This window comes from Embiotoca jacksoni, unplaced genomic scaffold, assembly GCF_022577435.1.
Source record: "Embiotoca jacksoni isolate LCO1_2020_lvr unplaced genomic scaffold, fEmbJac1.0.p SCAF_21, whole genome shotgun sequence".
NCBI lineage: Eukaryota > Metazoa > Chordata > Actinopteri > Embiotocidae > Embiotoca > Embiotoca jacksoni.
Genome location: NW_027185352.1, coordinates 2,797,462 through 2,934,361, shown reverse-complemented (window position 1 = coordinate 2,934,361; position 136,900 = coordinate 2,797,462). Strand labels below are relative to the sequence as shown.

At 40.3% G+C, this 136,900-nt stretch overlaps 3 protein-coding genes across 6 annotated transcripts; 1 reads left to right on the top strand and 2 right to left on the bottom strand.

Moving 5' to 3' along the window:
* Nucleotides 1-8,027: 8,027 nt before the first annotated feature.
* On the top strand, nucleotides 8,028-13,029 carry rergla (RERG/RAS-like a). Its single transcript, XM_069156944.1, has 5 exons — nucleotides 8,028-8,079; nucleotides 8,171-8,227; nucleotides 10,363-10,440; nucleotides 12,507-12,657; nucleotides 12,743-13,029. Exons 1-5 carry the CDS (start codon nucleotides 8,028-8,030, stop codon nucleotides 13,026-13,028), a joined length of 624 nt encoding a protein of 207 aa, XP_069013045.1. The 3' UTR covers nucleotide 13,029.
* Nucleotides 13,030-18,213: 5,184 nt separating this feature from the next.
* LOC138202437 (protein NLRC3-like) lies at nucleotides 18,214-32,114 on the bottom strand. 4 transcript variants are annotated; one of them, XM_069156405.1, is made up of 9 exons: nucleotides 32,020-32,114; nucleotides 30,046-30,187; nucleotides 29,814-29,933; nucleotides 29,583-29,702; nucleotides 25,489-25,727; nucleotides 23,521-25,294; nucleotides 20,217-20,390; nucleotides 19,330-19,503; nucleotides 18,214-18,520 (listed from the first exon to the last, which is right to left on the bottom strand). In XM_069156405.1, exons 2-9 carry the CDS (start codon nucleotides 30,174-30,176, stop codon nucleotides 18,511-18,513), a joined length of 2,742 nt encoding a protein of 913 aa, XP_069012506.1. In that variant the 5' UTR covers nucleotides 30,177-30,187; nucleotides 32,020-32,114; the 3' UTR covers nucleotides 18,214-18,510. The 4 variants fall into 4 exon arrangements, with proteins under 4 accessions (XP_069012506.1, XP_069012507.1, XP_069012509.1 ...); XM_069156406.1 differs by having other exon boundaries at nucleotides 32,015-32,100; XM_069156408.1 differs by lacking the exon at nucleotides 19,330-19,503.
* A 6,371-nt stretch (nucleotides 32,115-38,485) lies between these two features.
* Nucleotides 38,486-102,890, bottom strand: arhgef39 (Rho guanine nucleotide exchange factor (GEF) 39). Its single transcript, XM_069156404.1, has 11 exons — nucleotides 102,739-102,890; nucleotides 99,254-99,348; nucleotides 89,541-89,661; nucleotides 87,475-87,593; nucleotides 76,880-76,950; nucleotides 66,602-66,730; nucleotides 56,786-57,015; nucleotides 47,212-47,300; nucleotides 41,517-41,637; nucleotides 40,875-40,972; nucleotides 38,486-39,291 (listed from the first exon to the last, which is right to left on the bottom strand). Exons 1-11 carry the CDS (start codon nucleotides 102,886-102,888, stop codon nucleotides 39,255-39,257), a joined length of 1,260 nt encoding a protein of 419 aa, XP_069012505.1. The 5' UTR covers nucleotides 102,889-102,890; the 3' UTR covers nucleotides 38,486-39,254.
* Between the last annotated feature and the right edge of the window lie 34,010 nt (nucleotides 102,891-136,900).

The window sequence follows — 136,900 nt, the reverse complement described above, 5'->3', positions numbered from 1 at the left end:
ACAGCGATAACAATGGCAGACGAGAACTCCCTCGGCAAATAATACGGGCGCATCCCCATGGCTAGAAGTTCAATGGCTACAGAAACATTCCTTCACACACACGCGGTCGGGATTGCACCACCTCTCGTTCACATACTTTGCAATCCCACCACCTTTCTTGCCGCTCTGCACAACATCCCTGTCCGCCCGAACGGTCCTGAAGCCGGGTACGGCCGCATTGTGGTCCGGGAAATGTGAGTGCAGCCATGTCTCGGTGAAACACATGATGCTGCACTCCCGGTACTCTCTCTGGGTCTTTACCAGCGCGCCAAGCTCATCAGTCTTATTGGCCAAGGACCTCACGTTCCCCATTAAAATCGCCGGTACCGATGGTTTATATTTCCTCCTCTTCACCTTCAGTTTAGCTCCAGCTCTGCAACCCCGACGTCTTCTCTGAAGTTCGTCCGGGATTTCAGGCCTCGCTCCGGGCAGCAGCAGTCGAGGCCTACTCAGCTGATCACGAGAGTAAACAATGGCCCCAGTCCACTGTGCGTGGCACTCCGTTATGAAGAGGGAAAAAAAGTAAAAGAAGAGCCACCAGAAAAGTGGAAAAGTTACGGTCCATTGTCTGACCGTCACTTAACACACGTGAAAGGAAAAAAAAAAAAAAACTCCAAAGAGAGGAGAAAAAAAAAAAGGTACTTAAAACAAAAACACACTCAGGGGAGCTGCTGTAACAGGCTGCCACTAGCACGGTGCCATCTTATTTACATGCTGTAGAGGTATCACATGTTCAGCCTACAGATCTGCTACTGTACACATCATTATTCCTAAAAGGCCAAGTTTGTGGTACAGACTTATTTTCTCTCCTTTCATTCAGGATGATCTGGAGTATTCTATGCTAAAGGAGATACAGATGGAAGCGTCATTGCTTCTGTCTGTACATTTGGAGAATTTGAACAGCTGCTACTTCCAGGTCATTTCAGTCAGTTAAGAACCTCCCTGACCAAAACTGACTATTCGAACGCAACACTTGATGTCGCTCTCTTCGACTGTATCGTCTCTTCCTTACTGCTTCCTCACCTCGCTGCTCATCTGCTTCCACTTCACCGTCAGACTCCTCTGCTCACATACCTCCTGCTCTCCTTCCCTCGTTGTCAGTTCATCCTTCTCTGTTGTCATGTTTGGGGATCCTTGTGTTGAGCTAGTCGTCCATGTTTAGCCCGTCTTTGTGCTTTGATTTTTGTGTCTTCTTGAAACTCTGTTCGTGTTATCTAACCCTAACCCTTTGCCAACCTGTCAGTTTGTTTTTTTGGACTTTGTTTTCGGGATTCAGCCCAGTTTGGATTTGCTTTACTTTTGTTATATTTTAACTCCTGCTTAGTTAAATAAAACCTCTTTAATTACTTCGATCTTCCTGTGCATTTGAGTCCATTGTTCTTGTGAACAATCACAACAATTAAAAAACTACTGTTTATTGTCAGAACCCCACTAGACCCCCATTAGACAGTGGGGTTCTGACAATAAACAGTAGCACTTCAACAGCACTTTGATGAAAATAGCTCTCCTTCTCCTATAAATGATAGATCAATAAATGGCAGTTATTAAAATGTGTCTTAAAATATTATTAACCATGTATTGGGGTTATTATTATAACTTCAGAACATAGTTCAGAAGGCCAGCTTAAAAGATAATACATCATCCCCCTTGAAACATTTTGCTGATCATTTATTAACAGGGAACAACAACCAAAGATCCTCTATAGGTAAAATTATAAACTCATAACTTTTCACTGCCTACGTGCTCCCATTCCAACCCTATTTCTTAGAAACAATGTCTATATATTACTAAATTGTTTTCCTCATGATGTTGTGGCATGGATGTGGAATTATTAAATAAAGCACAACATATGAGAATTACACTGAGGTTGGCAGGAGGTGGCTGGAGTGTATGACCGTCATACAGAACTCTCACACTAATCAGTCTGCTTTACCCACTCAAATGCACTTTGGTCAAGGTTACAGAAAGATTGGGGTTTTACTTAAATATAAGGAAACATGTTGTGTCTTCAGTCACTGTGGACTCGACTTGTTTTGTAACTCATCTTCTTGAAGTCCTTAACCACTGCAGATCAACATGTGGAGCCATCTTTCAGGGAACAACTAGTTCCTGAAAAATACAAATTACGCTATCTGTGAATAATTAATTTTTTTTACATATAAATCTTTGTTATGGTTTTACTAAAACATCAGTTGTAATCTAATTTATCTTATGCTGGTTTATGTGTTTGTGTTTTGTTTTCATTTTAAGGTTGTTGTTTAGGTAACGCAATGTTCATTATCAAAATATTTGCGAGGTAAAATGTGTAAATTAACAACATTTTCTCATAATGGTAGTAGTTTTATCCAGGTTAAATTTGTTTCCTTCTAAGCCTATTTACTGATACTTAGTTGTAGTTTCTAAGAGATAGTTACACATTCAGCAGAATTACCAAAACATTCGGAAATTACAAAAACTGTACTGTAAAACTATAATGTCCAAATTGCAGGCTAAAGCCATGTTCTTGTAAAAAAATATTCTGAAAAGCGATGAGATGCAGTATACAATTTTGCCCCTTATTTGGTATTTCAGAGCAGAGAGTATACTGTACAGTGTCTCTTACACTGAACAGAACACAGATTAACCTGCCAAACTGAATCTCATCTGTTTTAGGCACAACTCTTTTTCACAACTCAGTTTATTTATGTCAGGATGCTGCTTATTTACATTGTGTGATAAGATGTACAGTATAATAGCTGGTATACATGGCAGCAATAAAGCAATTCATTCACCGTATCAGTTCCCTGCTGTCAGAGCTAATCACACTTGCTTTTATTAGCCTGGCTCAGAGCAGAGAAGTAGTTAGAGTTATGAAATGTTGTTGTATGGGTGCTGGCTGTGTATAAAAATGTCTGTACATTCCAGGTGTGAAAAAAGGATCCAGTGCAGAAGTGCCTGAAAGTGGAAAACTACTGAAGGCAACTTTAGGTTTGGCTCCAAAAGCCTCTGGCTGCCACAGATGCCCATTCAACTAGTATACTCTCATCAAATAGAAAGTCACGTTTTTTAGTTTTTTTCTTTCCACAAATCATTATGGTTTCATTCAGTAAGTTCAGTCTTGATCAGTGTTTTGGTGGTCCATCTGAAAACAATGCATGAAATATTAGGCCTTAAAGAAAGGATTTTTTTTTTTTTTTTTCCCCTGCAATTTTAAGTAGAACACAGAGTGGTCAATGTAGATACAGAAAAAAAAAAATCCTTTGATCCATATTAAACTGTAAGATCTCAGACTTGTTCAGTGTCAGTGTGTAGGAGATTTCAACTCATTTTCCACCAAAATATCTACTCTTGCAGCACTTAACTATGGAAGACTCCACCATATGGATGCATTCTAGTAGGTGTCTGATCGTTAGTATGTGAACGGAACAATTTGCAATGTGACTGTTCAGACTTTGACTTAAGGGGATGCCGTTGTCCCACTCCAAGCTATCGACAGTGCAGCACTAGCCATACGCATTTGCCTATCAAGGAAGTGTCTTAGCAAAATTAAAGATGTGCACCATCATTACATTACATTAAATTACATTTAGCTGACACTTTTATCCAAAGCGACTTACAATAAGTGCATTTCAATCCGTGAGGGTAAACCCAGAACAACAAGAATCAAGAAAATACAATTTCTTCAAGAAAGCCAAACTACAAAGTGCTACAAGTAAGTGCCATTTTAACCCTCGTGTTGTCCTCGGGTCAAAATGACCCGCAGCTGTGTTCAACCAAGTTCTATTTTATTTCTATATTTTTATGTTTTTTGGGATCATTGGTCATCATTCTTTAAAGAAACCCTCACAGCCTCCTTGTCAACAATGATCCCAAAAAAATATGAAAATAAAATAGAACTTGATTGAACACAGCTGCGGGTCATTTTGATCCAAGGACAACACGAGGGTTAGGCACTACTAAAGTGCTACCTATTCAAGGTAAAGTCGGAAGAGGTGTGTTTTTAGTTTGCGGCGGAAGATGTATAGACTTTCTGCTGTCCTGATGTCATTGGGGAGCTCATTCCACCATTTAGGAGCCAGGACAGCAAACAGTCATGATTTTGCAGAGTGTTTAGCTCGCAGCGAGGGAGCGACAAGCCGATTGGCAGATGCAGAGCGGAGTGAGCGGGCTGGGATGTAGGGTTTGACCATGTCCTGGATGTAGACTGGACCCGATCTGTTCTCAGCAAGTAGCAATGTTTTGAAACAGATGTGGGCAGCTACTGGTAACCAGTGAAGGGAACGGAGGAGCAGAGTAGTGTGAGTGTATTTAGGAGGTTAAAGACCAGTCGAGCTGCGGCATTCTGGATGAGCTGCAGAGGTCGGATGGCACTCGCAGGTAGACCTGCCAGGAGGGAGTAACAGTAGTCTAGGCATGAGATGACCAGAGCCTGGACCAGAATCTGGACCAGAACACCTTCTGAGTGAGAAGGGGACGTATTCTCCTGATGTTGTGCAGCATGTATCTACAGGAAGGTGTTGTTGCAGTGATGTTGGCAGTAAGGGAGAGTTGACTGTCAAGTGTCACGCCGAGGTTCCTAGCAGTCAGGGTTGGGGCTAACACGGAGTTGTCCAAGGTAATAGTCAGGTCGTGGGTGGGAGAGCCTTTCCCTGGAAGGAAGAGCAGTTCACTCTTGTCGAGGTTAATTTTCAGGTGGTGTGAGGACATCCACTGAGAGATGTTAGTCAGGCAGGCAGAGATTCATATGGCTACCTGTGTTTTAGATCGGGGAAAAGAGAGGATTAGTTGGGTGTCATCAGCATAGCTATGGTAGGAAAAGCCATGTGAGTGAATGACAGAGCCGAGAGAGTTGATGTACAGAGAGAAGAGGAGGGGACCCAGGACGGAGCCTTGAGGGACACCAGTAGTGAGAGGACAAGGTTCAGACACAGATCCTCTCCTAGTTACCCGGTAAGTGCGGTCGTTGAGGTAGGATGAGAAAAGGGAGAGAGCAGAGCCTGAGACACTGAGCTCCTCAAGGGAGGAAATAAGGATTTGGTGGTTCATTGTGTCAAACGCAGCAAAAAGGTCTAGAAGGATCAGGACAGAGGAGCAAGAGGCTGCTCCAGCAGTGTTACAGTACTAACCATCAGTGGGCAGTGGACACAGCCATTGTTTAGTACATGACTGGGCAGTAAGGCAGTGGTTACATCGTCCATGAGGAATTTTGATGGCGGGAGTGGACGAAAGAGGGCGCCGATGTGCTTGACGGCCGAGGCGAAAAGGCCAGGACGGGTTGTCAAGGGTAATGTAGTCCAGTGAACAGAAATGAACTTTTCTTCTGAATTCTCCATTCTGGATGTGAATACTCTCTAAGTCCAATCAGATCACTGACGGTTCCTCACAATCTCGTATAATCAAACAAGCAGACAGTGGACTGTATTTGCTGAGGTTGCTTTGAAGTCTTTGGACTGGTATGAGGAGCCTTTAGAATGAGTAATTGTTTTCTTAGATGTTCTGTCCGGCAGCCAAACGATGGGCTTCATCAAACAGGCAGCCAATGGAAAAACAAATACATTAGCTATATTTTACCTCCAAGGTATATATTTTACAACATATTTGTCCTGAGTAACTAGAGATTACAGATTGCTTAAACAGGTCCTCACAAGATCTGCTTTACAGAACACAACTGAACCTCAATTATGAATCTTCTGTCTTTCTATCATTTATTACCTTTGTCTCTTGAGGTTGGTTGGCTTTATTGGTTTTCAATGTAGTTCATCTTCTGGATTTTTACAACCTGCAGAGGACATGATGCCATAACAATTTACTGACTGATATTGAAACACATTATTTTCTAAATAGAGTATGAAATTGGGAAACAACTAAGTAGTTTCTATAGGACAAGATACAAATCCAATTTTGATTTAGGGTGGTGACCTCTGTGACCCATATCCATTTGAATTTGTGCAATACACGTGTGCAAATGCTCATGGTCCTGTTTCTTTAACTATAGCAATTAACAGGTTTTAATGTTCAAATAATTATTGTCACTCCCCACCAACAACTGTTTAGTGAAAAATTAAATAAATAAATGGTAATGATAGTTAGAGGAATGACTTGTCAGAGTTGTTAACCCCAACCCTGACCCTCTGAGGCTGGCTGTATTCATATGTCGAAGGAGTATTGCTGCAATTCACCCTGACACTACTAACACTCCGTCTGTGCTTTTCACATTAATAAAGACCATGAATGGAAATGTCTGTTCCCTGCAGCAGCTGGTACAGAACTGATGAACCCAATCCTTATGAAAATCCTCTCCTCAATCCAACATGTTTGCCAAATTATGCTGATAAAGCGAAATGTGGATCCTGGCAGCTCAAATGAGCTGGTGCTTTTACAGCTGACAAAAACATGGAAGCCTATCTGCACATTATGTAACATCGGGATTTACAGCTTTTTAAAAGAGAAATGTTCGAGAGGCTGCAGGCCTCAGAAACATGCCGTTATTCACCTGCACCCACTTTATCATACCTGGATCCACTTCATATGACATCATTAATTTGAAACATTGTGAATTTGATACTGGTTACCTCAGAAGATATGATACGCTGTGGAGGAAAAGCTGGCTCATATGTACACCTACAAGATGAAGAAGTATTCCTGTTTGCCCTTTGTAACATATTAAATGATATGAGACTTAACAATATACATTTTATTCTGACATCATCACCACCTAATGCTGTGTGATCACATAATTATATTTTTGGTGTGCATCGTTGAAAAAGTCCCACCTTTCAATGTGCGTACGGAATTATGGAGCTTTAAGGATCCTGATGCATCCTTGCAAATTCTTTGACAGAAGGATTTGGTCCTTGGTGGACTTTTGAAGGACTCCAGCTATCAGAAGAATCCTTCAGATGGATTTGATGATGTTGCATCCTATAAATGTAGCCTACTAAGGACCAATCAGACTACTTAATAAGCAGTTATCATCACACATCTGTCTTAAACATATGAGGTAGTATAGAACTACTAAACCCAGAGTGGGTTCATGAGACCATTATCAACCACATATGACTACTGGAAAGTACCAGCGACAGGTGTAGCAAACCTTTGTTGTCTTTGTAATAAGAATAAACATATGGTTAACATTATGACATGTATGTTACTAACCATAACATAACATTACTTACATAATGTAAGTAATGTTACCTTGGTTACCTTAGCCTGGGTGAAAGCTGTGTTTGACCCATTTAACCACTTCCAACCTGTCTCCCCATGCACTCTTTCAGTCTTTATACTACACAACCTGCCTAACAACTTTGCCTCCATTATAATTACTATGATCTTAGAGGCTGCAATTAATGTCACCTTCTGGGTGCCTTTTGCCCAGTAGGTTTAATAGGTCATATAGTCCAACTATTTGGAACAGATGTGTGGTTAACAGGCAGGTCAGGTACACCATCAGTTACAGAGGACTTGTTTCTCCATAAAAAAGTACTTTTACTTTTAGATACTTTAAGTACATTTGTTGAAAATACTTCTGTATGCTCTTTTAGTAGAATTTAGCAAAATTTCACCTTTATTGAAGGATTTTGAAACTTCTCCCTCCACTAAAATGTTATATTCGAAACTTGGCAGTGAGTTGATTTTAAAGTGCTGCATTGTAAATTGGACTTTCTTGGTCAGAGAGAATTTAACATATAGCCTTTAATTTAGCAGCGCATGTCCAACTACTACTTTTAATGTAATTATTCCTGCTAATTTTAAGGGAAATAAAAAAAAGAACAAAAGCAAAGAAATTTAGAGATGTACTAATAATTGCAATGTAATCCTTACATGGCCGGATCCTCCATAGAAACGCCCCTTGCTCCGACCGCCTCCTCCTGGTCGAGCGCTCATGAAGAGGACGCGGAGCGGCTCATCACTTCTCAGGACTTTGACTTTCAGCCAGCTTTTTATTCACTTTGAAAGCATTAAATGTGAAGGGTATTTGTATATTTGAGACAATCGTTCCTACAGTGAACATGAAGGAGATTAAGATTGGTGTGCTGGGCTGTGAAGGAGTCGGGAAATCAGGTAGGAGAGCAGTGGTGCAAGATTCTTGACGTCGGAGATAAAGCTGTCCTTCTGTTGGACCTCACCTATCCGTGTGTCTGTCTCTATACAGCTCTGATCGTACGTTTCCTCACTCGACGCTTTATTGGCGAGTACGCTTCTTCTTCAGGTGAATATTCTTTGAAAATAAAAAACAAAATGCTTCTATTGCTTCCACAACTGTGGACTAATTGAGAACAAACTAATGATTACCTGTTAAACCCTAAAAAAAAAAAAATCATTAAAACCTTGTTTTCTTTATGACTTGTTTGTCTTAATTTCATGAATTAATTTAACTGCTCCTTCATCAGATTCCCCTGTTTGAATGAACCCAGCTAAAAGCCCGACGGATTATATGCAACCCTTTTATTATTCCTTCTGGGTTTAAACTACGGGACTTTGACCGTATCATATGGCATGTACCCACTGTTCTCAAGCATGCATGATGTTATAACCTTTACACCAAAATACATTTCAATTTTGGGATCTCTTTTTCTGATCATTTTAAGCAGAATGTACATTAGATTTGTATGTTTGTTATATTTCATTTGACCTTTCCATACAAACTCGATTCCATATTTCTGCTTCAGTTAAAAGGCTCATCGATCTATCAACAACTACTAATGTCCTATACTTTATTTTATTTGTATTTGCATAAGCAGGCCTATTAATACATACTATTAAGTAGGGCTGGGTCTTTAGACCATTTTTCCTTTTAACCAGAATTTGTCTTCAGCATTAAATGCCCTCACATGTTCAGTGTAATATGTTTTACTTATTCTTTGATCAAATGGTTTCTGATCTAAATTATCCTTTTTGCTAAATGATTTGCATATAAGTGATTTTGATTGGCTGGTTTAGCATACCGTATTTTTCGGACTATAAGGCGCACTTAAAATCCTTAAATTTTCTCAAAAATTGACAGTGCGCCTTATAATCCAGCGCGCCTTATGTATGGTTACTTGTTGTGCTTATTGATCGATTTTATGTGGTACAATGCGCTCAAAAATCTGTCGAAATGTGTAAGTACGACTTTGTTAAGCAACGAAGCCGCTCCGCTCAATGGATATTCGGAGCATTACGGTACGATGTGTCACGACCTGATCGCCCGTAACAGGAATGTAATGTCTAAACTAAAAGTGCATTCATGTGAGGCAGCCCGCGCCCGGAGTATGCGTTAGCTACAATAAACCAATCAGAGAACAGTATTTAGTACGCTTACCCCCTCCACTTTTTATACGTAATACTTACTGTGCTTCAACATTATATTACAGTACATTTGTGTGTACGTAAAAGGACTCCAAAAATGGCACCTGTTAAGAGGCATGCTTACGAAGCGGGTTTCAAACTCCAAGCAATTAGCTACGCTAAGTGAGTGTATTTTTCTGTACCGGTATTTGTTGTTACAACTGAGTTGAATAAAGTTCGGTTTACCGGACTGTGTTGTTTTTCTTAATGCGCCTTATAATCCGGTGCGGTTTATGTGTGAAACATAGACACGTTAATTCACAGTGCGCTTTATAATCCGGTGCGCTTTATAGTCCGAAAAATACGGTATATATATATTCATCTAGCTCCAGTTCTTTTGACGCAACCCCTCTCAACTCGGTTTCTGGTCTAATAAATTATGTACAACTATGTAAGGGACAGATACAATTTTTAAACTGACGGTTTTTTTTTTAAACTAAAACTATTGTAGCCTCATTTTACGAGACCTAAATTCACTGCGTGAATATATAGGTCTAAGTACGCTTTATAGGGAATCATCCACCGTCGTTCCATCCTTTTGGGCACAGACCTTGTGTTAATTTTCAAAAATACTGGAGCAGTTTTAAAAATGTATACATTTCGGGTATGTTTAAACTACTCAATTGAACTACCTGCACTCAAGCATGGTATCTTGGTTTGAGTCTACTTGCATCCAGTTTCTGTAAAATATTAGCAAAAATAGTGCACACCACAGGATTTTGAGATAAGAACAGGTGCACTGCTTTTGCCAGTCTTTTCTGGGTTTAAATCAGAAACTGTAAAAATCACTTAGGTCTTAAGTTGACTAACAACTGACAATTTTAGTGTTAATGTATTGCTTTGGTCCCACAGTCTTGTATATAATTAGGTACAGAGGTTTTGTCACTTTTCATTGTCATGTTTTTGTTCTTTTAACTTTCAGATTGTAATTTGTTTTTGTGTGCACAGGCAGCCAACAAAAAAGGGAGTTTAGTCTCATCCTTTTTTTCATTCTGCTGCTCCCTCTTTCTTTTACAGAGTGTATGTACAGAAAGTGTCTGTCCGTGGATGGGAGGCAGATTAATCTCGAGCTCTATGACCCATGCCCCCAGGTGAGTTTATCATGTCATGTAAGACATCACAAATTACTGCAGTGATCCCATAATGAATAAGTGACAAATAAGGATGCATAATAATTATATGTATCTAACCAAACAAAGTGTTTTGGAACATCTTTAAAAATTAGGGGATATATCTCAGGAGGTTTACAGTAGATGTAATAATTCTGAATGAAATGATATGGTATTCTATGACCTTTCTATGTGATGTAGTTTTAGCTTTAAGGCTAAACATGGCACAGAACTGTGAATATATGCTTTAAAAGGAAATTGTAAGCAAATACAGAAGTCAGAACTCATCAGCTTGTATGTGTTTCATTGATGCCTCCAAAGCTTTTGATTGTGTTACTCATAGGCAGTTGTTTGTTAAATTGAGTCAAAGAAGGCTGCCTCAATACATTGTGAGAATACTGGCCTACTGGTACACTCACCATCTCAATTATGCAGGTGAAATGGGGCAGTAGTGTCTCAGCCCCATTTGTGGTTACCCATGGTGTCAGGCAAAGGGGAATTCTGCCTCCGGTTCTGTTTAACTCGTATATTGATGATCTGTCCCAGCGTGTTATCTTTTACCTGGGCCAAAGAGTCTGTAATAGAAATTGATTGTATGAGAGAAATGTAACTGAAGAGGTGCAACAACCGGGATTTGAAACCGAATAAACCAGTTGATAAGTGTTAAAGTTAACCCTGACTCTTTCCAGCCGCTGTTTTTTCCATTTTGCGAGGCTCAACTATTCTACTTATTACCAAGTATTTAATTCTAACCAAGCCCCATCATCTGCTCACTGTACTGTCACAAAGCTCACGTAACTCTCTTTTTACCAGCTGTCTTGCTTATGCAAGATTAGATAACTAATCTACTTATTGAGTTACCCTAACTATCGACTCATCTTCTCACCTACATTCTCACCGCATGTTGTATCTCACATCAATAGGTTCTAATCTAACAATGACACCCATCTATTGAAATAGATTGACCCATCCTGATAGTTTATCTCTTACCATCTCTCTCTTAATAGTTATCTCTGACCAAATCTAAATAGCAGCTTCTATAACCTTATTTAGCTAAAGACATGTAATAGCTAAACCCTGATCACCCACTTAACAAGCAGTGAATTAAACCACAGGGGTTTAGTTAAATCTTAATCCTATTCCATCTCCATCTCCCAATTCAGTCATGTTTGGATTGTTTAATGTCAGATCACTGTTTCTGCAATGATTTTGTAGTATCAAAGCAATTTGACCTATTCATGGTTACCGAGAGACTATTGGACACATGGGTAACTCATAGTGCCTGACAGATTCACAATGCATCCAAATCCACATTGCTTCTTTTTTGTGGAATTGCTCAAGAAATCTTAAGTACAGCGAGGTGTAGCGCATATTAGTGATGGGCATTTCAAGCAAAAACATTATTTAAATAAGTCCCCCACCCTGTTCCCCTTTGATCTGTATTCAGATAATTTGCACTGCTGCACGCACAACCAAATTAGCCAGTAGAGATGCAGACAGTTCTTGTACACAACATCTATTGCAATGCACTTCCTTTCATGATTAAATTAGAGCTCAATGAGTGGAAAGCAAAAGTAAGTCCATCCCATCCATCTTCCTTTGCAGAGCCAATCAAGCAGAGCTGCCGTCAGCTGAACCAATGCCTCCAGCAGCCAGAGTGGAGTCTCAAGTCCATTAATATGAGTTAGAGAATGAGGACAGAAAGACCATCCCAGTGTCACCTCACCACCAACAAAAACTCCAAACCTCTATTAGTATTAAGACTTTCGTTTATGTATTCCACTCTTTTATTCATTTTCATGATCTTATGTCTTATGTGTATTTTGTAAAGCGCTATAGTCCACATGCTGTATATGAAGTACTATAACCTGTATGTCTAATGCAGTGTATACAAGGATTAACAGTGAACCACACTGACTAACTACTACTCGCTGGTGGATGCCTTATCTTCGTGGTTCTTTTCTAACTTTTGTGTTATGAAGGGGCTGGCTCAATGTGAATGAATTCTTTTGACTACAAAAAACATTTTTTCCTATGCAATTTCATTGTCAGTCTCTCACTATTTCCAGGCTACTTTAAATGATCAGATCCACTGGGCTGATGGTTTCATTGTGGTCTACGATATAAGTAACCGCTCCTCCTTCTTCACTGCAAAAGCCATAGTGCACCTAATTAGAGAACTACACTTGGGAACTGCCAAAAGGTATGTGCTAAGACTATGGTAATTTAATATGCAAATCAGGGTAATCCATTGATTGTGTGACCCTGCTCTGCTCTTTGACCCACAGGGACACAGACTCACTCATATTTTTGGTGGGCAACAAACAGGACCTGTGCCACATGAGAGAGGTAGGGCGTGAAGAAGGTCAATGTCTTGCTGCTGAGTTTCACTGCCAGTTCTATGAGCTTTCTGCAGCTGAGCACTACCAGGAGGTGGCACTCATATTCTCCAAGATGGTACATAACGCGAGTGTGAGCTACAAGGCCAAGGAACGCAGGAGACGCCCCAGCGGCTCGAAGTCCATGGTCAAACTCATCAACAATGTGTTCGGGAAGAGGAGGAAATCAGTGTAAGGACAGCTATCAGTCAAGGCTGAACCAATAGCATGGGACTGAAACACAGACTCTGGCTAGGCTTTGATTCTTTCATTATGTTTTTTGATTTGCATTAAAGTGACGCCTTTTTGTAATAGGCAGTCCCTCCAATTTGTGTGGTGTTTTTGTTATTGTTAGAAATAAAAATGCTTGATTTTGCCCTTCTTTCAAATATTACAATGTAATTTTTAGAGTTTTATGTAATTTTTTGCAGTAAAATTGCAGGCGTTAAAAGTAAAACTGCAATTAGCAAATATGATAAGTTCAGGAAAGCTTCTTTTTTTTTTTAACACTGTAAACCAGGGGTCTGCAGTATGAGCTACCAGATAGCTCGCGAATTACTGTCCGAGAGGTAGTGAGAGGTAGAGGAGCGCCCGGACACTTTTATTTGGTCAAAAAAAAAGGTTCGAAAAAAGGTTGGAGACATCTGCTGTAGACTGACCGACGTGGTTTGTTTCGATGATGAAAGGGGAAGTTGAAGAGCTAAGAGTAAAAGAGAAACTATTTTAGTTGATAAAGCAAGTTAGTAATGGCTGAAGAAGAGGATAATTTAATTCAAAACTTAATTTGCTATGTCGTTAAAATATAAAAGTGAACAAAGTACAGTCATTCAATATATTGAAATCAGATGCAGGAACAATGTTGAGGAGAGAGCATAAGTAATTTATACATATTCAAAGCTCCCGATGTACTGTAACTTGTTTCTTAACAACACAGATGAGGAGCAATGTGCTCCAAACGTCAGTGATGTTGTGCTGTATTTAGATGAATGGCATTGGGAGGATTGTATTCATGTGTCATTAATTAAATGGCCTAAAATGTTGCGTGTAAATTGGCTAATCTTTTGTGCGTAAATGATAAGCGTCACACTCCATGTCCTTGACAACTGGTACATCACTTAACCAGATGAGTAGATGAAAATGCTTTTGAATTGTAATCCTTTAATGGATAATTTAATTGCAACTTATTCACATCGGATTTAATACATACGAGTCAGCTTATTTTTCTTAAGTGTATAACTGAATAAGAAGGTTGCATTAAAAAAAAAAATATTGTTTTATTATTTATTGCAACTGGGATGAAATACGTAGTATATTCGCCAAACCTGTCTATGGGATTTTGGATAGGTCTGTTCATTGCCTTAACTGTAGTCTGATTTGTGAATTACATTTCCTAAATAGTTATCACTCGTAAATTATAATCAGTTTCGACGATTGAATCTCTAAGTTTGTGTCTACAGTTTGCAAGTGAAGCAATTGCAGAAGAAAAGGTAAAGTCATATTCGCATGAGTATTTTTTGGTTATTTTCTGGAAGTTATCCATTTACCTGAGAAAATTATAACATTTTCAATACAACACATTTCTATCACTATTTGGTAAGGAAATATAGTGCTTGAACAGAGAGACTGTTTAACCTGACACTATGATCTCAGTCGGTTAGAGTGCTGTTGTTTCTCCCCCAACTCTGAGTGCTTATTTAACAGTTGAATTCAAATTCCACTTTAACATTTCAGTGTTGAAATGTCATCAGTTTGCTTTGCAACTTGAAATCAAGTAACTAAAAAGTTAGGTACTTAAATGTTTAGCAGGTAACAGGTTGGTCAGAAGTCCTGTCCACAGTGCCCCCCGCCCCTCCCACACACACACACACACACACACACACACACACACACACACACACACACACACACACACACACACCGAGACTGGTTTCAGTATTTAGTTCACACTGAAGTTAAAAAGAATCTAACTCCTTCCAAAGCTTACTCCCACAGCATATCAGATTGACACTCTCCTCAGATATTATACAACTACTGCTGATGAACAAAAAGGATACATTTTTCCCCAAACGTATGACATAAAACTTACATTTTCTGTAATGTACAACCCCATTTCCAAAAATGTTGAAAAAGTGTGAAAGTAAATAAGAACAGAATGAGATGATTTGCAAATTATGTAAACCCATAATTATTTGAAAAAAGACCAAAGACAACTTTAAAACAATTTTAAAAGGTAAAATTAATGTTTCAAACAGAATAATATCTGTACAGTGTCAAAAACTGTCAGTGCGAAGTGCTGCTCGGGTTTGTGAGTTGTTGTCCCTCTGGTGCTCTAAATTCTGGGGATCAAACAGTTTGAGTTGAAAACTTGACAAAATCTGAAGCACTCAAGAAGGTGATTAATTAAAAAGCCTTTAATGGCTATTCAATCACAGTAAAAACTCATGACTCTAAGGCCTTCATTAGGGCAGGTACAAATCAGTCCCCTTTGGGCTGTTCCTTACATTACGTTTACAGAATATGCAGCAAAGGTGTAGCAGCACATAATCAACTGGGCCTTTAGAAAACTTTCCAAGAATACTGTAATTCTGTTGCAATTCAAAGAGGACAGCCTCACAGTCACAGTAACACAAGCAAATTAAAAACAATATCTAATCTATTTTGATCAATTTCTCATACTCCTGAAATCTAATGCCAGAGAAACTGAACTCTGGTCCAACTTTAAGCACTTAGAATGTTAAATTTATTTTCTCCTTCTGTCTGAAGGACACAAGGTTTGAGATGGACCACACAGGAGTGGTGAGCCTTGACAAAGCAACCAAGGAGAAAACTTATAAAAGACGTTCTGTACACTGAGATGGTTGTTCACACTGTAAATAAAGTTATTAAAACAGATACCATGGTGTCATGAACTGAATTATATGCTGAAAATATGTGACAATAATGACAATCAGTAGGTGATTTCAGGGGTGTCTTGTCCTCCTCGTCAACCTGCCCCACATCAAAACTGAAAACAACAGAAAAGTAAATTAACTTCAGGGCGAACTGTGACACTTTTGAGAAAAATTAAGTTCCAAAACTTGAACATTAAGATTCACATAGTTGTCCAAAGTAAAAAAGTATCACAGTAATATCTAAGCTTAACATTACTTTAAAATATGGATACATTTCCATTTGTTCTACAGAACTGCACTATTTGATAGAAGAGAAGTCAAAATGTTGTTTCTTGCAACAGCATCTGTGCCAAAAACTTTCTTTACAGACTCTAAGTTTTCTATTAACATTCAACAGTCACGCAGGCAGAAATCATTGGAGGTGTGGGAGGTCTGAAAGTGTTCATGCAGCCGTGTATATCCTAATCCTGACTGGATCCAGGAGAAGGTCAGAGGGCTGTGCCTGCTTCAGAGGCCTGGAATCCATTTGATGTACAGGTAGCATGATGACTAACGTGGCTCTGGTTCGAGCTCGTTGAGGACAGGAGGGTCTGCTCGATGACAGCATCCAACATGATCCCTCTGTTATGACAGTGGAGTCTTCATCAGCACAGAGCATGGTGGCTCCTAATCCATTCCATCTATTAGTAATCCTTTCAACTTTCTCTCACATTGCTCTACAGATCAGCCTGACTGACCGCTCAATAACAAACCCCTGAGCTTATCACACATGGATGCATTCTTCTCCTCTGTACACAATGTTCAAGAAATCCACATTGTGATTTAACTGGCATGAAAACATGAGGGTATCTTCAAATCCTGCAGAGTGGTGCTGACCAGAAATGAGCAAATAAACATTTTCTGCTGGTAATTCTAGAACAACATGTTTTCCTCTGAGAGCTACACTGCATGGAAACAACAAGAGAGGTGTATGCTGGAGTGCATCCAGTTCACTCTTACAGAGTCATTTCAGTGTTCATCTTTCAGTCTTATTTGGGCCCGAGCACCGAGAATCGGTGCGAAAGCCCTATTGTATTTCGTAAAGATGTTCTTTTTCTTGGTCGTTCTTATTCTTACGTAAAGTGATTTGCCTTTTTGGAGGGTTTATCATGTTCAAAAACTCATGAAAGTGAACACACATATGTCTCCTGGAGAAAAATTTCATATTCTAGTGGAGTCGCAAGTGGGCGCGGCCAAATGGTTCGAGAGCGCCCCCTAAAGAGATGCCCTGGCGGCCACATTTACCTAAATTCACGAAATCCGGTGGACACCTAGACGCACAAAAAAGTTACATTGCACCATTACGTCAACTCGACAGGAAGTCCACCATTTTGAATTTAGTTGCCATTTTGGGCGATTCTGACACGTTGTACTTTGTCAAACTCCTCCTAGGGATTTTGTCGGGCTGACTTGAATTTAGGTTCTATGGATAGAAAACATGTTTGGGATTAAATCTTCTTAAAATAATTTGTTTTCGTCGATGTGTGCGCCGGTAAGAGGCAGCCATTTTGAGCGTCTCGCCATGAAACTACGAGTTGCTTTAAATCTTATGTACATGGACCGACCTTCTCTAAACATCACAGGTATGATAACAGCCCCGCCCTGAAGACCCCTGTGGGGTAATATTTGCTCATAGTCAGAGCGCCCCCTGTTGGCCACTGGAAATGACATTTTTCATACTTTCACATTCTACGTCGAGCTGGTTGATCACATGAACCTAAAGTCGGGTCACAATAACCTAAACATGTAGTTGATGATATATTGAGACATTCGTTCGACTTTGTCAATGGGTGTGACCGTGACGATGCGGCAAAGTTTGATGTCTCGCAGTGACACAGGAAGTTTATGTTTAAGGTCAAAGGATGCTTGAAACCTCACGAAACGTGTCACATACATCCGGCGTGGTGAGACGATACATCTGATATGTGTTTTGCGAGTGGGCGTGGCCAAACGGCTCACTCGCTGTGACACAGGAAGTTGATGTTTAAGGTCAAGGGATGCTTGAAACCTCACGAAACCTGTCACATACATCAGGCGTGGTGAGATGATACATCTGATATGTGTTTTGCGAGTGGGCGTGGCCAACTGGCTCGCTCGCCCTGACACAGGAAGTTGATGTTTAAGGTCAACGGATGCTTGGAACCTCACGAAATGTGTGACATACGTCCGGCGTGGTGAGACCATACATTATATACCTGTTTTGCAAGAAGCGGGGATATGCGGTCCCTCACGCGCTGCACGTCGGGTAGACGGGTAGACGGGAGGTGGGGCGCGGGAGTGCAAGGGCCCATACATCACTGCTTGCAGTTTTAATTTTGAGGTAGGTTTTTGAGTTGCATTTGGGGCTTCCAAGAGCGGGGATACTACTTCCTCTGAATAGCTGGTGGTGACAATGTGGACTGTTGTGTAAATTTGACTTCGTGAAAGCTTGAAATGAGGAGTTAAGTCAGATTGTCTTTTGTGTCTTTTATTCTTTGCAGAGAAGACCCACATCCAACACAGTGCTATGCAGTCTGTCGAGATCTGAACAACAGGAGAAGTTACAGCAGTGTATTTATAGGGATCGTAAGCCACAGAGGAAAACAACAAACCAAACACAAAAAACACCACACACAGATTTAACAATGGACATCATCAGATCATCATCATCCTCCTCCCGGCCCAGTCAGAGTCTCTGTACACCTGCTGCTGCTTCAACCTCTCTGATCATCAGGACACACACTGTCCTGTTCTCCTTCACACACATCATCACCACCATCTGTAGAGAGAAGCAGAGAGAACAGAGGTGAGAACTGAGTGTCTGCAGAGACTCCCTCTATCAGCTGTCAGTCAGTGATGCAGCACATCAGAATAAAGAGCAGCAGAACTTCAGTCCTGTTCAGAGCAGCAGCAGCCTGCTTCCTTATAGCTCTCATGTTAACGTGTTGGAGACAACATGCTAAGCTCCAAGCTCACAAACCTGCACACGGTTTGAGGAAACAAACTGCTGAGTCATAATTAGTAGGTAACTCCAGTAGGTCCAACATGGTTACTAATTTTTATTTCACTCTATTAATCCCCGAGGGGAAATTTCTTCTTCGCTACAGCAGGGGGGCTCTCAGGGGGGAACTGCTGCAACAGGCTGCCACTAGCGCGGCGCCAGGTAACCTGACCTGAGGTGCACGTTTTTGGATGATGCCGGAGAGAACCCATGCAAGCACAGGGAGAACATGCAAACTCCGCACAGAAAGACCCAGGACCGGATTCGAACCCGGAACCTTTTTGCTGTGAGGCGACAATGCTAACCACTGCACCACCGTGCCACCCCATAATGTAATACTTGTTCTGTGATGTGCAGGCTGCAGTCAGACTGATCTCAGATCTGTGACACAGATGAAAGTTATCAGCTGTTCAAGATTGAAATGAGAGAACAAACAGTCTGAGATCAGATGTGATAGATGAGAACTGCCGTCTCTCTACTTCCTGTCAGAAACCCTCTACTGACGTCAGTCTGCAGTCATGAACATGAGACATGAATGAGCTGCAGCTGCTGATTAAACAGAGAAGATATACAGACAGTAAACTTACTCCAGAGTCTCCAGTCTACATTCTGGACTCTCCAGAAAACCACGCAGCTGCGTTTCTCCTGAATCCTGTAGTTTGTTGTCTCTCAGGTCCAGATGTTTCAGATGGGAGGGGTTGGACTTCAGAGCTGAGACCAGAGAATCACAGCTGGTCTCTGACATATTGCAACCCCTCAATCTGAATAAAGAATAAAAGATGGAGATAAAAATGTAACAGATCAGTTTTTCCTTTAAAGAGTAAGTCTGTCCTCTGTGATCTGTGACTGTGGATCATCATCATGTCGGTCTTCTACAAACATCATCAGTTACTTCCAAACGCCAGTCAAAGATTCCATGTAACTTCAGTTTCAGTAACTCTTCACTGATTTTCTCTGCATGGATGAAATCCATCACAAACCCAGCAGAGGGACAGACGACTGAGAACAAAGTTGGTTCTTTGACTTCCTGTCCCTCCACTGCAGCTCACACAGGAAACACAGCGACTGGATCTGTGATCAGACTGCTGAGGACACGGATCACTGTCAGCTTTACATGTTCACACACAACACGGCTGTGGATGATGTCGTCCATCTGGTACCGCTGGAGTCAGGTGATCAGAGGATTTCTTCCCAGACAGAGTGGACAGGAGGGAGGACTGCTGACACGTCTTTTCATGTCCATATGGACATGTGAGTGTTGTATTCAAACATGTGTGAACCTGTGTGCTCAGACAAACATGCAGACGCTTTATTATTTGGTTTCAGTTTCAGTCTGAAGGTCTGAAGCTCATCAGGACTTTTCTGAAAGTTCTGAAGTTTATACCTGAAGTTTATTTGTGCTCAGAAATCTCCAACATGAACTTAAGTGTGACACATGAACAGAGAAGAACTGCAGCAGCAGCAGTGAACTGACCTCAGAGTCTCCAGTCGACAGTTCGGAGTCTCCAGGCCAGCAGCCAGCAGCTTCACTCCTGAATCCTTCAGGTCGTTGTAACTCAGGTCCAGATGTGTCAGGTGGGAGGGGTAGGACTTCAGAGCTGAGGCCACGACTTCACAGTGAGTCTCTGAGAGTCCACATCGTATTAATCTGTGATGAGAGAATAACAAAAGTGTGTTATTATAAAAGCAGCAATCAGCGTTATAAACAATTCAGTTTGATTTATTTAACACCAAATCAGAACTTTATTCATCTCAGGGCTCTTTAACACAGTAAAACAGAACATCCCGCAGAACATCCCAGAGAGGAACCCAACAGTTTAACATGAGCGACAGCTGGAAGGAAAAACCCTTTAACAGGAAGAGCCACCAACAGAACCAGAACCAGAGGTGGAGAACATCTGCCTCGACTGGTTCTTCTGTTCTTATTTACATTTTACAGTGTCCCAACTTTTTAGGCAATGGGGTTGTATCTGGAGAGACCGGCTTCCCCTGAAGATCTCTCTGTTATTATTGATGCTGCATCACAGATGTTACAAGCTGTTGTGATGCTTTCTTTTTAATATTATTAAACAGACAGACAGATAGACAGATAGACAGACAGATAGATAGATAGATAGATACTTTATTAATTCCTCAAAAGGAATTTTTAATGGTACAGCACCACATACAGGGCAAAGCAATAAAAATGATAAAAATGGTAAAAAAAATAAAGGTAGTAAAAAATATTTAAAAAAATAGAATAATATTAAATTAAACTAAACAAAACAAAGCAAAACAATAATGCAATGAATTAAAATAAAACAAACAAACAACCAGAGGTGATTTATTGATTGCAGTGGGCAGGAATGATCTCCTGTATCGGTCCTTGTGACAGCAGCTGGATGAGTCTATTGGAGAACGTGCTCCGCTGTCCCTGCAGTAGGTGGTGGAGAGGGTGGTCAGGGTTATCCAATATGGATAATAGTTTGTTGATGTTGGTCTTCCAGTTCAGTCTGTTGTCATGGAGACACCCAGGTACTTGTACTCCTCAACCATGTCCACCTCCTCTCCCAGAACTCTCAGCGGTTGTGGAGCCGTCGTCTTCCTCCTGAAGTCGACCACCATCTCTCTGGTCTTGGCCACGTTCAGAAATAGCTGATTTCTAACAGCCTACTCCACAAAGTCCTCCACTACTGCCCTGTACTCCTCCTCCCGTCCATCCCTTATACACCCGACCACTGCAGAGTCATCAGAGAATTTCTGCAGGTGACATGACCCCGAGTTGTACTGGAAGTCAGTGGTGTATAAGGTGAACAGGAAGGGAGACAGAACAGTTCCCTGTGGAGCTCCAGTAACACTGACCACCGTATCAGACAGCACACTGCCCAGACGGACAAACTGTGGTCTGTCTGTCAGGTAGTCAGTGATCCAGGAGACGGTGGACGTGTCCACCCGCAGCTTCTCACTCAGCAGCAGTGGTTGGATGGTGTTAAATGCACTGGAGAAATCAAAGAAAGTGATTCTCACAGAGTCACCGGTTCCATCCAGGTGAGACTGAGCTCGTTGCAGCAGGTAGATGAGGGCATCGTCCATTCCCACCTGAGGCTGGTACGTAAATTGCAGAGGGTCCAGTGAAGATTTCACCAGCTTTCGGGTTGACAGCCTTCACGTCTCCACATGTCAGAGTTCAGCTCTCCATCCTGACACAAACTGAGCTCTCTGTTCATGACACCATGTGACAGCTGACGTAACACAAAGGATCAGAGTTGAATCACTTTGTACATGCTTCCATTAGGAGATGTCATCAGGAAGCACTGCATAAACTTCCATTGTTATGCAGATGACACTCAGCTATATCTTTCTATAAAACCAGCTGAAACAAATCAGTGAGTAAAACTTAAAGAGTGTCTGAAAGACATAAAGGCCTGGATGACCAAAAACTTCCTGCTTCTAAATTCAGGCAAAACGGAAGTTATTGTACTTGGTCCTAAACACCTCAGAAACTCTTTCTGTAATCACTTAGTTACTTTTGATGACATTGTTCTGGCCTCCAGAACCACTGTGAGGAACCTTGAAGTCATCTTTGATGAGGATTTGTCCTTTAGACACCGTATAAAGCAAATCTCCAGAACTGCCTTCTTTCATCTACGTAATATTAATAAAATCAGGAAAATCCTTCGTCAGCGTGATGCAGAAAAACTCATTCAAGCATTTGTTACTTTCAAGCTGGATTATTGTAATTCCTTGTTGTCATCATCCTGACAGAGATCTTCTCTCTCGCTGGTCTACTTGTGGATCCTAGCGTTTCCAGAAGTAGAATGGGAGGCAGAGCTTCAGTTTTCAGGCTCCTCTCCTGTGGAACCAGCTCCCAGTTTGTGTTCGAGGGGCAGAAACCCTCTCTAGCTTTAAGGTTAGACTCAAAACGTTCCTTTTTGATAAAGCTTATAGTTAGGGCTGCTTAGGTAGACCTGAACCATCCTGCAGTTATGCTGTTATAGGCCGAGGCTGCTGGGGGACCTCGTTACGCACTGAGCTTCTTTCTTCTCACTCTTTCACTCTCTATAACTCATGTCTCACCATCACATCTCATTAACTTCATGCTTTCTCTCTCCCATAGTTTTTGCTATTTGTCTGTTGCCTCCATTCAGTTCACTCGCTCGCGTAGTTTCTGTTCTTTCTTTTCCAGATGTCCCGTCATGGAGCTGCATGTCTTTGCTCTGCGCTTGTCGTCTCCACCAACAGTTCTTCTCTTGTATCTCTATGCTGTCCTTTTCTCTCTCTGCTCTCCTCTCACACCCCAACCGGTCAAGGCAGATGCTCCGCCCACCTCTGAGCCTGGTTCTGTCAGAGGTTTCTTTCTGTTAAGAGGAGTTTTTCTAACCTATGTGGTAATTGTTGAATTGTTGTTTTTTTCTGTAAAATATTGTAAAGTCTTGCTGGAAGGACTTTAATGGGTTAAATGCCATGAAATAACCTGTGTTGTGATTTGGTGCTATATAAATAAAATTGAATTGAATACAGCTCAGTGTCATCAATACCCATCAATTCAAAACGGATGGATCGGTCCGACTGGAACATCCCAACTAATGATGTACTGAGAAAAGAAAGGTTCAGAAATCATGTAAAAATACCTGTAAATCAACAGAAGAACAGTTTGATCATCATTTGAATCCTCACAGCTTTTTAAACAACACAACTGACCGGTCAGCTGTTTAAACTAAAGAAATACATCCTGTGTGTCTGTGAAGAACCAAACTACTGATCTGACTGATAACATTAATGATCACATGCGGACTCACCGAGCCGTCCTGCAGTTCCTCACAGCTGGGATCAGTCTCAGTCGTCCCTCATCTGATGTGTTGTACTTCTCCAGGTCAAACTCATCCAGAACCTCCTCTGACATCTGCAGCATGGAGGCCAGACCTGAGCAGTGGATCTCAGAGAGTTTCTTCTTTGATCTGTTCTCTGACTTGAGGAAGTCTTGGATCTCCTGATGGACTGAGAGGTTGTTCATCTCCATCAGACAGTGGAAGATGTTGATGCTTCTGTCTGGAGAGATGTCATAACTGTTCATTTCCTTCAGATACTTGGTGGCTCTCTGGATGATCTCTGGACCACTCTCTTTCTGACCCAGCAGGCTTCCTAAGAGTCTCCGGTTGGACTTCAGAATGAGGCCATGAAGGAAGCGAACAAACAGGTCCAGGTGGCCATTCTGACTTTGGAGGGATTTTTCCATGACTTTCAACAGGAAGTCATCCAGAGATGAGTCTTTGTAGTCTTCTCCCAGGAAGCGCTGCAGCACCTCTGTGTTCCTGGTGGTGATACAGTGGAACATGTAGACTGCAGCCAGAAACTCCTGAACGCTCAGATGAACAAAGCAGTAGACTATTTTCTGGAAGATCACACACTCTCTCTTGAAGATCTCTGTACAAACTCCTGAGTACACCGAGGCCTCTGTGACGTCCAGACCGCACCGCTGCAGGTCTTCTTGGTAGAACATGATGTTTCCTTCCTCCAGTTGTTCAAATGCCAGCCTCCCCAGCTTCAGAAGAACTTCCCTGTCAGCCTCCGTCAGCTCCCGTGGACGTGTCTCGTGTCTATCGTACTTGTTCTTCTTCCTCTTGGTCTGAACCAGCAGGAAGTTTGAGTACATGTGAGTCAGGGTGTTGGGCAGCTCTCCTCTCTTCTTTGTGGTCAACATGTGGTCCAGAACCGTAGCGCTGATCCAGCAGAAGACGGGGATTCCACACATGATGTGGAGGCTCCTGGAGGTCTTGATGTGGGAGATGATGCTGCTGGACCGCTCTTCATCACTGAACCTCCTCCTGAAGTACTCCTCCTTCTGGGCGTCAGTGAAGCCTCGTACTTCTGTCAGTCTGTCCACACGCTCAGGAGGGATCTGATTGGCCGCCGCGGGTCGGGAAGTTATCCAGACGAGAGCCGAGGGAAGCAGATTCCCCTTGATGAGGTTGGTCAGCAGCACGTCGACGGAGGACTCGTGAGTGACATCAATGAGCTTCCTGCTGCTGAAGTCCAGAGGGAGTCTGCTTTCATCCAGGCCGTCCAAGATGAACAGAAGCTTCCAGACAGCGAGCTGCTCTGCTGAGACCTTCTGGAACGTTGGATGGAAAACACAGAGCAGCGTGTGAAGACTGTACTGCTCATCTCGGATCAAGTTCAGCTCCCTGAACGACAGCAGAATCACCATGCTGATGTCCTGGTTCTCCGAGCCCTCAGCCCAGTCCAGAGAGAACTTCTGCACCAAGAAGGTTTTTCCAACACCGGCGACGCCGTTGGTCAGAACCACTCTGATGGGTCTCTGCTGGTCGGGGAAGGTTTTAAAGATGTCGTGGCACTTGATTGGAGTGTCAAGGAGGATCTTCTTGGTCTCCAGCTGCCTCACCTCATGTTGGGTATCAACCTCTTCACTCCGTCCCTCTGTGATGTAGAGCTCCGTATAGATCCTCTTCAGGAGGGTTCCACTTCCTCTTTCATCACTTCCTTCAGTCACATGTTCACATCTCCTCCTCAGACTGATCTTATGTTCATCTAAAACCTGCTGCAGACCAACATCTGGACAAAGACAAGAACAGCTGTCAGACTAAAGAAAGAGAAGCTGCACACAAACCAAAGACAGAAAGAGGAAACTGGTTCAGTTCTGTTGGATTTACAATAATTAAAATGTCTGATGTAACAAATGAGACAGTATAAAACAACATGTCCAGTTTTCAGAACTGAGTCCTCAGCAGACAAATGGACAGTCTTACTTTGTACAGTGCTGGTCTGACTGTCTGTCTGCGGTGCAGGTCTGGTTCTGGATCTTTTTCCACACTTGGGACAGGAGGAGTCTCCTAATAGAGCCGACTGTTCCCATTCGGTGATGCACTGTCTGCAGAACCGGTGTCCACAGCTGGTGGAGACAGGATCCTTCAGGATGTCCTTACACAGAACACAGCAGGACAGCTGCTGGTCCTCAGAGACATTCCTCCTCTTCGTCACACCCCTCCTGTAAACACATTTCATGATCACGAAAATATTTTGCTGATTGTTGTTAAAATCAGGATTTAACATGTCTGTCAGAAGCTCAGAGGACACAGAGGACAGTGAAAGTGAAGCTACTTTTCTGTTTGAATTCAGCATTCGGTCTGTGATGAAGATGATGCTTCCTTCTATTTCCACTGTCCTGTGTTCAGAAACTCATGAACTGCTCTCTCTGTCTTATTAAACACTGTGATCTGCCTGCAGTTTTCTATGGATACAAACACTTTGATTGCTGAAGTTACTTCACAGCATGAACATCCCACCACAGACAGGTGATTGTGTCCTTCACTGTTTTCCAGTCGCTCTGATAGCAGCCTGGGTTACAAAAAAATTTGAGAGGAGCTCGAAAAAGCTGTGACACAGAGCAGTGGTGCTTCTGGTTGCTGTTTTTGTTCATCATCAGGGTTCAAGCCATATCGGGACCAAACACAATTGTTTCTGTGCCGGGTTATTTTTATCTTTGAATCTTTATTAGTGTAAATGCTGCTACAGTTCGCTCACTTACAGCTACAGAAACAATCAAACTATCAAAATGTTCAGCTCTTTCGGGACAATGGTGCATTTACTTTTCATTTTAATAGGAGTTGTAAATATGAAAATATTAAGCATTTTCCATAAAATCTTTGCCACTGGTTTATTTCCAGGCTTTTTGATTTCATTTTTAGTTTTCTCAAAACCATACTTGATGTATGATTATGTTTTTGGACCAGTTTTTGGTTTATAATGGGTGTGTATTGTGTCTTCTAGAGTGAGTCATGTGACCAACAGAGAGATGACAGCTCAGGAAGTCTTTAGAGAATTTTCTCTCCAACTGAAGACCAGGACCATAATTTTCACTCTACAGGCATCATTTCTTCAACTAATGTAGGAAAAAGGCTCTTCTTCCACACAGTGGGCCGGTCTTAACCAACAGACTTCCACTTTGTTCAGAAAACGCCTCAATGACAGGAACCTCTTCCACTCTGCCATTCACTGCCATACAAAAATCACATCTGGAACTTCATTCAACAGCAGAAATTACAGCTTTTTCAATTCATGATAAAATCCTGATTTGTGCACCAAGAATATAAAAAATGCACACATCTGTATGGCCAGGTTGTGAGATGCTCACAGTTTGCTCATTTTGGAGATAAAAGGTCCAGTTTTGACTTTAAAAGTACTTCTTAGTGAGAAGAGAGATCCCCTGTTTGCCAGTGTCTCTGTCTTCTGTATGATGCAGCTGTAGAAAGTTTAGTCATCAGCTCTGTTCTGCTGTCTATCGTTTATTCAGATTTTTACTTTGTTCTAACTTTTAAGCTTTTCAACCATTGTGCATCACTTTGAAATAAACTAGTAACTAAGAGGAAAAAGTTATCTGCTTCAAAACATGACATAAAATATGTATAGATAACATTTTCATAGAGTTTATTTTTTAAACAAAATCCGTCCTGATCAAAACTAGCAAATGTTCATACATTCATATGTAATTATACCCTTTAAAAGTTTTCTCTTATAATACAATATTACTATATTGTGCCATGAAATTGAAGCAAAAATACAAGATCACAAGCCAACGTATAGGTAAAGGCTGTTCATTCCTACATGCTGACAGGTAATGCAGCAAACCTCAGTTACTGTTACAATCCAGAGGGGGGCAGCAGAAGACCATTTCTGATTTATGTTTTCTTTCACAATGTTAGCAGGAACATTTTGTGTCGAAAGTGTCCATGTCTGCATAAGTATGATGTGATCGTCAAGTGATTTAGAAGCATGCCACATGGCGACTAGAACTCTTCACCAGAGATTTCTGGTTTGATACCACGTTGTGGCCACTGTTTCTCGCATGTTATTCCATTTTATTTCCTCCCAACCATGATGCTTGTCTCTCTCTGTATTGGTGTGACCTTGTGTAGAAGGCTTCTCCAAAACATTACGCAGGTTCGATACCAGCTTGGGCCAATCTTTCATGTATATACATGCACATCTGCAGTACATCTGCATCCAATCACAAGCTACTTTGGCAATGATTGCCGCTTTGTATAACCAATGAGATTCTGAACAGAGGATATTTGTCTTTAAGGGGCGATTCTTCCAGCTTCCTGACTCTGGCTGTCAAGATGGTAATCCTCCACTCTCTTCCCGTGTGTTTGGGCAGAAATACGTTTGGATAGCTGATTTTTAAGAGTTTTATCATGAAAACGATGCCAGATGGACCTTTTATAAACTTTATAGTACTCATATGTGTTATTGTAAATAGTTTGATCCGTTCTTTCTTTATATAAATTACATTTTCCACCATATTACTCGGTATGTCTCCATCTTCTTTGGAAATGCCTGGACATACACTCAAAAGAACATGTGTAAAACATTATTTTTCTGTACTATTGTTATCATCTTTCAATCTGGATGAGGTCAGACTTTATACTGTAGCCTCATTGTGTTTTCCAGTTAATACCTCATAGCTTCAGTCATTTACAGGAACTTTTTACAAAAATATTCAGGCAAGAATAAAAAAAAATCTTCTATTTTAGTGTGTTCAAACTTGTATAAGTCAGTGCCAGTAACACTCTGACTGTTGGGGACAAAACTTCAGAGTGTTTCCTTTCAAACGAGACCAAACTCATACTTCTACTACAAATGGTTGAAAAACAGTTTTCATTTTACTTTGGGTCTGCCTTGATCAGACATTTTGATAAGCCTGAGGCTGCACTTTCACTTTTGAGTGCCGAAGTCAAATCAGCACTCAAACTACGGTAGTAATAAGTTTGAGCGAGCAGAAGGGAGAATATAAAATACCGGGCAGCATTTGGGACACAGAGAGGGACAGACCCGAGGTAGCACATCTGTGAAGATCTAACTGAAACTGGAGTAGCAAATGAAGGTAGAAATGTGAGGCTGTTGAGTTCAAATTCGTTAACGTAACATTTAACTGGGAAAACTTTGCTAAAGAGGACGGAGGACATGAGACTGTGTAGTGACTGATAACGAGGACTGATGGCTGTTCTTCATCCTGTTGAAACTTCACTCTCTTAACAGAAAGCTACACAGCAATACCACAAGCCAGGAATCATGCTGCCAATCAGACTATGATGAATGGAAACTGCACTAGTGATTACAAATACTATAGTTTACAATCAAAAAAATGAAAATGTGAAAACTTGGTATATGTTTCCATTCCACCAGCTCTGCTTTACTTTTAGCTAAATGAGCTGCTTCCTTCTGTCGAGCACAAAAGATCTTGAACCCACAGATTGCCTGATGTAGCTTTATCTCTTTTGAGTTTTTTCTGTTATGTCTCAGGCCCTGACATCTGCATGGAGGTCCGCAGTAAAGATGGGACCACCCTCCAGTAAAGATGGGACCACCCTCCAGTAGGCAGAATCTATCTGAGCACTTTGATCCATTGAGTTGATTTCTGATAGCTAAATTTATCCAATTCTAAATTCATAATCTCTCATTTTCATCAGGAACTAGCTCCATTATTAATAATCTATTATTATTATTATTATTATTATTATTATTATCATCATTAATAACTATTATTCACTCTGTTAGCTCAGAAATCCTGTTCATCACATCCATGATCCATACACTACAATATATATTCATATAGTTTATTCTTGGCGTAAATATTGTTCAATAAATATCCTTATTTCGACAAAGCACTTGTTTTTGTGTATTTCCTGGAAGATATTAAAAGAAAATCCCTGAATGTAGAAATCACATTTCAGACTATGTTGACTGATCACATTTTTAATATATAAAATGTAAATCTTGAGTCTTTGTGATTAACAGAAAGTGGTGCCCCGAATATGAACCGGTACAAACAAAAGTCTCTTACTGTGAGTCTGAAGGTCCTGGTTCACCACTGAAGATTGGAGGATCATCTTTGGACCGATCACTCTTCATGGACAGACAGCTGGATCCTGGAGACTCTTGTCTCGGTCTGTAGAACTGATCTCTGCAAACACAAACATGTTTCTGTCTTCATGTGTCCACTGACTTTAATCAATCTGCTCTCGTTTCCTCTGAACATGTCTAAGAACTGAATCGTTAACAACCAGTCTCTTACTGTGAGTCTACAGGTTCTGGTTCACCACTGAAGATTGGAGGATCATCTTTGGACCGATCACTCTTCATGGACAGACAGATGGATCCTGGAGACTCTTTTCTCTGTCTGTAGAACTGATCTCTACAAACACAAACATGTTTCTGTCTTCATGTGTCCACTGACTTTAATCAATCTGGTCTCTAGTTTCCTCTAAACATGTCTAAGAACTGAATCATTAACAACAGTCTCTTACTGTGAGTCTGAAGGTTCTGGTTCACAACTGAAGATTGGAGGATCATCTTTGGACCGATCACTCTTCATGGACAGACAGATGGATCCTGGAGACTCCTCTCGGTCCTCCTCTTCCTCCATTAAAACACTCATCTTCAGTCAGTCTGAGAAGGAAAGCAGCAACACTTGACTATGAGCTCAGAACACCAACATCATCAGAAACCAGAGTAAGTCTGGTTTCCCTGTTTCTGGAGACGTAAGGTGATTTAGAGGCGGCGGTCATCTGACTAAAAACTACTCACAACCTCATTTGGACCGTTATCATGACCATATTTATTCATAAATTCTCATTTTGAATCTGATGGCAGCAACACGTTTCTAAAAAGTTGGGACAGGGTCATGTTCACCACTGAACTGCATCAGCTCTTCTTTTAACAACACTCTGTAAACGTTTAGGAACTGAGAGACCAGTTTCTGGAGTTTATAAATATTGTCCCATTCTAGGCTGACATAGGATTTCAGCTGCAACAGTTCAGGGTTTCCTTTGTCGTATTTTTCATTTCACGATGCTCCAAATGTTTTCAATGATTGACAGGTCTGGACTGCAGGATGTCAGTTTATCAGCGGACTCTTCTACAACGGAGCCATGCTGTTGGAATACGTGCAGAATGTGGTTGGACGTTGTTCTGCTGAAATAAACAAGACCTTCCCTGAAAGAGACGTTGTCTGGATGGCAGCATATGTTGTTCCAAAACCTGAATATATCATTCAGCATTAATGCTTCCTTCCAGATGTTCAGCTACCCATGTCATGTGTACTAATGCATCCCTGTACCGTCACAGATGCTGGCTTTTTAACTGAGCGCTGATAACAAGCTGGATGGTCCCTCTCCTCTTTTACCTGGAGGATGCAGCGTCCATGATTTACAATAATAATCTCAGATTGTGATCCATCAGACCTCAGGACAGTTTTCCACCTCACCTCAGTCCATCGTCAATGATCTCGGTCCAGAGAAGGCGGCGGTGTTTCTGGATCATGTTTCTATCTGGTTTCTTCTTTGGAGAGTTTTAACCTGCATTTGTGGACGCAGCGATGAACTGTGTTCACAGATGATGGTTTTCACAAGTGTTCCTGAGCCCATGCAGTGATTTTCATCATAGAATAGTGTCTGTTTTAATGCAGTGCTGCCTGAAGATCACCACCATCCAATATTGGTTTTCAGCCTTGTCCCTTCTGTTCAGAGATTTCTCCACATTCTCTGAATCTTTTAATTATATTATGAACCGTAGATGATGAAATCCACTAATTCTTTGTAGTTGTACTATGAGGAACATCATTCGGAAATTATATTTTTATACACAATCATGTTACTGATCTGTTGCCAGGTAACATAATCAGTTGACAAATGCTCCACTAGGTGTTTTTTTTTTTTTAACGTTACACAACTTTTCCAGTCTTTTGTTGACCCCATCACAACTTTTTGAGATGTGTTGCTGCCTTCAAATTCAAAATGAACATATATTTTAAATAAAACAATACCATTTCTCAGTTTCAACATTTGATATGTTGTCTTCGGCCTATTTTTAATTAAATAGATAAATAAATACGTGTAGTGTATGTATTTACAGAAGGTGGACACTACTGTAGTGGTGTGGTGTTATACAAACGGAGTGTCACAGGGTATTTTATTTTGAAAATAGATATTCCTCTATCCGCCCTCCTGCGGGTGACGTTAAACAAAGACTCGACGTGTCCCTTGTAAATATACCATCTATTGGCTGCAGCAGGACTTTACCGTAACTACACTACTTCAGGAGCAACGACAATCACACGGTATTGATTAGAATCTGACTTCTGTCTGTGACGCAGTTTCAGAGTTCAGAGCAGTTGCAGTTGGAGCCTCTGAATCCAACTGATCAGCTCATTCTTCCCTTCGACCACCGGAAGAGACTCCGACAGTAACATAATCATCATATTCTGTTAAAACTCACCCTACCTCATGTTCAGCTTTCTCCCGCTTGCTCTGTCGACTCAAAATGGAGGTTGAACTTCATAGTTTCACTTTCGCGAGGCACTCCCTTATCTAACGTGCGTGCGTGTGTGTGCGCGTGTGTGTGTGTGTGTGTGTGTGTGTGTGGGGGGGGGGGGGGGGGGTCATTTGTTGCATGTTCAATGCAAGTTGTCATCGATCAATTTTTTTCCGTCATTTAGGGAAATGACAGATAAAAACACATTTTTTTTATGAAAGACCTGAGTACATGGGGAGGGCTAAATTATGACAGTCTAGACACACACTAGGTTGTATTGTGAGTATTTTATAACAACATGAAAGTAATATAACAATAATAATATTGGACTAATGACAGTAGTTTATATGCACAGCGAGGGAACCGTTAACGCGGTCACTTCACGATCTGCGGCTCCTTTATGATCTTCAGTGGCCACATCCAAAAGTTTACAGTGAACACAGTGAGAACAGAAAGAGAAGAAGGACTCGGTGGGGATTTTGTTCCCGATTTGAATCTGTGACTTCTGAACGTCTGTGACACAGTTTCAGAGTTCAGAGCAGTTGATCAGCTGGAGCCTCTGAATCCACAGATCCATCCAGCTGATCAGCTCATTCTTCCCTCCGACCACAGACCAACCTGATTGATTTCTGCAGGAAGGAAACACCAACTACACCGGTGGACATCCAGGGATTGGACATTGACATTGTGGACACTTATAAATTCCTGGGTGTTCACCTCAATAATAAACTGAACTGGTCGGACAACACGGATGTCCTCTTCAGGAGACGACTGAACAAGCTGGTCCAAACGGCCAGCTCTGTCCTGGACAGTCCTCTGGACTCCATAAAGGAGGTGGGTGAGAGGAGGATGTTAGCCAAGATGACATGGATCATGGACAACACCTCTCAACCCCTCCATGAGGCTGTAGGAGCTTTAAGCAGCTCCTTCAGACTGCTGCACCCTCAGAGCAGGAAAGAGCGCCACCTGCAGGTCGTTTGTCCCGACGGCTGTCAGACTGTTCAAGACCACCCTGAAATAATGTTACACTGTATTTCATTTCATTTCACAGCACCTGACACTTTCCACTCATCCCAAGCTGTATTTATTCATTGTATTGTATTTTTATTTTATTTGTTTTTGTCTGTATAGTTTGTGTGTGCATTTATGCATTGCTCTAATTTTTTTTATTGTAAAATAATTATTTTTATCTATCTTATTTTATTGTATACGTATTTGTAAATTTGGTCTTATTGTGTGCACCTTTTTGTGTTTTTATGATGACTACATTTCCCCACTGTGGGATTAATAAAGTCTAAATCTAAATTCAGTCTTCTGATTCAGGGAGTCCACAGGGCACGTGGTCTATGTCACGTGTGTGATGCATTTATTTAAAATGTATTTAACATCCAGGAGAACGTATTTCTTCTCCTGACTAAAAGACAAGGTAGACACTGCTGTAATGGTGTGGTGTATACAATCGGAGTGCCACAGGGTATTTTATTTGAAAATAGATATTCCTCTATCTGTCTTCCTGTGGGTAACGTTAAACTGAGTCGACGTGTCCCTTGTAAATGTACACTGTATTGGCTGCTCCGTTTATATACAGTCAGCCCCGCGGGCTGCAACCGCACCTTACCGTAACTACACTTCAGGAGCAACGATAATCACACGGCGTTCACGTTAACGCGGTCACTCCACGACCTGCGGCTCCTTTATGATCAGACCTTCAGTGGCCACGTCCAAAGGTTTACAGTGAACACAGTGAGAACAGAAAGAGAAGAAGGACTCGGTGGGGATTTTGTTCCCGATTTGAATCTGTGACTTCTGAACGTCTGTGACGCAGTTTCAGAGTTCAGAGCAGTTGATCAGCTGGAGCCTCTGAATCCACAGATCTATCCAGCTGATCAGCTCATTCTTCCCTCCGACCACCGGAAGAGACTCCGACAGTAACACAATAATCAAGTTCTGTTAAAAGTCACCCTGCCTCCAAAATGAAGTCTGAACCGCAAGACTTCAACTTTCAGTGGTCACTTCCTTTATCTAACGTTGTGTGTGCGGTGTGTGTGTGTGTGTGTGTGTTGGACAAGGTTTCATAAATACAAAACTAAAACCGTCTTCAAATCAAATGACGTTTATTTATTGAGTGAGTATAAGTTATAGTAAAAGGCACAAAAAACAATGAATGTCAACAATAATAATAATAAAAAAAGCATCTCCATTAGAGCATGTGCACAACATGAGACAAAGAAAGAGTAGAACTTGTACAACCCTGTTTCTAAAATACTTGGCACGGTGTGTAAAATGTAAAGAAAAATAACATGATTATTTGTAAATCATGTAAATAAATATTTAATGGAAAATGACAAGGGAAGGTTTTTTCAGGACTACTTTTGCTTTCCCTCGCAGTACTTTTCTTCTTCTATATAACACTATACAGCTGTAACACTCAGATACTACGGGAATTAGAGATGATGTGACAAGTTAATGCATTTAATGCTCCTTAGGCAGATCCCCGACAGTGTTCAGCTTCTTGTTGTGAGCAGACCATTAAAAACTAATGTGTCCCGACCGTAAAAATCAAGGAAGGAAGTCATCTACTCATTCGTTGCTTTCAGTTCGGCGCTTGAGGGGCAGGTTGAAGGAAAATGAGTCATAACTGAAAACAATTGAATCTTGTCTCATCTTTATGTTATGTCTTTATTTTAATTTTTTGGATAAGAGTATCAATAAGTATCAGTTCAGATAAGTGGTATTGGTATTGATATTCCCCAACCCACCCAAAGTTTATTTATTTATTTTTTTGTCTTGTTTTTCTCTGTTGTCTCATCATTCGGTCTTTCTCCCTTTATAAGGAACCTCCCCAGATACGTTTGTTTTCTGCTCATTTTTGCGAGGGTTAACTTGTGGGCTTATCTGTGCATGAAAAAAAGAGAAAGAGGCGTTGACGGAAGTGGTAATTTTTCAAAATAAAATACCATGCAGGCTAATGTAAATACAATTAAAATAAATAAATACAAGTTTTTTATTCTTTCTGTGTGGCCCAGTACTGGTTCACAGCCCGGTGGTTGGGGACCTTTGCTGTAGAGGATATTTCAAAATCCATGGCCATCCACACCCTACCGTGGAGGGTTATGATTGGTTAGGTCACCTTGGTAGGATTTAAGGAGAACAACAACACAATAACCAACATGTAAATGAGTCAATGCAGCAGTAGCAAAGTAAAGCGGTTCATTAATAGTCGAACACAGGTTGACAGGATGTGGGGGAGGTTGGGACAAAATGGTCGTGCCAAACAAAATAGAAAAATTAATTAAATGAAATATATTTAGAACAACAAAACAAAGAAAGAAAAAACAAAGCAAAAGAGAGGGTGCACCCCTCCACATTCCTATAGAACCACTTTTAAAATAAGCGAGAGGAATGTGCACCTTCCTCTTTGCCAGGTGTAACCCAATCCTCTCGCTGTCACCTGGGAACGGGCATCACCTGGAACACATAAGGGGGGGGAGCAGAACCGATGCTACTGGCCCGCCTGCAGTCCCAACCTGCCTCCTATTGAAAACATTTGGAGCATCATGAAATAAAAAATACAACAAAGGAGAACCTGAGCTGTGGAGCAGCTGAAATCCTATCTCTGGCAGGAATGGGACAACATTTCACTTTCAAAACTCCAGAAACTAGTCTCCTCAGTTCCCAAACATTTACAAAGTGTTGTTAAGAAACACAGTGGTGAACATCACCCTGTCACAACTTTTTTTGAAATGCTGGCATCAAAATTAAAATAAGCACATATCTTTCATAAAACAATAGCATTTTTCAGTTTAAAAATTTGATAAGCGGTCTTCATTCCATTTTCAATTAACAATGGGTTTTACAATTTGCAAATCATTGCATTCTGTTTTTATTTACATTTTACACAGCATCCCAACCTTTTGGGAAACGGGGTTGTAGAAGCAGCTGTGGGGTGAATCCTTCGTTTGAGCCCAGTGTCTCTGACTGTTTCAGCAAATACAGATAGAAATGTCACATTTTAAAAAGTGTAAAAAAAAAGCTGCTATTTTACTGGCTTGCCATCTGTGATACTGTACGATTGTGCGTCAAACTCTATATAAGCTTACTGTACTTTGAGCAACACTAACTTTATTACAAAGTTAGACAACTTGCTGAATAAAAAGGTCATGAATTGAGCGCCATGTTTGCAGCAGAAGAAAGTTGCGTGCTCCATTTTAAAAAAAAAAATAAACGCTGCATCTGTGATGTCAGATTTGTGAAGATATTTTCTTAATTTGCTTGTATTTTGTCGATCTGTACGTGTTTTCTCAAATTGCATTGCGTTGAGCTTTCAGACGTTTACTTTTTATTTAATCGCATAAACTCGTATCTACCAGAAGTGCACATTCACGTGTTCCTCTTTGCACTCAACTTTTTAAATGGACAATCGCAGTGCGTGATCACGGCATAACTGCAGAACTGCACCTTTGGCAATTGTCGGTGCTGTCCAATTGGAGTATTGTACTGACCACAGACTGTATTGAAGTAGACACTGGCTCATTCGATGCCACAGAGTTGGTAGAGTTGTCTTTGCTTCCCTCTTGTGTTGGTAAAGCGGTACTGCACACACTGAGCACTGAACAAGTGGCGCCTCAGACACATTTTTTTCTGTCTGACCATCTACTGTTGAAAAGAAAGTGATCCATGCGGTAAGTTTCACAGGATGTGGACTTTGCAGATGAAGTGACCACCCATCCTCTGTCATCTAAAATAGAAACCTAATCACTCCCTCTCTGCAGTCCACATATAGAAGTGCTGAATATTTAAAACGTCTTCATCAGCATCATTCTGGCATGCTACTGCTTGGGGATTAATAATCCAATTTGTGAGTCATGATTCTGTTAAAGACATAATTTAACATTAAATGCTTTTTGATTTGTGAACCCTGCATATAACACGTGGACCTGATCTTTCGACCACGTCTTTTTTTTCTTTGCAAATGTCATCCTGACTCTTGTTACGCTGACATGGCAAAAACTGATCTCTGATATTATTTAGTTTTTCTCTCAACTCGTCTTTCTTTATCCTAATAGTCTGTTGTTCTTGCTGTTTCACCATGTAGTCATTTCAATCGCGGTTTGTCATTATTTTAGAACACAAATTGTATTATTGTTCTTGCGTCACAGCTGAAGAAAGAACAATGACTGGGAAAACACAGAGGGAATTTGGTACAAAAGAAACAACAAACAAACAAACAAAACCACCAGCATTGGAAGAACATTTCCACGATTTGAATTAATTGTAACTCAAGACTGCAGTAACTTCTGATCAAATCTGCAGTATATTTTTGCTGAACAGAAGCATGTTCAAATGGGATCTTCCATTGACAAGTAAAAGCAAAAGCAATGATCATTGAGTAAAATCTGTTTGTTGGATCACCTGACGATTGTTTTAAGATAGCCTTGAAAGTGTGATGGAAATTGTGGAGATGAAGTGATGAATGGCAGAATGCTGCCAGTAAGACTCACAGTTGGAAAAGAGTTTTTGCTTTTTTAAAAGAACATCTACACACACACACAAAAAATGAAAACAAATAAAATAAATTATTTGTTGGCGTACTAATAAAAACAAAACCAGGTCTATGCTGTTTTTTTAAATGAAAAATGCTGCTACAACACTGCTCTGTCTTCATCCAGTGAATCAGAGTTGGAAAATACACAAACACAAGGATTTCTTATTGAGTTTTATTGGGAAATCATCGTGTCCATCACTATTTATGATTTGTAACCAGTGTAACAGCTTTATAGAGCATAAGGCAGGATATTCAAAGATAATCTGAAAAATACACAATAAAATGAAAATGCTGAATAGTGTTGATAAAATACATGATACGCACAGAGGAAACACTAACATTTGTTGATTTGCTGATAAAGGATATGATTAAAGGGTATAATGAAGGATAAAAATATGATGTAATAAAAAAAATAAAAATCATAGAAAACATCATATCTGTTGACCAGGTTGTCTCGCCTGGAAGCAGATACTTCATAGAACTCTACAATGAATATATTTTCTAGACCCCTCGGAGCTCATTAAATGCACTCATTCAGTTCAGTCAATTCACCACAATGTGTCTCATAAAAAAGCTTTAACTTCTGTGTGTCTGGCATTCAGTCAATTAATCGAGTGTGCATTGAATGAACAACAACGACAAGCTGCATGATGGAGGGACTGCTGTTGATGCTCCCTTAGCTCATGGACTTTGACTGGAATCCATGTATGTCAGGCTGTAAAATGTACATTCCTAGTCATACCTATAGAAAGACTGTAATGGACACTATAAACAATAATAATAATTCATAATAATCATTGTCACCATTATAATGTTGAAAATAAATGCAAAACAACTTAGAAATGAACCAAGAACAAATAATTAACCACTGAAGTCATTATTGTGACCCGTTTTTTTTTTTTTTTTTTTTTTTTTTAATAGTTGTATTTTGTTACCTATTGGCTTCAGAGAAAGTGCAGAAAACAGCACTATATGCAGTTTTCTCTTCCCTTCAGTCAGTAAAGGCAGCTGAAGACCAGCTGACTGGACAGAATCAGTGGTCTGAATGCTCGTGTGAAGTTACTAGATACTTTGAAAGTCAGACATTTGGTCCCTTTTAGAAGATTCCTACCAACCACTGTGGTCCAATAATAATAAGCTGAATTTTATGGAATGTTTCCAAGAATTTATTGCTTATTTCAAAAGATATTTTTGTATTTTTATTTAAAGCTAAAGACTGCCTGTGAATTTGATGTAAAATTCACTGACCAATGAGACTGGTGGAGTGATGCCTTCAGGTACAGACAGAGAAAAAGGACTTCCAGCAGTGAACTCATCAATACCACTGCTGTCTCCTGTGAGGAGATGAATCGTTGCTGCACACCAGCAGCTTACTGCTCACACTTAAACATTAGGCACATATTTGGTGAGTAGCATGTCAACACAGTTAAGATTGCACAGGATAGAAAACAGTAAAGTGGTTGTTCATTAACAAAGCTCTCCTACCTTCATGTTAAAAACAGTAAAGAATGAAACTGTTAACGGCCCAGACATACAGTTACATGTTTATCATATTTGGCAAAGCTGAGTGGAACACAAAAGTCAGTCTGAAGTGAAAAGCTCAGACGGAGCATTCAGCGTCCATCTTCATCTCAGACTTAATTCTCTTAAGTCTGAAGATCACAGGATCACACAGCTGGAGGTGGACACATCTGGGCTGCAGGACACACAAATAAAATGGTTTCAACTCATATTCAATCATATACACACCAGCCACCACTTACAACTCATTTTGTGATATGAATACTACTTTGTAAACCCAAATCATTTTCACACATGGATTCAGATGTTAAGCCACAAGAAATATCATGAAGACTACATCTTATGCATACTATCCCTTGGGAATGACATTTCAGGCAGAAATACCATTCGATAATTGCTGGGAAACAGCTTTAAATTACATTACCGCCCCCCTGTGGCAGTAGTAACACATTACAAACAGGTGCCAGTAAAAATACAGGTAATAAGACATTAGTCACATAAACTATGCAGGTTTTTATTCTTTAATGCCATTTCGAAAATCATGACCATATTTTCCTGTCCAGCGCCCACCTCATTTAAATAACAAATGTATTTGTGACACTGAGAACCCACGGGCATGCTGATCCTAAAATGGGGTGTGGTCAGGTTGGCTCTTCGCTATCTTGAGGCAGCTGAAAGCGATTATGGGATTGAAAAACTTGCAATGTAAAAGATTATTACTGTGAAGATGAATCTGCTCTCTCTGCACGAGCTGATCTGCCTGCTCTGCAGTGAAGTGTTCTTTCCAACTACTTGTCAAACCCGCTGTTATAACAGCAATGAGCCTATTTCCCGGGTTTTTACCGGCGCCTGGTTGTGATTTGTTACTCCTGTCAGGTGGCAGTAATGCAATATAAAACTGATATTCATGTTAATGGCAGGTCTGAACAGCCTCCACATCAAGGATGCACTGAGATCCGATCTGATCAGACCAAACCTGAAGGTGGTCCAGGTCACATGTGGCCACCTTCTTCTAGCAGTGCGAATGTGAATCCATCTGAGACCACACCGATGGACCACCTACTGAACTGACATCCTCTGAATAAGCATAGATTTCACCCACAGACAGAACTGGTGGATTCTGGGTTTAATTTCCCCCCCCCTTCTTTCAGTTTACCATGTTTGTAATTTTGAACCCACATCAGACCCACAACTGTGGGCGAGCCCCGCCTCTACACAGTTTATTTATCCACCACATCACATAACTGGACCCTCTCAGAACTGCTGGATTAAAGATGTCATCTGAAACAGAACCAACAAGATCGGGTCACGCCAGAAGAGTCAGGTTGTAAATTACAAACTCAAGTGTTCAGAAATACATTGTACGTTTCTAACACATGGAGAATTAAAATGAGGCTCCAGTGAGCAACGATATCTCATTGTGTTAAATGCCTGTTGCTTCGACTCCACTCTCCTTGCGTCTCCTTGCGTCTCCTTGCGTCTCCTCGTGTGCCTGATCCTTGAGTACGTTACGTACTCGGCCACAATTTACTCCAAACTTGTATGAATGTTACAAAATCATCTGGTACCTCCAGCACAGAGAAATGTTCCCCTTCAGATGTATGTAAAAGGACACTGCACTTCCATATGACCGTATCCGGTGAAGCTGTGACTTCACAGTGAAGTGACAGTAAACACAACACATGTTTGAGAGGAAGGGAAGTCGAAGCTTGCTGATAGAATAAAAAGTTGAGACCAGTACAACTACAACGATCTCACCTCTGTGCAGGAGCATCGGACTGCTTCATCCTCTTGGGGGCGCTGCACTCCTGCTCAACTGGAGGCTTCCGATCATGCTCACCGGTCTCAGCGCTCACCTGAAGGAAGCAGCACAGACGCTATTTATTCTGATGGCATGATAGATGCTTGTGTATTAGAGCCTCAAATCCTGAACATTTCTTTAAAATGTACTAAATGGCTAAATAGGCAACATCATAATTAAAGTTTGGAAATAAATATCCTTCATTGTTATTCATTATCCATCAGCATTTGGAGTTATTCATGTTGGAATTTGTCCTAAAGATCAGGTCAGATCATCATCCAAGCTGCAGTCACGAACAAACAAAATCTATTTCAATATATCAAATTTGTGATAAATTCTTTAATATAATGAGCCAGGAATTATTCTGGATGAAATTGGCCGCAAACCAAAAATAAGGGTTTGTAACGTGAAATTACATTTCATCAAAATGTTATCCATTTTATATAAAACTAGTATTCTGAATCTAAAATAAAATTTCAGAATAATTCAAACTACTCTTTAATCTGCCTAACAGATTGCCCTAACAGATCGTTCAGATATCAGATAAACGCACACTCGGTAGCTTCGAGGCGTTATTGTGCGCGTTACACCGAACTCACCGTGTTTCTCTTCCGGCTGAGACCACCGCTCGGTGTGTTTTGGTCGTCGGCAGCAGAGCGGAGAGGTCGACGGCACAACTCGTCTCTGTGATGGACGACGGTCTGTTTAGATTGCAGCTTCCTGTGAAGACGGCACACACAAGTTCGTAGTTTTAGGTTTAACGGCACCATTTCATGTATTAGATGTCAATCTAACACAACACAGATGCTCACTTTAGGAGGCTAAACATGGATCTTAAAGACCGGGGTCATTTGTTTGTGCCACATTAAGACTTTATATACAAAAATGGGGGAATAGTCCAGGTGTGCAACGTGAAGTTGATGTTGAAGTATAATACCACGGTGGGTGCTTAGGGGCTGGCCCCAAAACATCTGGCCCCAATAGGCTCCCATGAAAAATGCGTCATCTTCTCTCATGAAATACAAAGTCAGTCCATTTTTCCACAAGCCATCATGGTGACATTAGCTAAATTCTTTCTCAACACAATTCAACAATAAGTGAGATCTTAGGCCTCAAAGAGAAGTATGTTTGGGGACACACCTGGTTTGATTGACATGTCTGGCGTTCTCAGTCAGATTTGACCCTCACTCCTCCCCAGCTCGGCCAATACGGTCACTTCTGGCTCCAAACAAACCGAGCTGGCATCAGCTGAAGTACCAGACTGGAGGATTCAAACCGGCAGCTCACCAAACAACCGGGTGAAGTCACGACGGGTTGACACTTGATGCCACATTTAGTTTTGGTGTATAGTTCTAATGGTTTAGTCTCATTGTCTGTCACTGACAACTTGAAGCTGGAGGTGAATTTTCAGCCTTTATGGTAAAAACGATGGTGGTTATGGCCACAAAGGGCAGCATGAACTCTAACGACACAACAAACTGCAGAGTATTTACAGCACCGTGAAGGTCAATGCAGCAATGGCTGCAACGTGTGATAACAAAGAAACACCAGCTAAAAAGTCAGAAACTTTTGAAAGCACTAAATAAAACTGAAAAATAAAGCTGAAATAACAGAAAACATTTACACTATACACATAAAGTCACATGCAGGCCTAAAAATTACAAGTGTTATAAAGCATACGTGTCACGCGAGTACACTGTGTTATAATAAACCCGTCAGTTCTCTCTGATTGTACACACCGTGTAACAAACACTGAATCTGTGGGACCTCAAACGTATGTACAGAATTTCTCCACAAACATTTCAACAGACGGAGAGTAAAAAGCATCCTTCTGTCTTCTGACTGCTTCCCAACCAATTATCACATTCTGCCATAAACAGTATCTCATGTTAAGTTCTAGGGGTGGACACTGGTCAGGGGACAGAGAAAATATAAATAAATACCATAAGATAGTATAATGCAACTTGCAGCTGGACATGCAGCCTCCACTGCCGCTGCATCAGTCCCTGTACATCCACCAGTAGGTGGGATTAAAGGTAGCATTAACAAAATTCAGAAAGATTTCCACATCTGATCTGAGGACACTTCTACCACCAGGACAGTTCATTTTTCTACAGCCAGTAAACTGAAATGAACTAAACTGAATGAAAATCAATAACCTCAATAACTTTACTATTGGCCATGGAATCTTATAAAAAAAATAACAGGATTTGATGCTAATATGGACGATGCCCAGCATTACACTACATACTGCATATCTAATACGTGTTATCAGAAGGCAAGTTTTCTGAAGACGTTTCCCTTTTAGAAACTTTGCGGATGAGACTTTACACTATTCAGTCCACCTCAACACACTTTAATCCACACGCTAATTCAGCCTCTTGGTCCGGAGTTTTATGTGCATGTGTTTGTTTGTAACAAAAGGAAACACTCATTGTGAAGTGTTGAAGAGTAACAGCTTTCTCTAAGCTAATGAGAGACGGGCTGGTTGTGAATATGAATCCCAGATGAGTGTTTATAGTAAAAGTTCAGTAAAATAGATGTTTTTCCATCAAAAACCGAGAAAGCACTGGAACAATGAATACCGTGTCAAAATGGTGTCTAATATCACTTTCCCATCATTTTGATCATCATTGAGAGCAACATTCGATGGCCTCATAGTCTTTGTTAAATCAATAATTCAACTGTGTGTAGACAATCACACACGCTTCAACCCTGCCCTCCTCCCTAGTGGTGCGAGTGCCGGTGACCCCTGGTCCTCTCAGCCTGTCCTCTCCTCAGTCCTTCACCACAGCTAATTAAACTCCCTGGAGTTTAGAGCCGTCAGCCTGCAGAACCCGGGCCCCCATCTGTTGGGTGGTCTGAGCTCTTTGACAGCCTCCTCTCTGACAAAGTGATAAACTAATTAGCCCGGCTGTGCACGCCGGGGTCAGGGCCCTTAGCACAGCCGGCCCCTCCACATTGTGAGGCTGACCCGGACCCTCCTCTGGGAAGCTGGGGCCAGGCAGGCGAGGAGTAGAGTTACTGAGGTCTGGCTGATCAATGCTGAAAGGCTGTCAGAGAGACAGGTAGGCCGGAGGTACAGTATGAGCCTGTGTCAAAGTTTTACTACAAGTCATTCTACACCTGCTGACTATCACAGCTCTCTCTGCACATTCCTGCTCAAGTGTAACTGCATTAATACCACATTCAGGGGAGGTTCTGTGCTACATGCGTTTCATCAGATAGGGTAGTGAGGAACTGGAAGAAAAGCAAAAATAATAAATGTCATAAAATCAATTTGTTTTGCAAACACAAAATGCACCAAATAAAAAGTACACATCATCTTTCCATTACGCTTCTGAAAAAAATAACATGTCTTACAAGGTACAAAAATATATATTCTATGAAGATGAAAAAAACAACACTTTTGTGTTTACACCTTCCACCTGCTGTTATGAAACACAAATTACTCAAGACATCTTAAAGAATATCTTCAGCACATCCACGGCAGAGAGATTATGCAAAAAGTCACAAGACAGTCTTTGAAGGATATATTTTTTTGCACTTGTAAGACATGCTGTTTTTGTTTCTGAAGCATCATAAAATACATATATGTTGTGTAATTGTTTGATTTTGTATTCGTAAAACAATATGCATTTACTTATTAATGGTGTTTTGTATTTAGAAACTAGTCAGTTCTCATCTAAAAATCACACAAATGTATTTTCAAGGACAAACCAGTGATGAACTGCATCCTCTGTATCCTAGAACTCTATTGATCTCCAAAAACTAGTAGAAACACTTCAATGAATGGCACATTGTTGCACTGGTTGACATATAACTTCATGAAAAGGTCCCAAGGAAGTCATAAAAATGCACGCACACGCACACGCACGCACGCACACACACACACTGCGATTTACTCTCACTCCAGTTGCTGTATGTCAGGCTGAATTTAGGGGAAATTTATAAAAAAAAAATAAAAAAAATAATGCATTAATTAAATTATGCCATTTACATGGACAATAATCCAATTTGATGGACTATACTGAACTGACACTATATATATATACATATATATAAAGAGTATGCCTGGACTCATCTTTGTTCTTCTGTCGTACGTTGTAAAAAATGGAATTCAAGGGTGAACTGAAGATAAGTTTAGTTTTAGAAGTGAAACTGTCATCAGGCGGAGCTGCTTAAGTTGAAGACTAGTCTGTGTGTAATGACATCAAAGCAATAAATTGTATGACTTGGACAGAGCGTGTCTAGATAAAGGATGGATGGATGGACTTGGTGTTAAGGTTCAGGAGTCCCCAACTGCTGAACACAGCATTATTGGCTGAACTCTGAATCGCTTTGTGTCACAAGGGGGGGGGGGGGGGGGATGTCTGTGAACTTGACTGCATTCAAATTTAAACAGATTTACCAAGTGACTGTGTTATTAAATTTACAGTGGGTACGGAAAGTATTCAGACCCCTTTAAATTTTTCACTCTTTGTTTCATTGCAGCCATTTGCTAAAATCAAAAAAGTTCATTTTATTTCTCATTAATGTACACTCAGCACCCCATCTTGACAGAAAAAAACAGAAATGTAGAAATTTGTGCAAATTTATTAAAAAAGAAAAACTGAAATATCACATGGTCATAAGTATTCAGACCCTTTGCTCAGCATTGAGTAGAAGCACCCTTTTGAGCTAGTACAGCCATGAGTCTTCTTGGGAATGATGCAACAAGCTTTTCACACCTGGATTTGGGGATCCTCTGCCATTCTTCCTTGCAGATCCTCTCCAGTTCCGTCAGGTTGGATGGTGAACGTTGGTGGACAGCCATTTTCAGGTCTCTCCAGAGATGCTCAATTGGGTTTAGGTCAGGGCTCTGGCTGGGCCAGTCAAGAATGGTCACAGAGTTGTTCCGAAGTCACTCCTTTGTTATTTTAGCTGTGTGCTTAGGGTCATTGTCTTGTTGGAAGGTGAACCTTCGGCCCAGTCTGAGGTCCAGAGCACTCTGGAAGAGGTTTTCTTCCAGGATATCTCTGTACTTGGCCGCATTCATCTTTCCTTCAATTGCAACCAGTCGTCCTGTCCCTGCAGCTGAAAAACACCCCCATAGCATGATGCTGCCACCACCATGTTTCACTGTTGGGATTGTATTGGGCAGGTGATGAGCAGTGCCTGGTTTTCTCCACACATACCGCTTAGAATTAACGCTAAAAAGTTCAATCTTGGTCTCATCAGACCAGAGAATCTTATTTCTCATAGTCTGGGAGCCCTTCATGTGTTTTTTGGCAAACTCTATGCGGGCTTTCATATGTCTTGCACTGAGGAGAGGCTTCCGTCGGGCCACTCTGCCATAAAGCCCCGACTGGTGGAGGGCTGCAGTGATAGTTGACTTTGTGGAACTTTCTCCCATCTCCCTACTGCATCTCTGGAGCTCAGCCACAGTGATCTTTGGGTTCTTCTTTACCTCTCTCACCAAGGCTCTTCTCCCACGATTGCTCAGTTCGGCTGGACGGCCAGGTCTAGGAAGAGTTCTGGTCGTCCCAAACTTCTTCCATTTAAGGATTATGGAGGCCACTGTGCTCTTAGGAACCTTGAGTGCTGCAGAAATTATTTTGTAACCTTGGCCAGATCTGTGCCTTGCCACAATTCTGTCTCTGAGCTCCTTGGACAGTTCCTTCGACCTCATGATTCTCATTTGCTCTGACATGCACTGTGAGCTGTAAGGTCTTATATAGACAGGTGTGTGCCTTTCCTAATCAGGTCCAATCAGTTTAATTAAACACAGCTGGACTCCAATGAAGGAGTAGAACCATCTCAAGGAGGATCAGAAGAAATGGACAGCATGTGAGTTAAATATGAGTGTCACAGCAAAGGGTCTGAATACTTATGACCATGTGATATTTCAGTTTTTCTTTTTTAATAAATTTGCACAAATTTCTACATTTCTGTTTTTTTCTGTCAAGATGGGGTGCTGAGTGTACATTAATGAGAAATAAAATGAACTTTTTTGATTTTAGCAAATGGCTGCAATGAGACAAAGAGTGAAAAATGTAAAGGGATCTGAATACTTTCCGTACCCACTGTATATACATAATGTTCGAACCCTGCCTGGACCCCTGCTTTAGCTTAATGCATATAGATCTGATGGTGAAGTTTATTAGGGTTGGGCCCAGGGAATGCATTACTTCTATGAGGGTGCTTGTAGTTTAAATGCACAAACACAGGTGTGTGTGTGTGTGTGTGCGTGCGTGTGCGTTTGTGTGTGTGTGCGTGTGTGTGTGTATGTGTGTGCGTAAAGCGGGTACATACCTGATAGTGGAACTCAGGCTTTGGTACCAGTCATTGAGATCCTCCTGGTTGCTGGACATCAGCAAGAGTTTAGCTTTGGGGAAGGTTAACTGGAAGAAGAGGAGGTAGAGGAGAGTAGTTCAGATGTTTGTTGGGTGTTACGGTTCGTGTGAGCCATTGCGATGGCCGTCTGGCTCTGTCATACTATATACACACACAGTCACAGAGCAAAAATGTTGGTTCCTTATTTGCCTCAAAGAAATGAACGTGTTTGTCCAACGAGTCGTGCTGTCGCTTCAACAAAAACATTCAGGCTAATGTTCTCCATCCAGGTACAGACTAGGTTTGCCAGTCAAATACATACAAGTGCAGTGCAGAAGGTAGAGTACCTTGCAGTGTGTGCTCAGAAGCATTATGCTAATTCAATGTCAAGATTTTGAAGGAATCCTTCAAAATACTAAGACTAAGACTAAGATTCTGATAGAGCAGTGATTCCCAAACTGTGTTACGCAAGAGCCTTGCTGAAAGCAGTGTAGTCTGTGTGATGTGTGGATATATGCTGTATACCCACTAGGAAAGCTTCAGTATCTTGAAAAATGGGAGCCAAAATAAAGGTTGCGTATAGTGTTGCATACCCTTTTGCATTTTTTTAAGAGTTGAAGTAAATGATTTATGCACAAAATAGGTTGATTTTCCTCAAATTTTGTTTAGAGATGTGTTTTAATGAGCACTTAACGTTTGCCAAAATAATCCATCCATCTGCCAGGTGCGGCACATCAAGATGCTGATTTAACCAATGTGGCCGTTGTACTGGTGTTCCTTGGACCTTTCACAATAAAAGACCGTTCTAAAATGAGCCACAGATGTCATGTCTTTTTTAGACAGCGTGCACTTTGCATGCTGACTGCACCAGAGCTGTTGCCAATGAGTTGAATGTTCACTTCACTACCATAAGCTGCTTCCAATGTTGTTTTCTGAGAATTTGCTGGTGCATTCATCTGGCCTCCCAAACGCAAACCACCACACCTTCGCAGGATGGCCAAACTTGGCGTTTTCAGACCAGCCATCCAAACAGCTGATGCAACCGTTGGTTTGCACAATCGAAGAATTTCTGCCCACACTGTTAGAAACTGTCGAAGGGAAGCTCATCTAAGTGCACGTCGTCTTTACCTGACTGCTGTTTGTACACTTGTTAGGTTAGGTTAGGTTAGGTAGTTACTTTATTAATCCCCGAGGGGAAATTTTTTTAATTCAAAATTTGTACAATCTACCCATTCAGTGTGATTCATTTTATTCTTTCATTTTGACACAGTAGCCTTATGTTGTTTTCATTTAGCTTTTCGGAGGCTACTGCTTGCTTAAATCAGTGAATTGTATGAAAACGAGTTGATATCTGCAGTGGGAAGAGATACTCAGTAAATTTGGTTGAGCACACATGGCCTGAAAGGTTTGGGAACCTCTGGGATAGAACACAAAGTTGTAGCCATGACCAGACAACGATTCAAATATGGATGTTGCTGCTAATGGCAGAACATCACGTTTTCACAATGAAGTTGACCTTTGACCTTTTGGTTATAAAAGTGCCATCACTTTTTCATTTAATGTTATCAGTTATTTGTGTGCAAATTTGGTCATAATTAGCATATTGATTGTTACAGTAAAGCCACAACAAGGTTTGTAAAATCTGTCTAGAGTGACCTTTGGTTGCACCTGATATTTAGCATATTACCAACTACTAAAAACATATTTTCTGAACACAGTATACAGTACTTATACAGTAATAATACTGTATTATTTGACGAGAGTCAAACACCACGCAATTCAGAGTTCTGGGGCGTTTTAGTTCATTTAAGTCCATCTGAAGTCACTCGCGGAGAGTAGGAATGGGTACCGCAGCCCGGTATTAAACGGACCCTGGTGCTAAATTATTAAAAGCCGTAGTACTGATAAGAACCAACGGTATCTGTTCTGCTCTCAGCACTACAGGAATTAAGGAAATATATTTAGTTTTTGTTATTGCAACATAAAACTTCCTGCACATTTTATCCCACCAGCTCTGTTTCTGATTAAGACATTTGTCTATGATACATTTTCATTATTCTCAATCCAGAGGAGAGATCCCTGTCTCCGAGTTCTCTTTCACACCCACCCACCCACTCACACACCCATACCCTAATTTCGAATTGACAAAAGTAATTTCATTGGTCATTGTTTTCAAATAAATATCAGACTTTGCTTTTGATGTTTGATTCAACAGAATTTAAAAAATAATACTACAAATGAAAATGGCAAAGACAAAATTGGTGGAACCCTTGATCCAGTGTTTTGTGGCACCTTCAGAAACAATCCCTGCAAACAGGTGGTTTCTGTAGCTCTGAGGCCACTCTCTGAATTTCATCACTTGTTATTTTTGCAATGAGCTGTTAAAGGTATCAACAAATTAAGACTGTAACAACATTCTTTTAACATTGATTTTTATGAATGTACTCAAATTTAATCTGAAATGGTCAGAGCATCATCAGAGTTGTCGTTCAGAAATTCACTGTTTTAGTTTCAGATCGATCAGAGCAGGGGTGGATCACGCGGTGATTTCGGGGCTGCAGGCAAACTACTGCACAGTAAAAGTACTGCCAAAGAAAAAACTTCCCCATTTACGTTTTTACTTCGAGGTCCAGTAGGAATTGGGCTGATATGTTAGCAGAAATTAAAAGTATTCATAATTATATACATCAAATAGCACCAGCCTATTAATAATCTGTCAGCTACAGCCTTTTAAGAGAAAAATCTGATGCACTAATAATGGCTCACGGGATTAGCCCAAAACCTGCTGGTACCAGCATTAATTCCGGAAAGGGAACTAGTAGTCACCTGGTGTTGCTGTGTCGCTGTGGAATCTGTCTCAAGGACACCTGGATTCTGTGTGTACACATTTTTCTAATGGTAGTGACTTGAATGGACAACCAGTAGTGGAGGATAAAGCAGGATGTTGTTTTAGTCAACAGTCAGGTATATAATGTGTTAATGACTCAACAATGTGTGTAGGACTTGGCAAAGAAGGTAACGCATAAAATGTATTTCTGTTGGGCCAAAAGGTATGGTGACCAATTTAGGTGCACCTAAATTGAAAAAGTCCAAAAAAAAATCAAAAGACCAAAGATGCTTCCGGCCACAAACCACTGGGTGATGTCACGGTGGGTCGTCACTTGGTCCGAGTGCATGTTCGTGTCAGATCTTAAGAAGTTCTCCCGTGGCCTTCCAGAGATATTGCATTCACAAGACTCGGACGCCATAAGGTCACAGTGACCTTGACCTTTTACCGCCCCAAAATCGAATCAAGGCCTTCCTGAGATATCTTGTTCATGACACATACAGACTGATGGACAACCTGAAAACCCAATGCCTTGTGTCCGTGGCTGTCTCAGGCAGAAGAATGGGTGGGGATACCAAAGTCTATTATTCAGAAGCAGTTATGAAATTCACTGACACTACACCATTCATTGAATTTTTGATAATTCTCGTAGCTGCGGAAGTTTCTTCGACGCTAAAAACTATTTCAGGCCAAATCCTGGTGTTATGGTACTCTCGCACAAACTCTTTGAATTTTTCGAGGCAGCTCCATGATTTTAAAGTTGCATTAAAGCCTTGCAGGTTTGCAGAGACGCACGTGAAATATAAAAACTGCAGTTTTGTAGTTTTTTGTTGTATTTCCAGAGCCTGGCCATCTGTTAACAGCTGGGCATAAACTAACTGCAGTAACACTATAAAAGCAGGAGAGGGCAGGCCAAACTAAAACAAAAGAAAATCTTCTTTCTATCAGCTCATACAGAAAAAACTACTGCTGCTTTTTAAAGCCATTCATCACGATTAAAACCGACTGAAATCTGAAGGTCGAGAAAACAGAGGAAATAAGTCAAGTAAAATAACAGAATCTATTGCAATCGGGTCACATTGACAGGTAAATTGTGTTCTGTTCTGTAGGCTGCTGGACAGAAATGTGCTCTTAGACCTCTTGTGGATTCCTCTCTGTCCTACAGTGACAGGATCCTCTTCCTCTGGGTCAACAGTAATTATCAACGCTCTCATTCACATTGCTCAAACCAACCACTGAGCGTTCTTGTCAAACAAACCAAAGGGAGATGTCCAAGCCCAAACAAAAGGGGCTTTTAGAGCAGCATAATTACACCGGGAAAGCTATTACAGAGGATCAAAATTAGGCCTTCACCATATTAAATGACCTTTCACATTTACCTGCGGCTGCTGCCTCTACGCAGGAAAATAGCTTGTGAAGCAGTGACATATCGATCATTTCCAGGTAGAAAGAACTTTATTCCGGTACACAGGAGCATGTAGATCACCAAACATAATGATGTTTTTACACAGAGGGAGGGGAGTGTCTCTCATTATACAATAAATAGATTAAGATTTCAAATGTACCATCACCCAAAATATTATCTAATTAACAGAGTTCAGTGAGTGGGGCCAAATTGAGTGGCGCATGATATTAGACACTCACCACTTGGGGGACGGCGGTTGATTTATGCACAAATAGATTCCACTTCTATTGCAATGTGTTAATTAGGGATTTGTCAGGAAATCTGACCCTCTTAGGTAGAAATTACTTTGTATAATAAGAATGGCAGAGCACGGAGCCTCATCGCTGCACATAATTTAGCTTGATTATTTATACATCAAAGAGAATCTGTCAGGGATGTGGGAAAATATTCAAGTAGCTCGGGGATATTAGCAGGAGGAAGGCTGCAGACAGAGAGGAGAGAATGAGGAAGGTCGAGACGATCGGAGGGAAAGGAGAGGACAGGAGATGAAGAGAGAAATGGAGGGTGAGCCACAAATAACAGCCAGTACTCTGCAAACATGTGACCGAGGAGAAAAAAAAACAACCAGCGGAAATTTTAATAAAACCGATTTTTTTTTTTTTTTTTTTAACTTTGCATATAGATTGCCATGGCATTTACAACTGTCAAATTTAATTTGGCTTTAATTCTTCTTGGCCCTGCATGAGGAGGGCCCTGGAGTGCTGACAGCCCTTTTCCTTGAGCTCAGGTAGGAGCCCAGGATCAATAATGTGTCCTTATGAGAAATTACGTGTAATGCTATTGAGTATGCATTTGGGCCTCGGCGGGATAAGAGGCTAATGAAATGCCATTTCTGCCATTAGATAACTCGCAGCAGGATCGCGGAGAGCAACGACAGGCTTGAGGAAGATGTATTTACTGGAGGCCCGGAAGAGATGGATCTGCAGCCTAATCTGATGCAGCAACTGAGGGGTTCTGTTACAGCAGGCAGCCATCACAACACTCCTCAGCTCGTGACACACACGCGCGCGCACACACACACGCAAATTTGCACAGCTATTCTTGTTAGGACATTCATTGTGGACATCCTTAAATATAACCTATCCATTAATGTTTCGCCTCATTAGAGTCAGAAAAGGTCCCAAGGAAGTAATAAAAACGTGTGCATACATGCAAACACACGCATACGCACCTGCACACACACACTCCAAATAAAAAAAACTCAAAGTCTAATCTCCCCGTCAACTGCCTTTTCATTAGTGTCTTGAAGGATGCTATTTATTCACTCTGTCTTCAACAGTGACGTTACATCGGCCTGGTCAGGACAATACCTGTAAACTTACAAATACTACGATCATGGAATATCAGCACCTGAATTCACTCTCTGGTCTGTGCATATTTAGGGCTTCAGGATAAGATTAATAATTGATATGTCAGTCAACAACAGTTTTGATAATCAATTCATTGTTTAAGTCATTTATCAGTCAAAAGTGCATGCAAATTATGATAAAATGTATTATCTCTGGACTAATGGTCTGACAAGCAAAAAGATTTTCTGACGTCATCTTGAGCTCATTTAATTATTAATCGTAAACGTTGAATAACATTTATTAATAATAAATACAATTTTGTTGTAGCTCTTATTTTATTCAGGCTGTATATGAGTATAACTGCTTGTGTTTAGATAATATTTATATTTTAAAAACTTTTGTTTCACGAGTTAAAGAGTTTTGTGGGAATGGAGTTGACCTTCAGGATTTCAAGAAAAACAAATAAACAAACAAAATCACCAGAACATTGAGATCTAGCAACAGTTAATTTCATTATTCATTCATTAATTTAAAAACTTTAAACCAATGCATCATTTACTTTACACATTTCCAAAACAATGATAAAAGCTAATTGTAACTTACCGAATTATAAATTTAAAATTAGAGCTGAAACAAGCAGTTAATCAATTATTAGTGAATAGACAGAAAATGTCATGGGTTTTCTTTTTTATTATTATTTTCACAATTGTATAAAGTTGGGTGTCTGGTTTTATCTTCTCAAATGTGACTATTTGCTCCTCTTTTGTTTTCTTTTTGGTAAATTCAACAAATTTAGACTGAACAATTGGTCAGAAAAAACTAAACATCTAAAGCTTACATACCTGTCAACAGTGCCAATTTTCTTGTGTTTCTCCTGTATTTCAAGGACATCTCCTAGCTCTCCCAATTTGTTGTTTCTCACAGGAAACTCCCGTAATTTGCATAGTCCTCAAACTTTATTTGAATATTTGTCATTTACGGATCAACAAGTTTTGTACGTTTGTCTGACATTACACAAGTTGCCAGAATATCTGTGAAACAATACCTACACACACAAACCACACATTACAAACAATTTCTACCCATCTGTCACCGCAATCTGGCAAACCCACAACCTTATTCAAAGTGTGTGTGCACAATTGCTCTCTGCACAGGCAGCCAGGCCAGTTGAAATGCTGACTGACTGATTATCCGAAGTAGCTTTTGTTAAAATACTAAGGCAGAACCAAAAAAAAGACAAACACTTCAGGTCTTCCCTGAAAGAGACGTTGTCTGGATGGCAGAATATGTTGCTCTAAAACCTGAATACATCATTCAGCATTCATGTTTCCTTCCCAGATGTGCAAGCTGCTCATATCATGTGCACTAATGCACCCCCATATCATTACGAATGCTGGCTTTTTAACTGTGAGCTGATGATAAGATGGGTGGTCCCTCTCCTCTATAGTCCAGGGGACGCTGTGTCCATTATTTCCCAAAAATAATTTACAATTTAACTAATTACTTCAATAATAGACAGCTTGACCGATAATATGAATAATCTATTGAATAATTCTATTGACCAAACCATAAAAAATATCAAACATAAAAATACAATGTCATAAATCCAGCTTTTTAAATGTATTGCATTTCTCAGTTTGACATCACAGGATTTTACTTCAACTGAAAAGCAGTAATGGAGTTGCAGCTGGTTAGTTTTCTGTCTAATTTGCCCGAGTTGTATTTTATTAGCCGAACCGTATACTTCTAGTCCTGTGTTGATTAAGCTTTAATGTTAAAACGCATATGCTGTAAACATTTTTAAAAAGAGAGCAGTGGACAGTAAACAGTGGACAGTAATGAAACCTCTATGCAACTACTGGGAATTACAGGGAAGTGCATTCCCAGCACAACATAAAGAGCTCTTTGAGCGAGAGTCTATCAGCTGAAATGAATATTGATACCATGCAGCACTGGCGCTAAACACTCGCTGTATAAACGCTTTTGTTACTCGCTCAATGATGCGCGACTAGTTCCTTTCAATGTTTCATGACAGCAGCTACATCATTCAGACATAATTTGTCAGCCAGCAGCTGTACTTGGACCTGCTAGACAGATCGGACTGAAAGGAGAGACATTAGAAGTCCAACTTATGTACTTCAATAAGGATTTGAAGTGATCACAAAGAAGAAGAGGTGAGGGGACCTCTGACAAACTGAACGACATGACATTTCATTTAGTGAGGCTGAAAATATTCAGGAAACCTTTGTGTTGCATATTCCTACAACCACAACTGCCCCGGCAAAGTAAGTTTAGTGAGACAAATCAAAGCTACATACATCAAAAGTGGGAAATTAAATAATGCTTCTGCTAAAGACTCACTCATGTGTATACTCAAATCAGTGAACAGATGTCTCCCCACCTGCTGCCCCAGAAACACATTTTCTTTTTTAGTGAAACTTTTCCTTATTTTTGGATCATGGAACTACAAATCCTGTGTCACTTACTGAAGATGGTCTTAGCTTTACAAATAGCAGGACGACTTCTGTTCCACAATGACACCTGTGCTTTTAAAGAAGTGATGTACAGTGTACGATTAAACTAAAAGTTCAATAAAAATGTTTATTCAATTTGAGCCAACTTTTTAATTCTGGTATGGTGACCTGAATATAAACGAGTTCGCAAGGTGTGTTAGAATAACTAGCAAAGCTGTACACTGCTAACGTAAATTGTCCATCCCTCATTTCATTATCTGAACCCACTTTACCCTGAACAGGATGACGGGGGAGCTGGAGCCTATCGCAGCTCACTGTGGGTGAAGGCACAACCTGGACAGACCGCCAGTCTATCACAGGGCCAACACAGAAAGACAGCCAGAATAAGGCACGCTCGCATTCACATCTACAGGCAATTTAGAAAAACAATTAACCTGAGATGCATGTTTTTGGAGGGTGGGAGGAAGCCGGAGTACCCGGAGAGAACCCACGCAGGCACAGGGAAAACATGGAAACTCCACACAGAAAGGCCTTGGCCGAGGTTGGAACCCTAAACCTAACCATGGCACCACCACCCCGATATACTACCATGTAAATTGTTAGAATTGAAACATAAAACATGCAGGTAAATAACAGATCCTTTGCAATCAATATAATAAATAAAGATCATAATAGGAATCATAGGAGACTTAAGTGAGCTGTTTCAGTTTTAGTTAACCATATATTAACATATATTACTGCAGCTGATTTTGAGGCGTGTTCATTTTTTTTTTTTTTTTTTTAATTATGCTCGTTATTGCGGAGAAAAACTAAATTTATGGAATAGTGGGATTATGTTCTTAAATCTTATACCCTGTAGAGGTTGGAATTTCTAAAGTATGTTTTAATACTGTACTTGTATTGGCGACGTAGATCAAAAGAGCTACTGGTTGCACATCACTCCTCCTTTTTTTGGAGTTGTGAAGAGATCCATTCGTAGAGTGACGACACTGAGTAGACAGGAGGTTCTCGTTCGGTGCAAAAACACGTTCATTTCAGCCGATACCAATCTGAAGCTCTAACAGTGTGAATAAGACAAATCGGGTGGGTATCTTCATCCTGGCAGTAGTATGTAGGGTTATTGATGGTGTTTTTCCCCAGCAACAAGCCCACGTGAACTTCCAGGATGTATCTCTTATCAAGGAAGAAGCATTCAGATTGATAAAATACAGAACGCCATTATAACAAACACCATAACTGTGGAAGATATCCACTTAAATTCTATAACTCACATTGCTGAAGCCCAATATTAGCTTCAGCTATAAAGAACTCCTTTATTCACTTTCTGTCTACTTGGTTTGTTTGTGATGTTTTTCTCTCCGATAGAGCCAACAACAATTGAATGCAATATCTCCCAATATCCAAGGAACTCCCTGTTCCCATCCATGTTTTGGATAAAAGCTTGTCACATGAACAATACTCAGGTCGGAAGTTATTAGACCAGCTGGCTGACACTCACGCTGAGCAGGCCTCCCTGGCTCCTGGTGTGGCCAAAGACCTTCTCCAGGGTGCAGTCCTGCAGGGGGAAGGCGTGCTGGCCGGCAAACTTGTCTCCATTGGCGGGATGAAGTGGGCTGCAGCGCTTGGCCTGAAGCAGCATGTCAGAGAACAAGAAGAACATCTTGGGTTTGGCCTCAGCACCTTTTGGAGGAACCGTCTTGAGCCAGCCCTCCCGGATGTACCACCTCCCTGTGAAAGGAGGGGGAGAACAAACACAAACGGACATTTGGCTGCTCAGCCTGGGTTACATCTGGAGAACATACGATATCTTACACAGACTTTGGTATATTGGACATTTAAAGTTCCCAAACCACCCGACGAGGGACGGTGTTTAACAACAGTTCATCACATTTAAATTCAGTTCCTTGTGGAGCTCCTAATGGAACCTTTTCAGCAGTTTGTTTGGGGGATGAAGACACCCGTTTTATTTCCACTCAGTTAAACAACAGAGATCTAACTTCCGCTACATATTTTGTCAGTGCTCTGAAATTCATTAAAGCTGTCCTGACTTATTTTACAATAAAAAAACAAACAAGAGAACACAGAGTAAATATAAAGTAATTGTAGTTATTGTGTGAACAACCAAGTGAAACACTGTGACTCTGTGTTTGATAAGAGACTGAAGCTGCTCTGCTATCACCATTCACACAATTCATCATATCACAATCCGCTCTATGACAGCAGACTTTTACATCCCACTGTTGAAGTATGGCCATTCAGAGCAGGTGCAAACACTTCTGTTACCTGGAATTTACTTTGTCTTTGTCAAATGTTAGTTTTAAAAAAACTGAAAAATGTTGACATGTAACTGACATAAATTATTCAGTTCACAGAATCTTTTCACTCAAACACTAAGTTCACACATCCATGTCCTCTGTATGATGTCTCATAATCAGTTCATTACGGCATTTAAAGATCAATAACAAATAATAAATTACCATCTCAAAAAGAAAGTACCTGAGTCTGATTACAATTAAAAAGTCAGATAACACATTTTATATCTGTACTCAACAAGACCAACAATGGCCATATACTTAAGGTCTTGATTTGTGAAAAAAAGCAATGGAAAAACCTAACAGCCAGTAGACTACAGCTAATCTACTAAATCAATATGTATTTCTGTCTGCTGCTCAGCTCATTTTGAGGTTTTAGCTAAAGGCTGTCTACAGTCAAAATACGTTACACTCAATATTTCTATGCAGCCAACAAAAGGCAATTAGTAATCTTTATAATTTTGTGTTTTTGTTCTCGTACTTTAAGCAACATTCTTTAACTCTTTTACCTTAAAATAACAGCTTTAACATCATCTGGATAATCCACTGACTTGTAATAGGTAGAATGGCATCTCTTCATTCCCACTCCGCAACGTCACTATGTGACTTGGGTCGATCAGTTACGATCTCCCAGAAAACGTGCATAACACAATGCTCTACTGTGTCACATGACACCATCTTCTGCATTGGATGCTGTCTCGCTGTGTTAGCTAATTTGCCATTCAAGTTTGGATGTCTTTGTGTCAGGGAAATTCAAGTTTTATTAGATCAATTTAGTTGAGTAGCTGTTCTTCATCTGCTAGCATCCTATGTATTCTCAACATCAGTGTCTGTTGGTTTGTGTTTTTGTGTTTGTGCTTTGCCCTCAGAGGGGCTACACATGTACTCAAAGAACTGGAGTTACATATATAAATACTATTTGTGGGTGACTACCACTTATGTCCGCAGAGGTCACTGTTGCTGCTACTCAGCAAACGCTACACAGTCTTGCTTTAAGGTACAAACAAGTATTGAAAGCTGCAAATCAGTGCTGAATTCGGTTTCGATAAAAGCTATTGAGCCTGAAGCCACATTGACAAAATGCAGGTTTAACCAACATCAATATGTCAATGTAAAAGTGGAAATAATTCTCACCTTTTCAGCATCAAACTGCAGAGAACTCGCTGAATTAAAAAAAAAAAAGATAAATGAAAGCTATTTGAAGGGAGAAAAAGAGACGAAAGAAACTCTAAGACAGACTCAGCGGGAGGGAGGCATGTTGGGGTGTGGCTGCTGAGGAAAGCGCTCATCTCTCTCACCATGATTGGCAGCAGTGTGATGATACCTAATAAGCAAGAGGCTGACATTTGAATAGATAAGATGAAAATTCAGCCAGGGTCCAGGGTGTTTTTGTAATTGCCCCAGCCAGTAGCCTGTGATTGCAGCTAGCCCAAGCAGCCGGAGCTTTGCCTCTGGGGCTCAGAGAGGACATTTTCAGCAACAGACAAGCCCACTGAGATTAAGCGTTGGGGCCAGGTGTGGGTCAAATTGCTTTTAAAATGCCATGGGTCTCAAAAAGAAACAGTCAAGAGCACGCCATGACTCTAAGCTGCTGCATGGAGATTGGAGCAGTGGTTGTGATCGTTCTATTAAATATATGACACAGATGACGTCCTGTTCAAGCGTCATGCAACCTGTCAAAGATACATTTACTGAAGTGCAAGAAATCATTTTAACATGTTACAAAAACCACTTAAGGCCCGTCACCACTCAACTCAGGACATTTTGAATAAAAGATGATGGCAGGGAAAAATGGCGTCATGAAAACAGATCCTTCTGTGCCTCAATTCGTTGTCAATCAACTGACAGACCTGGGGCTTTTTTTTTTTTTCCAAAAGATAAATAACATATGTTACTTGAAAGGCCTTTTCTCCATTCACTAAGTTTTCCTTCCTCATCATGGCAGAGACAAGTACAGGCACACAATAGGACAAAAGTATACACAGGACTACACTACAGAGTGTTTTGCAGGGTTTTAAATGGTCACGTGTAAAAATAAAGAATATATAACAAAGAAATGCATTTATTCTACACTTCTCAACCACCACATGTTTGGCATCTTTTATTGAAAACTGAAATAAACTAAAATAATCCATTGTCAAAGTAGTTGCAAACTTGTATTCCAAATCGACTGATCAATTTATTGGCTAACTGGTTCATCTGTTGTTTTTTAATCTTATGTGACATTTATCTGAATATCTTTCAGTTTTGGCAGTTGATTGGACAATAAAAGCTATTAAAGAGGGTCAATAGTTAAATGATGGGAAATTGTATTGGCAATGTTTTTTAGAAGATCAAATAATTAACCACTTACAATTTTTGAATTGCTGAAAATGAAGAAATAAATTGATGATGAAAATAAACGTTGGTTGCAGCCCTCAAAGTTGAACTTGTAGAGGTGGGACAGGAGCTTCGTTGGGCCCCTGGTACCAGAAAAAAAAGGAGGCCCATTAATTTTTCCCATTGACGACATTACGCAACTCACAGATGGAGCACTTACACATCATGAATGGGCATGAAACTGCCACAGATTAATCATCAGTGCAAAAGATGAAACTGCATCAGAAAATGTGGCTCTTTGATAAAAAGTCATAGTACAGGCATGTGGACAGAAAAACTTTAGGGGAGATGTTAATTACCATTCCCAAGTTGCTTCTCTTCAAGAGACATTCAATCACCACGCCTAAAACTCTGTGGTATGATCCGCTAATGGCAGGTGGAAGTTGGAGTTGAGATGGTGCTGGGTGGTATGATCAAAAATTTGTATCACTGTATTTTTTAAGATTCTGCCAGTTTCACAGTATGTCAGTGTCTCTTCTTTTTTTTTTCTTTTTTTTTTTACAGGACTGGCTCTTTATATAGGTTTACAGTGGCTTATTATACTGTCAGGACTAAACAGCATATACTATTTCAATGTCACCATGTATACATTGCACACTTGAATAAAGTCTTGGTGTGAATTACTATTATTCTTTCTTTGACCTGGTATTCTGCAAAATACAAAGACATAGAAACAATCTGTCCAGCCTTTCTCTTAGCACGACCATATGTGCCTTGCCTTTGTATACACTTGACAGAGGCGCCCACTCAAGGGTATACTGCCTCTTGGGTTATGCCCCAAGAGGCAGTATACCCTTGAGTGGGCGCCTCTGTCAAGAGTTGTTACCCCCCTTATGGGGGTAACAACTCTTGTCTTCATGTGAACTATACCTGAGGGCAAGAAACTAGAGCACAACAACTTTCCACTAACTACACAAGACCTACCGTTACCGTTTGGGCGGCACGGTGGTGCAGTGGTTAGCACTGTCACCTCGCAGCAAAAAAAAAAAAAGGTTCCGGGTTCGAATCCGGTCCTGGGCCTTTCTGTGCGGAGTTTGCATGTTCTCCCTGTGCTTGCGTGAGTTCTCTCCGGGTTCTCCAGCTTCCTCCCATCATCCAAAAACATGCACCTGAGGTCAGGTTACCTGGCGCCGCGCTAGTGGCAGCCTGCTGCAGCATCTCCCCCCTGAGAGCCCCCCTGCTGTAGTGAAGAAATTTCCCCTTGGGGATTAATAAAGTGTATAAAATCAAAAATCAAAAATAAACATTACTCTGAAGCTGCCTTTCTGGACTGCCTGGAGCAGGACCGTGCTATTTCATAGGTGAATTGTTCTTGCGTATGTAATGTCACTTCATCGGTTGCTTTTCCTATCATATGTTGTGCCTTGAGAAAATGTCTCTTCAAGCAGTGTCTGACCATTTGGCTTTACTGCTTCACTGGTGCTGCTGGTTAACAGCCTCAAAGTAAGTGCATACATTCTTGGTTTTTGAACATGTTCTCTATCGAAGTAGTAGAGTATGTTACTGCTGTTACCACCACTGACGACAACAGTGGCTCGACAAACTTTAAAACCTAAAAACTTACAAACACAGCACCTCTCTCAGGCACAAGTTTATTGTGATGCAACTCTGGTGTCTCTTTCTTCATTCCCCACCTCTCGTTTCTGTTACTGTACTGTCGTGATGGAGCCTCTCCCAGTGAATATACGATTATTAATGTCACAAATTGTTCATGTGTTTGTTGTGTTCCAAAGTGTCTTGCCCCGTTAGTGTTAATTGGTGTGTTATAATGTTCTGACCATTAGTACGTAGTTAATATGGGTTCCCTTCCCAATACATTCTACACAGCAATCAATGGTGATCATTGCAGCAAAATGGAAATCACCTGGAAATAACAAGTATACCAACCAGCATTAAATTGAAACAACTTGTTTTACGATCCCAGAGTCAACACTCTTTTGGTATCTGGGTGAATTTCCTATTAATCCAATAACTGTGGTAATGTGTTTTTTATTTTCTTTCATTAAAGCATTCTGAAATAATGACTACTCCGATTTGCACCTCTGATTGGCTTCTTTTTCATAGCAACAACAGCTGAGCCACATGGATATTCTAGTATTTAGAACCATCCACCAAACACTTACAAAAAGTGATTTCTATGAAAAGAAGTTGACAAAAGTACAACTGGTCATAGCACAATCCAATCTGGTCATTTTGTTAACCTGCTCTATTACAAAGTCTTTTTAGCTTGACCAGGAAAATGCATAATGTAGCACCGTTCTGTGACAACGACAGTTTTAATCAATGCATGGGCAGTAATGTGTTACACATTTGCAGAAGCATTAAAATGCTGCCTGTGCCCAGTGTGCCGAAACTGATCCATTTCAGTAAACATCAAGTGTGCTGATTATTCAGACATGCTGGGATCTCTTTCTGCCGACTATTCAAACTATACATACGACCAGGAAGTGTGTGATTAAGATCTCCAACTCCATGTCCTGTCCTGTGCTTTCAGTTTAGGTGGTGAGGTCCTGGCATTTTCACTTTGGTGAAATAACACTTTAAATAATAAAATGTCTTACTGTCTGACGGCTACCATCCTTTGAAACAATAAATAAAAAATGAATGAGACAAAGAAAGAATTAATGTACGAACTTAAAAAAAAAGAAGAAAATAAAATCAATTAATTTAATAAACTAATTTAATTGAAACTAAATTCAGAACTCCCTCAACAACTTAAGTGTAGTTTTAGATCTTCATGAGGTAGCCCCAACCAGACCCCTGGTTGACAAAGCTGATGGTCAGAGAGACTGGAGGAGTGAGGAAGAGTCTCTTTGTGGACCAGGTTCTCAGACCCCCTGCTTACATCTGACCATCTGCAGAGCTTTGAGGCAGCAGCAGGTTCAAAGAGCAGGAAGTGCCAAGCACTCCTCTACATGTCCAGGCCTTTGAACTTTCCTTGTCAAAGAGCACCTCTGCTCTACTACAAAGTGTTATGGGCTGGACCAGATGGGGGAGCTGGGGACGGTGGGACAGGAAATAAAGGTTGATCTACAAAGGGTGCTATTCCTCCTGTTGTGTCCGAGGCCGGAGGAATAACAGAGGCCGAGGGCAGCTGGTGTGTCAGAGTGATGGTAAAGTCAGGTTTGGTTCTGGTGAGTGTGGAGAGTACACAGGCCTCATTCTCTTTGTTTTTAAATGACCTGGAAGCATTTGACTCCACTAAACTTAATCAATTTGTTGATTGTAGAGGTTTACAAATCAATCTATACCAACCAGAAAAAAACAACTCAACAGTCATTAATATCCCTACCAATACACAACCAAAGATCCAACACAGAATGTGTACAAAATCCAACAAAGATGGATGTTTCTGTCAAAATACAGTCCAAGAAACTCACTATATGTATATGACCTGAACCTCTCCATCGAACTGGCTACATACATAAATCACATGGTTTTTATTCCTCTATTATCTATTATTAACAGTCTTTTTTGTACCTATTTCAAGTAACCTTCTAAGACACACCTGCAACCCTCCTGTGTTAAATTGTTGCCTGACATCGTTACATTGCTTTTGCAGTCAGGCAATCAGGAAGAAGGATCGTTTAATATGCTTGTGGCAACACACATCTTGTTAATAATTTTTTAACAAAGAAACATGAATTATTAGTGCCGCTGCCAAACTCTCACATGGTTCAACAATATTCACAACAAAATATAACCACGGCAATTTGCACTTTTCATAGTGTATGCAGCTGATTGGCTTTGGTATCAAACAAAGGAGAACCTACAACGCACTCATATACCTGCTCAGTGAACATAACTCTCCTATCGAATGAGCTAACCTCTTTGGCAAAGACAAAAGAAATATACCCAATTCTATATCAATTAGGGTGTTGTATTTTCTATTGTGTATAAGTGTCCATTATGATGTGTGTTATTTTGCAATGTGCGTGAGGCCTATGGAATTATTTTCAGATGTACCACCAGCAAATGAATCAGAAAGACTGAATCTTACAAATGACACATTGAAATGTGGGAAAACAAATTTGAAATTGTATTTCATGAAAGAACTTAAATGGGAGTCTATGGAACCAGAGGCTTTTTTCAGATGGACCGCCAGAAAACTAATAAGCAGGAGCGACTTCAGCTAACAACCCATGTACTGGAGACATTTTATTGATGGAGAATTTTAGGAGACTAGTTGAATAGGAGTCTTTGGAGCCAGAGGCTTTTTGGAGCCGACCTCTAGTGGCACTCGGTGGTATCGCAGCTGAAATCACTTCCGCATCAGCCTCATTTTTCAGAGCCGGAAGCTACGAACACTTTTATTTGCAGTCTACGCTATTGATCAGTAGTGTTGAAAAATGAAATTAATCATAACCATTTAAATTTTAACTTATTTTCAACACTACTGATCAATAACAGATATCATTACTTCAGATATCATTGATATATGCTTCGGGTTTGCCTTTTGTTTATTATTTGCTTGGCAACTAAAAGGGTGTTATTTCTGGCATTAATTGGTAGCTTGGGTCTCTGCTGGAACCGCTGGAACCTTCCACTAATCCGCTAATAGTGATGTTGTTGGACTTTCAGGTGACTCACTGTAAAATACCTCCTGTCTGCTAGAGTCTTGAGCTGGAATATAGTTTATTAGAAGCCATTTGTTTTTATAGTCATTCGATGTGGTAACTAGTAAAACTGGCTACAACTTAAGTACAATACTGTGGCACAAGTTCACACATGCACTCTGATTGTTTCAAACTAAAAGTACTTGGTTCAAAATAAAAGTCCTTTAACATTTCATACAAGGTCCAGCCATGAACTAGATTTTGTTTTATCCACAATCATCTGGTGACCCACCAACATGAGGGTCGCAAACAGAGAGTTGAGAATCATTGCGTTACAGAACCGGATATTTAATTAACAGTTGTAATTGTAAAAACACCTATTACAATTTCCAAAGACTCCAAAATGGTTATTTAGTTTGACACACAGTGTGAAAATAGAGGAAATAAGGAAATTCTCACATTGAAGAAGCTGGAACCATTAAAATGTTTTTTTTTCTTGATGAAAGCATTAGATGTTGATTTGTTTGTCAAACTTGCTATCAGTAAATTTTCTGTTTTGTTTAAGCATAAAAATGAGAAAAGATATATTCAGTGGATTTGCATTTCGATATTGTAGGAACTTTTCAAACGGAAATAAAGAAAATTATTCATCAATTTTCTTTTTCTTTAAGTGTTTTCTGAGCTGATTCCGTGAGGTAGAGTGATTGAGCTAAAGACGCATGGGAAAAAAAGAATACATAAAAATGACAAAAAAATACATAACACAATTATGTGCAGCAGTCAGGAACAAAAAGGGAGATAAACTGGAAAAGATCAATGTGAAATATGATAGAAAATCTGAGGCATCTTTGTTTTAAATTGGAGGAACAGGCAAGCAGACATAAATCTGCGGCCTCCCAGGGAAACAGGTTGACTGTCTGCTGTATCGATGTCCCATTGATTCAGGCTTTGTGTCTCACAATCGCCCCCCTCATCTCCTACAGAGCTACTTAATATGTTTGAGGGGCTACAATGCTTCTCATCTGTAAAAGGCAGAGCTTTTCTTTTACCCACACAAGAGGTGGTGTTGGTGGGGAAGAAGGAGAATGGGTCGGCATGGGGTTGCGGGGCGGGGTGGTGCAGCTGCAGCTATGAAGTCTGCCTGGTGGGACCGCAGCTTTATTGGCTGGAAAGGAAGCTGCTGGAGTTGCGAGGGCCTGAGAACTTGGATGAGAGGAAGCTTTTGAAACTTCCCGCATCAGCATTAGAGAGATGAGCAGCGATTCAGCGCTCTCCCAGCCTATACCAACACACGCACATACACACACATAAAACAAGCCTGCATATCCAAGCAAGCAAGCAAACAAACACACACACACACACACACACACACACACACACACACACACACACACACACACACACACACACACACACACACACACACACACATACATAAAACAAGCCTGCATATCCAAGCAAGCAAGCAAGCAAGCAAGCAAACACACACACACACACACACACACACACACACACACACACACACACACACACACACACACACACTTTGGCTTCCTTTTTATCTGCTGGTCCGCAAGATGAGGCTCAACTCTAATTGGTCCTGGGGGAGATTGGCAGGGCAAGGAGAGCAACGACAAGGCCAGATTCTCTGGAGACAAACACCGGGAGGGGGAGTGGCAGGAAGAAAAGGGCCACTGCTCCACAAGTAGAGAGGGGACCGCAATGGCAGAGGGGAAATAAATGAACGAGACAAAAGGCAGATCAAGGGAAAGCACATTCACTCACTAACCGTTGGCTCTACTAATATAGTAAATTCAGTGTGATGTGCAAAATACTTTAGTTTCCTGGAGAAAGTTCAATAAATTCCATCAATTTAAAGCAATATAAGCAAGTGCCTTCAGAATGTCTCCATACTAACCTAATTTCACTTCAGTTTATCTGTGCTTGTCTTGCGTTCCCCTCCCCCTCAGCGTGTCCCAAAGGATACACAGCTATAGATGCAGAGAGAGGCAGAGAGGAGATGGTTCTTGAAGAAGATGAAAGGAATATGTGATTGGAAGTTCTAACCTGCAGCCAGCACCTTCGTCTTTCGCCCTTTCAGCAGTTTCTGCACCCGGCAAAGCTGCAGGTGGTTCTCATGGCACCGGGTATTGTCCTGGATACGCTGGGACACCTCGCACACTGCAGCCACCGCCCCTACAGAAATCACACACACAATAATAAAATGTCACTTTGTAACTCTTTTAACTATATATATATAGATATACAGATATATATATCTATAGATATATATCTATATCTATAGATATATATAGATATAGATATAAATTCATCTTTAGAGCCATAGCAGCAATTTCAGCCATAGAAATAGCCATCTTGTATGAATAAATATCAATAGCATTAATAAGTATCATATGGTATGATACGGCTGATAGATAAGAACGGGTGCAGTGCCAGAACGTTTAAAGTGGAATCTGATCGCAATAAATTTCTATTCTGGGAATGGAGGGAGGTCCATATAATAGACTTCTCTACAAAAACCCATCAATCACAATGAACAATATGTAAAAGTTGTTGGCCCTATATATTTATGTTGAGGATTTTTTAGGTCATTTGTTTAACATAGATCAGTGCAATCACACCTACGTCTCAGAAATACTCATCTTTTTGTACTTTTGATCCTTCACGATCCTCTGAGCAGTTGAACATCCTCAGACATGGTTCTGTTTTTTTGTCCAAATTGAAGACTGGAGACGGCTGAACTTTTGCCATCAGGTTGGCGCCATTAAAACCATGACCGAGTCATCATCTCTCAAATTACCTTTGGCTTAATGATGAAGTCCTTAGACATTAATTATTCAACACAGATTCTTAGTCAAAAATTGTTTTAAATGGTCTCTATAAAGTTTTCACTTGGTATAACGTATGTTATTTGCAAATGGCATTCTTTTTAATTTAATTTGATCTTGGTGGGAGTGGGGGGCAGGGGGAACATTAAGACTGGCCAATGTATGAGTGGCCTTTAGTTGCTCAGAACTCCCCCTGGGTTCATATGTGACCTCACGGACTATCACACGCCTTGCCTTCAGAGTAATCTTTGTTCAAATTTATGAGATGGTTTTGTGACCTTTTCAAGCTTGATGGACATCAATAACTCTTTTTCTGACATCTTTAGAAATCGCCTCTGTCCATGAGAACTTTCACGAACATGTGTTGTGAAGCTCAGGCTTTAATAGATCCCTCTTCTTTAAATAAAATAGGGTGACCACACATACCTGAATATAATCCCATTGACTGAAATCACGACTTTAATTTCACTTTCAAATTAAATGCAACTCGTAGAGGTTCACATACTTTTGCATTCACAGATATGTAATATTAGATGATGTTCCTCAATAAATGAATGACCAGGTATAATATTTGTATCAATTTTTTTTTTTTTTAAATGGGTTCTCTCCATTTTTATTTATAACTTGTGTGAAAATCTGATGATGCTTTCGGTCATATTTATGCAGAAATATAGAAAATCATAAAGGGTTCCCAAACTTTCAAGCACCGTTGTAATTTCTCCTTAAATTCAAGCGAAACAAAATGTATAATTTTTTGGTAAGTGTGTCATAAAAAACAAGTTTAAAATCTGGGATTATTAATGTGGAAATAGAGTGTTTGAAACAATTTCTGTGTTGTACTTGATCGTAAACTATAATGGGAAACACACATTCATCATCTGATACCAAAGATAACAAACTTAAATTTGATTGTTTATAAGACTCGGAATCTGGTAAATCAACTCACATTGTATTTTTTTTTTTATACTGCTTAATTACTGTTCCACACATCACCCACTGTTTAGAACAATGGGGACATGCAAACAAAACCTCCACAAAAAAGGCCCACAGTAATTATCACTACAGCAGATCATGAACAACTAATATGAAACAGGAATAACGCAAAGTTTAGAGAACTGCGGACAACGTCTGACTCATTGGCGAGGTGGTGAATTGAAGACAGATTATAGAAATTAAATGCGAGAGTCATCATTATTCGTATAGTGATGCCACTCACACATGTCACTTCACATCACGTGTCATATCAATGCACTTTATCATAAACCTTCAAACCAGCAGGGTAATTTGTGCTTGTGCTAGTGAGCCATAACTATTCCATAAGCATCTATCAATTGTAAAAGATGGAAGCCAAGTCAAATTTAATCACATTTTGTGGTCAGCTGTGGAGTGCACAGAAGCACAGCCTTTTCCCAACATCAGGCGCAAATATACTTAGTCCTTTTCACCTTAAACATTTGTAACAGATTAAACAATCATAACCAGTTGTAGAATTCCAAGACAACGTGAAATAGCATTAAAGAATTGCCGAAAAGAGTGTCAATAGTTTTTAATAACTTGTAATAACAGTAAGTAGGTAAAAGTAAGTACGTTTATTTAATATAGTACCTTTCACAGACGAAGTCACAACGTGCTTCACAACAGAAATAACAGCAGAATACAACAATATTAAAAGCAGCCTACGATCACAGCAGCACAACAGCAGACCGTAGATATCAAGAGGTGAGACGACGCCCAATCTGGAAAGATATGTCTTAAGACGTCTTTTGAAGGCGTCAGCTGACACTGCCAAACGTACGTTGAGGGGAAGAGTTGGAGAACACGTTTCCAAAGCAATCCCCTTTAGTTTTCAAATGGGTGTGCAGGACAGCCAGTAAGCCCTGATCAGAAGACATAAGAGACCTACTGGTGGTATAATGATGCAGCAATATGCATATTTATCACCCAGCACGAGTTTTCATATTGTTTTTGTGTGTAAAAGCTCTGCAACACTGTGTCAAACACACAGAGTGCAGCGCACTGGAGACACCACCGTCGCCGCCACACACTCGGGTGTTCGTTGGTGACAGCCCGGGTGGACCCCACCAGGAACAGACAGGTACTGTCCTGTTCAATGAACATTCACTGCAGCAGCAACATGTTGCCACTCGCTGCATTTAGTTTTGTTTGTGCCCCTACTGCTGAGGCCACAAAACTAAATGTTATTTTTCTAACCACCTGATCCAAGCACTTCTATTTCTGTGTCAAACATTCCTTTTCCTGGTCTTGCTCTTCGTTGTTGCCACGATTCACCATAAAGAAGCACAGCTCAGCAGGCTCATCTCGATGCATCAACATGGGCAGTTTTATAAGTCTGATAAGTTTTTGGTATATACCATATTCAGGTTTTGTGTACATGTACACGTTTCGTTTGGAACCTATGTGCTGTTTTATAAATGAGGCCCCTGGTGCTCACGAGTTTAACATGACAACAAACAGACGTGTACATACACATGTGCATATAGTGTATATACACATCACAAGGCTCAGCGCTGCCTGAATGCATTAGTCAAAGCAGAGTCACTGTGTGGCGTCGTGTTCTTTGAAGTTTAGTGTGGAATGGAAATGAAAAGGAGATCACCGGGGAATTCACTCGCCTCTCTGTTCCCTCTCCACCTGTGGCCACAGTCTCACTCAGGGGAAGCATGTTTGTCATTTACCCATCACTCCACTGTGGCATGTCCACCCAGTCATGTTTCCACCAGCTCAGAGGACCTTACACTGACTTACATTCATTTCCTGGAGACCTATTCCAACCCCAAACATATCGACCATTTGCGTGATCCTAATCTTACCGCCCCTCCTTAAACCAGGTCTTCATAGTAAAATGTAATGATTCATAGCAACACGGAGACTCGCTTTGTGTCCCCAAAACAGCGGCTGGTCCCCACAATGTGAATATGTAAGCAGATTTATGTCCCCTCAAAAGTTTGCATCGACTCATAATGGTGACACAGATGTTGCACAAATGCCAGTGGTCATTTCATATCTGTGCTACTTTAGTTTATCTTCTGTATCTTGTTACAGTTAATTCAGGAAACATAAATTTAGATGAGGAAATCTTGTGATTGCAATAAAGAATGCAAATTCAAACAATCTTCGTAATATTTGCAGGTGCTTGCAATTTTCCAGAATTTCTGTAATTTCTCAGCAAAAAAGACAATGAGTAGAAGCTCTGCTGTGAGAATTGCAGTGAGCCTTTCTAACAATTTTTTTTAAAAATATATAATTTACCAGCAATTTAATTGTAACCAGTTGCAGTTACCAAGAAAACCAATAGTAATTCAATTACAGTTACTATTCAAAATGTTGGTAATTAAAAAGGGGGTTACATCCAAATTGATCATTTATTAATTTTGGTAAAAGACTTAAGCTATTTTTCACATAATTATATGAAGAATGTAACATTCATTGTGTTGCTTTGCATCTGTCCTCTGTGCTGGAATTGCTTCTGTCCACGTCTGAGGCCTGTACTATGAAGCAAGTTCAACATATCCAGGTTTCCATTATCTGGTTTAACTAAACCTAACAAACAACATCACGCCAAGCGGTCACACAAAGCTGCTGATCAACGAGCAAAGTCGACCCAGATTTTCCCAATCCAGCCACGAGCGCGTTCACATAAAAGTGGAGTTGTTAAAAATCATTGACTGCGTAAATGTGCCAGTTAAAACACTTCTAATATCACTGGCCCTTCATTTGGGCAGAAGTACATTCCATTAAATGAATGTGTTGCTTAGATGTATCAGAATCTGATTTACTGCCAAGTATGCAATAAATTTGTCTTGGTGTTGTGGTGCAAAACAATGGAAATCTAAAGTATAGGAGAAGAATCAAGTAATGAGAAAAAAATACAACTAATGCAAAAGACAAGTGGTATACAAATAACATTTCACAATAAAGTAGCAAAATGTAGCCTACTTTAGTGTAAATGTATACTATTTAAATAATATGTGTAATGTGCAGTGTAGTACTACTGTAGTACAAATAGCCTGCTAATTATTGTGTTAATGTAATGTCCTGTAGGTATGATCAGTTCACAGATGTGGAACAGCAGATTATAGAGTTTAATATGATGTGTATTTATGGCATGTATGACAGTTGTTGTCTTATCCTTTCAGCTGCACCCCTGATGATGTCAAACATACTGGGGGGCAAATAAGAAATAAATATAAAAATATAATTCAAAGCGGTAGGTAGTGCTTCAATTGGTCTCTGTTGTAGGATGAAATCTGTGAACAAAAACACAACGAAATAAAATCTATATCTCATTAAAAATGGTCAGAAGAAGTTTGTCAGTGTTCTATAATCGATGGTGCCATTTTTTTTACCAAGAGAATTGATTGGTTCGTAGGCGGTTAATATGTTTTGATCTGTTATCTTAAGCTAAACCTGCTCCTGAGCAGGTTAGGTTTGCAGAACAAGTTATCGTGGCGATGTATCCCGGTAAGAAGTGAACCAGCTTCAGTTTGTTGTACTAAAAAAACCCAGTTAAGCCAGAAGTTACTGCGCTTACCACAAATCCTGGTTCACAGTACAGGCCTCTGGCCCCATTCATATTGCAGTATGTGCTCAAATTTTAACCATTGCTTGGATTGGTTTTAAATTCACACCACCTCTCGTCTGCCAATCAAACTAATGTGTATGCTCCAAGCAACCACGCCAGAATGGTTGGCCATGTGGTCGAGACAAAGAGGTACAGTTGTTTTTGAAACCCTGGAACAGGTCATTGAAAAAAAAACATTTCCTTCCACCTGAAAAGGGATGAAATTAAAAAAATATTTCTCACGTACACTTGCACTCCTTGGTATGTCATAGAGTAAAACAAAGAAAGTGTTAAAAAAAAAAATACATATAAATTGCTTTCTCTACAGAGAGATGCTAACAGGGCCTTAGCAGATTTGTTGGTACCCCCAGAAAAATAACTCGATTATTGTGGCATTTTAAACAAGCAATATTGGGCATGTAGGAGCTCTTTCAGTATCAAAATTCCTCCACTGATGTACATACAATTAATACAAACCCAGCGGGTTGCTGAAAAGGGGAAACACTGCTCATATGATTTTGTGGTTCAGGCATTTTTCACATTGAGAAACAAAATAAATTCTAATGAATTAAATATATCACCTTCGTCAATGTCCAAATTTGATTCGTTTTTTTAAATGTCTCAAAAGTCTTACAGATGAGAGCATGGTTTCTCTTCTTTTAGTTTAAAGAGATCTTTAAAGTTACAAGTTACTAGACAATATTCACCTTTTCTTACTAAAAATGTGACAAAGAGATAAATTCAGCAGGATAATATGCAGCTAAAGAAAACAACTTTGCAATGCTCTCTATTTTATGTGTAATCGAGATACTGATTTCATTTTGATCAATATATTGGTCGACCTCTAATTTTGGTGGAACGGAGAGACCAGCTTAGTAAGTCAACCAGCTTTGGGGCATCCTGGTGGCCTCGACCTCCAGACACCCAGCAGCGACTGTACCAACCCCAGTTCATGTATAGACAGAGACCTTTGATGCATCCCATTCCCTCGTCTCTCTACCGGTCATTTCCTTACTACTGACTTTTCAACTAAGTCAAGGGCTTTAATCAAAATTTTAAGATTTGAAAATCGAGACTAAATACATTAAAATGCTATACTTGTGGTAATACAATAAAATCACTTGCACCCTACCAAATGCTGCATCAGTGCACTGACATACGCAAGCGAGGTGGCTGGAATCCATATTTTTGGAGGCCTGATTTTGCTTGATTTCATCAGTGAGCTGCTGCAGAAAACTGAACCGAACTAGGCAAATTGAAACATCCAAACAGTCCCGAGTGGGCCTGACAGTCTGCTGAGTGGATCAGGCTGGGGCTGTGTGTTGAGTATGAATGTGTGTGTAGGGGTGCCTAACCATGTCCATTTTAATTAGAGGGATCCTGGTCTCTACCACGGGGGCCTCTTGTAGTCCATAATGCATTGCACTCCTGGAAGTGCGATGAGCTGTCAGTCTGTAATTGTATGCGGACAACAGCAGGCCCCAACAAACGCAGTTCATTTAGTGAAATGTCCCCCAGTTTATCAAACCATCCCAGCTAAGTGCAGCTGGTTGAATTGATAGCATAACACAAATACTAGCTCATGTTTAGTGCTGTCACTCTTCTCTTTATTTGTCATGTTTCGCATGTTCATATGCAAAGAGAGTATGTGCGTTGTGCACCAGTCTATGTAGGCACCAAGTTTTTGTTGGTCAATATCTTTCCGCTGCTTCAGGATTGCAAAACGGCAACGATGCACCTGCCCACACTTCATTTTAAGGTGCCCAGATGGGTGCAAGTACATTTATTATTTAAACAACGTGGGCACTGGACGAGCTGTGTCGGTCTGAAAACAGCAAAGACGCTAGTATTGTGCTTGGCAGTGCTTTGCTCCAGGTCCAAGATAGATTCTTCCCATTTCCCATTTGGTCAGATTGTGACTTGGTGACAAACTTGGGTGACAACCTTGAAACTGTGGTTGATTAAATAAATCTTCTGGGCCATCGGGTTTGAAGATGTGTATGAAGCATCCACATGTTGGAATGTGTAGCTTCTTTGCAGCAACATCCTCATTCAAAGCATTGTTTACAACTATGTAGATTACCAGAATCAAATTTGGTGGCCAAATTGTTTTTCAAAGTCCTCATTATAAACAATATAGGGATATGAGAAAATATCAATAAAGTAGAGAATGATCTCTTCTGATACTATAGAGATTTAAACAATTTTGAAATAACAGTTGACATGCAAGATATACTAGTACTTTGACTTTTGCATTTATTACATGGCCGATGATAAATGAAAACCCCACTGTCCGGATTGCATTAAAAAAACAAAACACTTTTTCCCCTCAGATTGTATACATATGATGTTTTTTATACTTTGCCAGTTTTTCTAAAATTTGATTACAAAAATTGCCATATATCGCCTTGCTGAGTATTGCAACATATTAGAATGCATCAAATTGTAACCCCTCTATCATAAAACATTTCATATCAAAAGATTCTTGCCAATACACAACCCTTGTACATTTACAGTTTTGCACTGTAGATATTTAGACTGTCAGCCATCACGCAACACACGATATCCTCCGAAACCCACTGAGCCTAAACAAGAAGAAGAAGAGGACCTGCAGCAGAAGATGTGGAACCCTCAGAGCCCTGATCTTAATATTGTGCAGTCAGTCTGGGATTACATGATGAGACAGAAGACACTGACAGCCTAAATTAACAAAGCAACTATGGCAAGTTCTCCAAAAACAATCTACCTACCAAGTACCCTGGAAAAACTGTGTACTGATTTGAGTTTAGTTTTTTGTCTGCTTACAGCAGTGTACCAATATTTAGCAGTGGTGATTATTTTGAACAGTTTTGAAAGGAACTAATAAGGGGTGTTGAAAAAGGTTTACATTAGGAATTATGGGTCATTTTTGTTATTTAGTTTGGAGGCTTTCTCTGTACCTTAGCTTGCTCACTGTAAGCATTTTTCCACAAAAACCTTTATTCACAGAACATCAAAACTGTACTGAACAACGTAAATCCATCACTGATGAGTTTTCTGTCAACTAATCACACATCTGTTCGCAAGTAAATCATTTTTCCACAAACTACCTTTTTTACGTTGTACAAAGCTTTAAAGTCTTTGCCCCAGAACAAATAGGCAAATCATCAAAATAGACAGAAGCATCCAATTATTGTGTGCCAGCCATAATAATTGCTGTAAACATTTAAAACTACATCATTAACGTGTCCAAAATAACAACAAACAGATGGATTCTAATTTCAAGCTCAACTTTCCTGCTTTTGTTCTGAGCAGTGAAACTCAGCGGATGAACTCGATCCTCAGGGCGACTTGTCTTCACTAAAATAATCATGGCCTAATTGGCTCGCTTAACTTCACAACAATTACAATGTAAACCAAGCAAGGCATCCGTGTAGACTTTCTCCCTTTGTTGTACGTGTTTGGAATATTTTCCATTGCCTGCTTTAGAAAAACAACAACTCCTAATTACAGTATTCTTGAGCTGAGTTCTGGCCGAGGCATTAATAATACATCTAGCCTATTAGACATTCCAAAGACATCGTCCATTTCTTACAGCTCTTTATTCCATTTACTCCCTATTTAGATAGCATTTGACCATGGGACGGGGACTGTTAACTTCTTCTGTTAAATCTCTGACTGAGTTGGAAAGTTGCTTCCAGTCAGGTCAGACTTGGTAATGGTTACCACGGCGAAGACTGAGGCTAATGAAAACTCCTGAAGCACTGCAATTACAACAATTAAATCCAGCCTGAATGCACTGTGAGGCAAAAAGAGAAGCTTGGGGGAAAAAAAGAGAGACAAAGAAGTAAAAAAGAAAACCGAGACAGAGCAGCACAACAAGAGAAAACAACAACAATGCCTCTTGTGATTCAATCTGCTAGTTTGCTTAATCAGATACAATATGATTTGTCTGGAATTTCTTTTTTAAACAATTCCCTTTACAATACAACCAGGCTGACTACAGGAAGTTTTCCTACACACACACACACACACACACACACACACACACACACACACACACACACACACAATAAAGTGCAGTGGAGTTTAAAAAAAGGATCTCTAATGAGAAGAGGAAGAAGCGATGGTGGGGTACAGTCAGATATGTACCTTCATCTTAGAGTCAGAGGCTGTTTTAATTTGTAAGCAAAGGCAGCACACCAGCAATGAGATTTTAATTGATACACATAAATAATTCCTTGTGTACATTCGCACTTGAGTCAGATTTGCTGTTTATTTGACGTTTGAAATTAGTCATTATCGAGATTTGTGTTGATGTTGAAGATTTTATTTATTAATATAGCTCCTGCTTAATATCCTCTGATCCGCTCCCAATTAATTATGTCAAAATCTACATCAAACTAGAACTTACACGCATATTGAGCTTTGCCTTGCTTTCATTTCTCTGCTCGGCAAGTGCTGCTGTGACAATAACAACAAATGAGGAATGAAAGGCAAAGAGAGCACTTTCCTTTGTTCCTCAAATGAAGATAATGAGGGCTGTCTTTCACTTCCACAGAGTCTGGTGTGATGAAAGTCTTCACAGGTTGTTGTTTTTTTCCTGCTGTTGGAGGACTAGCCTCAGATACAGCGTTGCTTCACTCCCTGTGCTCCAAAGTGCTTTTCACATGTAGCAAGTGTTCCACTTTGAGTAAGCCGAAAGTATTTTTGTCTGGTGATGTAAAGCACATCATCACAATTATCACTTGTTGTTAGGATGCTGCCGCTGACAAAACCCACCAATAGTGACGGAGTGTTAGAGGAAGATGTGACAACATCAACCTCAGCTTCACGTGCATGTGCAGCTCCAGACACATCGCCCCACCAGATATTTTCTTTGAAATGCAACAAAATGATGACTGTGGCAGCAGCATGATTTGAAAAGACACTTACTTGAAAGCTGCTCAAACTCTGGGTTGTCTGAACTTGTGTTGGCGGCCAAATCGTCTAGGAAATGCTTATACCTGTGAGAAAAATAGAAAATAAACAGGGTCACTGCGTGCTCGTTGTCCAATAATATTACCTGAAGAAGGAAACAACGATAAACACTTGGTAAAAGAGTGAAACAGGCTATTCCTTCCCCTCCAACATTAGTCATGTAGCCCCGCTATTATCACAGCGACAGCTAATGCTGAGCACTGACTGGATACAGTCAAGAAAAAGACCAGAACATGTATGCAGTCAGATTTAAGCTCCTGACTAAGATGGAGAGGACAGGTTTTGCTTTGAAGTGATGTTGATGGTGACAAATACTGACAGATACAGCTGCAACCATGAAAAGACAGACAGCTACACTGGTTTTACTCGTTTCCTCCTCAGACTGACTGACTAGATAGTGAACAAATGAAACATTGACTATTATTCCATCTGGGGTTTAAAAATGATGAGTGAGTCACGGTCTGCAAGAAACCGCTAAGAAAATAGACCTCAACATTTGAATCTATAATTTATGATAATTGCAGAAAATAGCACTTTCAAATTAAAATTTACCCTGCAATAAGAATTGAGTAATTTAGGTTTATGAATTCTTTTGATGGATAATCAGTCATGGACAGTCTCCTCATTCTCCCTACAAACTCTATTAACACAGTCGTATCCCAGAGACCTTGTTCACTACAGGTGAAACAGTAAATGCATCCATCCCAAAATGTTGGGTACAGTAAGATTGATATTTGTTTTTTGGTCCTATGAACCAAATATTTTCTACCAAACAGACTCCATTTCACTTGTTTTCTTAATAAGTGTTGGAAAAGTGCAAGTTCAAGGACACCTGGTCTAAAAGAGGATCATTTTGACATTCCTGGATGTGTGACTCAAATTGCGTGTGGCTAATACAGACCTTGATCATTTGACAAGATCTCAACTATGAATATTAGGCTTTCCCAGTAACTTACATTGACACTTAACAAAGAGTGGAGGTTCATTACGCGAACATTATTGTTCAACCAAAAGTTGAGGATGCCTCTCCAAACACAGGCTCAGATATATAAAGTCACTGACATCACATTTGCATGTCACACAGCTTGACTGCGCTATAACATTCATTTGTATATATGCCTGTTGTGCCTTTCCCTTATAAATGAGCATGAGTTGTAGTCGTCCAGGAATTGACAAGTTCCCTGGATATCACTAATCTCTCACTAATGACAAATGGATGAGTGGGAGTGAAAGCTAAATATACAGTCTGATTATGATGACATAAAAAGAAAAGGCAAAAAATGTCAAATTTAAAAGATGCAATCAATTTGTGGTAAATGAGGTACCTTATTGTCACAAATTTAGTCTCCATCTAATGTAACAGTTGGGAGGAGCATCAGCTTCCTCAGAAATCTTTATCCTTTTAACTAGGATGATGTGACCTTGAAGTGCATTGACAGTTGACATTGATTTCCGCTGTGTCTGTCTCGGTCTTTGGAGCCCTCCCTTTGTCTAGTCTGAGCTTGTTTTAGAGACATAGTGGTGCCACTGAGAGAGGCCATTAGTGTTGATAGCAGACTACACATTATTGCTATTGGTGCATTTGGTGGCCTGAGTGGGATGAGACATGTGTTGGTGAATGACAACAGTGTAATGTGAGAGTATTGGTATGTAATGTGTAGAAAACATAACACTAGGCTGATTCTTTAAGTTATGTAACTGCACTATATTTACACCCAGCATATTTCTTTTTTTTTTTTTGCGTTTCCAAAGTCTGAGTGTGTAAAATCATCCACGATATAGTGCCTTAAAAATGCTTGCAACAGATTAAATAAAAAGTGTTGAACTTTAGCAGCAATGCTCTTCTTTGAGGATAAATACATTTGAGCAGTGGCAGTAAAACCTGAAAGATTTCATACACTGATAAAGTTGGTGTGACGGCATCTATTAGGGCTGGGTAAAAAATGTTGATACTTTTACGGAACCAACTGAATTAGTTTGGGAGTACCAAGCATCGAAAGATGTCTCACAATACGTCACAATATCCATACTAACACGTTTTCGTTTTGCTCCATTTACACGTGAGTGAATTCTAAGCGAGAAAATTCATCAGCAGCTGTGTGTAAAACTGTCAAAAAAGCTTCTTCCATAGGGTAGAGTGTTGGATGATTATGTAACACTTTGTCCAACTCGTCGCAAAATGGAAAAAAATGTCTTGTGCCTTCCAAACTAGCTAGTGCTGTGTTTGGATTTAACATATGGAAGCTTTAAAAGTTAGATTTTATGTTGGCATTGCTGCGATTGGAGCCATTTTCTTCCGTCTTCCTAGTACCGGTAATACCACTGTTCATACACTGTAGCCCAAGCACTGGCATAGTATGGTGCAGATAGGTTTGGTTAAGCCAGACTACCCTCCCACAGACAGCTCAGCCAGCCACTGTCAGTCAAACGCACCCTGTGGCCCAACCAGTTCCCTTCTCTGTGCATCTGCTTCAAAGCACCCAGGGGTGATTTCAGACGGCCATATGGCACCAATATTGGATGGGCGTGATCTTCTGGCCCTCAGGCAGCACTGCATTAGAAACGACCAGAATTTTGGTGGAAATCTCTGCATGGGCTCTGAAACACTTGCAAAAACCATCGTCTGTGAACACAGTTCATCGCTGCATCCACAAATGCAGGTTAAAACTCTCCAAAGAAGAAACCAGATAGAAACATGATCCAGAAACACCACCTTATTTGGGTTTCAAGTTCATTTAAGATACACTGGGGCAAAGTGGGAAACTGTCCTGTCCTGTGGTATGAAAAATCCAAAATTGTAAGTCTTTTTGGAAAACATGGACCCCAAATTTTCCAGGCTAAAGAGAACAGGGGCCAACCATTTTGTGATCAGCACACATTTCAAAAGCCAGAATCTGTGATGGTATAGGGATGCTTTAGTGCACATGGCATGGCTGCACATCTGGGAAGACACAATTAATGTTAACGATATATTCAGGTTTTGTAGCAACATATGCTGCCACCCAGACAATGTCTCTTTCAGGGAAGGCCTTGCTTTTTTCTGCAAAACCATGCCAAACCTCATTCTGCATGTTTCCCAACAGCATGGCTCCGTAGAAGAAGAGTCCGGGTACTAAACTGTCCTGACCGCAGTCCAGACCTGTCACCCATTGAAAACATTTGGCGCATCATGAAATTAAAAATATGACAAAGATCCCGAACTGTTGAGCAGCTGAAATCATATATGTCAGGCAAGAATGGGACAACATTTCACTTTAAAAACTCCAGAAACTGGCTTCGTTAAAAGAAGAGGTGAAGCAACACAGTGGTAAACATGCCCATGTCCCAACCTTTTTGAAACATGTTGCTAGCATCAAATTTTAAAAAATGAGCATATATTTTTCATAAAACGATAAGATTTCTCAGTTTTAAGTTGTTTTTGGTCCATTTTCTATTAAATGAGTTTACATAATTTGTAAATCATCGCATTCTGGTTTTATTTACATTCTACACAACAGCCTAGCTGTTTATTTGGAAACAGGGTTGTATGTTTTGTACTTTTTTCCCCCCGACAATTATGTAACTCCATACGCTATAAAAAAGTGAGTTAATCTGGTCAAGTCTTCGTATGCTGCTCTTCTATTAATTTGCATGTGCTAAACTATAGAACAGCAGGTTAGTACAGTGGTAGATCTGTGGGAGGAAGGGAAGAAGGAGGAGGAGAGGAGGAGAAGGAGGGGGGGAAGCATTGCCTCTGTAGTTGGATAACTCATTGGAAAGGAAACAAAAGCCAAAAAAGCTCCAGTTCAGCCTTCTTCAATTAAGAGACACTTAAATAGAGAAATAATTTCACTTCTTTCTCTTATGTCTCATCTTGTAATAACAAACACATTACAGGCATTATTAGCAATGGATGCCCTCATTCTTATTAAGGAGTGGAGATGGAAATCGAATTAAAGCAACTGTGTAACAAAAAGGGAACACCCTAATGAGCATTATTACGGCACATTTCATATAATGTCAATGGAACTCTCGTTTAGCTGCCCTGTCCCGCTCATTAGCAGCAAAGCAAAGATAATGAGACAAAAACATAATCAGAATCACATTCAGCAGTTCCGATATTCTAATGAAGAATGCAGCTTTAAAAGGCATGTGCTGGTGAGGGATGCGCCTGCTGTTGCCGTTACAGGCTTTTTTTTTCCCACTCTCTCCTGGCAGATATGTCAGGTCATTTGGGCATTTGCACATGTCAGTAAAGAAGAAAAAGAGATGGAGGAAATATCTAATTATTTTTCTTGCCATACATGTATTAAGGATTCAAATTTGTAATTAAGAGACAAGAGGCGCTGGCAGGCTTCTGGGTAATTACCTAACTTTAATAGCTTAAAAGGAAAGAAATGCATATCTGTAGAAAATACAGACTAGAGATACTCCACTGTCTAAACTTGAGCAATTGAAATGTGATATGAAGTGACTGTGAAGAGTGTCTCATCATTCTCTGGTTACTAGGGATTTATTTAGAAAGACTGGAACTCTGAATAAATGTAAACATTAAAAACCACTTTTCGGTCAAACAGCTGTGCTGCTGTCAACTGAGTCAACTTAAATCATTTTGAAAATTGGAATCAGACATTTTCAAGAGAGTATTTCGCAGGTAAATAATTCGGACTGACCTGTGAACCTTTATGAATTCCTGTTATTTCCAGCCCCCAATTCAAACCCGAAGTTGTCGTTCAAAGTACTTGAGACTTTGCTTTCTCTGGTGCCATTGTACAGAGAACGCCACAGGAAAACAGCATGGCAGAGTTTACAAACCCACTTTTGCCCAAAAATCTGATAATGCCTTATAAGTGTGACAGAAATAGAGAAGGATGATGGAAATGTGTTGTGGGAGTCTGATATGCTATAATGGTAAATGGACTGAGATATAATAAGTATAAGTATAAGTATAAGTATACAATCAGAAAAGCAAATTTGGATTACCGTATGGCTAAGCATTTCTATAACGTGCACAACAGCAATCCTGACAGCCTCGTGGTTGAAGGCCTCGAGACCATTAAAGCACGGAGCATTCGGGGAGGTGATGACTGAAATTATTATTGCAGAGAACGAAATTTGATATATACCAAATACAGGCCACAGTCCAGCCAGGATTAAATGAAGAAATTGATTTGAGTCTTTTTTTGTAGTTGTTCAAGAGCATGTAGCCCTAGGTTTCTTCTACAAAGAGTTGCTTGAGTTCAGTATGTATACTGTCTGTTGTCTTGCGTTTTCTTCTGTGTTCCGAGTATGCGTCTACACATTTTGTGGAGACATCTAGCGGCCAATACTTTGTATCAGTCACCTAAAGGATGACCTGCTGTATCCTCTGATCCACAGCTGCCAACTTCACCATCAGATTAACTGCAGACGACACAAAATTGTGCACTGTGGAGTCATAGCAAAAACCCAGTGTAGGCTCTCATCACATCATGGCAACACTTTACCAGGTGAAAAATACAATAAAACAAATATCGTGACGAAAAAGTTTTTGGTCGAACGACCCAACAGTAGTTCTAACCAAAATAAATTAAAGTATACGCTGGTCATATCAAATGCTGATCATATGGCATGATGCTTCCTCCCGAGTTATGGAGCTGTGGAGAGACTACCTACCTCCCAAGCCTAGAATATTTCAACCATGCACTTTGGACTTACACAACACTAATGATTCAGAATAACAACCTTTTTTTTATATTCTTATTGGTCAGTTTGATTATGAAGAGCTCATATTCAATGTTCAGAATCTTTCCTCCTCAGCTTTGAAGTGTTGTCTCTGCGTTCAGGGTCCATACAATCAACAAATGATTCGTGACAAAACAGTCTCACACCATAACTAAGGCACTTTGTCTCATCGCCAGGAACACTTCAAACTTGGCAATGAACTGAAGGGTGAATTGACAGACAATATAACACAAATTATTAACCAAAATACCACTCTGTACCTGCAGAGGAGCCACTTATCTTTCAGAATTCTTTCACCAAACTAATATAAACTTGAACCCTGTGTTGGAAAACCTCACCGTGTTCAGCTGCTGGAGATGATGGCACTACGCACATAAAGCAGTCAATTTGAAATCCTACCTTGACAAGTGAAAGACAAAATCAAGCGTGTGCCTGTGTAGCACACATCTACACACCTCTCAATGCTTAGCAAATACGACAATGACCCTGAGACTTCTGGAGTTGTACAGCCTTTACATAGAGCATGCTAGCTCTCCACAATAAGCCGACCACTGGGCCATTCTCTAAATGGTATGTGGCTTAGAGTAGATATAGCCCAAGGCCTCCAATTGCTGCCATCTCTGAGAGGTGCATCTTTATTATTGAAACAAACATGGCCAATGCAGCCACAGAAGGCTTCTATTCACTGCCACAATCAACTCGAGACCCCATCACTGTCATAATGGTGAGCTCAGTGGGGAGGATGCTGATGACTGCTCCAGCCAGCTCTACTGAATGCCACTAAATAAAGCCAATGATTTTATTCCTCCCTGAGCAGCAACATAAGTATCCACCCTCCAGGCCCTGCTTGCTATCCATTATCCTTGAATTGTCATAAGTGACAACAATTTCCTGCCATTCCCAGCTACGGAGCCTAAGCAAGGTAAGGTACGAGCCATGGATGATGATCTTGCCCTTGCCACTTGAAATCATCACACAATTAGACATATCACTCGAGTCTTCTGAGATTTCCAGAGAACGACAGACAAATCAATGATGATGATGGGAAAATAGAGAAAAAGGCAGAATGAGAGAGAAATGAGCCGGAGAGAATGAGGCTGACTAATAGTATGTCAAATACAGCAGTGGTCAGGATGCGAATATGGGAGATATGATACTTTTTTTCCCTATTGGTTAATATTTTCTTGTAAAGGAAATATTTCAAGGACATGTTCAGTGACACCGACACAAATACATACTATAATTTTTGTGGAATTGACGTTGCATTCACACGATGCTATGAATAGGAAGAGCAGGAAAACCACACATTACACTGACTTAGTCAATATTACATTCTCATACTATTCCAAGGTTACCCCTATTGCCAGCCTCAGCGTCACTAGGGGGAGAACAAAAATCAATTCACTTAAGTATTGCAATTCTTTTCCACACTGATTCGTGAATCAATATCTAATTTATTATTTACACCGAGAAAGTGTTATAACTACTAGTTGCTAACAGCAATTTTGGCAGCTAGGTTGCCTGTTAGCGTCGACACACAAATCAGAAAGCTGTTTGTTGAAACTTCAGCTGGAAGTCACAGGTTTCCCATGGACAGAGAATAAATCCTCAAATTTTACAGTGCTGCTAACCGGTAAGGGCTTAACTTTCTGCTAAATGCTAACAACTAAAAATAAAAATGCCGTTAAAGAAAGTTCATCAACACTTCATATTTACACTTTATATTTACAGTTATGGCCCAATAGCACAAGTTACACCACCAGTTTGAATGTTAATGATAGAGTGGATCTAGGCCTATATAACATGATATGAAGTGAAATTAAACGTGAGAGGAATCGTTTTATATGTACAACGATGCTTCTCACATTTAATTTTCAAAATTTGGCTTCAATTCACCACCTCATCATCTCAAATGTGCGTACGCATGGGTCAGAGTTTACGTACAGGTGCGCACATTTTCCTGCCGAGATTCTTCGTATTATTCCCAGCTTTTGAGTGAGGAGTGGCATACCCATCTTTCAGGCCCTGTTTTGTGCCTACTCAATGATTATAGGCTCCCGGAACCTCAACTGCCAGTGATGGAGGATTTGCAGTCCTCTTACCACAGGTGTGATGCCACTTGCTTAGTATATTTTGCCCACTTGCAAATATTGCAGCAGATAGAAACTCTAAATTACAACTAGTAGACTGACACCACATTTCTGAATTTTTTTTTTTCTTCCATTTTGCTCATCTGATGGTAAAAAAAAAAAAGAAAGAAAAGACTTTGGTCCAATTGGTAACACCCGCTGGTGTTCAATCATTTGTAGCACAGACGCACTTTGACTTGTCAGGATACATCAGTGTCCTATTTCTCTACGTTGGTCTCCATCAAGCTAAAAAAAAAAAAAAAACAACAACAACGCATTTTTCTCTCATTTGCTGTCCAGATGAGCACATCCGAGCTGATGATGACACAAGATGGGGATCGGGATTAATCCAGTCATTCTTCAATCGTATCAACTTTCCAGAATCCAATTAATTTTCAATGAGCTATTTGCCTTTGGTACACCAGCAGGCAAAAGTGCCTCATTACTTCTGTTGCAGCCGTTTGAATCCCCTCAGCCTTGTGAGTAAACAACCCATGAAGGAACCGTGTTAAATAAACACCAGTCAGCAGTTTTAATTAATGTAATGATATGACACCACATGTATAAGCGTACCTTACATAAACATGATTCCCTTTAGGTGCACACTAAGGCTATGACAATAAACGCATGAATGCAGTCAGGTGATCATGGCTGCAATCAATGCATTTTTTTTGCTGGAGAAAGTTATAGGAATGCGTGCTATGAAATGTAAACACATTCCAGCAACCTGACTGCACTCCACGCATGCCCCGAACATACATCCTTTAAAGCCTTTTATTGAATTAATGATTCATTTATTTTCAGATGAACCACTAGAAAACTGATCAGGAGATAATTTAGCTAATGGCATTTAATGAGAAAGTGTCAGAGCTGTCACACAACGTCTGATTGGTCAGAGTGTCGACGAAAACTTTATCGCTAGATTTAGCTGTTTTAGTGACTTTCTATTTCTTAAAAAAAGCACCCAGAAACTAATTTTGTGACTTCTTAGATAAACATATTTTCCAGAGAAAGTTGCCAGTACTGCGTTGCAATCATGAGCCACATCTCTCTCTGCATCCGGTCCGTTCAATAAGTATCAGACAGTCCGAGAAATAAAAGAACGATATTTAGTTGCTTCTAACTTTCACTGAGTGATCATCTTACACTTGCGGTAAACCACCAAACTGTGGGAGTACATTGCTTTTTAACTGTGATAAGAGAAAATCTATTCACTGCCCTGGTTCACACACTGAGGTATACAGACTTTGAATTTGTCAAAAAGAGAGAACTGGCACTGGAATGGATCTCTGCATTGGAAATTACCTATGTTGATTTTTCATGGCCTCCAAAACCTCATTCCACAGTTCCACATTAGTATTGTAAGTGTGGGAGAAAATACAGGGAAGGTGGTCTTTAGTTGTGGAGGGAAAAAGTGACAAAATGAGATACATGGTAAAGTGTCTCAGATGTTAAGGTGGAGGGTCAGCTCATTTCACCGACAACTTCTCCCTTGCATGATAGATGGAGGTAATATTTGAAGTGCTCAACTGTACATCTGGAGAGATGAGAAGATGAGAAGGGCCTAATTAAGACACAAGCTAGCAGCTTGATAAAGTGATGTCATGATATCTGCTGCTTTGAAAAGCACGTTTCAGCCCATTTCTCCTCTTGTTCCACTAATTAACAAGCAGGATCGAGACTGCATGAAATTACAGCCAAGAAAAACTGCTGCTTAACAAAACAGATTTTGACAGTTTCTGGACAGCCTGAGTACTTGCATCAAATAATAATAATTACATCTGTCACAGAGACTATACATTGTGCAATGCAGCGGGTGACTGATTAAAGGAAAACAAGTAAACAGAAAAAAACAGCTGAAACAGAAAATCTGTGACCCATCTACAGTACATCAGTGCTCACGATGGTGGAACAGCAACACCACAAACATTCTGTTTGGGGTTTTCTCAAAAATGAAAGTAAAAAAAACAAAGTTAACAACTGTTTATTCGTGTATTGAGCGACATGACAAGAAATGTACCTGTTTTTTTAATTGGGAAAGTTGTCTGTTACTTTCTTTAACAGCATAAAAATATCTTACTGGAATGTTTCAACACCTGCTAAAAGAATGTTTGGAAACCAAAACAATCGTACTAATGAAACAGAAATAAAATACCCATCTAAGAAAAACGGTTTTGTAAGACCAAAGTCTAAAGTACCTAAAACTTGTGAACAGTAACTGTATTCACTGGTGAATCAAAACACGAAGACCACCTGCTTGAAAGGCTGTTGGCGCTTTGCGTGACTCCACAATGAACTCTCCAAGACCTCTGAATGTGCCTCCACCAGGAAGTTAGCAGCAGATCCTTTAAGTCCTGGAAGTTACAAGTTTGAACCACCACAGATCAGACTTTTCCCAGAACATCCCTCAGCAGCATGTCACAGTTCATGGTTTGTTCCTCCTTGGACCACTGTTGGTACTCACCAACGCTGACCAGGAGCACCCTACAAGCCTCGGCATTACAGAGGGGTTTTGGCTCAATTGTAATAATATGGCCCTTGTCAAAGGGGCTCAGGTCTTTACATTCTAGTCCTGTAACAACAACCTCGGGTAGTGTTGCACAATCAACTTAACTCAAACCAGGCCAGTCTGTTGTTTAAAAAATCCATATCCTCAAAGAAACAGAAAAGTAACATATAGTCTTTTTTTTTTTTTTTTAAGAATGTAGAAAATCTTACTGATCAATTCGCTGAATAGGGAGTTGAAGTAAATCTTCTAGCTTGTGGCTGTTGAACTCTGGTCGGGCTTCCTGTATTTTCTTAAAACGTTGGAAGGCCTTGTTTTTCTTCAGCTGGATCTAAGAAAACACAGAAGACACGGTAAGGTTCCTCTCAGAGCCATACAAGCACATACACAAGACACAGCTGAGCACAACGCAAAGGCATATTTATCTGGCGCTGTGGATTTTACTGGGCTGTTATGGTGTTAGAATTTCGTATGATATTGTGGAAAAGTATCAAAAATCTAATCTTTCCTAGCAAATTTTAAATAGTACCTTTGCTTGAAATGCCCATCCTTATGTATTACAACTTGTTTAATGTCAGTAGGATTCTGAATAGCGACTAATCAACGGGAGCATAACGTTCTAATGGATTGTGTACATTCTGGGATCCACTGCAAGCTATCCATGTTTTTCTCTAATAGCATATCCTGGATATGTCGCATCCATTGAATCTCACGTCACTATCTAGGTGTGTACAAACCCATAACTCATCTGGTTGACACACGTTACAATGGATTACAAATGCTTAAATGGAGGTGCCCCGACTTATCTGTCTGACCTGTTGCACCCCACAACCCCATGTTACTTGCTGAGGTCAATGGACGAGCACCTCGTGGTAGTTCCTAGATTCCGACTGTTTTTTAGGGCCAAATGGGATTTCTCAGTGGCAGCTCCAAAACGTTCGAATTTCGGGATTACTGGATTAGGCCGAACTTTTATATTCTATACTATTTTAATATATTATGTCTTTACTGATGGCAGAATTTGTTTACATTGTTTTTCTAATGGCTCAATTTTATCTGAAGTTCTGCAGCACTTTGGTAAACCAATGCTGTTTAAATGTGCTATATAAAAAACTGACTTGACTTCCAGGATGAAAACATAGCATTGCAATAGACTTCCAGTGAAATCTGAGTATTAATAATAATACTGAATTATGACCCACTGCTTACACAAGACTGCGATGCCCATGATATTGCATGACGGCAGAACTACTGCTGCGTCTATATTTTCAGAATACTTTTTCAGGTCGTTTCCCAGATACAATATTTGATACTAATTTAAAAACATAATCAGACCAATGTGGGTCACGGGTTACATTCATTAAGGCAGTGAGTAGGTTTCTACTGTTTAAAAGACTGATTACTGGTCAACTGATTAAACAAGCACACCGTCACTACAACACCCTTCCTTGTTTAGTATAAAGGATGTCATGCTGCAGGAGGATCAATAGAAAGTTGCAGAGCTTTGTCCATAATCAATGCGGTTGGTCAATGTTCCGCGGACACATCCTTAGTCTTAATTAGAACAATTTTGTCCTTTGCAGCCTTAATGGAAAGCTAGCAAATTACATTTCTAATGGTCACTATCAGCAGGCCAATTCACAAACTGAGAATTTTAACAAATCAAATCTGATCTCACAAAGTTTTGTTCAGAGTTTATATTTTATACCTAAAGCTCAATATTTAGGGGTTGTTACAAGCTCGAACAATATTTTGACAAAAAACAGTGTCCTTCCGCCCTTTACTGCTGTGCATTGTCCCCTGCTATAGTGTTGGTTGCCAGATACAGTTATTGACTACAGGTGTTGGCGTTGGTCTCTTTAAATGCACAATAGTATAAAACCTGGAAACCTCAGTGTGCTAACAAGACTACAGTCATTGGCTCCAGGACGTTGCTGCCAAAAAACAGCATGTATCTCCCAGTAAAACCACAAGTTGTTTAACTGCTAAATAATAGTGCTGAAGTTGAAAATGAAACAAATTAAGTGGAATTGAAAAATTGGTTTTGCTATGCTGTGCAGATCACACAGGAAAGTTGGAAGTATGACAGTACTGGCATCACTGACAGTGGTGGAAATGACTGTGTCAATATCAGAAGAGTCCAATAACCACATACCATTGGTAATAAATTTCTCCGCAGGGATAATTTCATGTAATCTAATGCAATAAACAGCTTGTGAAATGCTCCTAAGTGCAACACAGAGTCAGGCAAAGCCATGTAGAAATGCAGTGTTCCTACCCCAAGCACTTTGCTGGCATTGTAGATGTTGTCCACATATGTATTGTAGTGGTGCAGATGTGAACAGAACTGGTCGAGACCTTTGCCAAAGTAGCCATTCTCCAAATGGACCAGCAGAGATCTGCAGGAAAAAAAATAAACAAGTTATTATTATAAATCAAAAATCACAATTTGAAAGAGTGCAATTTTCAATTGCCAAGAGCTGAAGTTTCAATTATTAACTTCTCTCAGCTGTTGTCTGGTTAATAGGCTCTCTGAATGCCAGTTTTGGCTCAGTTAAAAACTGGTTTTCATCAAATACCACAGCTCTCATGGGAAATTTCAATGTTTGAAAAAACAGTTTGAGCTGTTCAAAAACACTGTCAGACATCCAGCCTGCTCTTGATGAATGATCAAGGTGATCGCCTCATATCAGTGAGACAGGTCACAGTCTGAGAGGCTAATGTGGACATTAGTTTAGGCAATTAAAACGCAGAACTGTCAGCTGCATTACAATCATTAGTCATTTGTCAGAGATTAGTATCACGTGTCGTCAGATATAATTTATTGTAGGTTAATGGGGCCGTAACGTGGGAGCCCGGCAGTGCCGACTGTCGCTCACAGCTTCGGTTCTCTTCGCTGTGAATACAGTCTGCGAACTCGGCTCGTAATAGCGTTTGCACAGTTACTCCGAAGGTCGGACCAGTCAGCAACCAGTGTCGGCGGATGACCGCGTGTGTCCCGCCCCTCCTTCCCTGTGACTGGATGGCCGGTGACAGCGTTAACTTTGAACACTGAACGCTCAGCGCAGAATAAACGCTCAGCACCTCGTCAAGCTGCTGGCGTTCATTAAGAATAACTTGAATAATATGCTGTACTCAGAAAAAATGGCTGCGGTGGACACAGTGGCAGGTAGTTGCCGCGGTGGCAGAGTGACGGCCAGTTTTGCCGCATGCTTTTTGGTTAAAATGAACCCGAAGTCTACATCTGAGTAGGATGAAATGATTGCAAATGATTCCCTATGGAGGGTGTCCAGACCCATATTCACGCAGTGTAACTGGGTCAGGTTTGCACCAGGCTAATAACGCGCCACAGCTAAACATGAAACAGTGAATCTGTTTCCAGTAAACGTCTTTTACGTGTAATATCTTGTACTGGCATGTGAATTGATAAGTAGAGGTGGTATGTGCTGCTGAGTTTACTTCCTGGGAAACAAACTGATGAACAGTCAAGTTTATTCATCTAATTTTATTCATGCAGAAACAACATACCAACATACAGTGGTGTGAAAAAGTGTTTGCCCCTTCCTGATTTCTTATTTTTTTTGCATGTTTGTCACACTTAAATGTTTCAGATCGTCAAACAAATTTCAATATTAGTCAAAGATAACACAAGTAAACACAAAATGCCGTTTTTAAATGAAGGTTTTTATTATTAAGGGAGAAAAAATATCCAAACCCACATGGCCCTGTGTGAAAAAGTGTTTGCCCCCTAAACCTAATAACTGGTTGGACCACCCTTAGCAGCAACAACTGCAATCAAGCGTTTGCGATAACTTGCAATGAGTCTTTTACAGCGCTGTGGAGGAATTTTGGCCCACTCATCTTTGCAGAGTTGTTGTAATTCAGCCACATTGGAGGGTTTTTGAGTACGAACCGCCTTTTTAAGGTCATGCCACAGCATCTCAATAGGATTCAGGTCAGGACTTTGACTAGGCCACTCCAAAGTCTTCATTTTGTTTTTCTTCAGCCATTCAGAGGTGGACTTGCTGGTGTGTTTTGGATCATTATCCCGCTGCAGAACCCAAGTTGGCTTCAGCTTGAGGTCACGAACAGATGGCCGGACGTTCTCCTTCAGGATTTTTTGGTAGACAGTAGAATTCATGGTTCCATTTATCACAGCAAGTCTTCCAGGTCCTGAAGCAGCAAAACAGCCCCAGACCATCACACCACCACCACCATATTTTACTGTTGGTATGAGGTTCTTGTTCTGAAATGCGGTGTTACTTTTACGCCAGATGTAACGGGACACACACCTTCCAAAAAGCTCAACTTTTGTCTTGTCAGTCCACAGAGTATTTTCCCAAAAGTCTTGGGGATCATCAAGATGTTTTCTGGCAAAAATGAGACGAGCCTTAATGTTCTTTTTGCTCAGCGGTGGTTTTCGTCTTGGAACTCTGCCATGCAGCCATTTTTGCCCAGTCTCTTTCTTATGGTGGAGTCATGAACACTGACCTTAACTGAGGCAAGTGAGGCCTGCAGTTCTTTGGATGTTGTTGTGGGGTCTTTTGTGACCTCTTGGATGAGTCGTCGCTGCGCTCTTGGGGTAATTTTGGTCGGCCGGCCACTCCTGGGAAGGTTCACCACTGTTCCATGTTTTCTCCATTTGTGGATAATGGCTCTCACTGTGGTTCGCTGGAGTCCCAAAGCTTTAGAAATGGCTTTCGAACCTTTTCCAGACTGATAGATCTCAATTACTTTCTTTCTCATTTGTTCCTGAATTTCTTTGGATCTCGGCATGATGTCTAGCTTTTGAGGATCTTTTGGTCTACTTCACTTTGTCAGGCAGGTCCTATTTAAGTGATTTCTTGATTGAGAACAGGTGTGGCAATAATCAGGCCTGGGTGTGGCTAGAGAAATTGAACTCAGGTGTGATAAACTAGTTAAGTTATGTTTTAACAGGAGGGGGCAAACACTTTTTCACACAGGGCCATGTCGGTTTGGATTTTTTTTCTCCCTTAATAATAAAAAAAACCTTCATTTAAAAACTGCATTTTGTGTTTACTTGTGTTATCTTTGACTAATATTTAAATTTGTTTGATGATCTGAAACATTTAAGTGTGACAGACATGCAAAAAAAATGGAAATCAGGAAGGGGGCAAACACTTTTTCACACCACTGTACATTTCTAGTTATGCTGTTAAATATTGGAATAGTCATTAAAATATTTTAAAAAAACATCTGATTAGCATATGCAACTATCTTTCTTCCCCTGTTTTACTGGCACCTGGTTGTAATGCGTAACTCCTGTTAGATGCCGATAGACTTTCGAATGATTTACGAATAGTATTTTTTCAGTAGTAGTTCTGGTTAAACTATGTTGGTCATTTTCATTAATTTACCAAAAATAACTAAACCGCACTCCTAATATTGGTAAAAACATAGCAATTAAATGATTTGTAAAATCATTGATTTTTTCAGACCAACGTCAAATACACGATACATCGTGAGTCACAACAATATCCTTGACTCCAGCAGAGGACACGGCGTGGCAGTAGGAAGCACTTCAATATGTGCATCATAGACCCCCCTCACCCCAACCCACCTGAGCATTTACCCCCCAGCTAAACCCCAGTGGGCTTTGAGTTAGTGCAAATGACTGCCTAAGACGGCACTGCTTCTCTGCATCGGTGGAAAGGAGGCACTCAAACAAAGCAAGATCACATCAGAAGCATCATTTTCAGCAAAGGCACACATGTTTAGAGAAAGTGCGGAGGTTGAGCAAAGTTCAGAGGATTGCTTCCCCGTTAATGGGTGGTTTAGCAGGCAATGCTCTGTAGGGTTATTTGAAGGCCTCTCCCTATGGGTGACGGATTTACTGGGACCCAGACGTGGGGTCTACCTTCAGGGCCACTTTGTAGTGAGAACACGGCAGCTGAACTCAGGAACAAAAACAAGTGGATCAAGGCAGAGGCAAAGCAGTCGTTCAGCATGTCAGGCACATTACTGTAACATGGACGCAATTGGTTGGGGGTGTTGACACTTGTGAAGAAGCTTGTTATCCAAACTTAGAGGAAGTACCACACACACACACACACACACACACACACACACACACACACACACACACACACACACACACACACACACACACACACACATAGAATTCTACTCTCTAATGATGTTCCCAGAGACTTCTGTTCGTACATGCTGTGAGAAGGAGCACTTTGCAGTTGAAGTTGATTTAAATAGATTTTAATGAAGTTGCGCACCAAGGTAGGCTCTGTTCACAATCAGGAGATGCAGGAGCAGCCAAGAGGCTTCTAACGAGGGCAAAGGGCGGGAAAAACTGTGTTTCCGATTTTTTTTTTCCCCCTCTCTCTGCCAGAGGCTATTATGATAAATATGAAATTATGGATTACATTTTTCATACTTTTTTCACAGCAATTAAATTGTCTGGACATCAGCAGCAGTATGGAGATAACATTAGCATTCCGTGTGTGTCACGTTAATCCACATTAATTCCAAGCAGTTGCGACATCTGGGGTGAACACAACCTAAACCAAACAATTCAGGCTGAGGCACCTTCATTTGGGGAAGACTCGACAGAGGAATACTAATAGTCCAAACACAGTATGAGCATCAGTTCAATATAAATGACTAATTAATGAAATAAATGAAGATACCCACTGATGAGAAACAAAGCATTTTGTTGCTCTCAATGAACTGTGCAGTGTGATTCCTGCTGTGTTGACACATAGTGTCCCATGTCACTCCATGTCTGCTCTAGCTCTCAGACTACACCTCCCCTCTCATTAGGATCCCCCCACCCCTTTAAATCTATCGGTGATTGATGTTCTTTACTGGATCCGCTGACAGCTCTTTCAAGTTGCTGATTCCTGTTTGTCATGTTAGGAACTAGGGATAATTGGGTTGCTCCTTCTTCTGCCTGCTCTCTTTTTCTCCATAAACACACGGAAGCAGAATGAAAGGCATATCAATATATTCATGTCTCCATTCCTTATGTAACTCAGCAAAGCTTAATGAAAAAACGAATCTATCGCTGCTATTCCTGCGTCACTCTCCAGTTAAGTAAATAAAGACAGAAACATCAGATGAATGTACCTCCACTCTGCACACAGACACACGTGTATCACTATTAGAGAGCCATTAGGCAGTGCTGAGCTGACAAGCCCGCTCTCACAGAGGGTTTCTGCAAAAATCTCGAAAATATTTATCTCGGTGGTTCTCTGAACATGAACCCGTGTAAATTCCCTTGCAAGGACTTTTCATGCACATACAACATTCACATCCAGCTAAAAATAATGGTGAACTCCACCGTATCACAGGAGTCTACACTAACCTTTTTTCCCCAAGAAGTACACGTGCTCCAAACTGTGGGACTAAACTATTTTTCCAAATCGCACTTCTCTATTTTTAGTTGCATATAAGAGTGAATTCTTTGCATTGGAGAGCCCTGATGTCACAATTTCTGTATTTAAAAAATGGAGCAGGAGACCTTTTGTTTTAACAGTCAGCTTACAGTTTCGAGATTTAGTGGCCATCCACAGCAAGCATAATGTTGGCCCTGGTGACTGCAGGCAACCCCGAAGAGGTCCAGTCCTCACGGCAAAGCTGCAGCCTCACACAACAAAAAGGAAAACGCCATCCAAAAACGTTGCATGTTGTATCTCATCTAATGTGTCCTCCAATCCAAATAAAAATAAATGATTTACAATTGATCGGGGCTCAGTATTGGATACAGTGACAAGTTTCTGTACCAATATCAAATTGTATTCTTTTGTTAAATGTGAAAAGAGGATTTTGTGTAGAAACAAATTACATTTCTAAAAAGTTAAATATTGTCAAAAACACAAGCAGTGATACAGGTTTGGACAAAAATAACTAAAATTGGCAATATATGATTAAAATTAGGATCTATTTGGCCAGAAAAATATAGAAACAATTCTAAATCTGACCACACATTCAATACGCATTTGGGCCACTATAACAAAATATAATTTTGGTGAGTTCAATGCTCTGCCCACTATTTGAGTGACAGAGCACTTGCTGATAGAAGAAGCAGCAAGCCTTCTGCAACATCTACCTTTTTTTTATAGCGAGTCTGCTTGATGCACTATGACTTACAGCATACTGTAAACTACTGCTGAATATCATATTAAAAACCTAATCTTTCTAATCATTCAGAGGTAAATGAATCCAGTGAAGTGAAAGACTGGTGAAAATAAAACGCACAGCTAAATGGGCGTGTAAGTAAGAGAAGACAAGAGACTTCAAATTGTTTTTATAGTTGTGGATGAATTTGTTGGTAGCCTTAACAAATGCTTTATTCCTCCTGAAAAGTGATTAAATAAAAGCAGTTTTCCAAAGTGTACCTGCACATGACATAATATAAAGTGAAGAAACAAGTGAAACAAGATAACTTATTGCTTCTTCTAAAAAGATGATTTTATCACATATCCTCAATCTTGTAATCGGTGAGCCTATATAAATGGAGAAAACTGACCACTCTGCTGTTCGGTATCATCATGTGCACCACACTGGAGATCTGTCGGTGAAGATCAGCGAGAAAATTATAGACAAGCACGGTAAAGGGAAAGGCTTTAAGACCATCTCCAGGCGGCTTTATGTTCCTTTAACTGCAGCTGCAAATATTATCTGCGAGGTTAATTTTCATGAGACTGTAGTCAAACTGCCAGGATGCAGTTTCAGGACAAAAATCAATCCAAGAGTGAACAGGGTGAGGATGGTAATCGTAGACAAAAAATCAAGGCAAACTTCTATCTAACAAGTAGATCTAAGCTAAATCCCTGAAAAGGTCCAGATACATCGATGACTGATTAGAGCATGTGTCGCTTTGTAAGCGCAGTGGCCTCCATTGAAAACAACCCAGATAGTTCATCTGGGTTGTTTTTCTGCTATTGAAAGAAAAACAACTGGAATTTGCTGAATTATAAATTGACAAGCCACAATGCTTCCAGGAGAACCTCCTTTGGACAGATGAGACCAAACTGGCGCTTTCGGCTGCTTTGCCGAGTCGGGCGAAGGGGCCCTTGAATCTGTGGAGGGTACAACAGAATCTCCAGAATATCAAGTCACACTGATGTGAAACGTGCTGCCTTGTTACCAGAAAGTACCGTCTCAGTCACAGTTCAAGGGTCCTCCAACATGATAATGAAAAACACGACGCTAAAATCACCCCATAATGGGTGAGAACAAAAACTTGACTATTCTGAAGTTGCCTTCATTGAGTCCTGATCGGAAATCCTATCCAATTAAACATGTATGGAAAAGAGCTGAAACATGCAGTCTGGAGAGGACAACCTTTAAACCCGAGGCAGCGGGAGCGGTTTGGTCTGGAAGAGACCACCAAACTACCTGTTGACAGGTGCAGAAGTCTCACTGAGAGCTACAGAAGTCCCTTGTTTGCAGTGATAGCCTTTGAAGGCTGTGCAACAAAACATTAGGTTATGGTAGGTTAAGGGTCCAATTAATTTTGTCACTGTCAATTTCATTTTTGTATTATTTAAAATATTATGTTGAATGAAAAATCAAACCTAAGTCTGATTTTTTTGAAATATAGATTAAATAATGATGTAGGCCAATTACGTCTGTGAGTTTTAAAATATTTTAGAGAGAATTGTGGGTTTTTCTTTTTTTTCATGGAAGGGTACCAAAAAATGTACCACTACTGTATGTTCAGAGTCCGATTCATGATGCAGCGTTCCCTTTCTGTTGTCCAAAGTTAATGTGCCGGTCCCATAAAAGGTACAATCGTATTTTTTGCTGTTTTCTTCTGTATCCGGTAAAAAAAAAAATCATGATCTCAATGCTAAGCAAGAAAATGTCTATTCTCATTGATGGATGATAAAGTCTGAGTCCAAATTATCTCCCTTGTCAATATCAATTACTCTTGGCATTATCACACCTATAGAATCCATACTAAATGCCAGAGTGGCACAAAAGTAGAAAGAATATAGGAAAATCTATTATCAATCACTTAGTAGTGGTAAATCAGTCGAGCACTAACACTGTCTCTCTAAGGACCAGTCTTAAACGGAGAGCTTGTCATTATGTTTCAACCACTGATTCAATAAGGGGCTCATAATGAAGACGTATGGGAAGTGCACAAGCATTTATCCAATACATCAGACGGTGTAATTTGTACTTCAATCTTCATTGCAGCACTCTCAACAAGCGAGCCTGTCAGTCGGCAGAGGATGAGGTCCCAGGGGAACCCGCAATACTCATTATTTAGTCTGGAAATGGAATTCCCAATCAAAGGTATCCAAACCACCTTCGCCACAGTCTGCCATGCTGTGCAGTCTGATACTGAACTGTGTATGTTCTGTCCATGACACAGTGATCAGACTGTAGACTGAGGATTTGTCAAATCTGACAGTTGGATCAAAAAGTTCAGAGACTGCTTGTGTTGTGCGAGAATGCTGCGCAGCACCGTGACGTGCACGGACAAGGAGGAAGGCATAACCGTAATGAGTAAGTGTTACAAATTTTGTCGCTTGATTCAAATCAGCACCCGAAGTTACACATGTTTTTGTGAGTGCTGGTCCGGCGTGTCTTGGATTTCTCTGTCGACATGACCGGAGGGCGCACATCCAATTTTGTGTCAAACTCTGGAAATCTGCAACGGAGACCCTTAAAATGCTTCAGGGAGCCTACGGCAATGAAGCTCTGAGCCGGGAGAGGTGTTTTGAATGACACCAGCATTTCCGAGGGGCAGAACGTCACTGTCCAAACAAAAACAAAAAGGCGCTTTAGGTCAGGCACGACAGGGTGGGTTTTCTTTGGCATTCGCGGGGGCGGTGCACCTTGAATTTGTCCCCCAGGGTTAGACTGTCAACACCAAGTTCCTCTGTGATGTAAAGAGGCGCATTAGGGCCAAACATTCAGCGCAAATGACCTGAACTGTGGCGCGATGGCACTTGGGTTCTCCCAAATGCCAATGTGCTTGCTCACAGCGCATTTAAAGCACACAACCTTCTCACCCACGATAACACAATAACACTCCCCACCACCCCTTCTCGCCTTATTTGGCTCCCCGCAACTTCTTTTGGTTCCCCAAAACTTTGATGTGCGCTCTCGGCTCAAGTTTCAGGTGCATAAAACACTGCAGATGCAACGCTAACAAAAGCATGTGTAACTTTGGGTGCTGATTTTGATCAAGCGATGAATTTGTAACACTTACTCATTTGGGTAATCTCTCAGCATTAGGGTTATGCCTTCCTCCTGCTCCATGCACATAACAGTGCTACAACAGGAGCAATAATATACACACATACATACACCTCCTTCAAACACATTTTCTAAATAAGAAAGACAAAAACCCAGTGAGGATACTAAATATTGTTTTTCACACAGAAATGATCAAAGCTAGTTCAGCTTTCCAAAACCCATTACAAGCCCTATTTTTCTTTTAAATTGATTTGTGGATTGCATAGCTGAATCTAGCGCTCCAGCATGTACATGTACTAACTTCAAACTTTTCAACTTTTAATTTATGCAGCCAAAGTTTTTAAGACTTTCCAGCGCACTTGGGGATTTTCATTTTACAGCACACAGACAGCAGGATCAATCTGACGTCTAGACATGTGTTGAGATCAGCTTCTCTCAGCTCTGAATTTCAATTGGTCACCCTCTCTCCTGAGAACAGCAGGTCGGGTAGGCAACGAGAGTTCATACATCTTCTCTGGAAACAATAAACTCTTAATTTCTGATATTAACTGGGGTAAATGTACCTCACACTCAGTCATGTATCTGCTGTGGGAGAACACACTTCATAACTGCAACACAGTAACACTGACTTCTGCTAATGGTTAAAAAAAAATAAAAATAAAAAAAAAAGACTGCTTTGGTAAGAGTTTATCTTGACAACAGTCACAAGAGACATACTATAGATACCCATCCCTTTACCCAGTCTGTCACAACCATCCCCAAGTGCACAGATATTCTTTATACTATTCAGAGAATACTTACTGATTTGCTGAATGAATAGATTTTATTGAGCTGAAGATGCTTTCTCTGATGTCCTGCCTCAGGGTTCCTTTGGCCTTTAAGATCTCCACAAAGAACTGTTGGAAACAACAGAAAAGACAAGGAGTGTTATTTCTCCACATTTGTACTGTTCAGCTAGAAGTGGGTGGTCTCTGATTGGATATTTTTTTTGATGAAAGAAAATATTTTTTGATGAGGAGGTGAATTCACTGCTGACATCTCAATTTCTCTCTCAACGAAAGGAGCAAATAAAAGACCTTTAACATCTAACAGGAGGGACGTTGATGTCATCACAACTGACCGTTAACCAGTGTTGGGAAGGTTACGTTTAAAATGCACTAGGTTACAGATTACTTGTTACCGTATTAAAATGTAATAAGTAATGTAAGTGTTTTACTTTATTAAAGTAATGTAACTTATTACATTTGATTCCTTTTCTGACAGTTGTTTAAAACTGGGCAAAAGAGTACTGAAAACTAAATTTAAACTACACAACAGAACTTAACATTAATAAAGGTACATTTTTCTTAAAAGTTCTAAAATATAACTTGAATTAAGATTAGAATATTTAGATTTTAAACCATAACCATCAAAGATAGGCCCAAATATATTGATCACAACTGACAGCAGTACAGGAGAAATGTTCACAAAACTCGAACCAGGTCCTGATTCAGGTCAACTCCATGCTCAGCGATGATAGAACTATCAATTGGCCTGGTTATTGTTTAAAATTTTTCAATAAAATAACAAAAAAATATCTCTGTCTTATGTCACGAGATGGCCGACCGCCTCGGCTTGGTTGCTGCGAACAATGCACGTTGATTTGATTGGCAGATGAGAGACGGTGTGAATTCAAACAAGAGAACCAATCAAAACCAAGACTCAAAATTTAAATGCATACTGCCAAATGAAAAGAGCCTCTCTGCCCAGGCTTTGTTGGAAACAGAAGGCATTCCTCTGTGGCAAGAAGATGCAAATCAACAAAATGAATATTAAATTCTCCATACACTCTTTTACTTGAATGTAACCTCGTTGTAATCGCCACCATTTTAAATGGTACCTGTTTTTACTTGCAATTAAATGTTACAAGTAATGTGTAACTAGTTACTTTCCAACACCACTGTTAACATTTTATTGCGCTGTATTTCAGCAGCCCCCATATGAAGCACAAATACAAAGAGACATTGTTTTACCACAACACTATAAAGCGGCAGCTGTGCTGGTCTCAAGTCATTTGAAGTGAAAATGGGATGAGCAGACTGAACGTGCATTAGACCTAAAATGACTTCTAATTGGAGTGAACGGCTGTAGGGCGAGTAATTGTGCAGAAAGTAGGCAGCAGCAATGGGTGGAAAAATCTGTTCTCTCCACAGGGAGCAAGAGTACCATGAATGTGACCATGAATCTGTTAATATGTACTATATGGTAAAAGTGCCCTTACGTTTTAATGTAGCAGTGTAACATACTGTTCAGTATTGTCTGTATTTGTATTATAGAAACAATATTCGCCTCCCAGGAGAGAGGAGAGGAGCTCACCCACAAGTGGCTGGTGGCTGGGGTTTCTCCCATGAGCCCTGGTTGGGCACAGACCCAAAAAACAACACTTTGTGGGCCCGCCACCTGCGAAGATCCTTTTCTGTGAACGCTGAGCGCCAGGCAGATGCAAGGCCCCAGGTCTACTGATCCTCGGCTTGGAAGACTTGCAGAAGGGATGTAGAACATCACCTCTGTGATGAGGAGCTCCAACTAAGAGCTGTAGGTTCTTAGGCCCCTGGGTTACAACCCTTGAGACAGACCTCTCCCTACAGGAGCCTGGTGGACCATCAGTTGGGCCATGATGGAAATTCAGCTCACCTGGTCTGGCTCAGCAGTCCATCTTTCAGCAAACAAATTTAATCACGCTAGGCAGTCACACGATGGTGGTTATCAACTTTCTAAGTCACGCCAAGGCTTCCCAATGCACTTATTTGCATGTTTAAACACAACCCTGTTGTCTAAAAAAGTTTAGACACTGTGTAAAATGTAAATAAAAACAGAATGTGGGGATTTGCAAATCATATAAATCCATATTTGAAAATAGTTAAAAGACAACATATCAAATATTGAAATGGATATATTTTCATGTTTTGAGAAAACATGCACATTTTGATTTTGATGCTAGCAACACATTACAGAAAAGTTGGGACAAGGGGCAACAAAAGACTGGAAAAGTTGTGTAAAGCTAAATTAAACACCTGGTGGGACATCTCACAACTAATTAGGTTAAATGGCAACAAGTCAGTGACCTGATTGGATATAAAAAAAAAAAAATCCCAAAGAGGCAGAGTCTCTTAGCAGTGAAGATGGGGAGAGGTTCACCACTCTGTAAAAGACTGGGGTGGGCAAACAATTAAGAATAAGGTTCCTCAATATAAAATTGATAAGAATTTGGGGACTTAGTCATCTACGGTACAAAATATCCTAAAAATATCGAGAGAATCTGGAGAAATCTCTGAACACAAGGAACAAGGCGGAAAACCCATATTGCATGGCCGTGTTCTTGTGGCCCTCAGACAGCACTGCATTAAAAACACACACTATTCTGCAGTGGAAATCACTGCATGGGCTCAGGAACACTTCCAAAACCTATTGTCTGTGGAAATAGTTCTTCGCTGCATCAACATATGCAGGTTCAAACTCTACAATGCATGGATGAAACCATATTTAAACATGATCCAGAAACGCCAGCCAGCTTGTTATCAGCTCAATTCTAAAGCCAGCATCTGTGATGGTACAGGGATGCAGTAGTGCACATGGCATGGGTAGATTGTAAATCTGGAAGGAACCGTTAATACTCAACAATATATTCAGGTTTTGTAGCAAAACAGGCTGCCATCCAGATAACATTATTTTCAGGGACGGTCTTGCTTATTTCAGCAAAACAACATCCAACCACATTCTGCACGTGTTCCAACAGCATGGCTCCGTAGAAGAAGAGTCCGCTGATAAACTGGCCATGAAATGAAAAATATGACAAAGGAGACTCCGAACTTTTGAGCAGCTAAATTCCTACGTCAGGCAAGAATGGGGACATTTCACTTTCAAAACTCCGGCAACTGGTCTTCGCAGTTCACAAACATTTGCAGTGTTGTTAAAAGAAAAGGTGATGCAACACATCAACATGGCCCTCCCAACTTTTCTGAACGGTGTTGCTAGCATCAACTTCACAATGAGCATATATTTTCCAAAACAACAATACAATTTCCGTTTCAACATGCGATGTGCTGCCTTTGTTCTACTTTCAAATGAACATTGGTTCATATGATTTGCAAATCATCACATTCTGTTTTTATTTACCTTTTACACGGCATCACAACGTCCTTTTGATAGTAGTATTATTCGATACAAAATACATAAAATAGAGTCTCTCAATGTTTTGGCACTGAGGCCTGCAACAGGTTAAGGTTCATGACTGCTACAGTACATACGGTGGTGACGAGTTGGAGCTGCTGGCAGTAGCGTTGTTCCGTCTGCACCAACTCTCTGGCCGTTCGACTGCGTTTCCTCTCCCAGCGTTCTCTCTGCTCCTGGATACTGCTGCACCCAACGGCACCGGGCGGGTACGGGGAGAAACTCATGGTCAAGGTGACGAGGAGGACACTGTAGAAACACAAGCCATCAGACTAGATAAGTTTTACAGACAGGCGTTGCACTAAAAAAAACTTGAACATGATGCCCATATATACATTACATATATATATATTTTTCATCCCAAGTTGTATTTATTTATTTCTGTGTATATAGATATTGTGTGTGTGTGTGTGTGTGTGTGTGTGTGTGTGTGTGTGTGCATGTATTTATTCATTGGTCTTACCTTTTCTAAAAAAAAAAATATTTTGTATCTATCTTATTTTTACTGTATACGTATTTGTAATTTGTTCTTATTGTGTGCACCTTTTTTCCTAACTGTGTTTCTATGCTGCTGTGAGGACTACATTTCCCCACCGTGGGATTAAATACATTTTTATTGAATCTTACACAATTGGGTGTGCACTTGTTATTTTGAATTTGCTTAAAGCTTCAGATTTGTCCAAAAAAATAAGTGTTTCCATGCTGAGCTGCAACAGGACCAGTAAACAAATCAGGAGTTTAGTGCTCAGAGCACTAGAACTTCATAAGATACCTGTTAGATTTGGTTATTACATTTCACAACGGGTTTTGTCCCCCCTCCATTTATACTGAAATAATTTGAAACATGTATTTTGTTGAAGCCCGTATGGACAGTAGGAACAATAGCAAAGAAAACTAACACCTCCAGTATACCAGAGCCTGACTGATATGTATCAGCTGGCCGATTTTATCTGCCAATATTGGTTAATCACAGATATATCTTTTTTTCAGTGCACTGATATCAGGGTGGAAAATAAACTGTAAAATATCCTTCATTGCATTTTTCTTTTTCACGAGGGTGAAAACAGTTTGATAACTACATTTGAAGGAACATTGCAAATAATATGTATTTATACATTCTGTAGATACAGTATATGTATATATTATGCGCAAATGGTACACAGCACCGTGACGTGCACATAGCAGAGACAAGCTACAATATTTGTGTTTATTTCAAATAAATATGTGAAAAATGTGAACCGATCCCTACCCCATCAAACCTAACAGACCTAAATAAGTCAATCTGATTGTTATGCTGTATTTATTGTCCTTTTATTATTGCTTCCCTTATGATTGTGTAACAAATTGCCCTCCACGGGTAATAAAGATACTAACTTCAATCCACAAAAAGAGTGCATGACAATTTAAACACAGACTCTTAAACATCAGTATAGGTGACAAATTCGAACACGGCAAAAGAGGGTTTAAGGCATTAATCGCAAAGGTGCGGATTTTCGTAAAAATCTTTAAATTAAGAAGAGTTCCTCATGAGACACTGGCAGACACTGTTTGGCTCTCAGTTTTTGCCGGTTGTCGCCTGCACCTCGGTGATGTGGGAAGTTAGATATCCGTCTGACTTGATCCTGGCTCGTTCTGACGTCATGCAAACGTAGGCAATGAGATGTCTAAATACCTGACATATCAGTAATGGAAGCTATTGTCTCAGACTTCTTTCCTCTGCGTTAAACTATTAATGTTTTCAACTTAATTATGTAGTTTGAGAATCAGGTCAGATTAATAGGTTAATACACAGCATCAATTTGACAAAGACAATCCATGCAAAATGGAAGTTGAACCATGAACAGATCACAAACTGCCTGTATAACATGTTAATAGACTACACTGTCATAACTAAAACTACTGGAGACGGCTTACAATGAATATATGAGTCTTGTAACATGGTGTTAAATGTGTGTCCTGTACGGACTGAAGACTTCTGGAAAATGTCCGACCTCGCTGCAGCTGTTTCACCCTGCTCACTGTTCACTCACTGCGACCTGCTCTCGTCCACTTTCCAAGTAAGGCACAGGGTCGTAAACTAACCTTATGATATGCTGCAGTTACAAAGCGGAAAGGGTCAGCCATGATGTTAAGTGCTCACTACACTCATGATGTTTCATTTGAGGATGTCTTGGATACACTACGCTACATTTTTGTTTTGCAAAAAATCCTAACTATCACACACTGCTTGACAATAAAGACATTAATGTCAACAGGTTTGGAACTCGTCTTTCTAGCACACCCGATTACAACAAAAATATTTGTACGGGTCACTAACTGCAACTTCCAAAATAAATAATAGCATTCTCAATCAAATAGGGGGATGCGGATACACCAGCCGTGGTGATCATCAAACCCTCCCCCGGCTGACCTGCAGCCGGAGCAGCGTTCTCCCTGCATCTCCTCATTAGTGTCATTTCCTTTGCGTTAGCAGAGCAAGTAATGGGCCGAGAGTGGAGCTTTCGCAACAATTGACCCCCTGTGCTGTCCCCGAAGAGCTCTGCCCTGTAAACAGGAGGGCCTGATCAATGCTAAGCAAAGGAACACCTTCCCCACAGGGAGCAGCTCACAGGACATGCCTCACTGTGACCCGGATGATGAGCTGATTAACTGCGAGGTACCGTCCGGCAGCACACCTCTGCACTTTATTGTCAAGAGTGTCACAAGCTGGCGACTGACTCCACTGTCTCTGAGTGACCTCAAACTCGAACTAACATTTGTTCAACCTGCGTACAAATTAAGAGTTCAATGAGGTTTGGCAAGATGTGCTCTTACTCATTCATGCCAGAGTGTACAGTATAGCTGACTCATAAAGAGCCATTTTACTGTATATTTACAAAAAATAATACATACTTGCTTTCCACTACAAGATGTAATTTAGCATTTAGATGACAACATGATTGCTTTCTTTGATGTTCCTTAAACATGGAAATATAGCAACTAAAACGTACATTGGAGAAACATTTACAATTTCATCAAAACTCAGCTGAGAAAGACTGTTTTATAGGTTTGAAACTACTGAATGGATCTCGTAGTACGAGTCCTTTGTCAACTCTTGCAGATATAAGGGTGACTGAATCGAGCATCAATTAGTAACTTAAGGTGTCACAGTCATTTGTTAGGAACTTCAGAATGTATTCTCATCATGACAACATGTTGTTCACACACAAAAAAAAAGCATCCTTAAAAACAGATTCAAATGTCTCAGTCAAAAAAAAAAAAAAAAAAAAAAAAAAAAAAAAAAAATCCTTTATAAATTATGCAAGGATAGCTGGAAGAGTATAAGCACCGTTTGGTTGTCCAACTATAGATCCACTTTCTTAGTTCTACCTTCCAAAGTTATATTACATATAATATACGTTTCACTTTGACGTTCATGTGAGAAGTCCAATGCCTTTAAAATATAAAACACTCCGGAGACAAACTGAGCAGAGAAAGTGTTAGTTTACCGACAGTTGCTTAAATGTTTCATCTTTTCTCCAAACAAACACGACCACCATGTTACGCACTGTGACATTACATCAAAGGTTACAAAACGTATGTATATTTCTGTAAAGTTATTTAGTCGCAAAGTATCCTTTTAACGTTAGTGTTTGAACCTGGAATGAGGAAGCGACACAAACAACCTCAAAACTTTACAACAACGAGCTCGTTCTATTGTAACAATAGCGGGGCGTTAGAAAACCGCTGTCAGCATGTAATATCAGTTTGTTTTGAGCATATAGGAGCAAAACAGCGCTTACCTTCAAATAACGTCTCCACTTTTTAATCAAGGCGCTCTTTTCGGGGTCGAGCTTCCTCCTTCCGGCCTGCAATGTTGACGCGCACGCTGATTGGCTGCTTCACATCGAGACAATAACAGGAAACGCCCCACTCCGTGTAAAGCGGAACTGAACGTGGATCTGCTCCAACCTGACCCTCATTAACATGCTGACATTCACTGTTACATCTCGCGTAAGAAACCATACAGTGACAGACAAAGTTTATCCTCCTTTTTTTCTCTTCGAGGTGTAAAACTATTGGAATAGCCTTAAAAACAACAACATGTAGGTTACTACAGTAGGGCAATTTCAGAACGGCAAAACTCCTTTAATACCTACTTCGTGATGAGTGTTTTTTTCACATTTTTTTTTTCATTTAGACCTTATGATTTTACATATCTGGTGCGTCAGCCATTTCAATGCTTTAAACATGTTTCAGAATTATTTTTTTGTGTGTTTGACTATATGTACTTTTGTTGGGCCCCGAGGCAACAATAAGATCCTAGTCCCCATTTACAACAACCTTTCTTCTCTCTCTCTCTCTATCTACTGTGTAGTTTTCCAGTGCTGGGAATGATCCAGATTTTCTGTGTGGTAATTTGATTTTACATATAAGCAGAAAACTACATTTTGACACAGGTGCTTTTTTCAAGACAAATCCTCAAGATCAGGCATTAAACCAGCATCTAATTTAAGACCCTAAACATAACATGATGACAAAAAGCATACTTTAATGCTTGAGATTAAAATAGTTGAATGGATTTAGAGTGCTGTTTCCTCATTTTTTTATTTTACTTTTTTAACATTGTTTAGGTAGATTTTATTGTGGATGTGTAAACGTGTATGTTTTCTTCTAAAACCACAACTGAACTGGCAACAAGTGATGAGCGATGGTGTACTGGTTGCTACGAAAGTGGCTCTGGAGGAAAGCACAGTTTGAACCTCATTACAAGATAAAAGTGATGCCCTCAGTAATCCAGCTGCAACACACGAGGCAATTGCATAAAATCCACGAGGGCTAAAGACTTTTGAGGGAAATATAGGATGTATTTTTTCTGGAGCGAACCCCAGACTGCAGTTCATGTCGTCTACAGCTTCACAGAGCAGCGAGAACACTGACATCTAGTGCTGATAGATGCCAAGTCCTGCTTAAACACAGAACATGAGTCGGGAGGGGGGCAAACTGCTGGAAAACCAGCAGTACTGGATATCATTTGGAGTCTCAGTGGTCTCAAGTTCTTTAAATAGAAATACACATATAATCAATTTGAAAATGAATTATCTCACATATACCGGTATAGTTTAAATATATGTCATATGCATAGTAATTTGATAATCGGGCTTCTCTTTAGTAGAAATTCCTGTTCACATGTAAACAACTGATAAAGACTAACACCTTTGGATTTCCTGCCTACGGTCCTTTGAAACAGATACAACCTTTTTTTTGTGACGTGAATCTCTTAATGAACCTCAAGGAACTGAAATACTGCATAATAAATAATCAATAATGTTAAAAGATGTCACAGATGTCAAATAAACTCAACAACATTTTTATCTGCTTACTATTTTTTTTTTTTTTTTTATCAATAATGATATTTATAATAAACAGACAGCATGTCAAAGTAAAGCAATGCTCAACAGAACAGTCTATTATTGACTATTTATTTACTGAACATACAGCATACATGGATTTTCTGATTGCCTGCCGGCAGCTTTCTGCACTCCAGGAGCAGCATGTCCCTGCTCTGCAGGTAATGTGGCAGTCTTAAGTGAGTGAGGCAAAACTCTGCAAATTGCTGAACAGATAAAATGCATCTTTAATGAGAAGATTATTAAAATGCATAATATTGGTAGGCTCTTTATTGTTTTCAATTTTATTTTGTTTCCAGTACATTTGGTATTATAATAATTGGCCCCAAAACAGGCCGGTGCAAATTAGGCCTCCTTTGCCTCGAGGCGATGGAGGTATGAGCCATGCAGGAGACCACAGACAAAGGGTCCACTTTTTAACCTGAGGATAGAGGAAAAAAAGTAAAAGCGTCAATAATCTACACAAGTGGAGGAACTCTCCCAAGGTTTCGCAGCCCTTCGGTGTATTATTCATACCAGCTATTGCCAGAGGACTCATAATTGACCTCTGCACTTTGTAACAAAACTTCAGGAGATGAAAGAATGTGATGTTTTGTAATTCAACTTTTGAGTCCCTCTCTCCCCAATCCAATAGTATTGGATTGCAAGTGATGAATTATTTAACACATAGGAGGCAAGGCTACCTTAGCTGGAAGATGTTATATGAAACAAGGTTGCAAGACCAAGAGGTATTTAATAAGTTGCCCCCCCACCCCCAACCTCCTTTAAAAAACAACAACAGATAACAGTCACATCAAAATAAATAGGGGCACTGTTGGACAGAAATCTTGTAAGTGAGTACAGGGGAAATATTACTGTCAAATAGCACTTTTTCCACTGGATGTTGGCACTTGATGTGAAAAAATATCTTAAGTGTTTATTGATGTGGAATCCCATTATCTACCTTTGCTGAAGGGGGCCAAAGGCTTCATTTATGTTCTAATGCTTCAGCGCCAGCTCTTCACTTAACTCTGAGTTGTAATTAACAGTGTTTTTGTCAAATGGTAATTGTGGCGTCAAGTGTTGACACTTGAGTCATGCTTCTGGGCTGCTCACAAGTACATAATTGTTTCAGTTAAAAATTCTGATGTGTTTGGGGCTTCTTTACAATTGTTTGATACCTCTTCAGAGAAAGGTCTCTGTTGTCATGAGTTGTCCTGAACATTTTCAATATGGATAACTATTCATAGTTTTATCTTGGTATCACACTGTTTTAACTTGTAAAACAACATTGTTGACATCAATAATTTGCAAATCTGCAGTTGCGGGAGTGTAGATAAATCACAAGCTTTACAGATATTAAATTCTGGATAGAAAAAAAAAATCCAAACTATGTAAAGAGAAAAAAAATGAAAGAAGACTGCTTTTGAGAGTTGTTGAAGAAATTAACTATAATTGTCTATTGTTTAACTTTAGCAGCCTTGGTTAAAACTTACAATCAGCCCGTGGAACCTTGCACTCCGTAACCCACTGCTGCTTTGTGTTTTGTAGAATGGTGAGCTCATTAATGCAAAATGACCATTTGGCCTTAGGAGAGAAATAATAATCACATGGAAACAAACAGCTGCACAAAATTGAGTGACACTCAAGTGGTGGAAGACCATCAAAGCAGCTATGTATTTGCAAAACCCAGCAGTTTTCATGGATAATGATTAACTGTCATGCTCGCAATTACTGAAAGCACTAGATGGGAGTGTTTTTTATGTGTGTCAATGAGGTCTGCTCCTAATTGATGGTCAGGGATACAAACTCACTCAAAAGCTGTCGCTCAACCGTCAAACTGCAAAATGGGCCTGTACTGAATTGTCAGACAGACAAGGTCTGGGGGCAAGAGAAAGGATCCATTATATTATAACACACTATCAAAATCCTTTATCTACTCTCCTCATTTAAATCTGAAACCACACCAAGGTGCCTTATGCTTTGTTGAAGGCAGATGGGTGTATGTGTGTGTGTGTGTGTGTGTGTGTGTGTGTGTGTGTGTGTGTGTGTGTGTGTGTGTGTGTGTATGGGGTGGTGGTGGTGGGGGACATATCATAAAAGCATGTCTTATCCTGCCAAATATATACAGTCTCTTAGTTTTCCTGGTAAGATTAAGTGATTTATTATATTCCCTTCGCACAGGTTAACACATTCCATGAGGTCTTAGTGAAATGTGTATGATAAGCTTTGAACAAAATACTAGAAGGACAGTACCCTCTCACCCTATCTAAACAGCGGTGTTCAGAATGGCAGGTTTGAGTGTCTGTTCCTTTAACTAATTATGAGCCACTGCTCACCTTACCCCCCTCTTCAGTGGGGTGTGGCAGGTAGCAATCAACCTTGTCATCCCCCACTGGTTTGTGAACTGCTGTTCTGAAGCCTTGAGTTCAGTATTTTGGACGTTTTCATCTTGCTATTTAAAGAACTAATAAAATGGAGTGACTTTAGCGAATGACACCATTATTATTTGGAGAAAATACTTATTGACTTTGAATTTCATGAGAGAACTTGAATGGGAATCTATGGAGCCAGCGCCTTTTTTGAGTCAATTGCTCGCAGTGGTATTGCACTTTATGGCGCTTCCGCATTGACCTCTATTTGTGGACCTGGAAGCTACGTCCACTTTTATGTACAGTCTTTGGGTGGGCCTATGTCAGTATAGGTTAATGCTACCATGGCAACTGTTGAGCGTAAACCATAACAACATCCATGGCGCATACCCCGGGGGAAACATTGCTGCCAGAGAAAACAAAGTTGTGTGTTCGAAAGGCTAACTCTGGACTATATCCGGACCTGATTCTCATTGTTTGTATGAGAAAATGACTATAGATACCATATCATTACCAGTATTTTATTATACTACAAATTCCAGTGTTTTTTTTTTTTTTATCAGTCGTATCAACACCTTACTCTTTAACATAGTGTTCATGGGGATCTACATGTTTCGTATGGAGGACCAAAAACAAGGTTATTTTCACAATATGGCACAGAAAATAGGCCCTCTTTTTTCCCCTGCCCCCCCTTGTCTCCAGCATAGGGAACTTGACCCAAAACACCCTTCCCAACAGGAAGACCATCAACTGTGAGCAAGGATCTGTGAGGATGTAATGCAGCATTTGTAAAACAACAGTAATGCAAAAATGTATTTTTCCCCACCCTTTCCAAAAACTCTTGAGTAAATCTTGTCTTTGTGTTTACTCAACTGTCTTGGCCGTAAATAACCTTCTTCTTGGCCTGTTTCAGTCTGGATTCAGGCCTCACCACTGTACTGGGACAGCTGACGTCAAGGCTCTAAATGACATCCACCTTAATATCAATTCTGGTAAAGTCTCTGTTCTCGCATTATTAGACCTGATTGCTGCCTTTTGTCAGTTGATACACTTGAACACTTCCTTGGTCTATTTGGCACAGTCCAGAATTGGTTTGAGTCCTACCTGCAAGACAGAGACTTCTTTGTTTTGACTGGTAATTACACATCAAAGTGTCTCCCAACAACATTTGGGGTCCCAAAAAGGTCAATCATAGGACCTCTGTTGCATAACCTTTATATGCTACCATTACATAAAATCATCCAAAACTTCAAGGTTTCATATCCCACATATGCAGATGATACACAGCTATATATAGCACTAAATGACTACAGTTCAGTCAACTCTCTGGGACAGAGCATCAATCTAAAAAGTAGCTGAACGGTCCTGATTTACCTTTAACTAAACAAAAAGTTGCATTTGTGCCCAATGAAGAAAGACTCAAAGTCTCTGCTCACCTTACTAATCAGTGCTAATCAAGTTAAATACTTCAGCATTATCCTGGACTAAAACCTAAATTGCAATAGCCACTTCAAATCTGTTACGAGAACAGCTTTCTACCACCTTAAAAATATTGCACGGATCAGAGACTCCATAACAAGAGAGGACTTGGAGGACTTGCTTTTATTTGAAGCAAGCTTGACTACTGCAATGACCTATTCACAAGTCTCTCCAAGACCAAGAAAATCCAGTTTATCTAAAACACTGCTGCCAGGGTTTGAACCAGGACCCAAAAATGTGAGCATATTACTCTTGTACTCAGATTTTTGCAATGGCGTCCAGTTCCTCAAAGAATACATTTCAAGACTCTATTGCTTGTCCACAAATCTCTGAACAATTTAGGTCCAAGGTATTTATCGGATCCACTACTCTAATACGAACCCTCCAGACCTCTGACGTCATTTAGTTCTGGATCCCTGGCTGTTCCCAGAGGAAATTTTAAACATATTGAAGCAACATTCAGCTTCTATGCTGCTAAAAGGTGACACAGGCTGCCAGAAGAGCTTGTACTTGAGACAATGTGAGCACTTTTAAATCTAACTTTTAAATCTTTCTGTTCAACACAGCCTTTGGTTGGAATCTCTGTATTTGTTCATTGTTTTGTTGTTTCTCTTGCAATCTGTAAAGTACTTTGTGTTGGCTTAGTAAATGTTGCCCTGCCTTGAACAAGATCTTTTAATGTTGTTGAATTTCAACACATTGCAACTCTTATTTATCTCAATTGGTGTGCGATGGCATTATCTGCATGGATGGTTTCTCTTTGTGTCTGTAAGATGGCATCCGTCGGGACTCGGCCACTTCCAGAAGCGCCATGCGCACAGGATGCCCTTGTGCTGGGGATGGTCACACGCTGGACGACTGCAGCCCCCTCAAAAGTCCTCACCAGGAACCTCCTTCCCAGGAACCAACCACCTACTTCTCCCATCAACTCTGGAAGAATAACAAAAGGACATGACAATGCATTAGTCCACTGTCAGATGTCTCTTAAATTTTTTTATATACACAGCCATGCAATAAACCATGAAACAGTGCTGTACTGGGTTCGTCACTGGTTCGTCAGTGGTTTCAGTCATGTCATTGTCTCCCTCATTTTCTGACACTATGCCACACACACTTATTCCAAGTAAAGTTTCCATTCAGGTTTCCAGCAGTGTACCCTTTCCTCCATCAGTGGCAGACATGCTGTAATGGTGGGAATTGTCCTGTTTGATGAACTCCACTGACTGAAGCAACAAGTTGACACTCAGTTTGTGGTTTTTTTTCCATTGCATTTAATACTGTAAAAAGAGTGCTCATAAAGCTTCTGGCTGGTTAATGGTCGCAGGCAAACTGACAACATTCACACCCACTTCACACTGTGGTTGGTCAGCTCAGTAGAAGTGAGAAAGTAGCCGAGGTCTGAACTTCTCTCTCAACACAACACACAACTATTTGTTTCACTTTTCATGTGAAAAATTGAGTACACTGAATGCCTTCCAGGAATCACTGTCTGCTATTATTTCACCTTTGCTATACTACACTATATTACGCCTCCCCACAGCTAGCTTTTCACCCCAGCTTTAATGGCCGTACAATATGGGTATTGATACTTCTGTCTTCAAGATGCAGAGCACAACATGCCCCTTAGGGCTCACCAGAGTGTGGACATGCCTTGGTTCCTGTGATTAAAGCCTGCAGTTATGACCAAAAAAAGCCCTTTTTGACTCATGACTAGCACTGTAGTGTAGCAGGCTGATTTACCTCCTGCGGTATCTCAACTCCAGATTTTCTGTAAACCCTTACAGAAAATTGTTTTCTGTAAACCCTTACAGAAAATCTGGAGTTGAGACACCGCAGGAGGTAAAACAGCAAAATGGCTTTTGTGTGGCAGTGCCTGCATTCAAGGCCCATCTCCAGTGGATTCAGTGGACAGAACAACGTGAATTCACTTCTCACAATTTCAATCAGAATGATAGTGAGGCTAAATTTCTGAAAGTCTTACTCAAAATTTTTTTTCAAGCAAGACTTTGATGATTGTAATCCCTGAACAACATAATGTCAAAGAAGTAATCAAGCAAGCAATAATAATGTCTGTTTATCCATGAATTCTACCTGGCACGGGTCTATAACGTTACAACTTTGTTCCGTCCTCTGCATGGCTTCATCCCCACCGGGAGCATTTCCTTGATGATGTTGGCAAAGGCATAGGACACCCTAAACAAGTCGCCAGTCCATCACAGCGCCAGAACAGAAGGACAGACAAACATTCATGCTCATATTAACACGACCAATTTAGAGTCACCAATGAACCTGGCACACATGCCTTGGGACTGTCGGAGAAAGGTGGAGCATCTGGAGAAAAACGCACCGGGACCGCTGCACCACCGTACAGCCTGAGCTACTTTAAAGAAGCTGAAAACTCACGTGTCCTCAAATGACTTCATTGGTAAGAATGTTTTCTATTCCTTTCCGTGTGATGACAAGGTTACGCACAACAATGAGAGTCTGGATAGTCGGCTTGTTTGAGATGAACTGCGTCTCACCTGGAAAGCGGGTACGGGTCCGGGGACGGAGACACGGTGTTGCATTCAAGTCGAAGAAAGACAGTTTTCAGCAGCAGCCTGCAGTCTGAACAGGAAGTGACAGAAACAAACACTCACATCCTGTTAGATCTGAGGCCTGTACTACCAAGTAGGATTTGTGTTTATCGAGGTAACTTCAGGTTTTCAGGACGACAAAGGTGGTTCACTTCTTACCAGTGTACATCACCATGGTAACTTGTGCTGCAGATATAACCTGCTCCGGAGCAGTTGAAATTTGAGATCAAAACGTATAAAAACTCCGCCTACTGACCAATCAATTCTCCCTGAAAATGTCATCACCGATCGAAAAAGATCCTGTGGAGCTCTGTGCACTTTTAGAGAGGGTTGTGGAGCAGAGTGTTCAGAGACTGGCAAACCTGTCCACAACCATTTTTATGAGATATAGATTCTATTTCATTGTGCTTTTGTACATTGATATCATTCAACAATAAGAACCAAAGTCAGGCGCTGCAGTTGCAGAACTTTGCCTTGATTGGTTCAAGGCTACACTAGACGTGTGGTTTGTTTAAATTTTAAGGACTTCAGATCCGTCATCTCCTGTGATGTCTCTCCCAATTTATTTGATCCCCTTCTCACAGCTCAGTTTTTGCAAATTGCCTTCATGCATAGTTTCAATCTCCAGAAAGAAAGGTGAGAAACAGTTTAGTTCAGAGGTTTGATATTGTAAAAGAAATGATGACCTTGCAGTTCATATTTCTTGTCATTTAAATGTTTCTTTTCACCCTGAAGTAAGTATGTAGGCCATTTTTTTACTATTATTCTCAAGTCTATAAATCTCAATAGAACAAAAATAAATTAAACATCTCTGAAGGTGTTGTTCCAGCATAAATTCCTTGTGTGACTTTGATCCACATACATCTTAAATCATGGTCTCCGATGTTTAATAAAACATTACTAAGATTTTATTTCATGTGTGCCAAAAGACGAATGTGAACTTGTGTCTGGCCTGAAAATGTTTTCGAGCAACATATTTTTGGGTGATTTAATGGTGTGTCTGGATTCTGCAAAATAACTGTCATTTTGAGGGTAATACATATTCTTTTACAACAAATAACACAGAACAGCAGTACAGTTTTCCCACAATGAGTTGTGTGAACAACAAGCTGCTGTGAAATAGGTGTATGGATTTCCCAAAAAATGTTAGCATGTTGCTTAATGATGATGCAAATTTATAATGCAACAGATGTTTTCTTTTTCTTTTTTCATATTTATGGGCCCAAAATGCTGTACGACACACAAACCCAAACATAAAAGGCAAACGCTGCAAGATTAGTTATTGTTGTCAGCTCACAGGGAGTAGCATGTGTCTGATTTGCCAGCAGTCCTTTTACTCCACTTCTGTAGTCAATCGCTGTTCTTGTTGACAACAAGTTATTTTCAAACTCAGCTGACATAAAAAATGATTGATCCTCTTGTGATCACGGCAAATAATACCCTTGAATCAATACTCATGTGACATCTAGTTGGCTACAGATAATTCTCTGTTGAAAAAAAGAATCATTTGTGCATCAATCCACACCAGGGAAAACCCACACACAAATCCAGTGAAGTTCACAAATGACAAGCAGTTTTTAAATGATAGTTCAACAGTTTGCATATGAAGGTAAACATGTTTCGATGAAAATTGCAAATAGTTTTGAATACATTTGTTCATGGATTTATATATAATTTATTTTATAAACAATGTAGAATTGATGGACCCAAAAGTATAATTCAAAAACAGTGAGTGAAAGCCAAAGTCTTGACTGTACACACTTTAGTACAAATAGTACAAACTAGGCAGGCAAACGAAAGCAGAGGAGGAGGCAAAGAACAAAAACCAGTGAGGATCAACCACACAGGGAGACTAACAGATGGAATGTTTAGTAGTTGAACAGAAACGAACTGGCACAGAGGGCAGGAATCAGGCAGACGATATACATAAGGGGGAGAGACGATTAGACATAGGTGAATATAATCAGGGATGGGCAGGTAATCACGACGGCTGAAACGCACACAAAGACAGGAAGTCAAGCCTCTAAAACGACAATTTGTGAGTTTATAAAAACAAAACAGGAAGCGTCAATACTGACAAGGCATACATGACCTTATGATATATGTGGATTTTTTTTTTTTATAAACCTATTCAAAATTTAAAAGGAAAATTTCATTTATAAATCCCAAAATACATCTATCTATACTTCTGCGTGAAATCACTGATTAAGGGACTGATTTGACCCCATAATCCTCTGACCAACACCATTAAATATCTATGATGGCAGAAAAATGGGATTTGTAGTGACAGGGGTGTATTAGATGTCTATAATCTGTGAACTAGTAGGCTTCTTGTTTGATGTGTATTGGTAATTTTAAGGACAGTAGAGCCTATGCTGACACTCCTTAGTTTGGCCATTTTAGGAGGAGGTAGTCGGTGGGCATGTTTTACACACTGCAAAAAGACTTGATCACTAAAACTGTGTTTGGGTTGAAATACAATTCTAATTGATAACTGTCATCCAATCGGTAATTTGTATTTTTTTTCAGGCCATGTTATGAACTGTATAGAACAAAAACTAAGAAATAATTTCATGGTAGGGGACGATCAATTTATTTTGTGATGAAGCTTTTCTGTTTTGGAATGGATAATGACCATGTGTAGATAATCCCAGAATATTTGGGATTAGCGGTTTACTGTGAAACTGGCTAATGCAAGTGGTTTATAAAGTGATAATCAGAGTCCCATGTTGAAACAATGTAATAATGTTGTTTGTGTTGGTCACCGCAGCCGAATAATTAACCAAATCTAACAGCCTTAGCAGTGGGTGTAGGCACATGAACAGTAATAGGGTCGCAAAAATAACAGAAACTGTTATGAGGTGTGATGTTGAAACAAACCCAAATGCAGACACACAGCAGAATCTCTTCAGAACCAGGCGTTTTATTCTCCCCGGCAGGGATAACACAGAGGGAAAATACAAAATGTCTGAGTCCAAAGTCGGCCAGGCACCAACAGAGAGGAAGTGGGCTACTCTTCCTTGTATGATTTCTCCGAAGCTGAGGAAAAACTCAGCCAACACTTAGGACATCAGAAACAGCCAGCAGGAAAGAGTCTTGTGAGCCAGAAGCGCGTTTACGTGCTCCACTCTGATCCGAGCTGGAAGTTGGCTTCACCGTGAACGTGGCTGACGAGCAATCAGACAGGCTGACAGACAGAACCTACCGTGTAGGCGGGGCTCCGCAGTGTGGTCTCCCGAGGTCCGACACAGAGAGCGGCAGGCTGGCGTTGCTTGTGTGGTGTCCCGTGGCCCGACACAAGGGGCAGGCTGGATCACTGTGTGGTGTCCCGTGGCCCTACACAAGAGCGGCAGAGCTGGATCACCTTGTGTGGTGTCCTGAGGCCCGACACAAGAGCTGCGGACTGGATCAACTTGTGTGGATTCCCGAGGTCCGACACAAGGGGGCAGCAGGCTGGATCTACTGTGTGGATCTCCATGGTCCGACACAGGATAGCGAGGCAGGGTTGAATGTGTGATACCTGAGGTTCGACACAGGATTACCAAAGCGTCTGCAGATGATCTCCGTGGAACAATCTGGACGTCTTCTTCGTACAGGTGAATATTCAAGGCTCAACACTGGATGGCAGGCAGGCAGGAAACAAAAGGGAGTCAGAACCGTAAACTCTCAATGAATGAGACAGATGGACTTACGGGACGTGATACCATGCAGGTAAACGGACGGACGAGGAACAGGAGGATGACCGGAGTATTTAACCCAGCTGGAGGTCATCAGCGGAATGCGATCCAGCTGGATGTACGGAGGGGGGCGTGGCCGAGGGCGGATCTCGGAGGAGGGTACTGCAGGAGGACATGACAACAAAACACAAGCACATGGCAGACCACGACAAATAGACAGGGGACTGACAGCACACATGAGGAGAGGTGATCGGGGGAAAACAGAGGAAAACACACTAGGAATAGATAGGAATCCTAACAGAAACAGTGTAAGTATTCATTAACTTTTCAAGCTCCGCTGGTATAAAGCGATACGACCAAATTTGTAAGAATTTGAAAAAATATAGGCAAAAATCGGAAATAATATGTATAAAAGGAAACTTTTTGAACACAGTATAGTAATAATTGTATATCATACGTGCTGTGCCCTCTAATCCAGAGGTGGTACCCCCTAAGGGTCCGCGGCCCCTAGGGGGTACTGCAGGGGGTCATGAAATCTTTGGTTGATGAGACAATTTTTCATATTTTTTCCCCCCAATTTTTTTTCACATTCAGCGACACACAGGAGCTCTCTCAAACTGGGCACCGGTTCACTCACAGCGCGAGACTAACCTGGACCTGTCCCTCCAAGCCTCCTGCACACAAAGAGGAGGACCCGCCCCTATCGCTGCGGTGCCAATCACAAGGCCGCATGTTACATGCTGGCTCTGTCAGGTTCCCCGTGATTGACCGAGAGCCTATTCAGTCCCCAGCTGACTAAGATCCCAGACACAAGGACGCACGCTGCTAAAAACGTCAATTTGAATAGCTTGTATGCATGATTATCATGCAATTGACAGACAATGTTGATATTGGCATTGGTATCAGTTGACAAGGTATGTTTATAAATGGCAGTGGCACAGCCACCCACTCACTGTACCTTGCACATGTTTAAAATAAAAACATGAATATATGAACCTGTGTATTATTTGAATAGCTTAGTATTGAATGCACAATAACAAGGTATGTTTATACATGGCACTAGGCCCAGTTTAATATAAAACACAATTTTATACAATATATATCGTAGGGGGTCCCTGCTCCATAGCTCTATCAGTTTGGCGGTCCTTGGCCTGAAAAATGTTGAAGACCCCTGCTCTAATCCCATTGCCAGACTGAGCCGGATTTTTTTGACCGATTGGGAGGTTGCAGTACCACTGGGCTACTAAAAAGCCCGGGACACTCAGCCACCTTCGATCGATCTTTGATTTTTGTCACCGTCAGGAGTTGAAGATGGCTGAGAAGACTTGCATCGCCTTAGCCTCTTCCCTGCTGGACTCCAATGCCCATGAGAGGTGTTTTTTCTGCCTCAGCCGGACTCACCTTGCCTCAGACTAACACCGGCACCAGAGCTTTTTCGGCCTTACTGCACCATCGATGGCTGGCAATGGGACCAGGTTGTCCCACTAATTGAGGGTTCAGTCAGGGTCTGTCTCCTCCCCTCCTCTAACCTGTGGCCTGGTGGCCGGCTGTCCCTGCCGTTGGTGCAGGACAGCATTTCGGCTGACCAGCGCTCTGAGCTGTCACCTGAATAGACTGTGGAATTTCACACCACAGCTGCCGCTCTCCTCTGCATTTCTTAGGCGTTCTCGATTAACGATGGCCGCTCCATATACGCACCTCCGGCTGGGTCTGTCGTCGGGGAAAGGGGCTGAGGGGTGTCTGCTCATTGGCTAATTTTACAGATAACGTGCATCAACATTAGAAAGGCAATGGACCGGACATGGTTTTCCACAGCTTTGCCGCCACGACAAGATGAGTTTTTAGCCCCTTCAATAGCTAGCTCGATCCCACCTAACCCTCCCTCACCCTCGGGACCCGAGTCACCCAAGTGCAAGTTGTCTTTGACCCCCACGCTGCTGGTTAAGCCAACAGCCAGCCGGCCCTTTCGATCGGGGCCCTTCACTCTCTCCTCTCACATTCTGTTACTTTCAATAAAAACAAACTGTAAAGGAGACCCATTGTGCTCATTTATATTTAAAAATAGATGTTCTGGGATTTCACAAAAGTAGCTTTACATCATTGATTGTTCCATATTTATCTCATATTGTACCTTATGGAGCCCCTCTGCTCATCCACTGTCTGAAACAAGTCTTTTTAGCTCCTGTCTCTCAAAAGCTTCTCAAAAGTCTTCTAATTGGCCATCTTCCAGGAACCCTACAGAGCTGCAGTACCCGCTACTTGTGACCCATGCCTCATCCTCTTTCCAGTGTTGAAAATGAAACTTCAAGCGTATTAAAGTTGGATAATTTCTCATTCTTGTTTGGAAGTAGCAACTTCTCAAATCCATTTGTACAAGTCCAAATCTGAATTGGAATATGACATTGAGCATCCACAGGAACAAAGATTACAGCAGTATGTTTAGTAAATCACAGTCATTACGTGCTTATTGTGTGGCATAACAGTAGATTTAGTCTCTCAATCGCAAGCTTCATATAAATATTTGTCTTTACATGCCCCTCTTAATAAGTGTTCATTTTACAACTCTGCTGGACTGTAGTTTGACATTCATTTGGTTTGGATTATATTAGTATGAGCATAACTGCTCTTGCTTTTATAGAAAAAAAACAAGCGTGGATTGACAGGCACCGTCCTGTACCTAATTGTACCCTGTGCCTGAAACAGATGATAATAAACAAAATTGTGACAAGCTCTCAGAATGTGAAAAATAAAACCGAAATATGACAGAAAACTTTTTAAAATGTCACTGAGCCCACCCTTTAAAACCTGTTTTCAATCTCCATTAAACACAAGCTTGGGTTTTTTGCTATTTGTTTGGGTTTCCAGCCTATAATCACAGTAATGATCATTTTAAAGAGTTTTAGCAAAACAATTCTTTTGCATAGGTATTTATATGAAACATATTAGCCACACCTTAACCACACCCTGTACAGTCACTGAAAAGCTAGCTTGTCACACCAAGTGAAGAAAAATAAAAGTGAGTCATTGTCAGGTCATTGCTGGCTGCTTGTTTGCATCATGAAGCATTCCCCCTCCCACTCCTTCTAAGGATTTCTCTCAGCCTGAAAGTATCTCCCCAAAGCTGAATCCCCCAACGGGCACAGTGCCTTTAAACTCAGCAGAAAACCTATTTACCCGCAAATTAAAGCACCGCACTAGTGTGGCGCAGGAATCTGTACTTGCTGAAAAACAGGGCAATTACTTGGAAAGAGTGAGCTGGGGGAATAGGCTCCATCCAGAGAGTAGGTGCGGCATGCACTGAAAATGTGTGTTTAAATACAAATGTGGTGGGGTGGGGGTGGATGGGAAGATATGTAACAAGAAGAGGGGTGGGTTGCATGATACTGTAAACTTCTTCACTGAAAGTGAATCAAAAGCGCAGCTGAAAAAAACATCCTAAAGTGAGGAGAGAAAAAGGCAAAGCCTTGCAGGTTCATTACATCATAGAGTATGGAAGTTGTATGCATCCGTGTGTGCGTTCGTGAGAGAGTGAGCATGAGAGGATGTAGGAGATAGTGCGCATTTACGCAGGCAGTCAGAAATGTCCGCTGTTCTGGTGTGGATTGCTTCTTTTTTGACGGTGCAGATCAACAGACTTGTGGGGAAGACAGGATAGTTTGAGTGTTTGTGGCTGTGTAGTGTATGGGTTTGTCTGTAAGAGCTGAGGAAGTACTCATGATGAACCCTCCCACCCCACCCCATCCTCCCCTCCCCACCCTACCATATATCCTCAATTTAACATTGCCCTTTTTCATGGAAGTTTCCTGAAGACAGGATGTGAAAAACTGCTTCTGATATGCCTTCCCTTTGGAAGTGTTGCCTGTGGGGAAGACTTCAACATGGAGACATCAACAGGGACACCAGTCGCTGAGGGAATGGCAGAACCCGCTGTACTGGCTGGTTAAAAGAGGATGCTGTGTTGCTACTTCGGGTGGGTGTTTGCATCTCATTTTAACTTCCTCCATAGCTTCAGGGCTGCATTAGCCAATGGGTAAGGCAGCACAGAACCTGCATGTGATTAGCTGACGCTATCTGCACATACAGTTACACCTCCTGCTACATGTAATTAAATCAGTCAGCTCAGGAAAAAGCTCATTTGACCACTCAGCAGCACCGGGCTCATCTAGTTCAGTTGTAAACCATATTGAAGCGCTAATAAGTCAAAAGCAGGTTTCCTCCAAGTAAATGCTACTAAATAATCAAAAGCTTTGTCAGTGGCCCCCAAGTATCTGTAGGGGGGGGTTACGAAATTTGAGTCTACACTAAGCTAAAGCTAAATCAGGCTAATCCAACGGTCCTGTAATGAATCCTCCCTTCAAGAAAGTTGTGAGGTTCAGTTTTTGTTTTAACTGCTTTTGGTGTGTTTATGGAGCTAATTTCCTGCCAAAACCTAATAAGCAAATCATGTTTCACAAATGCTCTACGATTCACCAACAAATGTTGTGATTGGCAAATACAAAACATATTTAACAAACTAATGCATTTTGTGTTGCAAACGCTAAATATTAAACAAATACATATGTATAATACAGGTGTCTTCAACCTTAGAGAAAAACATTTACGGAGAACTACTTTGACAAGATGAAAGTGACCTACTTATCTTTAGTAACATTTAAACACATAGCTGAGTTCCACCCAAACCAGCTGAATAAGCTTCCTTTGTATGAATGACAACAAATTGATGCTGACACACATTTTGTATCACAACAGCTTAAATTCAACAGCATGTGCATGCTTTTTCTGTTTATTACTTTGCTTTCAATTGTGGGGGAGGCCCAGGGCCATTCCCGGTAGCTACAATTACACAAATGTTTCCTCAATGCCTACTGCAGTGAACTCAACTTGTGTTGTGGCCAAGCTGATTTGAAAAGTGTAAAATAAAGCTTCTAATATAAGATTTAACAGGAAAATCCATTGTTTCCCTTTCAATTGGGCCCTCCTGCCCCTCCTCGCACATTCAGTCCTCTGATCTCTGTGTCTCACTCAGGGTGGAGCTCAACCTCTGCTGCACTGACTTGGAATGGAGCAGACACAAATTAAGGGAGCGACAGGAGTGAATCCATCACGTTGATACTGCTGTTTTCTTTGACAGATAAAAAAAAATAAAAGGCTAAACTGGATCCCCAAATATAATTGGACGGTTGTCTACTTAGAACCGGGTCGGGGGCTACTAGTAGTTCGCGAGCTACCAGTTGGAGACTCTTGGTATAATACATCATGCTTCAGGAACAAATTAAGCAGGTCTTACTTATAATGCAAAAATGAATAATACAAAACAATTATGATGTGATTTTTGGCATAATATTTTCAACGTTATTATGATGGAGATTTTATCACAAATATCCTGAGCAATCCACAACAGCAGATGAGTCAGTTGAAACACGGTTGAGAACTACATGCCCATGTGTTAGACTGCGAACAGATAAACGGCGAAATACCAGAGAAACTCGACAACCCTGTTAAGTTGATGTTGTGTAAAATGTAAATATCATGAAATATTATGTATTTATTTTTAATTTGATACCAGCAAAATATTTCAAAAAAAGTTGGGACACTGGCATGCTTAATACTGTGTTGTAACTTTTACATAGTGTTGTTAAAAATTTTGGTAATTTTTTTAACAATACTAAACGTTTGTGAACCGAGGACACTAGTTGCTGGAGTTTTGAAAGTTGTCCCATTCTTGCCTGATATTGGATTTCTGCTGCTAAACGGTTGAGGTTCTCCTTTGTCATATTTTTCATTTCATGATGCTCCAAATTTTTTCAATGGGTGACAGGTCTTGACTGCAGGTAGGCCAGTTTAGCACCTGAAGTCCTTGTTGTAATGCATGTAGAGTCTGGTTCGGTATTGTCTTGTTGAAATAAGCAAAAGACATTGTCTTGCTGGCAGCATATGTTGCTCCAAAACCTGTATATATTGTTCAGCTTTCATGGTTCCTTCTCAGATTTGCAAGCTACGCATACCATGGCTGACTTTTCAACTGAGCACTGATAACAAGCTAGATGGTCCCTCTCTTCTTTAGCCCAGAGGACACATTGTCCATGATTTCCAAAAATAATTAAAAATTTTGACCCGTCACACCGCAGGACAGTTTTCTACCTCACTTTAGTCCATTTTAAATGAGCTCAGGCCCAGAGAGGGTGGCGGTGTTTCTGGATCATGTTTATATCTGGTTTCTTCTTTTTAGAGTTTTAAACTGCATTTGTGGATGCAGCAATGAACTGTGTTCACAGACAATGATTTTCAGAAGTGTTCCTGAGCCCATGAAGTGATTTCCACTTTAGAATTGTGTTTTTATGCGATGCTGCTTGAGGGCCCGAAGATCACGAACATCCAGTTTTTGTTTTTTGGCCTTTTGCCTTGCATACAAAGATTTTTCCCTCGATTCTCTGAATCTATTAATGATATTATGTACCATAGATGATGAAAATTTACATTGTGCAATATTATTCTTAAATTGTTGCATCCAGTCTTTCATAAAGTGGTGAACCTCTCCCTATCTTCACTGCTGAGTGACTCTTCCTCTGAAATTCTCTTTTTGTACACAATCAGGTCACTGACTTGTTGCCATTTAACCTGATTAGTTGTGAGATGTTCGACCTGGTGTTTCATTTCAAACAGTTATAAAAAAATTGTTCTACAAATCTGGAATGACATCAGTCAAGTAAAAGTTTATCAAATAAAGTGTGCTGGTAGTACTGTATCATTGCTCCCTCAGTTTTATTTAATGTGTCTTTTCTAAGTGTAAGGGATGGATGCACTGCTGATTAAAGCTGTCAAATAATGTTTTAGCACTGGACATAATTTGGTTTAAATGTAAGTCTACATTTTTGCCTTCATTCAGTATGCACGGATGTATGAATATGCAAGTAGTCCCCACCTCTATCTCTACCCACCCCGCCACTGCTCGCCTGCAGCTGTAGTTGGCAGCTGGATGACATGGAAACCCTGGCAGCCTCAATCTGTCCTTTTGTGACTGTCCGACTGCCACTGCGGTTCCAAAACAAAAAAACATTAGCATAGACTGCTTATTTTGCTTATGATGTGTGATATAGTATATAAAAAAAACACAATACATAAATGTTAAGTTGGTAAAACTTTTATGGAAGCGATCTTTAAAATCAAACTATTGACAAACCGACTCAAATATGTACTGAACCATCTAACTCATGCATCTCCAGAAATAAAGTTAAAAGTAGATGCAGATTCTTTCCATTCCATTTAGATTAAGTGAGTGTGTGATGTTTGAAGTTCACAATCTTGGGCCAAAATGGACAAATATTCCTTCTCAATACCAAATTTGATTCTGGGAGACGGGAGACATTTAAAAGTGGGGATACATTATTTGTCAGAGTAGATTTAACTGCCAAGATTTATTTATATTGTCTGGATAAGCAGAACATCCGTGTATTTCAATTGACTCATAACATCAACCTGTGTTGTGGGCGAGTGTGGAATTACTCATTTGTCATGATTTCATCATGAACACAATCAAGATTTTGCCAAAAGTCACATAAGATATATTCTAATGCCTCCGCAGAGTATATTTCCAGGCGCCCATCCGCCTGCTCCATTCTCATGAATGCGATATCTAAAAAAACCCTTAAGGGAATCTCTTTGAACTTGGCAAAATGATTCATTTGGTACCAAGGATGAACTGCATAGATTTTTTTTTTGGTCAATTAGACCCATTCTCATTAACATGATCTCTTAGCAAGATCTAGAGGGAGCTTCTTCAAATGTGGCACAATTGTTCACTTGGTCTCAAGGATGAACCAGTGAGAGTTTGATGGTCAAAAGTTAAACTTGAAGGCCACTGTGACTTCACGTCCCTTCCATCCGTCCATCCATTTCTCTTGAACATGATAAGCTCAAGAACCCCTTAAGCGAATTTCTTCAAACTAAATTCCCTTGGTACTAACGATGAAATGATCCGATTATGGTGGTCAAAATTCAAGGGTCAAGGTCACTATCACCACACGTCGACCCATGCTCGCTAATGCGATATTTCAGGAATACCTTGAGGGAAAGTTTTGGAAACACTTTGATCGCCTGTGGTTAATATTAAATCTCTTGCCCCCTGTCTGGTTTTCTAGCAGTTTGATGTTATCTAAACGATCTGACTTGGAATGTCCAGCCACATTACCAAAGGTCACAGGTCAAGGTCATTGGTATGACAGATACTGAATTAATGATATTACCCTGCGTGGCCATCTAGAAATTGTAGTGATTGTAAAGATCTTCTTTGTTATCAGGGTTGAAGTTGTGTGTGAAGCATCTACATTTTTTAATTGATAGCTTCATTGCAGCAACATTTATATGAGTTTGGACGGATATGCATATAAAATACAATTTGAGTGGTTAGCGGAGTTATACAACCGTATCTGAAGTATGATGCACGCGGAATGTTATTTATTTGTTTGATAGGGACTTATTTACAAAAAAAAAATATTAGTTTGTTACTGGTGTTTTGTATGCTGTATGAAACATGCAAACATACTAATACATTGTTTATTTGTTTGAACATAAACTGATCATTATAATTTTCTTGAAATGAAGATTTACCACAGGAATGTTGGATGAGACTAGATTAGATTAGATTAGATTAGATTAGATCAAATCAGAGTACATTACATTAGATTAGATCAGATTACATTGGATTTGATTCAATTAAAATAGATTCGATTAGATCAAATTAGATTAGATTAGATTACATTCAGTTTATCTTGGTATAGCCCATAGCAATAAACTGGAATCTGTTTGCAGAATTAAATATCAAACCCCCACCGACACACATCTGGGGTCACTGACAAAGCTTTTGATTATTTAGTAGCATTCACTCAAAGCAAATCTGCTGCTGATTCATCAGCACTTCAATATAATTTACAATTGAATGAAAAGAGCCAGGGCTGCTAAGTGATGGTGACTGAACCAGAGGGCGTTTGGAAAAACATGTTTTGTTTAGGAAATGAGCTCCATTGGTGTTAATTCAACTGTGTGATCACTTCGCAGGTTGTAGTTTGTGGCGCTATTCAAATGTATGACATGTGGCAGGTGTATCTATAATTTCTTTTATTTATATCTGTGAGAATAGGCTTGATAACTGAAACACCACCCTGTGTAATGCATTAGTTGAAATAATTTCAGGACAGTATACCACATAAACCGGCGACATCTTGTGTAGCTGTTACCTATCATTACATTTTGCAACACATTGACACCGAGTCAAATTTTCCCCCAATCATAGCAGATCTAATTAACATCACTTTAAAACATATTTTCTTTTCATACTTCACAACTAGGACAGCCAGTGTCTGAATCCAGCGTGGGACCTTAGTCCCTATAAAACTGCTTTTCACCCATCATCGCACCATTTCACAAAGAGGCATCCATTCTTCTTAAGTATTTTATAGTATTTACAGTATAACACAGTATCTGAACTTGAATATTTCTCAGACAACGAACAAAGAAATATGGCCCAGCATTGAGATTTTTCAGCTTGGTTCAAGGATATCTTAAGATATCTTGATACAATACCTGCATGCCATATGTTATGAATTCTGTTGTGGAGGGTAAGCATTCCTCCATACTGGCCATGAAGAGATCCCCTTTCAGTTGCATGAAACAAAACACCAAGATCCATTTGATGTCTCAGTTGGCGCCCCTGTCCTTTTAATGTATGCAGTGTTATGCCTGGATCTTAAGGTTTCTGGGGCACAATCCATACATTTATAAAATAGTCTGAGTATTCCAACTGAAAACTGAGCATCAGACTCTGCTGTCACTTACAGGCGGACTCATCTCGAGCTCATGATCCGTGAGTTAGGTTGGAAATGAATGATTATTCCTGAGCAAGGTCTGTTCAGACTACAGCCAGCCAGGGTTCTCAATGTCACAAAGGTAGCTGTCTTTTAACCTGGCTACGTCACTATGGTAACTGATGCTGCAAACTTAACCTGGCCCGGAGCTCCTCCCACTGACTAATGAATTCTCTTGGAAAAATGTCATCACCAATCGCAGAAGATCCTGTGGAGCTTGGCGTCTGGAGCGAGACAGCTTTATGTTTGCTAGCACATTCTTCCTGCATTTAACAGCTGAAGCTGTGCTGCTTTCAGCCTTCATGTCTTTAACTTCCTCTCATTCTTTTGTAATAGTATAGTTTTCGTTTGTGAAATATGCCGCTCCACTGCCAGTACGCATGTCCATGTTTGTATTTGGTCATGGGCTGCAAACACCGCCTCTTTTATGTGAACGTGCTCAGAGATGGATTGGAAAACACTGGGTGGACATAGTCAATTGCAGCCAGCTCTGTGTGACCGTTTAGTGTGATCTCATTTGTTCAGATGTGTTAAGCCAGATAACAAAAATATATCGTGGGTTTGTTGAACCTGCTTTGTAGTACAGGCCTCTCGTCTGAAGTTTTGTGTTTCCGCTAATGGCTAATATGTTCTGCCATATGGACACATACTGTTTCCTGTGTGGGATGAAGTAGCTTCTGGATTTGGTAGTTGGCACATACTGTGGTGGTTCTGCAGGTAGTGTTGTGGATTTGTCCTTTTGCTGTCTCTTCCTTGTGGAGAGGTGCCACTGATGTTTTTTTTTGTTGTTGTTTTTCTTTTTACATTTCGTAATAGTTTTTTTTTTTTTTTTAAGGTATTTGTACCATCTTTTTATACCATGAATAATTACGACTCAAATCTGATAAAAAAAAAAAAGTACAATTTATCCCAGATTCACTGTAAGGTCAAATATTAAAAGCCCATTTTAAAACTGATGAAACTCTAAGGATTTCTCTGTTTTTTTAGTATCAAATTTTTAAATCAGCAGCACAACACAGATGACACACAGGGTGCAGAGTGGCCACAGACAGTGTGCACATTGTGTGTATGTTGACCAACAACACAGTTTAGTGAAGAATACACTACAGACAAGAATTTCAAAAGGAAACTGATTGAATGAAATTCATCCTCTAGCTTGTTTCCGAACGCTTGAGCAGATATGTTAAGAACAGTAACACGCTGGTTTAGATTTAACATGTGTGTCCTTAAAAATGAAGCAGGTTGAGTTCAGTGAGCAACCAGTCTGTTTTGGAGTTAATTTAACATTAAATATTAAGGAGATAAAATGAGCTTTCTTACAGGTTTTGGAGGCATTTGTTGACTGTTTATTGCAAATGTCATTGGGTAAGGACATTTTTAAAAACATTTTGTGGGCACGAAACCCCATCCCTGACGGCAATTAAGCACTTCATGAACAACATATACAAAGTGCTAAAAAGCTTCCAGAGGGCCCACATAATCTCAATGTTCTCTCACTATCAATTAAGAGCCTGTGGATGCAGTAAATGCTTCATTGCTTGCATCACTGGCCTTTCCTTCCCAGTCACTGCTTTTGCATCGACTGAAATTACATATCTGCTAACCTGCCCCCCCATTCAGATGACTTTTGACTGTAATAAATTGCCTCCTGAATTGTGGCTTCATAAATGGCTCTTAAATTGAGATCAGGCGTTGGTCTGATGATGTTTTAATTGTAACGTGCAGAATGTATTAGCTGTGACCTACAGGCTTTTTGTGGCAGCTTCCATTCAATATGTATACACATTCAGACACCTTGGGTTTAGAAAGGTTAATTAACCTCTGGTGGTAGACCTTTCCTTTACACTTAACTTGGTCTATGTCCTGATAGTGCCATTAACCCGTGCCCTAGCCTCTTAACCTCCTCTATCATTACTAACATAAAACCCATTAAAACTTCCAGCTGATTTTTTTTTTTCTTTTTACAAACAACTTCTAATTTTTTTGTTTTGTGAAATTATTCATAGTGGACATGAAGTACAGAATATTAGCATTTTATCAGCACAAAGCAGTTTGGTTGGCAAAAGTGGGTTTTGTCGATGGATAGTAGTATCAAACTGGTCGTGAATTTGGTAATATTTTTAATTATAAGATTAAACTCATTTGGTATGTTTTATTCTAAGTTTTATGAAAAATGACACTAGATTACATTAGTAAAGGTCTTTAAGTGGAGGCTGGTTCCTTACTTCTCACATCGCAGCAATTCAAACAGGATTCATAATGTTTCAGGATGATTCTCAGGAGTTATTGGAGATATGACAAAACAAAGGAGAAAAAACATATACTATAGTGCAGATGACAGAAATTCACGCACTGTTTAAAAATAAAAGTTTGGAAAAATGTTACATGTGATTTAGTGCATTTCTAGACAGGAGCACCAAATAGAAAAGAAGGAAATGTGTATTTCAACTAAAAGCTGCTGAAACTGGTTTATCACGGCTGCCTTTCCTGCTCCGACTCCGGCCGGTGTGTCTGTGACTTAATTTTTGGAAGAAATAAGTGTAACAGTATTAACACTGTTTAAGGCTTGGTAACTTTTATGATTCACACAAACTATCATCAAGATGGTATGACATTTTGACAAAGAAAAATCTGTTTCTACTCACATATCACCCTTTTCACCACCTGCATTATTTAAATGCTATTTCTGTCCATACAGCCTTTCTTTAATTTAAAGACCCCTTCAATGAAAATCCAGATTTTAACCTCATTAACATGTCCATGTGGTCTATTTTATATGCTAGAAGACATCTCATGAGCCAAATAAGGAGTCAACTGAGCATTTTGTTGTGGAATTACAGAATACCATTGACAGTCTCAAAACAAATATAAACAGCCAGGGTTTTGGCACATACTGTACCAATGGAACCTACGGAGCTTTCCACACAATCAAGTTGCCAGTTTGAGCAGCATGCGAGCAGTGTAGAGGTAGGTGGAGAGAGGCAAGAGCTATTTGCATATTCATAGATCCACTAGAATGAATGCAGATGTGTAGTGTTACAAGCCACTTTAAGGTATTAGAGGATTTTTTTTTTCCTTGGACAATTCTTTTTAAATAAGTCATTCAGTAAAAAAAAGTGGTCAAATCAATGTCAACAAACAACATTTCCAGAGGTCCGGAGATCTTCATTTTTGTGCTTTATAGCTTTCCAGATGTGCACAAAAGACATTTCAATCAGTCCACAGCAGGAGGAATGAATTCGAAGCAGCATATTCTGATTTACTCCACTTTGTCTGGGACCATGTCTAAAATATCTTTTGTAAGAAATACTAAACAACAAGCAGTGTCCAGAGAATAAACCTAAACCTGAGTTAACCAGCTTAACCAGTTTGTACTATAATCAGGGATACTACACAGATGAAAAGTTTGATCAGCAAATTATTCCTCAACAAATAGTTCCGCACTTCAGGTCAGTTTCATATTTCTGTTTCCTGATTGAAGAAGCAGGATACAACCAGTTTTGGTATTACACAAAGGTAGTAATTGCAGAGTACAAGTATTGTCAATGGAGGATGTGGTTTTCAGTGCAATGTCTGTGGGGGGTGTTCATTCAGTGGTGTTGATTACGCGTTTTCGGACCGGAGGTACTATTTCACCGTTCTAAGAATGGTGGGTTTCCCCCTGTTGTGTGTGTCCCCCCCGGGGTCACTTAGAACCTTTTTCGTTCTCATAACTACGTTTTGTGGGGCTTTTTTAGCTCCTACCTCTGCCTAGGTACTCTCCCCCGTTGCAATCATCTAAAGTGTAATCGTCTGACTTCAGGCACAACTTGTTCCTGCAAATGTTTTACGATAAAGGCCTTTTTATGGGGGGGTTTCTTTTCTTATAAAAGGCTATCAGGCTTTTAGTTTGAAAAAATACAGGAAGTGTTGCGGTTCTATTGACCCATAATGCAAAACTGACAATGCAACGGATCATAACAAGGCTTCAAGTGAATCAGTTAATACATCGTCAATGGATCTTCAAACAGGTAAAATATGTACATGAATTTCAACAAGATCAAGTGAACTCAAAACTGTATTTCCTCAATTAGAGAAATAAGTGGCGGAGTGTCGCTCCAGCAGCAGAGTGTAATTTCACAGGTCCTATTGGCGATGTGAATGCAAACAGAAAAAGGCCTTAGAACCTATCTAGTTTTGGGGCAAACTCTGTGGGGGGTCGTTCCCCTCATGAAAGTCCTTAGAACTGTTTGGTCCCAAAACGCCTATTGTTGGCCTTTTAGTGCACTTTGGCAGAGTCAAAGTGAATTACAGTTTGCCTCCAATTCACCCACTTGTGCTCCAACAGCGGCAGAGCTGCCATGCAAGCTGCTCGCCCGCCATTAGGAGCAACTCAGGGTTCAGGGTCTTACCCAAGGACGCTTCAGCACGTGGACAGGAGGACCCAGAGATCGAACCACCAACCTCATGACATATGGGCAACCTGCTCCACCATCTATGCCACAACCCCTCCACGTGGCTCAGACTGAACACAGCTCTGAGACTATTCAAGACTACTGAAGATCTCCCTGTCAGAAAGAAGAAAGTTTTATCAGTTTAGTTTTAAATGTGATTAGTTGTGTATTCCCAATTTGCCACAACCCAACTGATAAACAGTGAGTGAGGTCCCACAGGAGGAGTAGGGCTGGGGGACCAGTGCAATATTTTCCCAGTTGGTGATTTTGCCTGCATGTCAGTGAAGTACAGTCTGACTTAATGGGCAGCTATCCCCAATAAAACAAATAACCTGGGTGAGTTCCGGCTTCATTCAAGTTTGTAAATGTTACATTTTATTGATCAAATTAGTTAATTTGCCTAATTTGTTGTAATTAATAAATGTGGAAATGTGCTTTGCCATTGCAGTGAGCAGAGACACTGTATTGTAAACTGAACCCTCCTTTTCTCACCATCTTTTCTCTGTCACTCTCTTTGCATGAGCCAGAAACATTGGAGCAGAATCAACAAGAACTCTGCTGTACTGTTTTGCTCGGTTGCCACAGTAATGGCATTGCTTATAACTTGAGCAGTCACCAAATGAATGAAGGAAAAGCCCCCGTAAACAGCTGCTTAGAGCCGCAGAGCACCATTGTGATGTGCAGGTGTCAAAGAAGGAAGCGTTATCCTGAGATCAGCGTCCATGAGGGTGGAGCAGTCCTGATCACACTAGCTGGTGTTAACTAATTTTCCCAACATAAAAGATATTGATATCTCAACGCATACCTTTATTTTACAGGATGTCTCAGGAAATGGGTTCAACTGATCAGAGAATTATTCTGCTTCCTACATCTGGAATATTGTTTTCAACTTTGATCAACTCTAATTTTTCTAAATGTTCTTGCCTCTAATTATACAGTATAATAATATTACAAATGCATCAAATTACTCTGCAATATGAAAAAATTCTCAGAGTGACAACTCCACAGAGAATTCTTACTAAACTCTTCCCTAAACTATCCTGGTGTTACCCAAATCCAATGTGTGAATAGCTGGGTCTGTGTACCCTCCACAGGCAATCGTTCGCAGTTGTTGCATCCTACTGGGCGTAGACCTTGAGTTAGTTTTGAAACTATTGGAGCAGCTTTAACCAATCTGCATGTGTCTGAACCAACCGACACTCTGCCACTGCTGTTACTACCTTAAAAGAAAACAAAAGAAAACACTCAACCTAAGCATCATTGCACTTAACCACCAACACTAGTTTCTGATTGGTCTGCCCTTCAAAGTGGCTAAACGAACGTTAATGAACGTTCAGACTATAATCACAGCAGAAAGCTGAAGCTATGATTATAGTCTGGCAGAGCCAGGTTTCCCCTACAGTGCTTTTCACACTCATTTAACTCATTGTTTTGATTTTTCCCTCAGGTGGTTTAGTGAAAAAGCTCAGTTGAACCCATTACTTGCTTTTGAACCATTCAATCATCTATGAGATATATCTAAGACTGTAAAATACAAAATGCAGACCTCATTCTTCCGACAGGTTGCTTGTCTTTTGCTGATTTTGACTTGTAAGAGTGGAAAAATCAGAAGTGTAATTGATACAATTAATGATGGCTGTGTTGTCTGAAAATGAAAATCCTACTCTGACTCTTACTTTAATGGACCCGTTGTCAAGATTTACACTTTACACTGCAGATTTACACCAGTCAATATGTCCACTGTGTGAAGGGTCTGTGACTACTTTTCCACATGGAAGCTCACCCAAATTGTCACTATACTGGTATTTAAAATAGAATGATGCTGCAGGTTCTAATTGTCAACAGTTTTGATTGGATCTTAAACTTTTACTGCTTTGGATTACAGTGTATATGACACGACTTGGATTTAAAGGGTTATTCAGCTCAACCTGACAGATTTTTTAAATGTGCACTACTGCGCATCTTAAAAGGAGTACTAAACCTTTAGTCTCTCCAGAGAGAGGTTTCATGAATATGTTGGTGGGAATGAGGACTCTGTAGTTTGAATCTCGCATAGAACTCTCTGCAGTTTAATGCTACTGCTGACAATGTAGGCAACAGACAAGATAGAAAAAATGTCAGAAAGAAATAATAATAATGTGTACATCAAATTTACAAGAATTTCAGGGGAATGCCAAAGATCTTTCAGATCGAAGTGTTTGCAGGTGTTGGGCAGTACTACTTCATATGTTGAAAATAAAGCCCTTTATTGTCTCCAGAAAGAGTTGTGTAAATACTGATAAATTCCTCAAATAATGTCACTTGGGTCGACACCACTTTACATTGAAGACTACAGGTTGGAAGCTCTTTGGATGTGGAGTCAAAAATAAATAAATCCAGTTGGTGGAGTTGAATTGTGGGTAATGGGGGCTCCAGGTTTTGACAAACTGAAGAATAAATAGACTAAAACAAAACAAAATATGCTCTCCTCTGCTTTTCTGCTTTTATTTCCTTTTAAAATTGTCAATGTCAGTCTCACAATTCTATAGAGCACACACATAAATTTTGCCGTTGGATTATTTAACTGGGAAATACAGGTAACCTGAAAACACCCTGAGAGGAGAGAAGCAGAAGGTACACTGATAAGGACACACTTATTAAAATTACCAGCATAGACTTACTGCCTATAACGGCACTGGTAACCCTCGGTCTGCCCGGCAACAGGCAGAGCAGAAGTCACAGTAATAATCAATGAGTAACATTTCAGCCAAATTACTGTCATATTTTAGAATGCTAAATGCTGCTTCACAAGTAGTGACACCTGAAGATTCCCAACTTTACTCCACCTTAGCAGCTCATTTAGGAAAGTAAGTCTTGACACATGGAGCCTGTAACAACCTGACAGGTGGTGGCGTTGCAAGACAGTAACCAAGGAACGACAGAATCTCATTAGATCTGCAGGTCATACTGTCAGCCTTAACAACACTCATCTATACCTGCAGCTGTAACCTGGGACCACGCACCTGGCCAGAGGCAAGAGGAGGCAACGTAAAAATGTCCTACATTGGCTAAAGTAATCCCACCTAACATACAGAGTCTAATTGAGGTGATCACTTTGAACGGAATCGACAAGATTAAATCTAAAGCTGTAGAGAGCTTTATGTAAAATCATGTATTTCCAAATCTGTACATTAGTGTACATATTACAGGATACCTCCATTAATGAAATTTGAAGAATGACAATTGTTCAGAAAGACATCATTATGAGTCATAAAATAAAACTACTTCTGAAAACAAACACTCTGTAGTGCTGCTTGTTGAAGTACCAGAGCGCACCTGTAACGAGCCGACACAAGCACACACACTATTCATTTGTGGCTCATTTCTAAGGTTGTGCAACCAGATGGAGGCAAGCTTACATAAAATAGTCAATAATGAAGTCTAAATATTTTAGCTGTTTAAATTTAATAAAGTCAACAATATAATCATGCTATTTTCAGTGGTGGTTCTGGATTACTCATCTACAGTGTTTCTGATTTCAGTCCCAACATCTTCCTGCAAATGTTTCACAAATAAAGCATTGTTAAGAATTTCTGTCTGCTGAAACACTGGTGGTCTTTTTTTTTTAAATTTCAAACAGTACAGTAGAGGTTCAGTTTTTATTGATGCATAACACAGTAACTTCAAGGCCTAAAGGCACACTGCCTGCGTGGCATGTGCATTACCTATCACGCGTTGCTAAGCTGCGGCTCGGTACCGGCTGCGTGTCATCTGTGGTGTTGTGGCTGCAGGTCCTACCAATGAGTACCTAAATTTAGAATTTTTAGGGCTCAACAAGTGATGATTTGTAACCAAATAGCAGGCATGTGTTTTTTTGTTTGCCCTCGTTCAGAGCGAGACGTTCATACACACACTGGCACTCACAACGAGACTGAAACCAAAGGTGGAGGGTTGGAAAAAGCAGCAGGGAAATCCCCTCCCTTCACCTGGGGAAGTGTCATCATGATATAATTACAGCCTACACTGGGTTTTTGTTATGATTATACAGTGCACATATGATCACAGATAGTTTCCCCATATAACTTAGCTGGGAACTGCTCACGAAGAAAATAGGCGTCGGTTCTATTTTATATATATTCTATTTATATTTATAATCTGTTAACATGGACTCTGAAATGAAAACACGCCACACAGCAACAGGTAACGCACACGCCACGCATGTAGTGTTACCCAGGATGGTATAGCTCATCAAAACAAGGCCTCGAGTGGATTTAGTCAATCAATCAATACACATTAAATGTCAATATGACAACTTTGACCATACATTTTGTTTGCATGATATACACTTTAGAGATAATTGGATATTCAAGCGCTTCAAAAATGTCAATACATTTCTGCTAGGTCAAGAAAACTTTGAACATTTTATTTCCTCTCTTGTATAAATACGTGGTGGAGCATTATTCTGGTGCGCGATAAACCTTATGACTCTTAGCT

What these genes read in the sequence shown, in the direction of transcription:
- rergla (XM_069156944.1), top strand. Translation starts at nt 8,028, where the DNA reads ATGAAGGAGATTAAGATTGGTGTGCTGGGCTGTGAAGGAGTCGGGAAA. An exon ending in TGAAGGAGTCGGGAAATCAG is followed by an intron (nt 8,080 to 8,170) that starts GTAGGAGAGCAG and finishes GTCTCTATACAG; the next exon opens with CTCTGATCGTACGTTTCCTC. An exon ending in CACTTGGGAACTGCCAAAAG is followed by an intron (nt 12,658 to 12,742) that starts GTATGTGCTAAG and finishes TTTGACCCACAG; the next exon opens with GGACACAGACTCACTCATAT.
- LOC138202437 (XM_069156405.1), bottom strand. Translation starts at nt 30,176, where the DNA reads ATGAGTGTTTTAATGGAGGAAGAGGAGGACCGAGAGGAGTCTCCAGGA. An exon ending in CCAGGACCTTCAGACTCACA is followed by an intron (nt 25,728 to 29,582) that starts GTAAGAGACTTT and finishes ATGTGTTTACAG; the next exon opens with GAGGGGTGTGACGAAGAGGA. An exon ending in AGGAACTGCAGGACGGCTCG is followed by an intron (nt 20,391 to 23,520) that starts GTGAGTCCGCAT and finishes CTCTCATCACAG; the next exon opens with ATTAATACGATGTGGACTCT.
- arhgef39 (XM_069156404.1), bottom strand. Translation starts at nt 102,888, where the DNA reads ATGAGTTTCTCCCCGTACCCGCCCGGTGCCGTTGGGTGCAGCAGTATC. An exon ending in TCTATTCATTCAGCAAATCA is followed by an intron (nt 89,662 to 99,253) that starts GTAAGTATTCTC and finishes TTTTTCCTGCAG; the next exon opens with ATCTCTGCTGGTCCATTTGG. An exon ending in ATGCCAGCAAAGTGCTTGGG is followed by an intron (nt 87,594 to 89,540) that starts GTAGGAACACTG and finishes GTGTTTTCTTAG; the next exon opens with ATCCAGCTGAAGAAAAACAA.